The sequence below is a fragment of the Molossus molossus genome, unplaced genomic scaffold, assembly GCF_014108415.1.
Source record: "Molossus molossus isolate mMolMol1 unplaced genomic scaffold, mMolMol1.p scaffold_m16_p_11, whole genome shotgun sequence".
NCBI classification, from domain to species: domain Eukaryota; kingdom Metazoa; phylum Chordata; class Mammalia; order Chiroptera; family Molossidae; genus Molossus; species Molossus molossus.
Genome location: NW_023425346.1, coordinates 48,550,559 through 48,694,737, shown reverse-complemented (window position 1 = coordinate 48,694,737; position 144,179 = coordinate 48,550,559).

Here is a 144,179-nt window from a genome sequence, read left to right as displayed (position 1 = left end):
TGAGGATTAAAAAAAAAAGTTAAAGACAAATTTTATAATTGTAAACTGTAACTTAAGTTAGTGTATAACAAGAAATACTAATTTTGAAAAACAGGTTCCTCAGGGCTATTTACCAAATGATTATTGAAAGTGTATGACCGATTTGTCACTGCTAAGAACAGCAGGAAAGCTGTTCTGCGGTCACATATGTTTGAAGAAAGTCAATAAGAAATAAATTTGCTCAATAGCAGGAGATTTCAGCTGTATTTGTTGAACTCATGACGTCTTTGATACTTGGGGAAACAATGAATCACTGATTCACAGCACACGGCGCCGGCCTCTGGTTAGGCCCTTCCTGCCTTCTCACGGATGCTGGCCAAAGGCTCAAGATGATCCCTCATCTAATAAATCAAAGCAGTGAGCTTGCAAATGAATATTACAGCATTAACTCTCAAGTTTCTTACCTGAAGTTTGAAACTTCACAAAGATCACATTTTTTTAATCCTCACCCGAGGACATTTTTCTATTTATCTACTAGTAGAGTGGGAGGGAGGGAGGGAGGAGAGAGGGAGAGAGAGAGAGAGAGAGAGAGAGAGAGAGAGAGAGAGAGAGAGAGACATTGATTGGCTGCCTCCTGCACGACCCTGACCAGGGCTGGGGACGAAGCACAGCCGAGGTACGTGCCCCTGACTGGAATTGAACCCTGACTCTTTGGTCCTCGGGCTGGGGCTTTTTCCGCTGAGCTAAACCGGCCAGGGTCAAAGATCTTATTTTTATTTGTCTTTTAAAACAAGTAATAAGAGTTAAAAAGTTTTTTTTTTTTTTTTCCAACCCTCACTATAGGATATGTTTATATTGATTTTAGAAAGAGAGGAAGGGGGGAGAGAGAGAGTGATAGAAAGAGAGAGAAGATGAGAGAGAGACGTCAGAGAGAAACATCGATCAGTTGCCTCCTGTATGCTCCCCAACTGGGACGGAACTCAAAACCTAGGCCTGTGCCCTGACAGCGAACCTAACCCACAGCCTTTTCTGGGGCCACACTCCGACCAACCGAGCCACCTGACCAGGGTGAGTTAAAAAGTCTTTTAAGTGAAAACTTCACTTAATTGTACAGCATACATTTTATAGATATTCTGCAACAAACAGAACAATAACGATAATGATTATTAATGTAAATTAAATTACCTAGGAAAAGAATTAATCTGTTTTCTCTATCTTTGAAATGACTCTACTACTTCCTAAATCACCCTTTGTTACTCCATTTTCATCTACAACCAATGTATGAGATTTAGGAGATTAGATGCAGATGAAGACACAGATCTGATACAATTATGAAGACACAAGAAGATGGAAATTATTAAAGAGAAGTTAAGAGACATGGAGAATATATGAGAACATGAATCATATATGTGCAATTGTAGCCCCAGTTAGAAAGGCTGGAGATAACGAAGGAGATATGATTGTTAAATTCAATATTTGGTTGAAAATTGTCAGAACTAATAAAAACATTAACCCACAGCCCACCATATATAAACAATACATTTTTGTTAGTCCACCACTAGACATATCTAGAAAAAGTGCAGAACACCAAAGGTAAAGAGAAATTCCTCAACATCGCCAGAGGAAGCAGAACAGTTACAAAGGATACAAATTCAACCATAAGATTCTTAACAACAACCATGGGACCAATAAGCCAATAGAATAGTATCTTCAAAGTGCTGATGAAAAATAATTTTCAAAATAAACATAAACTACCTTTCAAGAATAAGGATAAAATAGAAGTGTTTTCATTAAACAATAAAACAAAAAACAGTAAGTAATCACTACGGAAATATTGAAGTTATATTTTACTTAGAAGAAAAATGTTCTCAAAGAAAGGTGTGAAATGCAGGAAACAATGGTGAGAAAAAGGTTTAATAAGCAGGTAAATCTAAATAAACACTGCCTATATAAATAACCATAGCAATTTCTAATTTAGAGAATAAAAAAAGACGAGCAATAATATGAGAGTTAGGAGAGAGGGTAAGCAATAATAAGCATCGAATGTTCCATGATCCTTGTATAATATTGATTAACATTAATGAGCCATAAAAAAGTGGGACCACCCTGGCCAGTTTGGCTCAGCGGTTGAGCATTGACCTGCGGACCAGAGAGTCCTGGGTTCAGTTCCCGCTAGGGGCACACACCACACAAACACAAAAAAAAGTGGGACCACAGAAATTATATAATTCTGTGTTTTTAATTGGTCATATATATTATTTAAATATTTAAATATGTAAATATGTAAGTTATGAATGCTAATATGATTAATATCTATGAACTATCCCCAACTTAAAGAACTACAATCATTCTAACACTATTACACATGTATTCTACTTCTCCTCTTACCTGCTTTTTACTTCTTGCTCAATTATCTACTATAATAAATTTCATTTTATCATTTCTTTGCTATTTAGAAAAGAAAAAGGCTTAGCATGTATGTATCTCTAAACAATATACTGTTTGGTTTTCCTTGGGTTTGACCTATAAAAATTATACTACATACAGTCTTCATGACTTGCTTTTTCTGTGACTATTATTTTTAAAGTATCAATATACAGCAGTTATTAGAGCCATAGCTCATTCGTTTCCACACTTATTTATCCTCAGGCTAATGAACATTCCAGATGTTTTGTTATTACAAGCAATGGGTTCTAATGCACAAGAGCAAGAGTTTCCCAGGTGTATATATACCTAGGAAAGGAGTTGCTGGATGTTACATTTATGAAGGTTCAATTTCGCAAGATAGTGTCAATTTTCCCCATAGTAGTCACAACAGTTGAAACACAGGCAGCACTGGAAACCACCAGCAGTAGCAGCATTCAGTACCGTCAAACTTCTTGTCCTCAAGCCAAGTAAGGGAAAAACAAAATGTTTTTCATTTTAGTATTAATTTGTGTTGTTTTTTTTCTGGTTATTAATGAAATGGAACAAAAACATATTTATGTGTGATTATGTCTCTTTGAAAATGTCTGTTCTTACCTTTGCCCATGTTTCAGTTGAAATGTTTTCATAGTTATAAAACTGTTTCAATTTTCTATATTTTAAATCAGTTTTGATAACATGTATTTCCTGTCCATTTTGTCTACATTTCCAGATTATTGCCATGATCTCTCTGAATATCTTTTCATCGTTATTTTAAATCTTTGATGTATCTGTAGTTAATCTCTCATTATTCCAAATATTTTTTATTTGCAATGTCTCTCTTTTTCTCTCAATATGGCCACTAGTTTCTGTTTTAACAGTTCTTTGTCTGTTGTTTTATTTTTTTAAATCCTCACCCAAGGTTATTTTTCCATTTATCTTTAGATAGAGTGGGAGGGAGAGAGAGGAAGAAAAAGGGAGAGAGAAAGTAACATTGACGTGAGAGAGACACACGGACTGGTTGCTGTTTTAACAATTCTTTAAAAAAAAAAAGTTTGACTTTGTTGACCATTTATTTTAATGTTTCTTATTTTGCTTATTTAAACAAGCAACTCATCTCTGTTGTTCTGGTTTCTTGGGACTTACTCAGTTTTTCTAACTTCTGAAAGCATTTAAAGTCGGAAACTTCCTTTGCGTACTTTTTGAACATACCATTATCATTCTATTTAATCTTTTCATTTATATTAAAAATGCTTTGAAAATGGTTCATGCGTACCGATTTTTGGCATTGAAACATTAATGGCTTAGTATGTGGCTATTTTGTTAAAAGCCTAATGTTTCTTGAATATTCAAATAATATATAACACCAAATTAAAAAAACAGTATTATATCATTGTTGTGGTCACACTTTTTGTGGCTCATTATTTACCAAATAAGGTTGCAAGTAATTAGCAAAATGTTCTAGCTGTGACTTCCTTCTATGTTAAGTCTAGCATTGCACCTTACTGTAGGATTAACAGTTACTTACTGAACACACAACGCATTATATGCTCTTGTATCTTTTCTTAAACGATTTCCTCAGCTTTCAATGCCTTTACTTTCTCCCCTTGCCTATACAGATCCTTCTCGTCCCCAGTGAGGACGGACTTCACCGGCATCAGTTCTAGACTCCAGGTTTCTTGTACCTACAATGCAGCGGTGGTGAAGCTGCGTTGGTGAAGCAACTGTCTTTCCTACTACAATAGATAAAGACGATGTTTAAAGACATCTTGGAGCAAGTGTTAATGAGAAAGTGAGAGTTTAAAGCACTGACAGAGCCCTGGCTGGTTTGGCTCAGCGGTTAGAGCACCGGCCCGCAGACCAGAGAGTCCCGGGTTCGGTTTCTGCTAAGGGCACGTACCTCGGTTGCAGTTTGTCCCTGGGCCCCAGTTGGGGCCGTGTGGGTAGCAACCGGTCGATGTGTCTCTCTCGCATCGATGTTTCTCTCTCTCTTCCTCCCTCTCTCCCTCCAGCTCTATCTGAAGATACATGCACTGACAGAGTGAAGTTACCTCCTGGCAAGGACTACACTGCAGCTGAGGAAGAGATGCATAGAACAGCATCTCCAGATTAAACTGCTCTTCCAAGAACTTCTAGCCTTCCAGTCATTACAGAGTCTGTTCTCTTAGCCTCACCTGGCTGGGAAATGTCATCAATTCTTCAATAAGGACAAATTAAAAGTATGTATCAGCCTCCATTTTATAGCATTAATACTTTGTGGCATATACTTTTCCTTATCCCATTGTGTACCTTCATAGAGTCTCAATTAGATCCGAAGCTGCCTTCCTCCAGCACTGAATTAAACACCCCCTGTTGCAACATGGTTGTAGTTAGTTAGATCTGCTCCATGATTGCAATCAAGAGTTTGGTTCCCATGTGATCAAAGAACAGCATTCTTTAAAAAGGCTTATTTCTGTAAATGTGAGCTTTAAGCTACAAAGATGATTTAGTGTGACTCATAGGTAGTCGTTTAACAAAGGCTTGGGGGCTTGAAGGCAGAGGGAATGGCCTACCCTGGCAGGTAGGAACATTTTATTACTGCACTGACATTCTTTAGAATCGGCAGTGAGTGCCTGGTGCTAAAAAAAAAAAAAGACTTTCAGTCAATTGTTTTATTTTAAAATTTTTTCTTTAAACAACGCACCCCTTACTTTCTGCATCTGTGATGGACCTCATCCTCACCCCACCTTGCTATTTACTTTCTGTTTCTCTGATCACATTGTAACTTCTTTGAGGTCATGAAAGAACTTTTAATTATTTCTGGATGGAAAAGCCTAACACTTAGTAGCTTTTTAGGTGATGTCTGTTGAAGAAAAGAATTTCGTTGGTTAGGATGTGCTTGGTGACATGTCGCCAAACATCTAATGTCCATGGTATCAACAAGGAGGCAGACACACCAACTCACAAGAGAAACTTGGTTCCATCCTAACCATGTCATCGAACACCACTCTCTTTGTGGCTTCTCCACTCTACCTTCTGGGGTGTCAGCACCCACACAGGGTGGGCCAAAAGTAGGGTTACGGTTGCTTGTATGGAAGACAATGCAATGCTTATTCAATAACAATACAAGAACTGTGTGTTTTGCGTACTCACGCCTGTAAGCTCACTTTCACCCCACCCTGCACAGATACCACTGAGCTGCGTACAGCGCCAGAGGCTGCAGAAATCCCCGACCGTGACAGAGAGAATGAATAAGAGTAATTGCAGAAACCACACACGAGTGCAAGGAAGCTGGTTTTCCTTATCTTGTTCTCCATTCTCGTTGTCCTGGCCTGAATCAATGACACCCAGAGCCAGGGAGGAAGGGAGCTCCTCCCAGACACTGGAAGAAAAACTGCAGTATTTACCAGATACAGTGGGAGTGGAAGTTGAGAGGCCACCACAGCGCCTGCCAAAGGAATAATCTATACTTTGTTGTCTAATGGGATCTGAAAGCAGGTTGTGGCTTTGAACAGAACTTATAATATTGGGCAAAACCTAAAAATAATCAAATATATATGAACCATTCCTAGCACAATTTTTATTTATATATTTAGTTATTTGTATGGCTGATATTTTATTTTTCAGAGTATTTGCATAAAGATGATCTTATCTGTTCCTTGTTATCATTCAGCAGGGTAGCCAGGAAAGATATTTCTACTGTGCTGTTTTTATTGCAATTTACTATGTGAACTGTTCCTGTAATGCACTTGCAAAGTATCAGAAAATAATCAAGTTATTCACTCTCATACCATAATAAGACTGCTTTACTTGCTAGATTCGACTTTCATCAAAAGAAAGTCCCCAATAGAGTTTTATTTGGTATTATTTTGCATCTTAGTCAAGAATGCCAGATGAGCCAAAGACATTTCACTGGTGTTCAAAAGCAGCATGTGCTAATATTCCTGGAAAGAAACAAGACAAAGAACTCTGAAAATTCTATATTTATACATTAATTTATATGCTTCAGTTTCTGGCATGAAATTAGAGAGACTGTAGGTACCATCCATCTTTCCCATTGCAAAAAGTGAAACTATTAGATGTGTTCCATTTACCCTAATCCGAGTAGTACCAAACACAATGCTTTATTAGTTTCCCAAACATAATTACATTTAAGGCAATATGGATGATAATTAAAAAAGTCTCACCATTCATTTATTCCTCCATTGCACAAGTATTTACTGAGCCCCTTACTGTGGGCCAGTCTTTGAAATGATGAGGGGCCTACAGTCTAGTGCTATAGAGGGTGATAGTATAACCATAAATATGTGTGAGGTGCAAAAGCACTACGGAGAAAATAAGGTAGATTAGAATCAGAAAGAAGGGAGAGAAATGCTAAATATCCAGAAAATATGTGGCTGAAGAGAAAACAGATCCTCTCCCCATACTTTCTACACACGGGAAGCAGAGCTCCGTGGACCACAGCACTCCCGACAGCAGCTCTCCGCAGCCGTTGCTGCCTCGGCGCCGTGAACCGCTGGTCCCCGATTCCCGGCTCTGAGGTCCCCCCACCCTTTCCTTCTCTGGACCAAGGAAGCCACTATGTTGTATGGATATCGCTCTGATCTTTTATCTTGAGTATTTTTAAACGTTTCTTCACGACATCAAGCTGTCCTGTAAGTGACACCAGAGCTCTGTGTGAGTCACACATTTAGGAATTATATTTGCTTAGAGAAAAGTTGAGCACAATTTACTTCAACGATCTCCCCATTGAATAGGGTACAGTGTAGAATCATAACGGATTTATCCTTCACCACACCCCCGGGTATTGTGGCTGAGGCGGCTGGACAGAAAGCCATCCAATCCAGAGCAAGAAGGGCAGCCGGATGAAATCTGGATTGAATGAACCATCGTGAAACTGAAAAATAGGGTGGGTCGAGCTTAAAGACAGACTAGTTCACATCTAGCCATAAAGGAATGACTGGTTACAGGAATGTCTTAATAGTTATATATTTATTTATATTATGCACATAATTTATATAAGAGTGTCTCAATATTTATCCATTTCAATCCAAGCGCTATCAAGGGAACCTGGAAGTCGTGAATGTCAGAAAAGGGAAGATGTTAAGGCCATATGGAGTTCAAAGGCAATTGTTTCTTGGTTTTAAATATAGACAACAGTTGGTTCCATAATGGAAACAACGAACAACAAAAGACAATCAGAAAGGAAAGTTTGACTTTTCTCTGAAACTTTTAGCTCTTCAGAAAGGCTAAGACATCTCAAGGTTCTATTTGAAATCTCTCTTTTCAGAGGTTTGACTTGTAAACTCTGACTTTCTGGAGAGGGATTCTAAACTATTTTTTGGGTTTGTGTATCCATGTGCATGTATGTCACATAAAACGATATTGGGGGCATTTGAGATTGAAAGAAGAAAAATATAAAAAGAACACCACTGTCGTGACTTCTTTGGAAAACATCACCTGAGAAAAGCTAAAGATGAAACTGACCCAGCTTCACAATGTTTGTTGAGGTTTTATAATCCTCCTTGTGTGCACCATTAAGACGAATTTTACTGCACTTTAGAAATGAATTTGAATTTTCCACTCATTAACCCATATCTATATACAGTTACTTCAACCAAGAAAGATTCCCTATTAGAAATGTAGCCCCTCTAACTTGTTGGTATTATTTATATTCCCTACAACTTGAGTGGAGTTTTGTTCTTGTCAAAACATTTTCTTATGACTTATGTCATTAGTTCTTATATGAATTATCTTTTATTTTATTTATTTTTTTATTGTGGTAAAAAAAACAAACATATAACAGCCTGGCTGGGTAGCTCAGTTGGTTAGAGTGTTGTTCTGATATACCAAGGTTGTAGGTTTGCTCCCTGGTCAGGGTACATACAAGAAGCAACCAAAGCCCTGGCCAGTTTTGCTCCGTGGTTAGAGCGTCGGCCTGTGGTCCAGAGAGACCCGGGTTCGGTTCCCACTGGGGGCGTGTACCTCGGTTGCAGTTTGTCTCTGGCCCTGGTTGGTCGTGCGGGTGGCAGCCACTCGATGTGTCCCTTTCATGTCGATGTTTCTCACTTTCTCTCTTCCTCTCTCTCCCTCCCACTCTAGTTGAACAAAAAATGGAGAAATATCCTTGGGTGAGGATAAAAAAAAAAAGAAAAAAAAAAGAAGCAACCAAAGAATGCAGAAATAAGTGGAACAACAAAATCAAAATCAACTTCTCTCTTTCAAATCAATAAAAAAATAAATTAAAAAAACAACATGAAATGTACCATCTTAACTATTTTTAAGTTTGCAGTTCAGTAAAGTACATTCATATTGTTGTGCAACAGATGTCTAGAATTTATATCTTGCAAAACTGAAACTCTATACCCTTTGACTAACAACTCCTCCTTTGCTCCTCCCACCAGCCTTTGGCAACCATCTGCTTGTTTCTAAGAGTTTCACTATTTTAGATACCACATATGAGTGGAATCATGCAATATTTATCTTTTTGGGACTGGCTTAACATTACTTAGCATTAATGTCCTCAAGATTCATCTATGTTGTAGCATATGACAAGGTTTCATTCCTTTTTAAGGCTGAGTAATATTCCATTGTAGATGTACCATGTTTTGTTTATCCATTCACCTGTTGATGAACATTTAGATTGCTTTCACTTTTTGACTACTGTTAAGTCATTGCATGGATTTTCTTACAAACCTGCCTATGTCACTTCAGAACTCAAGTGCAAGAGCTGAGAGCTGATGCTCCTGTCTTGTAAATCCTTCTCTCCAGCCCTCCCGTTCTAATGGAGGCTTCCTGAGTAGAAGAAACGTGGGATCTCAGGCTCAGGAATCTTAGCACATCTTTGGAAGGTGGGTGTTGTAACTATTAAGTCTTTGTGTGTCAATCTAGTCTGGAAAGAGCATCCATTTTAATCAATCACCCTATGTTTAAATTTCCTTTTCAAAATTTCTGCCAAGTGTTTTTCTCACCGATGCTACAAATCACAATGATGGGTTTAGTTTGTGGCACAACGGACACCAACAGCATGCTCCAGTAGAGAATTTTTCTTTAACCTAAGCTGCCATGGCACTTCCACTGGCTCTTCTCTGCTATGCCCTGGATGTCTGTGCCCCTCCCTCCCATTCATATGTTAAAACCCTAATGAGATGGTGCTGAGAGGTGGGGTCTCTGGGAAGAGAATAGGCCCTGCGGGTGGAATCCTGATGGTGGGACGAGTGTCCTCATAAGAAGAGGGTAAGAAGAGAAAGAAGATGACCAACAGCAAGCCAAGAAGAAGAGTAGCCTACCAGACACTGGTGCTGCCAACACTTGATCCTGGACTTTCCAGCCTCCAGAACCATGAGAAATAAATGTTTGTTCTTTCAGCTACTTAGTCTAATATATCTTGTTATAGCTGCTTAAGATATACTCCTGACTAACTGGCTGATATACAAACTGACTAAGAGATACTCCTTGGATTCATGAGGAACATATCATGAAATCAAAGCATGTCAAAGAACCTTGGAAAATACTCTCTTCCGGACCCCTCTTCACATTCTCATTTCATTTCCTTCAAGGCAGCTCTTCAAGTATCTGAAGACAGGACCATTTTGAGTCTTCTGTGCTCTTGGCTAAACAGTGTTGGCTCCTAAGATCCCTCTTGAACTAAAGTGGTTGTGGGCCCTTTGCTTTCACATCACTCTCCTCTGAGCACACTCCAATGTATCTGCATTGCTTTGAAACTGTAACACCTAGAACTGAACAATACACAGCCCTTCCATGCTGACACGATCTATGAATCCACACCTCTTGAATATCATCATCTGACCAGCTAAGAGTTCAATGAATACAAATTAAGGCTGTATAATCAGAAAGGCCTGGATTTGAAGTCAAGATTTTTATTAGTTATATGACACAGGAAAATTAACTAATTGCATTAAGTCATTGTTACCTCATCCATTTAATAGAGATTACATAGTACTAATCTCACATAACAAAATGCAAGTAAAGAATTTAGCACAGCTCTGGCTGGTTTGGCTCAGCAGTTAGGGTGTTGGCCCATGGACCAAAGAGTTGCAGGTTTGATTCTAGTCAAGGCCTCGTACCTCAGTTGCGGTTTGGTCCCTGGCCCCGGTCGGGGTAGTGTAAGAGACAACAGATTGATGTGTGTGTGTCTTTCTCTCCCTCTTCCCTTTCCACTCTATCTGAAGATAAACAGAAAAATATTCTCAGGTGAGGATTAAAAAAAAATGAGAGAGAGAATTTAGCACAATGCCTAGCACATAGTAAATAATTAATGTAATTTCCTATAAGTCCATACTTTTCCACATATTCAAAATTGACAATGTGAGTGACAAGGGGATCTAATGAGCTAAAGGAGAAATAGTTATTGGAGTTATATATTTTTTAATCATCATTGCTTATAAGAGTTGTTTAATCAAATAAGTGGGCGTCATTAATTGCTTTAACCCCATAAAAGGAATTTATTAGAATGAGTTAATTGGTTTTAGTTTAGAGTTCTAAGATCTGGCATTTATTCCATTGAGTTTATGCAATCCTTTGTATTTATTAATCCAGTTCAAGACCAATCTGCTAATTCTGCTTGAGCAATAGAGTTAACTGGATGTGCTGACCCTGCATTTTTTATTTTTTATCCTCACCTGAGGACATTTTCCCATTTTTTGTTCAGATAGAGTGGGAGGGAGAGAGAGGAAGAGAGAGAGAGAGAGAAACATCAATATGAAAGGGATACACTGAGTGGCTGCCACCCGCATGACCAACCAGGGCCAGGGACAAACTGTAACCGAGGTATGTGCCCTCAGTGGGAACTGAACCCAGGTCTCTCTGGACTGCAGGCCGACGCTTTAATCACTGAGCCAAACCGGCCAGCTGACCCTGCATTTTTAAGACAACTCTCTCCTTTTCCCACCAATACATCCTGCAGAAGGAGTCCTACATGTGCTGCAGTGATGACAGATGTTGATGAATACCTTCCAAGCATGCTGAATTACCTTCTGACATAACTCTGCCAGTACTTGGACTACATTGGTGTGCTACTCACATCTTAAATGAAACAAAACTTGTATTTTTCTTAGATATGGCACTAAAATATATTTTTTGATATTAAATTTCCATTTCAAATGTCTCAAGAGTCATGATTATATTGTTAAAAGCATGTAGATCTGGAGTTGTCAGTGTGGAATCTGAAGTCAGTTGGCTGTAGTTCAAGTCTTGGAGTTTCACCTACTAGCTCTATAACTTAGACAAATTATTTTATCTATGCGATCCTTTGGTCACTCTTCAATAAAACAGAAATAATAATATTACCTACTTCAGAAAATTGCTATAAATGAAGTATATATGAAATGCTTAGTGCAGGGTGTGGATCAATAAATGTTTCTTCTTCTCCCTCTTCATTGTCTTCATCATCATCAAAATCTGGATTCATAGAGAACTCTATCATTTACTAGGTGACCATCGGCAAGTTATGTAACCATCCTATGTCTCCATTTTCTTACCTTTTAAAAAGGTATTGTTGTAAGTAGTTCCCAGGAAAATTGTAAAATTAAGTAATATATCTAAAGTACTTGGGACAGAGCAGAAACTCAGTGAATCCTCATGTTATTTCTTTCCCTTTTTGTCCTCAATTCTTTCTTTCTTTCTTTACTGATTATATATATATACATATACATAGTCTGCAGGAGACATGTATTTTTTTCACAACTAGCTTTGAGCCAGTAAAAATGTTTCTCAAATATTATGTTATATATTATCAAATATAAGCAGTTCCTGCTAAGAGGCAAAGGTAGAAATAGATTAAAATTCATATTCTCATTGCTCTTGCTCTGTGCTTGGCCAATTGAGATGTTTAGCTGCATTTGGGGCAAGAGGTCTCTAGATAGTCTATTGGAATTTCATCTGCCAAACGCTGGAGTTAGCAGAGGCCAAGGAAATATATTAAAAAGGCATGGCTCCCAGAATTTATTGGCAAGTCCAAAGTAATAAAAAAGCAAAATTTGATATAACCCGGGGCTTTTCATACTATCATTTTTCACCTTTGCCTCATCCTCTCTAGCTGACCTAAGCTATTTTTCAGTGTGGTTTTGGAAATTGGAAGGGGAGGGGGGGTTAATGCCTTGTTTGAGCATGCTTTCACTTGGCTCAGGATGATTTATATTTCAGAGTGTAGTCCTTTCTCCAGAGGTAGTTGGAATACTGTTGGAGTGATTTGTTAAAAAATATAACACCATGTGCAGACTCAGTTACCTGAAGAAAGAGTGTGGAGATGACGGCAGCATAAGCAGAAAGAGAAGAGAAAGAAAATAGCAAACACTCTGGAAATGAGAAGGGGCAGAAACATGGCGAGTCTTAATGAGGTCTTTCAAAACAGTGGACAATCAAGCGAAGACAAACGGATGGAAGGACACATATCAGAGAAAAATGGTAAGAATCGAAGATACAGAAACAACACGGTAGAAAAGAAGCCAGCCGACTCTGAGTACATCTTTCTGTCCCCTCTTTGCATGATCTGCTTGGTTTAAGAGGAAAGAGTTTCAGGAATGATATTGGAAGGACATTTTAGAAGACAGTCTTTCATAATTTAGTGCCAGGTCTCTGAGATCCATATTCGAGTGCTTTTTAAAGAGTGACCGTCGACGCTGGCGGTACTACCCGCACTAGCTCCAGTGCCCTCGGGAACCGATGGATCACGCTGCTGATTTTCTGGCCAAGGACTCCCATGATGCATGGGCCTCTCACGCACGCAGTTTGCTTTCTGCTGATGTCTGAGTAATCTTGGAGTTTCCCATGCATTCAGGACAGAAACGGAAAAGCTGCCATTGCCTCAGAGCGATAACGGCCTGGAAATTGCTCTAACTCGATGTTCCAGCAGCAGCCACAAGCAAACACACTTGTAAACTGGTAGGAAATGAAATCAAAGGCCACTGTTTCCCCCCCCCCCCCCATTATATCCTGGCTTGGGTGAATAATGACTGGACCAACACATGTTTACTTCTTTACTGATTGGCCCTGGCATATATCATTGGGGAATTTATGCAGCAGAACATTCCCTGGATTCACGTTTCTGAATCTCTGTAGCAACCGATAATTTTTATAGACCTGTAAATATGACCCTCCGATGTCAATCCGTCAATGAGGCCAATGTCCTGCCTGTGCACAAGGCGGAGTGACATGTTGCTGAAGGACTTGAACAGCCTGGGCTCTTCTGACTGACTCGATGACCTTGGACTTACACTGTCTGCTCACTTTCCTGGCCTTGCAAGCTGGGTAATATCACGTAGGTTAAACCAGGAAATGGCAACATGCCTGGTGCTCTCAAGTGAAGTTAGTCTAATAACATCACCATGTCAATGGCCTTTGCCTAGCACACCAGGGGAGGGGAAGGGATGACAAGATCTCATGGATCCTATTCATCATCACAAAAATCTCTCCTCAAGACCATCAGCCTCGCTCGTGGAAACCTGAGCCAAAGATGAATGGCTCTGAAGACTGTGAAGTTCAACAGGAGAATGATGGGCCCGAGTTCTCAGACCGACTTTACCGGCCACCAGCTTTGCACTCTCGGCCATTTGACAACTCTCTGTGCCTCTGCTGTCAATCTGTAAGATGGAGACAGCACGCCTTACAGGATTGAAGTGGCAATCAAACTGGGCTTGATTAAAATGGTTTTAGAAAGTTAGGAACTAGCTAAACAAATAAGGCACCAAGAGGTACGTTACTGTACCAGTTAAGAGCACACCGAAGCCAGGCTGCCTGGATGAGAGGCGTCCAGGGTGTCACTCTTATAAGTGAATGTGCAGGCACCCACAGACTCTCCTCCTGTGCCTGCCTCCAGGGATCCTGCTAACAGGAAAACCAGGTTCTCGTCTCTCCCCACCCAAGCACTCTCCTAAAACCGCCCTCCCGGTGCTGCAGATACACCGCCTGGTGGCCAGATCCAGCGGACCCTTTGCAGGCCGGCTCTGCGCTCACAACTGTGAGACTCCCCTTCCTCCGCCTCTTCAGCTGGAAAGTGGGAATGCAATTTGTTTCTAATAATGGTGGGCGCATGCCATTTCTCTCTACCCTTAGAATGTGCAACATCGAGAGTGAGCCCTAATGTAAACTGTGGATTGGGGTGTTAACGATGTGTCAATGTAGGTTCAATGCACCACCCTGCTGGGGAAGACCAGCCATGGCAGAGGTCATGCGTGTGTGGGCACAGTGGGCACATGGGAAATCTCTGTATATTCTGCTAACTTTTGCTGTGAATCTAAAACTGCTCTAAAAAATAAAATCTATATAAAAAAAGAAAACCCTATCGATCTCGCAGGGTGTTATGAGAATTAGAAAATATAACGTATCGAAAGAGCTTATATCATCCCAAATACAGTAAACACTCAAAAGAAAAAATGTTGGCTACTAGCATAATTTTAATGAATCCCAGAGAATAGTCTTTGCTCCCTCTTTTTCCTGTTATTAATTATCTTCAGTATAGGACCATGACAGATTATTGTTACATCAACGGATTACCAAAGCTACATGTCTGAGAGCAATACCTTCCACTGAAGAACACTTTGCTTGGTTTACACGAAATAAATAACCAGTTCAACTGGCTCATTCTCCTCCCTGTTCTCTCTCTTCCTCCCTACTCTATTCAACTATGGGTTTCCCCCGAAACGGACCATTGTTTTGTCCTACGCAGAAACACGAGGAACTTAAAACAAAAGCAGCTATTCGGCTGAAGTTACAACCACACCATCGGATTCAGCAGTTTGCATCCCACTAGCTTATTTCCAGGTGAAGTCAAGTCCTTGACACTGGTAGGTCTTACTGCATGGTGGCCTCGCTGGTGTGGGAGGGCTCCCCAGGACTTCATTCTGGCCATCTGCTGAAAGTAAAACTGTAGTTGTCTGCAGCGAGTGCTGTGAATCCACACAGGTTCCACTTCTAACTGCGTCAGCACTGCTCCCAGCTCGTACTCTTCTTCTTTGTAATGTGGTGCCCCCATACGAGGAGACGTGACAGCAAGTTCTACTGTAATATCTTGCAATATCAATAAAGCTTATCCACATGTCCAATTTGCAATTTTATTGCCTCTTAATGTATTCTACTTTTGGCTACGTTGACTGTGTGGACTGAGTTTACAGAAATATTCGGATCATAAACCGTCTGTTCCAATTACAGGCATTTTGCATTTGTTTTATCACAATGGCATCAGGTCTGACACTGAGCTCAGAGTTTTTGTTCTTGGCCATATTCACAAAGAAAAGCATCATATAAGTTCAATACTGTGCATAAAACTGCCCTTCAGGTGAGAGCAGCAAGGCTTAGCACAAGCATTTCGCCAAACCAGCCTAGGTCAAAAGCAAAGTGCAAGTTTCTCAAGTAAATGCTAAGGGCTGAAGGGACCAAAATTCTGCCACCTGAAGCTGTTTTTTTTTGGATATTGATTTTAAGTTATTAAGAAACAAAAGACTCAGAATGAACCTTTGACTCATCTCCCTTTCCTGCCGAAGAGATTCAGATAGAGAAACCCACTTCAGGAAGGAGAGCTTAGGGTGCCGCCGTAGCCTAATTGAAACAGGAGGTGAGCAGGAGGCAGAGGCCTGTTAGCTACATAACCGTGACCCACTGTTCTGAGGTCCCAGCAAGAGTTTTCCTGCCATGTGTGTTCCGCTCTTCCTCAACTCCCTGTAATCATCCCTTCTCCCTTCTGAAATCTAATACCCTATTCCCCCTTCTCCTTTGTCCAAAAACGTCTTCTAGACCCAATGCTGCCTCACTGTCTTTGGAATTTTCATGCCTATGCGAATTCTCCATGCATCACATGGATTTTCTCCTGTTAACCTATCTCTGTGAATTGAATAATTAGCCCAGCGGAAGAAGGCAGACAGTGGGAGGAAAAGTATCACTATATTTTAAAGCCCCTACTGGGCTGAGGAATGGGGAAAACAGAATCTTGGGGGAAGACACTTGACCAGGGCAAAGGGGTCTGGAAACATGTACACGTAGCCATGAAGCCCCTCTTCTGATGGGAGGCACTGGCCATGATCCAGTCTGTGAGTCAGAAAAGGAAGCAAAACAGCACAGAAGAGTAGATGTGGGAGTCTACTCAAGGTGGGAGTGTGTGATTTGATTTGATTTTTAAAATTTCTTTTTCTTTATTGATTTGAGGGGAAGTGAGAGGGAGAGAGAGATAGAAACATCGATGAGAGAGAACATCGATTGGCCGCTTCCTGCATGCCCCCCACTGGGGATCGGGCCCACAACCCGGGCATGTGTCCTGACTGGGAATCAAACCGGTGACCTGTTGGTGCGTAGATCAACGTTCAACCACTGAGCCACACCGGCCAGACTGATTTTAAATCCTATTGTGTAAATGGGGGATGTCTGGTTCCCTTTATGCACAAGAGAGAGGGTGACCTCAAATAGCTCCATAGAACAGCCAAGTGAATCCTGGCATTTTGAAGGAGATCAAGTGGCAGTAATGCTGCAAAACAAAAGGCTTGGAGCTACACACTCATCTGAACAACAGCAACACCGGGCTAGATGTGCGTGATCCCGACTCCACACAGCCGGAGGACTGTTTAGTGCAGGAAAGCGGAATGTGCGCAGTTAGCCTTGGAAGCTAGTGGTCTTGGGGGTACAGAGGACATAGAGCTTCTAAACACGGAGTTTGCATAGAAATGCAGAGTGACACAGCAGGTGTTCCATACATACTTGAGAAATAAGGAAGTAAGTGAAGCATCTGTAGAACAACACTGGCTAACATTTATTGACTACTAACTAGGTGCCGATGGAAAAACTGGACTTCCGATAGATTGAATATTTGCCCTATTTAATGTAGCTAGTCCCTGGTGCAGCTGAAATTCTAACCTAGTTGATTACAAAAGCCGACAGCTTAGTCTCCATGGTTAATGGTTAAGGATGTGCTCACTGGGCCACTGTCCCTAGGGTTCCAGCCCCCACCCCACCACCTACTAGCTTGAGTGACTTACATAGTCTCTTACAATTCTGTTTTCCTCCTCTTCAAAATGAGGATGATGTTAGCTGCCATCAACTGTTTGGGTGCTCCTTAAGTTCATATGTTGAAGCCTAATCCCCAGTATGATGGTATTTGGAGATGGAGCCTTTGGGAGGTAACTAGGTTTAGATGAGGTGGGTAGGGGGAGCCTCGGTGATAGCAGCAGTGTCCTTAGAAGAGGAAGGGGCCCCTCTCTGCAGGAGAGAAGGCAGCTGTCTGCGAACTAAGAAGAGGGCTCTCACCAAAACCCAATCTGGCTGGCACCCTGATCTTGAACTTCCAGCCTCCAGAACTCTGAGAAATACATTGTGTTAAGCCACCCAGTCTATAGTATTCTGCTATAGCAGCCTGAGTTGACTAAGACCCTAGCATGTTCTTTCATAGTTTTGTTATGAAGATTAGTTGAGATAGTATTTAGAAAGCACCAAGTACAGAGTATAGTGCATTGTAAGTACTTAATAAATACTAGCTATTAATTTCCTTAAAAGCACCAGCTATTGCTTTTGTGGGTGTTGCTTTTAGGTTCATAGGAACACAGTAACACTTTTTTTTTTTGTTTGTTTTTTTTACCAAAGCTTCCAGTTGAAACTTATTTATTTATTTATTTATTTATTTATGTATTTATTTTTCTTTATTAATCTTTGGAGAGAGAGGAAAGAAGAGGGAGAGAGAGATAGAAACATCGATGAGAGAGAACATCGATTGGCCGCCTCCTGCATGCCCCCCACTGGGGATCGGGCCCACACTCTGGGCATGTGCCCTGACTGGGAATCGAACTGGTGACTTTTTGATGCGTGGTTTGATGCTCAACCACTGAGCCACACCAGCTGGGTTGAAACATCTCTTTTAGACACTGAGATTTATTTTCTTACCTGTTCAATAATAACACTTATATTTGCTACTTGTTCTTCCTTGCGTGGAAGCTCACGGGTGGGAGTGAGAGGCAGCACGGTGTGGTACAAAGGCCGTGGGGTCTGGGCCAGAAGACCAGCTTCAATTTCAACCCTGTTAGTGGCTGTGTAGCCTCTGACAAACCAGTTATGGCTTCAAACCTCAGTCTCTGCTTTGGAAACAGAGTTCTGAACAATACCCCGTCCAAGGAGATGATCAGGGTTTGGAAGTATTTTGTAAACTGCAAGCACTGTACAAATATTAGTTTCTATGTTGACACAGTGAGAGGTTTGGAAAAAGCAAGAAAACAATACAGTGCTAGTGACATTTAAAGAGCTTTCTAATTTGGGAATTGTTGCCAACACCATTGAGAACTGAGACACAGTGTATTACATTAAGTTTAAAACAAACAAAAAAATTAAAATGTGATCCAACCTCGAAAAAAATGTAACTTGGCTTTCATGAAGAAAGTACTCTGAAATAGATTCAGAGAAACCTAGAGAGCAACATTGTGGATGAGCAATGGTTATAGTAAGCCAGAAAATAGACCTGAGCCTTTACAATGTGGCAGTTCTATTCTAGGCTTTTACTTAGGACAAGGGGCTCCTTTCTTCTTTTTGGAGCTGGGACAATGCTGGCCCAGCACTCTACTGGGCCCTGCAGGTCAGCAAAAGGCCACTGTGGATGCCTCATTCACTAGACAAGCACGCACGCACGCACCCTGGGATTCTGTCTAGGAAGGACATAGAGGTCTAATTGGAGCAGGAAGAGCTGGGGAGGGTTTGGCCACCACCTGCTGCTCTGCATGTGTGGGGAATGCCGTTAGCTCTTGTCACGCTTTTCCTGAAGGGATTATTTTTTTCACCTCTGGGCATGATTCTTTTGGATCTGTCTGTTTCTGATGTGAGTCTCAGTGTACAGAAAGAGGGTAGGAAAGAGGAGACCATTGAAAACACATCAGAAAAGATGGAAGGACATGATGATTGATAAAAATAAATCACAACATATGGTAAGGCAACATGTTGAAGAATAAACCCAGACTTTGTTTATTAAAACTTTTTTAAAAGCCTTAAATAATAGGGAGAGGGAGAAATATATAGCTTAGATGATTTTTACTCTCAGTTGAAGGCTTCACAGTTGTCCTTGGTGAGGTGTGTCCCAGTACACAATCCCAGGCTTTTGCCCTCCATACTTATGATATAATCACTGAGCAGGAGCTTCAGGACTGTCATTTTTACACAGCTCTTCCCTAATTCTCTGACAGCACCCTCGTGTTCACTCTTTGCACCTGCAGTTCACAGTAGAGAATGGGTAGTGGTGTTAAGATGATGCATGCTGAGCTGAATCCCTAGGGTACACTGAGAAGTAGGCAAAGCTAGCTTTCTACCCTCTTCCATCATTCTGGTTAGCACCTGTCACCACCTGCTAACACTCAGCAAGCTCATCTTCTACTGACTCTCGGTGGCCCTCTGAGTGGGCAAGGGCCTCCAGACCCATCACACTGTTGGTGCTTCTCACCGTGCAGCCTGGAGAAGGCGTGATACTCTCCAGGTCCACGGTTATCGCTAATATAAGTAACATTTGTATAATTCTCACCAAATAAAGAGTTTAGCATGAAAAAAACAAACACACATAACCAATCTAACAAACAATTACATGGATAAGGTGTTAATGATTGATAATGACTTGATGGGCTACCTAGTCAATTTATTTAAACAAAGAATACATAGGAATGTTAAAATAATGGTGAAAAATTAAAAAATTGAGATTAGAAAGAAAAAACTCCCAGCATTCTAATTTGCATATTAATTCAAGACATCTTCTTACTTCCCATTAAGATACTTTCTGGAATAAATGTAAGTATCTGAACTCTGTTTCATCACCTGGATATTTATTGCAAAACTCAACTAGAGAAATATTAGAAACAGACTAAATGTTCAATAAGAAGACGCCTGTTGCATACACCCATACAATAAAATAATATGCAGCCATTAAAAATAATGCTCTAAAATAATATTAACTACATAGAAATATGGCATCAACTTAGTCTAAGATAACGTGGTTTACTTTTCAACATTTCTGAAATGTTCAAGTATCTCACAACCAATCTTGAAACAATTCAACAGCTACTAAGCAGGTGAGTAATTATGATTCAAGATGTTGCCTGCACATGCAAACGTAGCTGTATATAAAGAGAAAGGGTTCTTTCTCTTTATCTGTGTGTCCCCTCAGTCTAGTTAGTTGTAGTGGTGCAACCGTATATGTTGAATTTTAACATCATACTTCTAATTGTCATTTTAATTGTCTTAAAATACACTTTGATACAGCTCTGACGTGGAAAATACTGTGTATGAAGAAGACTGTGTCTGCCGCATACCAGACAATACAATTAAAGGCACTAGAAGAGCCAAATCTCCAGGATTTTCTAAGCCAGGAGAAGCTGATGTGGCTGGTTGACACATCATAAAAGAGTCTCACTGAGGCACCAATGCACTAAAAGATTTTGGCAGACTTTCAAGAGAAACTGCTTAACGTTCATCTATTTATAATTCAATTAAACAGAAAACAAAACTGAATCTACCAAAAGCGCCTATGAGGAGTTTAAACCCCTTGATTTGTTTCGAAATTTTAATATCACCCCTGTAAGTGGGAAGATGTGAGGATAAAGATCCTGTTGTCACTATGAAGCAACACAGAACTGTTGGTGGCCAGCTGTCAAGCAAACACTTATGACTATAAATGACCCAGACCACAAGGCTTTCATTTTTTTCTTCTTTGGGGATGAGAATGTTTATAACTGGTGTCCTACGCTTCCCACTGTATTTTGGAAACTGATAACTTGTTTTCTAGTTTCACAAGTCCATAGATGGAGCGGTATTTTGCCTCCAGATGGAACATACCCAGCCCTCACACATACCTGATTTTAATGATTTATAGGAAGAGATTTGGGACTTTTGAGCCCTGAATATTCAGAGGAAATCTGGGGTTTGAGTTGATGCTGGAATGGGTGAGATTTGAGGGGAGGCTGGGGTGGGATGTATTTTTGCATCTGGGATGGATGTGAATCTTTGGGGACCAGAGGATGGAGTCTGGTAAACTGAAAAAATAAATGCCACCTCACCAAAGCTATCTTTTTTTTTTCTCTCTAATTCTCAGAACCTGTGAACATTCCCTTATATGGCAAAAGTGTGATTATTACCTTATATGGCCAACAACATGATTAAGTTAAGGATCCTGTGAGTAGGCATTTATCCTGGGTTGTCTGAGTGAGCCCTAAATCCATTCACAAGTACGTGTATAAGAGAGGCAGAGAGAGTTTGGGGTAGACACACACATATACAGCGGAGAAGGCATAAACATGAACACGAAGGCAGAGATCGAAGTGATGTAGCAACCCTAGGAACACCTCCAGCCAGCACAAGCTGTAAGAAGCAAGAAACAGACTCTGTCTAGAAATCAGGGGAAAGTGTGCTCTGGCCAAGTCCCTGATTGCAGATTCCTGACCTCCAGATCTGCGAGGTAAAAAGTTTCTATTGTTTTAAACTATCAAGTTTGCGGTCATTTGTATCAGCAGCCCCAGGAAATGAATGCAAAAGACGGGCATATAATAGCATGGTGTAGCATTATCATGACTGACTAGGTAAAAAAGTTAAAGACACACTGTAATATAATGCTATTTTAATTTAAAAATAGTAGGGAATGAATGAACAAATGAACGAACAAATGAATACCTCTAGACGACAATCTATCTTAGTCTACTTGGGCTGTTGCACCAAAATACCACAGACTGGGTGGCTTACAAAACAGACATTTTCCCTTTAGTTCTGGAGGACAGAAGTCTGAGGCCAGGGTGCCGGCGTGGCTGGGCTCTGTTGAGGGCTCTCGTCCTGGCTGGCAGCCTTCTTACTGTGTCTTTACATGGTGACGATAAAGAGAGCTCAGACCTCTCTTCCTCTTCGAATAAAGTCACTAACCCCATGATGAGGGCCCTGCAATTATGACTTCATCTAAATTCAGTTACCTTCCAAAGGCCCAAACTCCTAATATCATCAGGTAGGGGTTAGAGTCTCAACATACAAATTTGGGGGGATACATTCAGTCCACATTACCCTATTATGTGATATTTCTGGAAACGGAGAGTTTAGGCAATATTTAATCATATTTTTTCATATGTATATATGAGATATAAATATTTAACCCGTTGTTAATATGAAAATAACTCTTGCCCTTGAATTTGACCCATTCAGGGTGAGAAATACGATTCTCTTCAGCAAAGGACAGAGGTTATCCTCTTATTTTACAGGGAATAAAGGTTATATTCTGAAGATTCCATTGCCCCTCAGAAGGGGAATCATTTTTTTTCTCTTATTAATGATGAACTCTGGCTTTAGATTTAAAAATATTTCCAGATAACCCAAGAATCATTAAGGATAAGAAAGTAGGACTTCGATGGGAAAGAATTAAAGGGATGAAAGTGTGAACGAAGAAGAGGCTGAGGAAGAAGGGTGAGGGAGAGTGTCTGGTCCGCACGGCAGGTTATAAAGTCTCTGGTGGGTACTTTACCAAAGGCGAGGGAGCCATGCCTGGCAGACCCCGAAAGTCCCAGGTCCTCCACCATCAGGTGACCCTAGGACACACTCGGGAGCTTTAAGAGTGGAGAAAACCTTTGGGTATTGTGGGGGCCATGAGGACAACCTCTGAATGCTACACTTAGCAGTTAGAATAAAGTTCTCCACTTAGGATAAAGGAGGACACATGCTCTTTACTGCTTTTTTAAACAATTTTTACTGTGGACATGTACTACTATAAAATAAGAAAACGGTACAAAAGAAAATAAAAGTCATAAAATGAGGTGACGATGATGCTATACATCTACCAAAAGCCATTTATTGAATATTTAAAAAGTGGAATGAGAAAAACTTCCGCCATAGTGTCATATAATTGGTTAAAATAACAGCTGACTGGTCAAGAAAGTGCTTAGCCGAGAGTTAGTTCTTTGAGCCCTGAGGCTTTGAGATTAGAAGCAGCTGAAGATTAAGTGAAACTAGGAAATGAGCTCTAAAAGTGTGAACAAAAAGCTGATGGAGACAATCATATCTACCTCCCCAAAGGACAGAGTTAAAATCCATCACTTGTGAAACTTTCCTTCACTCTAGCTGTGGGGCTTTGTGGTATTAATAGCATCTCTAACTAAGCTCAGAAAAGGTACAGATGTCTGGTGCTGGTCAATGAGCTTCTTCTGGCCTGAAGCAAATCGCTCTATTTAATCGACTGTTACCTTGTAGGAAGAAAGGGGTTAGATGTTTACGGTGACATTGCTTTATATCTGCACTCAATCAATTGGTTTGTAAAAAACATACATCTTTCCTAACTTCAGTCAAGGGTGAATGAACACATGACATGGAAATGATAAATTGCCTAAATCAAAGAGATATTAAATGCCTGAGGTTCTTCTAAATTCCATCTGTAAGGCATAATGCACTAGGTGTAGAGTCAAGTAGAAGTAAGGGAGAAACTGCTGCTGCTATGTACTAGCTGTGCTAAATTGGACATGTTACCAGTTTCTTTGGGTCTTGGTTTTCTTGACCATAAATTGGGATGATGATATCTATCCCATGGGGATTTGATTTTGTGAATATTACTTAGACAAAGTATCCAAAGTATTTAATCTAGTGACCTATGTAAATTCAGTCACTATTGCTTGCTGCTACCTCACCGAATGTGAGCTTTGTTACGCTGTAAGCCTATAAGGGGAAATTCTTTGGGACAAGGAAGATTTTCCTGTCATCCTTAGATCATGCTTACTGGTTACCCTTAGTGAGTCTTGGCTGCTGCTCTGGTTAAGGTAGGGCGATGTGATTGGACCAGTGGAGTCCAGACCAGAGAGGTAGGTGGGTAGATTCCTGACAAAGATAAGGCTATCACAAAGAGGGAGAGGAACAGGTAGGGGTAGGACTGGCGATATTAACTAGCAAGATAAGATTTCTGGGTATGAAAAACATAGGCACTGTGTCAAGAAATAATCATAGCAAGACTCACAGTGAAGCTTGGTACTCTAGAAATACTTGGAAGTAGGGCAGATCTAAGCTGGCAGAGCAGGCCGAAAAATTATGCCGAGATAAGCAACATGGATAGCTCCAAAAGAAGCCATTTTTTCCCTCCCTGGAAAAGAAGCAACTCAGGATTATTCAAACCAATTTTATGAAAAATCCAACATCTCTCGGCCTTAAAGGACCAAGATCTATGAAGGCATATTTGATCTCCAACACCAGAGGAAAGTTTTATCCTTCCAATACTTCTAAATGTAGGTTAGCAATAGTGTAATACCTGGACAGAACTGGTTCTTTCTTACAGAGGACATCTACTGTGTCCTTCATTGATTTGACCAGGGCTGCTGTTTATACTTGAAGATCTTGAGCTAATTCATGATTCTATCAGGAAGGTCCCTACCTCCCTTAACACTAACATGATGTTGAAGTTTAGGGTTAGTGGTAGGTCAACTGTAGAATGCTTCAATTATGTGAGATCAGAGTATAGGAGAGAAATCCTAGGTGTATCATTTTAGGGCCATATTTATTCCAGTCCATTACATAGTCCAGCCAAACTGCTGTCAAGGGTCCATAAAGGGGTACACATAAATTCTGCTCTACTTTCTGTATACCTTTGGGAAATTCATTTGGTCCTTCATGGTGTCTGTTTTCTTATCTGAAATATAATATGTTAGGTGAAAAGAAGAAGTTCTGTTATAGAAGATGAAGTAATTTGGAGTATGTGGTTTAAAATTATTAGTTCAGAGACTCCAGAGATACAAAATATATCCCTGAGGAAAAAAGAACAACTGCAAAAGTATATAGAATTGGGGCTCAACCAAGCCCTTTGAGGACCACAAGAAAATCAAGCTCTCATTAGCAAGTGGATAAAGAACCATAATGTGCTTAGTTGCCAAGTACTATGTTGTCTTAGACTAGGAGAAGGGCGGAGTAGCCCCTCAGATTCTACACCAGAAATGGGTAGAAATACAGGCTTTGTAGTATGGCTTTGCATGGGCAGTTGTCTGCCAAGTTCCAAAGCTTCTAGATGACAGAATGTAGAGTTTTATAAAGTCCAAAATGTCTGAAGGGCAGTGCATTAGATACCAGAGAGCTGTGGGCTAAAACGACCCCTTCTGGGACACACAAGACTTAAATTATAGGAAGTCCTCTGACAAAGCAGTGTCTGGCTGATGAGTTTTTATGTTTTCTTGGGAAAAGGAGTCTATTGTCATTTCTGAATAATAAAATTGGGACCTCGCAGTGGTCATGTTCTCCAAGTACTAGGCATGAGGTCTGTCTTTTCTGGAGCATTGATTCTCAAAGTGTGGCACCTGGGCACCTCTGTGTCTCTGATACCATTTTATGTGTTCTATAATACCCTCTCTTTCCAACTACATATCTCTAAGACAACTGATTTTCTTCTTCTACTTCAACCAAAATAACAGATCACAACAGACTGACTACAAAAACAAATATGAGAATTCACTTGCTTCTGTTGGCCCAGATAGTAACTAGATTTGCAAAACTATAAAACAGTGCCATCTTCTTACTGATTTGTTTTGAAAAATGTAGTTACATTCTTAAAAAAAATATTATTTATTTTCCATATAAAAGACTTTATTGCTTCTTAAAAGTTAAAAATGTAAATCTGTACTAATTTTTAATATGGTAAACATTAATAAATATAACGCAGATGATAAAAAGGCCTTTGGGGGGGGTCTTCAATAATTTTTAAGAGTGTAAACAGATCAAAGTGTTTGACAATTCCGATTGTAGAGGTATCAGAATTTAAGTTTTTCTGAATAGGTAATCAGTATTTTAATAACAAAGGGAACTTGAGCAGAGACTCTTGGTTTCTGAGTTTATATGAGATGTTGTCTAGGAGATATGAGTACTGCCCGAAGTATATTTAGATTATTTACTTGGTTTGATGTGGATCAACCCATTGAGCAAGTAAGGTTCCCCTTCAGGACTTTAAGTCCCTCTCCCTTGAGCTTTGGAGTTAGTCTTGGCAGGTAATACTAGTGGGCTTTACATTATTCACCTACATTTTGGTCTCTAGAATAAACCAATAATGAAACTAAGTGTCCTGCAACCAGGAATGATCGAATTGAATAAAAAAAGCTTATGATAAATGCAAGGAAAATCTCTCTATTGGTATGGGTAAGTAATATTACATTTCAAAGTATATCTCTAGGCAACTGGTTGAAGTTTCATTGCTTAGGTATATCCAGTGCAAAAATATCTCTTAATATTTCACTGTAGTATAGTTTACTGGAAACAGTGAACAATATCGTTAAGCTTTATATTTGGAGCAAAAAGATTATGACTATAGGCATATCTCAGTAAACTAGGGTAATTGAGATGAAGTACAAACTAAATGTATGAAAATAAATTTAGAATAGAAATACTTTCAAATAAAATATTAAAAGATAACCTTTTGATGTTTTAGAATATATGTCATATTCCAGCTAACACATAATGGAATTTTTAAAAATTTATGTATTACTGGACTTACTTTAATGAAAGCAAAATGTTTGCTTTGCGATTTTGAGAAAGTCATTTAGTCTGTATTTACATCTACTAAATAAGGAGAATGCATCAATACTCACTGGCTCTAACATTCTTTTATAGTAAGCCATCACAGAGTAGGTTTCTTAAGTATATTTCGTTCTCCCAGGTAATAAAACGTGTTGCCTACTGTCTTTATAATTCGTTTGTTTACCCTATAAAATATTTTTGTTATAAAGTTCAAAAGCAAGATTCATGACAACCTTAGCTCAATCATCACAAAGTAGTAAATGGTAGCATCAAGTTCAATGACATTTTAGAGAAGACCTCAAGACTATCTTCACAGAACGTTATGGTATTTCAAGGCAAGAGTAGAAATTTTACCCTTAAGGATTTAGATTTTTCAATAACATAACTAGACCCACTTGATCACTGCGTATTCTTTTCCCTTTACACATTTTGCTGAGCTATCCTGGGGGTGGTAGGAGTGGAGCAAAGATAGAGGTAAGGAGGAGTAATTCTTGGATCAATTAAATGTTTATTTCTCTGGATGACTAAAATGTGTGTCACTTGATATAGGAATTTCAGTTTTCACAGTTTCTGAGTTTTATCCAATTCTAAACAAGTCTTTCTTAAAGTATATGATTCCTAAGGCAGCGGAATGAAAGTCTTATCAACGACCATGCTAAGTCCAAGGCATCTGCTTACAGTTTGTCTGCCATGCTGCTGCTGCATTATAAGTAACCAATTATCATGTAAAATTCTGGCTTTCGTGGCATTAAGGCTATGCAGATGTCATGAACTGTGCATGATTATGAAATCCTGAATCTTCATTAAAGGGCACAGAAAGTTAATTAAAAGGTAATTAAAAGGGATAAGATAATTTTTAAATATCTGATATTTTCTACTTATTCAGGTCATCTGGAAAGTAGAGCACTGTGGTCAATGTCAGGTAAAAGACACTAAAGTCTTTCCCTTGGGGTAATTTCAACCTCTTGACTTTGAGAAGAAGGGTCAATTGTTTATATAATGTATAATTCACTCACATATCAAAAGAAGGATACTCAGTCTGTAATATATTGCATAGAGTCATTAACTTTGGAGTATCTGTGCAGGGAATTTTCTAGTACAAATGGAATCTATATTTACATTACCGTACATTAATACTGTTGTCTATATCCAAGCCTATGATTATTACACTAAGATTCCAAGTAAACAAATACTAGTACTACAATTAACATCTGAGAAGAGTAATTAGTTGATTCCTTTATCCTCTTCACACATAAAACAAATTTGTTTTTCAACAAAAGCAACATAGAATCCTAAAAAAAACAAAAAACAAGGGTAGTATTCTTGAAGAAGCCAATCAAAATAAATGAAAAAATAAAGGACTTATCATTAAAGATGGATCAGGGACATATAAACCTACTTATTCCAAAAGAGGTCAAGATTGAAAAGGAAGTAATGCCACTTGTAGGACAAATGCGTCTCCTGCAGGACTGGGTTTACCTGCCCACAGGACCAGCCCTGCCAAGGTTCAGAGTCACGGCTGCTGGGTGGCCAGAGTGTGTGGTGTTCCGGGCAGCTGTGAATCTTGGCGATGCGTCGGCCATAGGTGTATTCCTGAGGCTGTACCTCGATTTCCTTTTCTGTCCTGAGTAGGAGCCTTCCTGTTTTAAAATGTTGGCTCGTGCTGTGGCACTCTGCAAAGCTTTTCCCAATTTCTTCTCCCTTCTCCATTTTGAGGTCTGATTCTTGTCCTATCAATTCCTCTCTGCTGCACGACTTCTTGTTTCCATAGGTTGCTCATCCGGAAAACACTCACTATTGTACTTCTCTTAAGATATACCTGTCACTCCCTGACAGAGGAAAAATTCTAATTCATGCTGTAATTTTCTGCTTCTGCCCTTGTCTGTCCACAAGAAGAACTTCTCCCACGGAGAGTGAGCAAAGGCCGTGCAGTGAAATACACAAGCTCCCTTCTCTGCGTTGCTTCAGCTGCTCACACACTGTATCCATTTCCTCTGGTAACTGCGTGCAAACCTGCTAAATTCTTATCTTTCCTGTTGTCCTTAGATTCTCTCACTCCAACTCAGGGCTATGATCAGATACCAAAACCCAATGGTTGCATTAAATAAATTGTCTGTAACTATGCGTATTTGCTTTAGCACATAAACTAAATTGTCTGTAACAGAGTGTATTTTCAATCATGAGTAACACCTGCATAGCATTTTCTGGATGAGATGAGAGAGAGAGGGGGCGGGGGGAGGGAGAGAGAATGCCCAACAATAACAATAACAAAACATAATAGAAAGTTAATCCTACAGGATGGCTCAGGTGAGATCCTCAGTGTCCTCCAAGTGGATGATGTATTCTTTGCTCCTCTTTTCTATGGTCATTTACAGAATAAGCTATTTATTCTCAGTACATTAAGGCCAGGAGCATGTCAGTCACAACAAAACCTCATAAAATAGATTCAGTTAAAACTTAAACAAACCAAATGTTGAAGAATGAGAATTAAAAGGGTAAATGTACAGCAAAGGGATTTTCCCTTGGAGGGAATTTAAATAATGCCACACACCAGTGTATTTTTTCTAATACCAAAGTCTGGTTTCAACACATTGCCCAACAATACTTGTTGAATGTGAGAGAATGAGTGAGTGAGTTAGTGAACAGGATAAGAGCCGAGACTCCATGCCCTGTCCCTGGAACTCTGGCTTGGTGACCACAGAGTGGTTTAGCACCTTCTTTTTGACAAACTCCCCAACAGGACCCTCTTCATGGACACCTTGCAAGTTCAATGACCCTGGTATTTTAATGCAAGCAGTGTTTACTGACAGTGATTGATTTTGGTACCACTTATAATTATCTGAATAGGAACTGAGAACAATTTTTAGTGTCCAGATGTTTGGCATTAGATAGATGGAACATTCAGATATTGAATGTTTAACTTCCACGCAAATGTTTTAGTTGGTATCCCCATAATATACACCCTCTCCAACAAAGAACAAATAAGCGAGTCAATTAATAAATAACCAATATAAAACCACAATAAATAAATAAGCAAAACAAACAAAAAACAAATTTGCCATTAAAAAAAAATTCCTAAATAGTAAATGTTGAGAAAAAACAAGTGGAATTTTAGTCAAAATGATCTCTCCTGTTATTATCTCTAGAATTGTATTAGCAAGAAAACTCATTATTTAAAAAAATTACATTTTGATCACCATATAGGATGGAAAAGGGAAATGGGAGCTACACTTTCCGATCCAGGATAATGTTTTTCATGCATGGATTTCAAGAATGCGGTTGTTTGGATAGTCACGTCACTGGGCACCTCAAAAGCAGACACACTTTGTTCAAGAGCTGTGACTGTTTCTTCCATTCACCAAGAAAATTGCTACCAGGCCAGACTTCTCACACTTTCTTCCCGTCTTTATCACTCACTGCTCTGATAAAGAACCGAGCCTCTGATACAAAGCAGTTCTATTTAGTGATCAACAACATTTTCTTCTGTAGGCATGTAGGGACTGGGCTTCTGCTATAACAGAGGGCAATCATGGAAACGAATCCTTTTTTTTTTTTTTTTAACGAGATTGATAAGTTTATGTTAGATTATATCATGTAATCTTGAGTACAAAAAAAGCACTTGTCATTATTTAATATTTATTATTGCAGTTATAGCATACCAAGAACAAATTCACTGAATCTGTCTGTATATCAAACATTATTAGATAAAATTAATAACTCAAATAACAAAACTTATTCATAGACCACTTTGAAAACATCTCAAAACCAACACCCCCTCTCCCTAACACACACACGCAGGACCAAAGACAGGAAATTAGTAAAATCAAGTTAAATTATAGTGATGGAGTCTCGGAAAATTTCGTATTGGAATGGCACTAATGACTGCTATAACTAATGGTATTATTCAAGTTGTTGTGTATAGTGAGAGTCGACTACTGGGATAGTGCATTCTTTAAATGTGTTGCATAATTTAGTGTATATTGTCAATTGGGAGGTAGAATTCTTGTCTACTGATTCTACATTTAAATTCAGTTATTGCAAAAACTAATACTGACATTCTGAAACGCATTAAGAATACATCCACCATATGCAGAATGACACGAACGTATTTTTATAACAACTTTGTCTTGGAGAACAAAGAACATGTTTAATTGTTTCATGAGTCGTAGGGAAGAGAGGAAACGGGATTTATTTGCTTGTTTTGGTTTATGAGCCAGTGTGGATAAATCCTACTTAAGAACTCCTGATTCACGTGTGACACAACTCTTAGAAGAAAAGATTCCATAAGTCTTGATGAGGAAATTATTTTCCCTTCTCTAACCTCTGTGATTTGATCCTAGCTCCATGCATATCTGTGTTTTCTGCCCTCCCCCCAACCCCGCTCTATAACCCAAACAAATTCATGTCTTCTGAATTCATGCACCCGAACCTTCACTAGACTGCAGTATCTGCTGAAAGATCTTCTTACAATTAGACACATTGAAAAACTGCAATAGACTATACAAAAGGAGGAAATACAAAATTATTACTGAACATGTCAAAAGGGTGTCACTAGTAATCAAAGAAATGGAAATAAAAGATAAATAAAATACTATATTTTACCTAGTACATTTCACAGAGAGATGGATAGATGTCCCTTCGCTGCTGAGGTTGAGGTGAACCTGGAGCTCTCTTACATGGCTGGAATGAAGATTATTCTGCCATTGCAAATTAGTTGGCATAATATACTAAGAGTTGTAAACAATATTCAGAAACTGTGCTTTTGTAAATTTTTTCTCAGAAAAGAAACCGAAGGAGGAGAAAAAAAATCTTACCTATAAAGATGTCTACTTCCAATATCATTTTTATACCAAAAGAAATTTAAATGTCACATAATAGTGAATATATTAATTAAATTATGGTAGAGCTAACTGATTGAATATTATGTTGTAACAATAAAAAAGATAGCCCTGGCCGGTTTGGCTCAGCGGTTAGAGCGTCGGCCTGCGGTCCGGAGAGACCTGGGTTCGGTTCCCGCTAAGGGCACATACTTCGGTTGTAGTTTGTCCCCGGCCCAGGTTGGTCGTGTGGGTGGCAGCCACTCGATGTGTCCCTTCACGTCGATGTTTCTCTCTCTCTCTCCCTTCCTCTCTCTCCCTCCCACTCTATCTGTACAAAATATGGAAAAATATCCTCAGGTGAGGATAAAAAAAAAAAAAAAAAAGATAATTATGAGGACAGGTTAGGCAACAAAAAAATAATTTTGATAAGTAAGGTAAAAAGCTAAAAAGCATAAATTCAATATGATTATCACTATATAAAAATGTATACATGGGAAAACATGAAAGACATAACACAGATAATAGGTTTGTTACAATGATGGAATTATGTGTGTTTCCCAATGTGTCTTCCAAATATTCTGCAATAGGAAGATGGCGGTGGGCAGGACCGGAGGGAGGGTGAGTGTGTGAGAGAGGGAGCGAGTGTGTGAGAGAGTGTGAGTGGACGTGAATGTGGACGACCAAACCGGAGCAGTGTAGAGATGCGGAGCAGAAGGTTCCTGTGCTGTGGACGGAGCAGCTGGTGCTTCTCCCTGCACCATGGGGAGGTCCCACCAATTTTTTTAAATTAATTAATTAATTTTTGTTACAGATGCCCCCCCCCCCATTGATTCCTTCCTCCACCTCCCTCCCCGCCCTGTCCCCCCATTGATCTCAAGGGTTGATTCCGCTGATCTGGCTGGCTAGGCGGGTGTCCCCCTCCTCCCTCAACCAATCCATGTGCCTCCCTCCCGAATCTGCACTTGGTAGAAGAGGACAACCTTCCCCCCAGAGGAGAGGACCAGTCTTCCATCAAGGATATATGAGTAGCTGCGCTCCCCTGCTCGAATCTCCAAACAAGCTCTCAAGGTCCCACCATTTTGGAAGATCCCAGGTCTTCCCTGGGAGGAGGCAGTGGGAGCAGTTAGGGCCCAGCAACCTGAGCCCACCAGTGCACCTGGCACCATCAGACCAGTGCACACCCTCTGTCAACACAGACCAGTGCACAGTAGTGGAGCTCCCAAAGTGCTGGTCATGGAAGCCGCAGACAGCCCGGAGCCCAGCACCATCCCCCACAGTAGCAGCCTGATCAGAGTGGAGATATACCCCCAGCAACAGAGGCTGGGGAGCAGAATCCATCCCCAGGCAACAGAAGCACAGATCAGCATCTGAGACCCATCCCCCAAAAACTACAGCAAAAGCTGAGCAGGAGGTGAGTCCCGATAGGCAGCAGCACTCCCCAGCCGCTAGCTGTGGGACCTGGGGCTCCACAGAGGCCTGTGTGGTCCAGCAGCTCACAAGAGCAGTGAGAAGCCTGAGCCCCAGAGAGACTGGTGCGATCCAGCTTCCCGCCCTTGGGACCTGCAGGGTGCGGGGGCACCAGAGAGGCCTGTGAGACCCAGCAGGAACTATGCCATCCAGTTACCCGCGGGACCTGCAGGGTGGTGAAGCACCAGAGAGGCCTGTGCGACCCAGCAGCACATAACATAGGCATAGAGCTGGGTCCCCAAAGGGACAGTGCGATCCAGTTACCCACAGGACCTGCAGGGTCCCGGGGCACCAGAAAGGCCTGTGCAACCCAGCTGCTCACAAGAAAGGTGTAGAGGATGTGAAAATGGAGGTGGAGTGAATAGAAGCTACACAGAGTATCTCCGAGGACCAAACAGGAATTACAACTAAAATAAAGAAAATCCTCAGAAAAAAGCAACAGAAAAGCAGCAGGACAGGACCATATAACCAGGGACACTGGTAGGATCTATGGAGGCGCAAGAGGGTGACAGGCTGGGAGCCCACGAACAGCAGTAGTCTTAGTTCTGAGCAGCACCCTTGGGGAATAAAGACCAAGCCCTCTTCACAGTGCAGAGAGCACTAAAATAGCCACAGCCACTTACCTGAGGGCTACAGCAGAGGGAGGGCAGACTGGGCTGGAATTCTGTGGGGACACCTGGGATTTGGAGAGAGCACTCAGAGTTTTTGCTGAGCTGTGGCCACAAAGGATGGTGGCCAGTGTGCTCCTTCCCAGAGCTGAGGGGAAAAGCAGCAGCCCCCCCACCCATCCGAGATTCAGCCTTTCCCAAGTGAAGCAAAGAAATGCAAATTGAGGCTCATTAACAACCAGCATTTATCCCACCCTCTGGAAATACTCTTATGCAGAACACCAGGGCTACATTGCAAGGCACTGAGTAACTGAGACTACTAGCCACCAGGAAAAAGCTAGAGGATAACTGAACCTTTCCTGGGCTTGCAAATCTACCCAGGAAAGTAAGACTTGACAGTGGTGTTTAACGTGGGCCCACCCAGGCTCATCCAAACCCAGTAGAGGGAGCCACAAACAGCAGAACACCAACACCCACAGGGAAAATTTGGCAAACTCCAAAACCCACTGAGATAGCCAAAATGGTGGAAGAAAGAAACAAATCCCAAATGAAAGAATAAGAGAACTCTAACGAACATGAGCTAAATGAAATGCAGCTAATTAAATTATCAGAGGTAGTGTTCAGAGCCATGATCTTGAGGAAGCTCAACAGCATGAGTAAGGACATCAGCACCATGAGAAAAGATATAGAAACATTGAAAACCAACCAAGTGAAAATGAAGAATGATATAGCAGAAATTAAGAACACCTTGGAAGGAATAACCAGCAGAGTAGAGGAAGCTGAGGACCAGATCAGTGAATTGGAAGACAGGGTAGAAAAAATCAACCACTCAGAAAACCTAAAGGAAAAAACAATTAAAAACAACTAAGAGAACTATGGGACAACTAGAAACATAATAACATTCGCATCATAGGAGTCCCCGAAAAAGAAGAAAAATGGGCAAGGATTAGAAAATATATTTGAAGAAATAGTGACAGAAAACTTTCCTAACTTGGTGAAGGAAGAAGGCATTCAAGTTCAAGAAGCACAAAGAGTCCCAAGTAAGAAGAACCTGAACAGGCCAACACCAAGACACATAGTAATTAAAATGCCAAAAATTAAAGACAAAGAGAGAATCCTAAAGGCAGCAAGAGATAAGCAACAGGTTTCCTACAAAGGAAACCCCATAAGGCTCTCAGCTGACTTCTTAACAGAAACACTACAGGCCAGAAGAGAGTGAGTGGCATGAAGTAATCAAGGTCATGAAAAACAAGGATCTGAATCCAAGACTACTCTATCCAGCAAGGCTATCATTCAAAATAGAAGGTCAAATAAAGACCTTTCCAGACAACAAAAAGGCTAAGGGAATACATTAGCACCAAACCAGCACTGCCAGGAATGCTAAAAGGACTGCTGTAATTAGTAGAAGAAATAGGAAGAAAAATAAAACCACACTAAACAAAAATGACAATAAATAAGTGCATATCAATTATCACCTTAAATGTGAATAGTTTGAATGCTCCGATAAAAAGACACAGAGTAGCTGACTGGATAAGAAAGCATGATTCACATATTTGTTGTTTACAAGAGACCTACCTCACAACAAAAAACTCACTTAGGTTGAAGAGTGAAGAGATGGAAAAAATATTTCAAGCAAACGAAAAGAAAAAAAAAAAAAAAAAATCTGGGGTAGCAATACTCATATCTGATAAAGTAAATTTCAAAATGAAGGCTATAACTAGAGACAAAGAAGGCCACTACATAATATTGAAAGGATCTATCCAACAGAAAGATATAACCTTGGTAAACATAAATGCAACCAATATAGGAGCACCGACATATATTAAAAATCTTTTGGACGACTTCAAAGGAGAAATCAACAGCAATTCAGTCATAGCAGGGGACTTCAATACCCCAGTGACATCACTGGATAGATCATCTAAACAAAAAATTAACAAGGAAACACAGACTCTAAATGAAGTGCTAGATCAAATGGATTTAATATATATCTACAGAGAATTACACCCAAAACTGCAGCATTCACATTCTTCTCAAGTGCACACGGGACATTCTCAAAGATAGACCACATGTTAGGGCACAAACTAAGTCTCTACAAGTTCAAGAAGACTGAAATCATATCAAGCATCTTCTCAGATCACAATGACATGCAACTAAAAATCAATTGCAACAAGAACATGCAAAGACATTTGAAAACATGGAAGCTAAATAGCATGTTATTGAACAGTAAATGGGTTACCACGGAGATCAAGGAAGAAGTTAAAAACTTCCTAGAAACCAATGAAAATGAACACACAACACAAAATCTATGGGACACAGTGAAAGCAGTTCTATGACGGAAGTTCATAGCACTACAGGCCTACCTCAAGAAGCAGAAAAAATTTCTAATAGACTATCTAACCTCACAACTTAAAGAACTAGAAAGCAAACAAAAAGAAAACCCTAGAGCAAGTACAAGGAAGAAAACAGTAAAGATCAGAGCAGAAATAAATGACATGGAGACCAAAAGGGGAGGGGGGGGGATTCAAAGGATCAATGAAACAAAGAGCTGGTTCTTTGAAAAAATAAATAAGGCCCTGGCCGGTTTGGCTCAGCGGTTAGAGCGTCCGCCTGCGGTCCAGAGAGGCCCGGGTTCGGTTCCGCTAAGGGCATGTACCTCAGTTGCGGTTTGTCCCCGGCCCTGGTTGGTCGTGCGGGTGGCAGCCACTCGATGTATCCCTTCACGTCGATGTTTCCCTCTCTCTCTCTTCCTCTCTCTCCCTCCCACTCTGTCTGTACAAAAAATGGAAAAATGTCCTCAGATGAGGATTAAAAAAAATAATAATAATAAAAAAAATAAAAAATAAATAAGATTGATGGACCCTTAGCTAGACTCACCAAGAAACAAAGAGAACCCGAATACACAAAATCAAAAATGAAGGAGAAGAAGTAACAACTGACACCACAGAAATACAAAAGATTGTTAACAGATACTATGAACAATTATATGGCAAAAAATTTGACAATCTAAGCGAAATGGACACATTTCTAGAAACACACAGTCTCCCAAAACTGGACCCGGAAGAGATAGAAAACTTGAACAGACCAATAACAACTAAGAAAATTGAAGAGGTAATCAAGACTCTCCCAGCAAACAAAGCCCAGGCCCGGATGGCTTCACGGGGCAGTTTTACTGAACATTCAAAAAAGAACTAACACTCATTCTCCTCAAATTATTTCAAAAAATTCAAGAAGAAGGAAGACTTCCAAACTCGTATTATGAGGCCAGCATAATTCTAATTCCAAAACCAGAGAAAGACACTACAAATAAAGAAAACTACAGACCAATATCCCTCATGAACATAGATGCCGAAATCCTGAAAAAAATACTAGCAAATCGGATCCAGCAATACATCAAAAAAATTATTCACCATGACCAAGTGGGATTCATCCCAGGAATTCAAGGCTGGTACAAAATTCACAAATCAATAAATGTGATATACCACATAAACAAAATGAAAGATAAAAATCATAAGATCATATCAATAGACGCTGAAAAAGCATTCGACAAAATCCAGCACCCATTTCTGATAAAAACGCTCAGCAATCTGGGAATAAAGGGATCATATCTTAACATTATAAAGGCCATATATGAAAGACCTACAGGCAACATCATACTCAATGGGCAAAAATTAAAAGCATTTCCCTTAAGAACAGGAACAAGGCAAGGATGCCCACTTTTACCACTCTTATTTAACATAGTACTGGAAGTCTTAGCCACAGCAATTAGACATGAAGAAAAAATAAAAGGGATCAAAATTTGAAAGGAGGAAGTGAAACTGTCATTATTCGCAGAAAACATGATATTGTACATAGAAAACCCCAAAGACTTCACCAAATATTTACTAGAATTAATAAATGAATTTGGCAATGTAGCAGGATATAAAATTAACATCAAGAAATCGATTGCATTCTTATACACTAATGATGAACTCACAGAAAGAGAAACTAAAAAATAATACCATTTACAATCACAGCAAAAAAATTAAGATGCCTAGGAATAACCAATGAAGTAAAGGACCTATTCGCAGAAAACTACAGGTCACTGAAAAAAGAAATAGAAGAAGATATAAAAAAGGGGAAGCACATACCTTATTCATGGATTGGAAGAATTAACGTCATTAAAATGTCCATATTACCCAAAGCAATCTATAGATTCAATGCAATCCCCATCAAAATACCAATGATATACTTCACAGAACTAGAACAAATACTTCAAAAATTCATATGGAACCAAAAAAGACCTCGAATAGCCACAGCAATCTTGAAAAAGAAGAACAAAGTAGAAGGGATCACATTACCAGATTTCAGGTTATACTACAAAGCCACTGTAATCAAAACAGCCTGGTACTGGCACAAGAACAGGCATATAGACCAGTGGAACAGAACAGAGAACCCAGAAATGGATCCAAGGCAATATGCTCAATTAATACGTGACAAAGGTGACAAGAGCATACAGTGGAGTAAGGACAGCCTCTTTAATAAATGGTGTTGGGAAAATTGGACAGCTACATGCCAAAAAAAAAAAAAAAAAATTAAACTAGTCCATCAACTTACACCATACACAAGAATAAACTCAAAATGGATAAAAGACTTAAGTGTGACTCATGAATCCATTAAAAACCTGGAAGAAAATGTAGGCATCAAACCCAAAGCTCTGCACAGCAAAAGATACAATCATCAAAATGAAAAAGCAACACACTGTATGGGAGAGCATTATTGCCAATGATATTTCAGGTAAGGGGTTAATTTCCAATATATATAGAGTTCTCATACAACTCAACAAAAGGAGGACGAAGAACCCAATTAAAAAATGGGCAGGGGAACTAAATAGACACCTCTAAACAGGACATACAAATGGCTAAGAGACATATGAAGAAATGCTCAACCTCACTCACTAATCATCAGAGAGATGCAAATTCAAACAACTATGAGGTATCACCTCACACCTGTCAGAATGGCCATCAACAAATCATCAAAAAACAAGTGTTGGCGAGGGTGTGGAGAAAAGGGGACTCTAGTACACTGCTGGTGGGAATGCAGACTGGTGCAGCCACTATGGAAGACAATATGGTGTTACCTCAAAAAATTAAAAATTGAACTTCCATTTGACCCAGTGAAATCTCTTCTAGGAATATACCCTAAGAAGCCTGAAACCAATCAGAAAGACTATATGTACCCCCATGTTTGTAGCAGCACTATTTACAATAGCTAAGATCTGGAAACAGCCCAAATGTCCCTCAGTAGACGAATGGATAAAAAATCTATGGTACATATACACAATAGAGTACTGTGCAGCTATAAGAAAGAAAGATCTCTTATCCTTTGAGATGGCATGAAGGGACCTGGAAAGTGTCATCCTAAGCGAAACAAGCCAAACAGAGAAAGACAAGTATCATATGATCTCACTTATTTTTAGAATATAATGAACATAACAGTCTGAGGAATGGGGTAGTCTCAGAGATGTGGAAGTGGGGTACAGACTGACAATCCCCAGAAGAGAGGGTGGTGGTGGAGAGATAAACCACGGAACTTATATGCATGTATGCATGAACAATGGTCATGGACAACAACGCTGGGGACAGGGCGGGGAGGGAGGGGGAGGGCGAATCAGTAGGGGAAAAAGGAGAAACATCTGTAACAAAAATAAATTCATTAATTAAAAAGAAAACAAATACTCTATAATATTTTCATATCATTTTATGATAACCATTATTAATTATAATATTAGAATTCATTTTTTAACTCCTAGTTCAAATAGCCTCCCTTCTAAGAAAACTTTTATAACACATTATTTACATCTTGTTTTCGGAGCTTTAATATGTTCTTGCGATATAGTTAACATTTCACTTGCAATAAGTTAATAAGCAGTGCATTGATTTGGTCTTAGATTTTGGAAATGAGCATAATAATTTGTAAATAGATCCGGGTATCATTAATAGTAGGTATTGTGACTAAAATTTGAGGATGCATATACTTATTTTTCTATTCTTCTCAGAAGGGATAAGGATTTGCCTGCAAAATGTATCAGGTCTCCTTCTACAATGACTTGTTATTATCTAATATTTTCATATGGAATTTTTATATGGAATTCTCATATTACCTAATATTTTCATATTCTCTATTCAAAATCATCACTAATTTCACAACTTCGTAGGCCATTGTTTTTCTGTTGATAGCAAGGAGATTATTTACTGCAGTTGTTTAAGTAGAGTATGTTCCTACATCCTTGCTGCTCCAGCTGGGGTCAACTCCAACAGGAAGCACTACATTTTCCCTAGAGTTTGAAATAGAGAAAACCCCAGCCCTTAACCAATGCAGTCTTCACGGCTCAAAGAAACGCTGGAAGAAGAACAAAAGGGAAAGAGCCTGGCTTCAAGTCCATGTTTCCCAAGTGCGCAGAGAGTAATGCAACTTGCTTGAGATTGAATCCAATATGGCTAGAGAGGTTTTATTTGGGCGCCTTCAGATATAAAAGAGTTATACGCAATAACCAAGTAAGATTTATCCCAGGTATGCAAAGCTGGTTCAACATTAGAAAATTAATTAACAAACTAAAAAAGAACACATGATCACATCAACATATGCAGAAAACGCATTTGATAAAATCAACACTCATTTATGATTTAAAAAACTCAGGAAACTAGAAATAGAGAAGATCTTCAACGTGATAAAGAGTATCTAAAAAAACAAACAACAACAAAACTACAGCTGACATCATACCTAATGGTGAAAAACTGGAAGGTTTCTCACTAAGGTGCAAGGTGAGTGTGTGCCCTCTGACCACTCCTTGTCAACATTGCAACAAGACAAGTCAAGGAACTAAAAGAATAGATATTTGAAATAAAAAGGATACATATTTTAAAGGAAGAAATAGGACAGTCTTTGCTCACAGATTTCATAATCATCCACACAGAAAATCCAAAAGAACTGACAAAACAACAACAACAAAAAAACACAAAAAAACCCTCCTAAAACTAATAAGTGATTATAGCAAGTTTGCAGCATTTGGGGTTAATATACAAAAACCAATTGCTTTTCTATATATCAACAGTGAACGAGTGGAATTTAAAATTAAAATTAATACTCTATGTACAATAGTACCACAAAAATAAAGTACATAAGTATAAATTTAACAAAACATGTACAAGATTTATATGAGGAAAGGTACAATACTCTGATGGACAACAACAAATAAACTAAATAAATGAGGATATACTCCATGTTCATGGGTAGGAAGATTCAATATTGTCAAAATATCAGTTCTTCTAAACTTGATCTATAGAGTCAATGCAGTTTCAACCAAACTCCCAGAAAGTCATTCTGTGGGTATTGACAAAATGATTCAAAGGTTATATATGTAGAGGCAACAGGCCCAGAAGAGCCAACACAATATTGAAGGAAAGAACAAAGTTGGAGGGCTGACACTATCTGGTTTCAAGACTTACTATAAAGCTGCAATAATCAAGACAGGCTGGTGTTAGTGAAAGAACAAATAAATATATCAATTCAATAGACAAGAGAGCCCAGAAACAAACCCACATAGATACAGTCAACTGATCTTTGATAAAGGAACAAATGTAGCATAAAGATACTCTTTTCAACAAATGGTGTTTGAACAACTGGACATCCATGTGCAAAAAAATGAAGCTGGACACTGACCTTTCATCTTTCCCAAAAATTAACTCACAGACCTAAATGTAAAAGCAGAACTATAAAATTGCTAGAAGATAAAGATGACCTTGGGCATGGTGATAACTTTTTAGATACAACACCAAAGAATACGCCATGAAAGAAATAATTGGACTTCATGAAAAGCTGGACTTCATGAAAATTAAAAACTTCTCTGCAAAAGACATTTGAGACTGAGAAGATAATCCGCAGACTATAAGGGCATATTTGCAGACACATCTGATGAAGAATGTTTTACAAAATATACAAAGAAATCATAAAACTAAAATATAAGAACAAACATCTGACTCAAAAAATGAGCCAAAGACCTTAACAGACACCTCACCAAAGAAGACATACAGAGGTCACGGAAGTATTTGAAAGATGCTTTACCCATCATATGTCATCAGGGAAACGCAAATTAAAACAGCAGTGAGATACCTCCAAACACTTATTAGAATGGCCACATCCAGAATAACACCAAACACTGGTGGAGCTGTGGAATAACAGGAACTCTCATTAATAGCTAACGAAAATGCAAAATGGCACAACCACTTTGGAAGACAGTTTGGCAGTTTCTCACAAAACCAAACATACCCTGATTATAACGTCCGGCAACTTTGGTATTTACCCAAAGGGGCAGCAGAGTTGCATCCACATAAAACCTGCATATGTATGTTTATAGCAACTTTATTCATAATTGCCAAAACTTGGAAACAATCAAGATGTCATCCAGGAGGTAAAAAGATCAATAAACTGTGATACATCCAGATGATAGAATGCTTTTCAGCACTAAAAAGAAATGAGCTATCAAGCAATGAAAAGACATAGAGGAAACTTAACTGTGTATTACTAAGTGAAGGAAGCCAAACTGAAAAGGCTACATGTTTTATAATTCCAACTATATAACATTCTGGAAAAGGCAAAACTGTGGAGATAATAAAAAGATCAGTGGTTGCCAGGAGTTGGGTAGGGGAAGGAAAGAACAGGCAAAGCACAGAGGACTTTTAGGGCAGTGAAACTACTCTGTGTGATACTGTAATGTTGGATACACAACATCATATACTTGTGCAAGCCCACAGAACGTACAACAGCGAGAGTGAACCCTAACGCAGATTATGGACTTTGAGTGATGATGATGATGTGTCTATGTAAATTCATCAGTTGTTACCAATGTACCACTCTGGTGGAGGATGTTGATAATGGGGCAGGCTATATGTGTGTGTGTGTGTGTGGGGGGGGGATCTCTGTACCTTCCCCTCAATTTTGCTGTGAACCTAAAACTACATTAAAAAATGTCAAAAAAAAAAAAAAGCAAAAGAAAACTCACAAAACCTAAGACTAAGGAAGCATTCTTCCAAGCACGGGCCAAGCTGAGGTTCAGGCTTCTCAGGGGGAAGTGCTAGGTTTAGCTGCCTCACGACCGGCTACTGTGCAGTTCTGAAGACTAAGTGCTACTTGCAGGCGGATGAACCCATTGCATATCACATTATTTTTATTCTTGTTTCTTCCTCTCATTTCTTAATCATGTGGGTTGGTTTGTACTTTGGGAACCGTCTGGTGGGCATCGTGGTGATTTCATTCTGCAGCATATTTGAGGCTTTCTTTGAGATACAAATATTAGGTCAAATCAAGTAGGCAAATGGAGATGTGGGATCCTATTTCCTTCAGTCTCCTTCATCTCTTTCTGCTTTCCTATTGCCCTATTATTAAAAGTATGGATTAGAAGTTGGGAGTCGACAACCCACAGTTGAAAGCCATACAAACATTCAGAAAGGAATGCTTCTGAAAGACAAATGTAGGAGACAAAAGTCAAAAACATAAAAATAAACTGAACAATGCAAAAATATGTCATACAGAAAGGTCTAATAAATTTTACATGATCTTTCTAAGGACATATTGAAAGTTTAAAAAATTATTATTTGTATTAGATTTAGGCCACTTATCTAGAACTGGTAGTGATGAAATTTATCACTTGGAAGTGGTCTTAGCAGGTTTAGGGTTAGAAAAAAACAAAAAGCTGAGTAATTTTATTTGGGCCCTTAAATCAGAATATCATTTAGTGCTCCAAGTCTCTTTCTCATTCATTCTTGGGAGCCTATGAACCCCTTCAGTGAGTAAGAGGACTTCATGTACCACTTTTTCTACCTGTATTGACATTCACTCATTTGTTCTCTTACTATAAACATTTGCTGAGCATCTGCTGTTGTTAGATATTGATGTAGATGCTGGCATTACAGCGGTAAGCCAAACAGATTCAGTGTACAGATAGTACACGCTACAGTGAACACCAAAGAGTGATATGACAGTGTGACCAGGGTCTTGTTCAGACTGGATAGTTGGGAAAGGCATCTTGGAGGAGATGACATGTAAGTGGAGATGTGATTGACAGCAAGCAATGAGATACCAGACTTTGGCGGGATAGCATTCCAAGGAGAAGCAACACAGTCCTAGGGCCACAAGGGGGGAAGGAACTGGGGGTGTTCAAGGTACGTAAAGCAAGTAGGGCTGGAGGCAAGTTTGATGAGGAAGACAGGGGCCAGATCACATAGGGTCCTATAGGCCGCATGAGGCTTTTAGAAGTTATTCTCAAAGCACTGGGAACAGCCCGGAGAGCTTTAGACAGGGCTACTACGCACTCACCACAACAGGACAATCACTGGTCTGCAGGAGATGAGCCGGAGTCAGAAGAGCAGCTGGGCAGCTATATGGCCATAGCCCGGGGGGAAGATGGTGGTGCCTTCGACGTGGGCCGCTGACACCTGAGGAGGTGGAAACGGAGGGAAGAATTGGTTGTGTGTTTTAAAGGCAGGTTCAGTGGGGTCTGCAGGTTGATTTGATGGGGCGAGGCATAAAAGGAAGAGAGGAATCCAAAATGATCATGTTAAATAGACTTTTTAAAATCAGTGAAAATATTCCAGCTTTCCAAAAGTAATGGGAAACAGGGAGCCACACTTCATGATATTCCAATGAGCTGATATCTGAATTGGATTAGGCGTTTTGTTGTGGATATGAACGCCCCAGGACTTGGTGTGTCCGCTCCCGAGGACCCACAGAAACCGCGGTGAGCACTGCAGCCCGTTCTGCAGGCAGCCAGGGCCAGGCACCCCTGCAGTGTCCACCCGGGGGCGCTCCGGAGCACAGCTCGCAGTCTCGGTGTTGCAGAGCCCCGTTCCTGTCTGCAAAGTAAGAAGTTTAAGTGAGATGTTCTCTTCGCGTGCTTCCCATTTTCACATTCTGTGTTTTAAAACCCCACCGGGTCTATTTTAGGAATCTTGAGTGTGTAAGTCATACACAATAAGTAAATTACAGTAATAAAGACACCTCAGGTGTTTCCTATTGTTTTATTGCTACACTTAATTATGGATTTTAAAAAATGTGTGTGTTTGTTTTGGTTTAGTATTTAGAGTTCTTCTAAAATGAGAAGAAGCAAAGTCCTTTTTGCCTCCTTTGCATCCGGGACACAACGATTTTCTTTAGAGGTACGTAAACCCTAGGTGGAATATTACCCTTTTTCAAATAAGCCATTTTTCCCCCTTGCAGGATCAACTCTTCTGAGTGGGAAATACATATTATCTAAACCTACATACACATACATGTAACATATATTTTCTATTACGAAGCATGTGTTGAGATAAGTGATGTGAACATATAAGCTAATTTAATTCTTACAACAAGAAGTCGGTGGTGTATTTATCCCACGTCACCAGTGAGTTAACCGAACCTTAGCACGTGGTGCAGCTAGGATTTCAGGACAGTTCTGTGGGACGCTTGGCCCAGGCCAGCCCCCTCCCAGGCAGACCCCCCGCTGTTCCGGCAGCATGCTGCCCAGAGTGAACCCTAAGTGATGGCCCAGAGGCCATCACTTATGCCCGCTATGATATTTGAGGCTGCAGTCTTTCAAAAATTTTCAAATTATTCATAACTCTGTCTCAAGAAAATTTTCCGTCAAAGCCGAGTCCATCTTCCTAAACAAATGTTAATACAATTTTAGCATATGCAAAACCCCAGTGGTTGCTTGAGCACCCCCACCCCCTCACCAGTTAGAAAAAAGGCTTCTGCTCCACCCCTGGCCTTTGTGAAAGGTTTGTTTCTTTCCCTAGTTACCCTTCCCTCCCTCTCCTTCCAACCTTATCCAGAATGCAGCAGAAGTCCACAGGGCACAGAGCTCTGAATGCATTATCTGGTTCTTAGTTTTTAATTTTCCTTGCAAAGTTTGAAGGGCTCCTGCAGACGCTGGGTAACATCTGGGCTTGTTATCCTTCCTGCCTTTGGCTCTCCGCTGCTCTGGGCCGAGGTCAGCTCCTGGCAGGAAGGTTTCCTTTGTTTCTAAGCACACATCGCCAGGTACTTTGCCCTGTTGATTAGTGGCCTCTCCGGTTGGCTGGCTTTGTCCACTTTTTGGTCTCCTGGTCACAGCAGGGCATGAGATGGTCAGGAGCAAAGAAAATACAAAATTTAAAAGCACCCCAAAACAGAACATTTATCATACGGTCTCCAGATCCCTGAATTCACAGGATTTTCTAAATATCAGCGTTACATAAATATTTGCTTTATAACTGAATGGAGGGGAAAATATATTTCAAACCCAAACAGACAGTAACCTTCCCTGCCTTCTAAGGGTTGAGAGGGAAGTGGTATTGTCTACATTACCCTGGAAATCAATGTCGCTTTCTGTTTCTCTCCCTCTCTCCCGCTTTGTCCCACAGACACTGACGGGGGACAGAGAAGGAGGACCGGGCACATCAATGAACTTGGCGCATGTAGAGGGGAGGGCCCGGCGCGCCTGCGTCAGAGGGGGAGGCCACTGCTGCGCTCTGCATGGAGCAATGAGATGAGGCCATTTCCTTCTGTTTTGCTCCAGAAGACGGGGCTATGCCATGTGGCCAGGCTGACCTGAGCTGGCAGAGCGTCTGAAGTGTAACTTTACATTGCTCTGGTGATGTGTACTCCTTCTATCTTCTCACACCGTTAGTAAAACCTTTCTCTGTGCTTCCAGTTTTAGTATATCCAGTTTGATCTGATTTACTCTTGTGGAGCCATCCAGGAAAAGAGGCATCAGAGCGAAGTAAGCTAGAGTACAGAGCCGGGACACTCTGTGTGGGATGGTGAGAAAATTCATCAACCTAACACATACAGGAGATGTGGGGCTATAAAAATAGAGGTGGCTCTGAATCATGTAGGCCACCCTCTCCACCAGAATTCCTGGCATGACGGAAGAATGGGAAGGTCTCGCTGAACACAATGCTTGAACCTACTGCACTGAAATCCCAATGGACAGCGTGCCTCCGCTGATATCTAGAGGCCATTAACCAATGCAACTGCTATTTTATAACTATGATGCAGATTTCAGTCACTCCTCCCCCCTCCCCCAGGCCCCATTCTTGTTGTACAAGCAGAGTAATAGCCCCCTGGGGGGGGCCCACATCCCAATCCGTAAAAGCTTTGACTATGTTGGGTTAGATGGCAGAGAAAATTGAAGGTTACAGATGGAATTAAGGTTCCTAATGAGCTGTTCCTAGAATAGGGAGATTATCCTGGATTATCTGGGTGGACTGAAAGAAATCACAGGGGTCCTTAGAAATGGAAAAGGGAGGCAGACGCAAGGGTCAGGGTGATGCTGTGGGAGAAGGACTCCTCACCGTTTCTGGTTTTCTGGATGAAGAATGAGAGGCAGAAGCCAATGCATGGGGGTAGCCTTTGGAGGCTGGAAAAGGGTAGGGGATGGGTTTTCCCCTAGAGCCTCCAGAAGGAAGGTCAGTCTTGCCAACATCTTCATTTTAGGCCAGTGAGACCCACGTTGCACTTCTAACCTACAGAAAGGTGCAGTAATATACTTATGTTGCTTTTAGCCACTAAGTTTGTTATGGCAGCAAAAGTATACCTGTAACGGTTATCTGTTGCCACATAATAAACGACCTAAAAATGTAGTGACCTCAGCAACAATAGAAATTTATTTTGCATATAAACTTGCAATATGACCAGGGTTCAATAGGGCAGTTTGTCTCAGTTCTATACACCATCAACTTGATGCTTCTTTTGGGGGATGGAGAGTCTTCTTTCCAAAAGGCTCACTCCCCTGGCTGTTCGCCGGGAGATTGCATGGGAGCTCAGCTGATGCTGGGAGCTCAGAAACTCATTCCCATCCCACACGTGTCTCTCCACAGGCTGTCTGGGCTTCCTGACAGCATGGATGCAAGATGATTGCAAGATCAAGCATCCCCAAGAGAACAGGGAGAAGAACAATGCAGAACTGCACGCCACTGTCATGACTTAGCTTGGGAAGTAACATTTTACTGCTGCCATAAGCTACTGTCCAGCTCAGGTTCAACAGTGGAGAATGCAGGTTAATCTCCAGCGAGGGAGTGTCCAGTGTCCAGTGAGCACGTGGGACAGGAGCCATTAGCGAGGCCGTCTTTGAAAGACACCATCTGCAACATGCACTTCAGTGAAATCTGAGCCCTTGGTGTACTCTCTCCCAGAATTATTTCTGGAAGATCATAGTGTACTTCCCGTGTGTGTTTAAAAATAAGCTTTGTATTTTCCACCTGAGATGTGCAGTTTTATTTTTCTTCTCTTATTTACAACCCCATTTCTGAGCACAGCTGTGTCTCCTGGATGATGGTTTGTTGTTATTCTCACGGTGCCGTCGCTTTCGAGAAGCCAGCAGCCTGTGTGAGGCGGTGTGAGAGAGAAGCGGCACGCTCGGTCTCCGCTCCCAGGGTCACACTGCTCCGGGTGCCCAAGTACGACACCGGTTCCCACAGAAGCCCCTCGCCTGGATGCAACGGAATCCAGCAAGTTGAGGCCCCACTGAATTCTTAACTAGATACAGACATATATATACACACATATATAGTTAATATATGTACTTTATATGCAAATGGAATCTGGCGAGTCAAGATCTCAATGAATTCTTAAATATATATATACTTATATATTTAGACTCAGAATAAAAGAATTAAGATTTAGACAACCTTTGGGCATGTTAATGACTCAAGGTACGTGATCCCGCATAGTCTTACGTGATTGACAATCACAAGGGTGAAGGTCTCCTCCGCCTTCTCTGCCACAGTGTCTTTATTTTGATGTTTCCTATCCGGAAGATCAAGCTGGGTTAAATGACAGGTAAAAGAGGTAAAATGACAGATATTTAATTTTTATAGCCTGTGCTTTCTTTATATCAATTCAAGTAGCTATCACATGGAGTGCTCACAATTTATAATTTCCCCCTTCTTTGGGGCTTTTTTTTTTTTCCCTTTTTCAAACAAGGGCCTCCAACATTTTGGCCCCAATCCCCATGGCTGCAGCCTCTTGGCTGTAGGAGGTGACTAATGAATGGGTCTTCTTGCCTTTCGTCAACGCTGTGTGACAGGAGTCTTTGCAGTGATGAAAGTGTCCTCTCTCTGAGCTGCCTGGGAGTTTCAGGAGTGTGACTGAGCCATGGCATTTTTCATTCCAGTTCATTTCACTTGCAGGTACATAACCACACGTGGCTAGTAGCTACCATACTGGATAGTACGACTCAAAATGATGGAATCCTAGTATGACTTCCAGGTCTTCCGTTTCTGAAAGCTCCCTCAAAGCCAAGGAAGAAGGTGTGAAGCAATCAGAGCCCCAATATGATTTGAGAGCACGTAAGGCTTTTACATATGGTTATAGTTCTAGCTGTGCCACTGAATTTAAAAGCATGAGGAGTTCAAGTGGATCTGGCTTTAACCTTGAATAGTCTTATTTTATAAGGTAGCCTCGTTCACCGAAGGCAGAGCTATGCCAATTATCTTGTGGCCATGAATCTCGTGGCTGCTTTCCTAGAGAGAGCACCCCGACTCCTCTCATAAGGCTTCCCACATCTTGCTTTGATATTGGCAAAATCCGCCTAAGGCCTGCATCACCTTTCTCCCAAATTTTCCAACACGATGAGTAGCTCAGCAGCGTTCCAAAGAAGAAACTGAAGCTTAAACCTGAGACAAGTTTTTACTTTGGGTCAATGATAATTACCAGTAACTCAGATATTGAAACAATATACTCTGTAATACATCACCCCCACCTCCACCCCACCCCAGACTCGACGGCTCACAACACAAACACGTATAGGTTGTCTGGGTTCCGCGGATCTCAGCTGAGTGCAGGCTACAGAAAAGGTGCAGGTCTGCTCTCTGTATTATAGGACATGTTTTCAGAGATGTTAGAGGCTCAGGATAGAAAGCCCAGTCTTGCAGGCACATTTCAAGTCTTTGCTCAAATCACATGGGCTAACATCCCATGACCAAAGCACGTCACATAGCCACGCCAAGAGTCAAAGGATGGGAAGTACACTCTGCCCACTCCGAGGCCATGTAAAAGGCACAGATGTAGGACACTAGACCAAAGGGAAGAACTAAGAACAGGAATTAATTTACCATACCTACCTCAGACTTAATCTTTCTTTCTGTCTGTCTCTGTCCTCTCTCTCACACACGTACTTTTTTGGTAGTGCAACAAAATCGATACTTTTAAAAGCCTTTTATATACCTGAAAAGATAATGAGTTGACTCCTTTCTTTTTTACTTTCATCTTTTGAAACTTTACTTAAATCACTTTGTTTTTTTTTTAAATGGCAAATACATCAGCAAATTTAGTTATTTGGAAACTAGTTTCTAATTGGGGCCTTCACTAACTTATTTGATATTCTAAATGTGTTGTGATGGAAATACGGTCTGAATGCATCAATTTGTTACCTTCTCTCTTTTTCTTAAAGCCAGTGATATTCATTTAGTTAAAAACAAACCTACTAATTAATTTAGCACCTGATCTCTTTGGAGCTATCCCACGTGAACTCTGAGGCATTTGTCTAATTCCAGCTTAGTTCAATTTGGTTGAAAATTTTAGAAGCCAATCTTTAATATGAATGATCTATTGTTATTTTTAAAAGTAGGTCAGAGAATCAGATAGACAGACAGACTGATACTATTTATATGAATAAATATGGTGTTTATATGTGCTCAGAAGCGATCAGGAAGGCAAGGTTACCCCTGGAGAAAGGTGGTATGTCTCATTTTCACTTTACCTTTTACACAATATCATATTTTAGATTATCATTCAATAAGTATGAATTTTATGACAAAAAGTTGAAAATAAAAACCATATCATTAAACTTTAAATATTTTGACAGGCTGTCATGGTTGGCAGAATAGGAAAAAAACTCATATTTCCATTTTCAGCTACTTTTTCAGATGAGAGAAAAAGATGTGGGTGCTTCTTCGTGGTCAGTAGAACTCTTTTAGGGTTCAGTGGGTGATTTTGCTTTGTATTGCCCTAGTTCCAATCAAGTTTTCCTTTAGTCCTTGATTTCTAAATATCTCTTACTCTGTAATAATCCACCCTTGCAACCATTTCTAAGCATTCCAGATTGCTCAGCTTCCCGCAAAGACATGTCACTTCAAGAAGTGACCAAGAGTTTCTGTTTCCTTATGAAACCTGTAGCATCATTTTGTGTCATCTTAAAATGAATCATAGCCAGGCAACAGCTGTCATCTCTTCTAACAGTAAGCACATTTTGCTTCACTCAAGCATTCCTGTTTTTACCTTGAAATAATCTCAGTCCTTCAGTACCAATTCCCAGAGAAAAAATATTTAAAACACAAATGTTCCAGGCCCAGGCTCCTCCGGAGTCACGTTAGCATTGATCAAAGTCTCAGAATCTAATTCATGAGCATTCATGGAAGTCAGTCCCCCAACCCCAGCCGTCTTGCATATGTGCTGGGTGTCCAACAGGAAGGAGGGTGTCCAGTGGTTAGAGAGCAGGCCTTTTGACTCCTGAGTCTGAAACCTGGCTCTTTCTATTACTATACTGTATAACCTCTGGCAAGTAACCCAAACCTTATTGAGCCTTATTTTTTCCTCTTACAAAGTGGGGATAAAATGACACTTCCATCATTGGGTCCTGTGAGGATAAAACAAGAGGGCATGTGACAGTATTGAGGCTGGTGGGGACAGCCAATAAACCTCTGCCCTTTTAACGCTTCTCCACTAATTGATTGTTCCCCTAATGCCTTGAAAAGATCCATACAAATCTACCAGCTGACTCTTTACTCTCTAAAAATGGATAGGATCAAATACAGTGGTTTTCTTTGTGAGAAAACCCATGAGTGACTGGGATCTAAACTGGATCTACTTACATAATTTATGAGTATTTTACATTCATAGGATCCTTAAAATGGAAGTTTAGCCTGGCTAGTGTGGTTCAGTGGGTTGAGCGTCTTCCCATGCACCAGGAGGTTGCTGGTTCGATTCCTGGTTGGGCACATGCCCAGGATTCAGGCTTGATCCCTGGCAGGGGGCATGAGGGAGGTAGCTTATTGATGTTTCTCTCTCTCCCTCTCCCTTCCTCTTTCTGAAATCAATAAAAATACATAAAAAAAAAACCCAAAAAACAAAAAACAACTGAAGTTTAGACAGTAGCAAACCTGGGAACAATGACTTTATAATGCTTCTTTTGTAGATTGTTCTTATGCCATTACAGAATATATACATGATTGAGTAAAAGAGGGACAAAAAAATCCGTTTTTAACATGAAAATCACTTTAAAAATTAAAAGACTATAAATCATGTAACATTGTTTCAATTTCATTATAATATACTTCAGGGAATGAATTTAATTTTCTTAAATATTTCAGTAGAAATAGCGCCATTTTTCACTTTCCAGGGTTCTAGCTCTATTGAATTACACATCATCACATAATATTACTGAATTTTATCTTCATATTATACATTATCCCTCTGAAATTAATATCTGGAACATTTAATTCCTGTAAATGGGAATTAAATTCCTGTAAATGGGAATCTGCTTATTAAAAATGCAGAGTGTGTAAAACAAACCGATGACTGTTTCATTTATATTGTGCAATGCTTTCTTCTGCCCTTCAACGTATATACACATTATTTCAGTCACGCTCTCCCAGAAATTGAAAATGGAAGAATATTGCTTCGTTGAGTAGAACATTTCTCAGAAAGAAATATATAATGCAGAGATAATACACAATATTTGGTGGATACAGAAATGGATCTGACTAAGGCTTAACAAATACAATCTTTCGTCTGCTGCCGTGACTGCTTTTTCATAGGGTTGCTGGTGAATGACCCAGGAAGGTTTGGGGCTTTGGCCTGTTGGGGTGGTAAGTGGGCTAAGAGTCCCTCTCGGAGCCCCCAGGGGGAACTTGCACTAAAGGGAAGACTGCATCGCACAGAGATTCTCACAAGCCACTGCTGTGGAGTTTCGTTCCAACAATAGCAGGTCCTAATGTTGTGAATGCATCATGTTTATTCTGCAAAGGCTTCCAAAGAGCCTCAGCTCCTTTAGCACTCAGTCATAACTTAGGCCAGTAGTTGACATGCCAAATTTTAGTGGGCATAATGCGAAATGGATGATAAATTATCACAGGTGTTAAGAGGTCCAAACGCGCTGCAATAGTAAAGCACCGAAGCTCTCACACAGGACTGGAGGAGGCTTGCATCGGTGTGCTGATGCCTGCCAAATACCATCTGTCCTCAAAACGCCTGGCTGGCAAACTTTCTGTCAAATTAAAAGCACATCTGAATTTCAGTCAAAGACAAAGACAGCCCTGTATATACTGCATGCTATTTGCAGTTATCATAAACCACAGATTTATGTCGCAGCTAATTTTTGATCAATCAAGGATAAAAACAAAGGAACAAAAATAAGTCATAAGTTCTTAACATTTTTTTCAATTGACCTGCCCTTAGGGAGAAAAACCAGGTTCGTGACATACCTTACTTTTATTGTTCTGAAACCCAGCACTTAGAAAGGAAATGTTTATGACCATCATAGGTATCTTCATGGGAAGCGGCTAATTTTCTTTTTAAAAAAAATGTTGAGCCCGACTGCTGTGGCTTAGCAGTTGAGCTTCGACCCATGCACCAAGAGGTTGCTGGTTTGATTCCTGGTCAGGGCACTTGCCCAGGTTGTGGGCTCAATGCCCAGTGAGGGGCATGCAGGAGGCAGCCAATTCATGTTCTCTCTTATCGATGTTTCTATCTCTCTCTCTAAAATCAATAAAGAAAAAATACTTTAAAAAATGTTGATGGCTTTGGCTACTGTAATCATCAGTGCCCACGGCCTCTTTGCCCACACTGTGATGCCCTGGAACCCTTCCGTTCGCCTCATCTAGAATCAAGGCTGTTTGAGGATCTCCCTCCTACTCAGAGTCTCCGGTGTCCACACTCCACATTCTCCCATAAGCAAGAGAGGAATTAGAGCTTTCGATTTGCTATGTCCATGCCCCACCAGCCCCAGACACTTCTGAATGTCTGTGTAGCCCAGTCCTGGTGGAACTCATCACAGAGAAACCTTGCCAAGCTGTGTGACCCTTGTTTGTTCCTCTCCCTAATGAAGGTTCCCTATCTTTTTTGTTTGTTTTCTGTCATCTATAAAACAAAGACAACAGTGCTTGTCTCACAAGGTTTTTGTGAATGTCAAATTCATATAAGTGCTAGGCATAATCCATGGTGCACAGTTAACATTCAAGGAATTATTCTTTTTATGAAAGCAGGTGATAGGATCTTGATTCTGAGAAAGAACCATTTGTTGAATCATGATGCTATGTAGTGTTTTGCTTCCTTCAGATAATTTTCCTGAATCTTTTTACTCCTGTAGTCACTGTGACCTTTAAACTTTATAATCCGCTCAAAAAAGATTATGTCCCAGTGAGCAGTTAGACAACCATGCGTGAGGTCAATGGTTTTGCATGACATATGTAATAAAAAAGTGTTAAGTGTTTGCTTATCAATAAAGATGTTTCCACTGAAAACAAACACACAAACATGACCTATCTGACTACAAATGCTACATTTCCTGGGCGATACCACATTCTGAACCCCTGTTCGCTTCTACGCCTACTGCTCAGTGAACCCCTGAGATATCAGTGTCAACCTTGACCCAGACTTGGTTCCGATTTAGCCTGTGGGTCACTGTCCCTTTTGACTCTCTACTGAGAATCCAACATGCTTTTAGAACCCATGTGAGTTGCCAGTAAACCAGTGTTCCATTAATGTATCCCCTGCATTTCTCTTTGAATAGACAAACGTTTATGAGCCAAATAAATTTTAGAACCTTATTCATTCAGAATTAGATGTTAAATCTCAGAAAAATGCACATTTCTTCCTAGGCCTATCATTTCCCAAAGTTGTTATTTCAAAAGATTATATCTTTTACATGGGCAATAATAAAGATAACACTTTTCTGCCCTGGCCGGTTTATCTCAGTGGTTAGAGCGTCAGCCAGAGAACCAGAAAGACCCGGGTTCGGTTCCCTCTAAGGGCACGTACCTCAGTTGCAGTTTGTCCCCGGCCCTGGTTGGGGTTGTATCGGTGGCAACCAGTTGATGTGTCTTTCTCACATCAATGTTTCTCTCTCTCTTTCTTCTTCCCTCTCTCCCTCCAGCTCTATCTGAAGATGAATGCAAAAAAATGTCCTCAGGTGAGGATAAAAGAAAAAAAAAAGATAATACTTTTCCTTTTGAATGAAGAGGAGTTATTTTTCTAGATTATTTCTATAATGATGACAAACAAGAAAACAAACAAAAATCTAAATGATCAAAAAAAGCCAACCTTTTCCATATTGATATTTATGCTGTTATATACAATAAAATGTTATATAAAAATAACTTGGTATTAAACTCTAATTAAAACTTTGTCTAAAATATACTGGCTTATAATTTTGCCTTTTTAAGTTACACATACTAAATATTCTGATATTATTTATAATCAAGATGCTACAGTGACTAATAGTAATTTTTTTATTATATTCAATTTTACTTTTAAAGAAGACATAGAAATGATAGCAGATCAAATATGTCCTTGTGAGGGTATATTTGAGAAATTTATTTAATTTTTGCAAAAATTTCCTACACACCTATTTTGGCCATTCACCCTTTTACCTAAAAGCACAGTAGATCATATTCCAGTTAATTGTGGTTTTAGTTAATAGATTTAAAAAATTATAAATAATGACCAAAAAAAAAAAAAAAAAAAGCAACAACAAAGCACCTATGCATTGTGCCCATGTTGGCCACAACTTCAGTAAGGCAATATTATACAAATGGTGCATATAGATATATCCTTCTATGGATAGGCTTCTGTGAAGAAGTCATTATTTTTTTAATTATGTGAAAGAAACAAAAAAATATTATCTTAATACCATTATAAACAAGCGGATGCTTAAATCTAAGAGGGGAAAAAAAGTCCATACCTTTGCAAATTCACAATAGCCCTATGGCATATTATTTCCCCCATAACTGAGAATGTTAGGAATTGCCTTTGGTTTCTGATAATTTCTTAAATACAATATAAAATAATTTAAAAATTATTTTAAAGCTAAGAAGATCTTTTTTTTAGATCACTTTACTCTCTCTTGATTTTCACATTAAATATTAAAGGTAGATTCCCTTTGGGGTTGGAAATTCCACAAACAATATCTTCAGAAGATTTATTGTATATTCAAAAGTAAGTAGATAAAATATAGCCTTACTGAATAGACTCAAATTTCTGCCTTAAACCATATTATGGGCTTACAGGGTCAAAATGCAAACACGAAACCTCCAAAGACCAGAGTTATTGAACAGAAGTATTGTTTATTAGTTTTTTGTGTGTGTATGTGTGAATAATCATTCCCTATAATTTGTTTCAACAAGATTTTCTTGAAAATGGTTTACCCTTGAATGAACTTATCAACCTCCTGTCCTTTATATAACTTTAAGAAGCTCTAAAATAAAAGCTAATCACTCCGTTTTACTTTTCTTTCTTCCTTAATCAGGACTGCCAGTTTGGTTTGGAGAATATCCCAGTAGACTGAGAGGTGGTAATCTTGGTATCCTGGTGTTTAGCTCCCGCCTCTGCCTGGGTTGGGCAGGTCCCTTGGCTTTGAATTGCTGAGATAATTTGTGAAATGAAGAATTTCATAATCTCTAATAATCTCTAATGCCCCATTTTAAACATGTTTTTAAAACTTAAATCCATCTACACATGGATTGCAGAATAGAAAGCAGAAGACCTCAAAATAAAAGTTATTTTCTTTAAAAGTTATTTTCTATTTTTTCCATGTTAAGTTTAGTTTTAGCACATTCTTGAACCTGAAAATAAGGCTTAATGAGCTGTAAATAAAATTTGAACCACAAAACTTTGAGTTATTTATAGACAAAATATCCAGAATGACCAAGATGGTTCAAAATCCTTTTTTTATTTCCATAAACACTACCGATTTACAAAACCAAACGCTTAACTAGTGAAACTAACTCCCTACAAAACTGTGAAGCCTTTTAAGACCAGCCCAGGAACCATGGAGCAGGCATAAATAAATGTGGTCTTTTACAAATTCCCTAATGAAACGCAATCATGACAACACCTAGCAAATAAATATACCTTGAATGCTATAACTTTTAACAATTTAAAAGCTTTTCCCTAGAAGATAAAGCAAAACTAAAACTGTACAAGTGTTTCTGAAGCAAATGTATTGATATTGGTAGGTGAAATATTAATTCAGTGGTAAAACTGTGTCTTCTCATGATGTCTAAGCTCGTTTCAAATGTTTGGGAGGAGGGGTGTGTTTGTTTATCAGCATCAGTTTAATCAGTGCCTTCGCCTGCCTCTCTCCTTCTTGAATGAGGCTCTCCTGGGAACAGCATGGGGCACCTCCCTCTGATACTCTACCATAAGTACCTACCTTTACTGTAACACTTACATCAGTGTATTATAATACTTGTTTATCTGATTAACTCTCTCACTCTCTGTAAGTGCCTTGAGGGCAGGAATTAAGTCTTAACTTTAATGACAAACAGAACACTTGTTACCCAGAAAAGCTGTTCAAGTAGGAGACTCTGAGAATCCACTCTGAGAGAGAGCACCATGTGTTCTTTGGAAGAATATGTCAGCCTAGGGACTTCGTGCATTTCTCAAATGGGAAACCAGAGACAGTGAGTTACCTCACTGAGCAGGACACAGGTTGCCCAGTGCAACTGTCACAATGGAGTGCAAATAACCGTCACAGCCCAGGTGTGGAGCTCCGGTTCTGGAGGGAACAGTTGGTCCTTCACAGCTGCATGGCCATTCAAGGCACAGCCGGCTTCCTCCAGCGGCCTGACTCCTTGTTTACTCATCTCCATTAATCCTTCAACCATAAGTGACTTCAATGATCATATTTAAACTTTACAAATGGATGCACTATTTAATTCCATACTATACTCATTTTAGTGTAATATGTTTGATTTTATTTGATCCAAGGCAATTGTCTAGTTGTTTTTTTCTTTTTTAATCTATCACACCTGAATCACTCAATTAACGCTATATCCATCATAAGGGCAATACATAAACACCACCATCATCAGCAGTAATTGCTCACCATTATGAAACCCTTATTGTGTTCCTGGCACAGTACAAAGTCATTTATGTGCATTGTCTTCACAATAACCCAATGTGTTAGGAATCACTATACCCACTTTTGTAGATTATAAAAACGGGGCCCAGAGATATTAAATAAATCCCCATGGTTATACATATTAACTGCGTTAAACTCAGTTTAAGTAAATCAAAGGTCCTTGCTGCCAAGACTTCTTAGGTCTCTTCTTTTCTTTTTGTCGGTTTCCTTCCTTCTTTCCCTCCCTCCCTCCCTCCCTCCCTCCCTCCCTCCCTCCCTCCCTCCCTCCCTCCCTTCCTCCTTCCCTTCATTCTCTTCCTTCCTTCCTTCTTTCTCTTTCTTTCTCTCTTTCCCTCCCTCCCTCCCTCCCTCCCTCCCTCCCTCCCTCCCTCTCCCTTTCCCTCTCTCTCCGTTTATTTAATCCTCACCTGAGGATACGTTTTTATTGTTTATATATATATATATATATATATATATATATATAGAGAGAGAGAGAGAGAGAGAGAGAGAGAGAGAGAGACACTGATCAGTTGCCTCCCATAGGTGCCCCAACTGGGGATCGAACCCGCAACCTAGGTACACACCTTGACCAGGAATTGAACCTGAGACCTTTGGGAGTACAGTGCAATGCACCAAGCAGGTGAGCCACCGGCCAGGGCAACTTCTTCTCTCTTGATGAAAGAGATGGACAAGTTATCTAGAAAGTGTTACTATCTATGAAAACCTGCTGTACAGCACTGCTCTCATGTATATTCCCATTTGCGTCATAATGTCAACGTTTCTCAGTGTAACATGGAAAACCTGTACTGTGGATGACATTCTTGTTCCTTGATCCCAGTTGGAGGTTTTCTACGTTGACCTCAATTATGATATTGTTTGACCTACTATTTTATTATAGTGGGGTTGGGCCATGTCGGGAAAGTCTATAGAACAAAGTGTGACATGTTTCTGTTCTTTGTTGGAGACACAAACACAACACAGAAAATAAGAGCAAATCTGTTGATGGCATGGAACTGATTGCTAAATGTGTGAGGCCAGATGTAAGAACAGAGAATTCTCCAAAGGCTGAGGCACTCAGCAAGTTTTAATGAAGGAAGCAGCATAACATAGTAACTGTCATTTGTTGAGGACCTACTACATGTCAGATACTATGCTAGGTTTTTTTTTCCCTAAACCTCTCTGGAGGATATTTTTTTAAAAACTGATTTTAGATAGTGAAGAAGGAAGAGGGAGAGAGAAACATCTAATGGTTGCCTCCCTTATGTGCCCTGACCGGGAATTGAACCTGCAACCTTTTGGTGCATGGGATGACACTCCAACTGAGCCATACCGGCCAGGGTACTGTGCTAGGTATTTTATATGCATTTCTTTCATTAGCCTTGATAGGTAAGTACCATTTTCCACATTTGCCAGTGAGACTAGTAAAGGTTAAATCATTTGACAGAGGTCACAACTAGTAAGAGGCAGAACTGGGACTTGGACCTTGCTCTGTCCGAATCCCTTTCCTCTGGCTGGAGTGGAGACATGGAGGTGGGAGCTAGGGAAGCCCTCTTAGGCCACGAGATGAAGCTGCATGTTGAGAACGGTGGAGGAAAAGAGGTCTCCAACACCATGAGGCTGCAGCATCAGCCCTGGATCCTTATGTAAGAAGGAAATAGCTTTAACTTCTTTAAGTCAATTTTACTTCAGTCTTTACTACTGCAGGGACCTGTATCTAAAAGAATTAATTAAATGGGAAAACCAAGGAATAAGAAACAGAAGTAGTAATAAATATAATTGTGTTAAAAAAAAATCAAAGCCAAGATTACATTTGATAATCAGCAGGAGATATTACAGATCTATAAAAGGGTTAGGTTGTAAAAGAGGTATATTGGTAAACAAGAGCAATTAAAATGTTTTCAGCAAGTGTTTGTATATTTATTTTTATTAATTAACTCCCTCATTCAACAAAATATGTTGATTAATCTGTGTGATATAGTAAAAACTGTTATTAAACATATAATTTTTGCAAGAGGAAGTTAATGAATAAATATATATACAAACACTTGATCAAATACTTCAATAGCCAGGAAACAGGAATGAAGTTTATATTATTTAATAATCTACATACACATCATATCTACTAAGGAGCGCTAATACACAAATTAGAAATTTCACCACAGAATGAATTGAATTCAAGAATAAGAGAGAAGATGGAGTATTACTGACGTGCATAGGATAAAACTTAAGTCACATGTAGATGATAAAAAAATACATTCTAGAAGTGATGCTTAATTTGAGACCTGGAGAGTGACTCATAATAAACCAGATTTGAAGAGGAGTTTTATGGTAGAGAATGTTTTGAGCAGAGGTCACATGAGACAGCATGGTTCATCCTGGGGAAAAGACAACAATCCAGCAGGGTCAGAACATAAAAGTGTTGGGGTACTTTAGAAGCTTTCATATGAAGCTCTCTAAATGAAGACATTTAAAAAGAGAGAAATAGAGAGTTAAGGCCCGACCCTTCAGCAACAGAAATACGTATTGTTTGGGAAGATGAAGAGGAATATATGGATGTGCTGTATTAAAGAGGGCTACAGCCCATTTGGTGTGGTTCAGTGGTTTAGCGTTGACCCGTGGACCAAAAGGTCACAGGTTTGATTCCTAGTGAAGGCACATGCCCAGGTTGTAGGCTCGATCCCCAGTAGGGGGCATGCAGGAGGCAGCCAAAAGATGTTTCTCTCTCATGGATGTTTTTATTTCTCTCCCATTCCTTTCCTCTCTCTCTAAAAGTCAATAAAAACATACATATTTTTAAAAGGCTACAGATTCTTTGCTATTCTTCTCATTAAATGGTACAGTTTATGGCTCCTTACCTTGCTTATTGGCTGTCCCTAGAAATTGGTGACTTATTTTTGCCAGTAGAATGTGGCAGAAATAACATTGGAGGTTTTCTACGTTGACCTCAATTATGATATTGTTTGACCTACTATTTTATTATAGTGGGGTTGGGCCATGTCGGGAAAGTCTATAGAACAAAGTGTGACATGTTTCTGTTCTTTGTTGGAGACACAAACACAACACAGAAAATAAGAGCAAATCTGTTGATGGCATGGAACTGATTGCTAAATGTGTGAGGTTCAGCTGCATAAGGAACCCCAGCCAATATCACATGCAGAAGAACCACCAACTTAAACCAGCTAATCAACAGTATCATGAGGAAGAATAAATTGTGGTTTTAAGTCCCTGTTTGGGGGTAGTTTGTTAGGCAACGGCAGCCACGTGATATAGAGGAAGAAACAGAAATCTAGGGGGGCTGGAGAAAGATCAGGATCATGCAGTTTTCTGGAAGCTGAGGAAAGAGACCATTTCAAGGAATAAGCCCTGGTATCAACTGTTGTGAAGAAATCAGACAGCATCTTACATTTCAAAAGTATAGTCATTATTTGTGGTGCCAACTAGCAAAGTAAAATATCTGAGCTTGTCATTAGTCTATTCATTTTGTAAAAGGGGTATTATCTTTTTTTTTTTTTCCTCCACATACTGAATTAAGCATCACTGAAAATTCCTTTCCTTTAAATTATGGTATTGTTTCCAAAAGTGATAGAGCACCCCAAAGCAGAGAGTCCTATTATTTATTTGCCATTCTTCATAAAACTGGTGAAGCCTAAAGTTCTATTAATTTCCTTGTCTATTTAAAGTTGCTTAAGTTTACTCATAGACTTCCGCTAAGGGGCTTATTAAGGGATGAACCCAAGGGTCCGTGCCTTTTAAACATCAGGATTCTGCTTCCTGTGGTTAGAGAAACTACCATGCTCATCAGCCTCTGGTGCTACTTCCACCAATATCTTTTTGGTGTTGTTTCCATCTCCTGCTGATTTTCAGGTTGCTATTCAAATGTGAGTCTGGGTCTTAAAAAAAAGCATATTGAAATGGATGAGATTGGATAACCAGGTACCCATACTCTACAGGGTTTGGCACCAGGACCTTGGGAACTCTTGTGTTGTGAATTCTCAGTTGGCGTACCAAGATCTCAATGCTCTCACTGAGAGCCCCAGACAATTCCATCCCAGGTTCAGCAACCCTTTATGTTGCTCTTGCTTCCTTAAGGGCTATAATATTACTTATCATACTGTCAGTCTAGGCTTTTGCAGACTTCCTTCCTTTTCTTGGCTCATCAAACATGGTAGAAATGGACCTGGAATGCATTTCTAGGGACCTTGGAAGAAGAGCGCATTTCCTCAGCTTTCTCCTGGATCACTCACAGGTCATTTATGTCTTCACGGAGTTATAACAGCAGAGCCCAATGATTTACAAAAATTTAAGGTATTACTTTCTTTTGCAATCATATATTTCTAGTTATATATCAACTAGATGGCACTTGGCATTGGATTTTTATGATTTGGGGTAATTTTTAAACTCTTGAAAAGTTCTATTATTTTTTATGTTATTATTAATCAGAAATATATCCAAATCGATTAAAGTAAAAATAACTAAGTACAAAGAAATAAATACATAAAATGTAAACTATGGGGTACTTAAGACGCTTATATTGGCCACATTAACGATAAGCATATTTTGCTTCTCGAACCAACTCACTGGGAAGAAGAGGGAATTTTAATTGAGCTCTAAACTTTTAAAAATTAGTAGGCATGCTCCTTTTATTTCAAAGTAATGCATATTCACACATACACTAGCATTACAAAAATTATGCCATATGGCTATGATGCAAGGTAGACGCTAAGTACCTGATTAAGTAAATTACTCAAAGGCCATGGAACAGAAAAGCTCACAGACCAAATTTAAATGTGTGAATCACTCAGTTCATCAAATCAACTTAAATGCCTAGCAAAAAGAAAGAGGCAAAAGATGTGGTAGGAAAAGTGAAAGCAGAGCAGAAACCGCCTGTCTGAATCCTGGACTGTGCGATGTGATACATCCATCCCTCTCTCTCTGGCTGCTGCTATGGTGATGAGGACATGTCTGAGCACAGAGGCTTGCGGACGGAAGGTGCCTAGACAAACACACACAAGCTTTACAACAGAGGCGAGTACATCTGGCCACAATGAAAGGTCACCCATTAGCCTGATGAGCAGTAATAGGTTTTATTTGTCAGAATGTATGTCATTTAAAAGTGGAAAAGTTAATATTCTTGAATGCAGAGTACCCCATATGGTTCACATATATTTAGTAGGTGATGTATATTAGGTGCTTAGTACATATAAGCCTTACTGACTTTATCCATAACCAAGTTGTCGCATAGGTAACTTCACCTACATCTATATCTACATCTATGTCTGTATCTATATATTTGTATCTTATAAGTTCTGTGTATGTCTAAGAAGCTACTTGCTTATTCATTATTTTTACCTGACAGCCTATAATTTTGCCTATAGATGAATGGATAAAGACGATGGTACATATATACAATGGAATATTAGCCACAAAAGAGAATGAAATCTTACCATTATTTGTGACAACATGGATGGACCTAGAGGGTATTAACACTAAATGAAATAAGCCAGACAGAGAAAGATAAATACCATATGATTTCCCTTATATGTGGAATCTTAAAAAGCAAGACAGATAGGCACACAAAACAATGCAGAATCAGAACCAAAGAAAGAGAACAAGCTGATGGTTGTCAAAGTGGAGGGGGGTGGAGCATGGGTGGGAAAAAACGGAAAGACAAAGTGAATGCCTGGAACAAGAGACTGCATAATAACTAAAAGTGACGGAAAGTTTTAGAACTAAATGGAGATGCCATGGAAGGGGTCAAATGCTCACTGGGAAAAGGGCGATGACAGATTACAGTTGGTAGAAAGTATTTTTAAAACATCGTTTGAGCCCAGTTGGTTTGGCTCAGCGGTTAGAGCATCGGCCTGCGGACTGAAGAGTCACAGGTTTGATTCTGGTCAAGGGCACGTACCTCGGTTGCGGTTCGTCTCCAGCCCTGGTCAGGGTCGTGTGGGAGGCAGCCCCTCCATGTGTCTCCCTTACATCAATGTTTCTCTCTCTCCCTCCCACTCTATTTGAAGATAAATAGAAAAAATATCCTCAGGTGAGGATTAAAAATAATAATAATGAATAAAACATTGTTTGCCATTTACCTTTAAATGTTGATATTTCTCAGTCAAACTAGTTCCAGGAGATATTACTATTATTATCCTTGGCTCCTCCTTTTTCGCTTCATCCACTCACTCCTCTTTCACCTTCTACATTCATTCACTCATGAGACTTGTATGCCAGGCACTGGGTTAGGCACTGTACCTATGATAAGTACAATAAATTAGAAGTACAGCCAATTGGTCACCATGTCCTGTCTATTCAACTTCCAAATATCTCCTAAACCTTTGTCCAGTTACCCCTCCCCAGATGTCTCTGCCTTGGTTCAGGCCATAGGAGCTTTCATCCTAATTATTTCCTTGTCTCTGATCTCTTACCATCCAGTCATTTTTCATTCTTCCCAAAAGAGATTTTTCCAAAAGGCAGATAGGATTGTCACCCCCTGCTCCCTGCTGAAGACCACTTAGCTGTCTCCAGGCATCTATCCTTCCTTTAGTAATAGAGACTACCTTTTAGCCAAGCACATGTCTGTCCAGAATAAAAACCACATTTTCCAGCACCCTGGCTGCAGTGATGGCCGTGTGAATAGATTTTGGACAGTGCAAAAAAATAATTTTCTTGTAATGACCTTTATTTTGTTTGTATTCATCTTTATTGCATGTGAAAAAAATACCAGTGAGCCTATAACATTTTGAGTATGTTTTCATGATGAAATCAGTGATTGCACAGTTAAAATGTAACTTTTCAACATTACCTGTAGGCAACATGGTAATCATAACACTTACCGATGGCGGGTGTATCTGTGATTAGACAAGAGCCCCCATACTACATGGGAAAGGTTAAATGGGCCAGTCAAATCCAGTCTGAATTCAGTACAGCCTGGAACAAAAGTGATACTGATGCAAATGTAAAGGGAAACACTGACTAGCTGTGAAGAGGGAAAAAAATGAAGCATGACTTTAGGTTTTTAGAATTTAGCTGTGATTATTTAAAAACATAGAATAGAAAGGTATTTATTTGTGAAATCAAATATCAATTTCATATATTCAGGAGTTCTGGTATTTTATGCTGTTTTAAAGAACTGAAACACTCATATTTTTGTTGGTATTATTATTTTCATGTCAGATCTTTAAAGGAATCTGAAACCTAAATCATTTTCATCTTACAATTCAGCCAGATTTTAAATGATTAAAGTGTTATATAAACAAAGTTACAACTGCTTAGAAAGCATTATTCCATATGTAAGTAATTCCCAAAAGGTAGAGAACAATGTACATCCACAGAGCAAAGCTTCTATTGCACAAATAATTCTTACTTTAGTTCAAAGATCTTCTAAAGAGTGGAATATCCATCAGTAAGTGATGAAACTAAAGGGCGATAAACTGATAATATATTCCTTGAAACACAAATTCTAGCTTTCACTCAGTAAAAACATTTCAGCTCTTGCAAATAAAGTCTTCAAAGGTGTCAAATAAAGCACAAAATTGCTAGAAAATAAGAGTCAAAGGAAAATAATTGGAGTTGGTTTATGATTCTGTCCTCACTCTTGCCAAAGCTCTTTAGTCTCAGAAAAATATATTTGGAAGAGACAGAAAATATACACCAAAAATATACTCCAACTCAACATGACATCATTAATATCCTTTGTTTTTAAAGGACTTTACCACTGGAAAAATAAATATTATTTTACTTTCTTTTCAAAAATTACTGATTGAATTTTACTTTTTTTCTTCTTTCTTTTTTTAACTTATCTTTATTGTTGAATGTATTAGATGTCCCCCCATTTTCCCCATTGACCCTGTCCTCCTCAATCCCACCCCCCTCCTGCCTTCCCTACACTCTTGTCTGTGTCCATTGGTTATGCATATATGCATAGAAATTCTTTGGTTTATCTCTTTCTGCCCTCCCTTTCCCCTTCGAGGTTCATCAGTCTAACAACCAATTTTACTTCTTAATTCCTTCATCTTTTTCACCCTTCCTCCCAGCCCCCTCCCATATGGCAAACAACAAAAAGTTCTCTGTATCTATGAGTCTGTTTCTGTTCTGCTTGCTCATTTTGTTTGTAGATTCAATTGTTGACAGATATGCATTCATTGCCATTTTATTGTTCATGTTTTTGTTCTTCTTTTTCTTCAAAAAGACCCTTCAACATTTCATATAATACTGGTTTGGTGGTGATAATTCCCTTTAGCTTTTTTTGTCTGGGAAATGGAAATTCTTTATATAGCCATCGATTCTAAATGATAGCTTTGCAGGATAGAGTAATCTTGGTTGTAGGTCATTGCTTTTCATCACTTTGAATATCTCTTGCCACTTCCTTCTGCCTGCAAAATTTCTTTTGAGAAATCAGCTGACAGTCTTATGGGAGCTCTTTTGTAGTAATGAACTGCTTTTCTCTTGCTGCTTTTAAGATTCTCTGTCTTTAACCTTTGGCATTTTGATGATGATGTGTCTTGGTGTGGACCTCTTTGGGTTCATCTTGTTTGGGACTCTCTGTGCTTCCTGGACTTGTATGTCTGTGTCCTTCACCAAGTTAAGGAAGTTTTTTGTCATTTTTTTTTTCAAATAGGTTTTCAATTTCTTACTCTCTCTCTTCTTCTGGCACCCCTATGATGTCAATGTTGGCTTTACTAGAAGTTGTCCCAGAGGCTCTTTACACTATCCTCATTTTTTTTGGATTCTTTTTTCTCTTTGCTACTCTGATTGGATGTTTTTTGCTTCCTTATATTCCAAATGGATGGTTTGCTTTTTGCCTTCACCTATCCTACTACTGATTCCCTATAAATTATTCTTTACTTCAGTTAGTGTATTCTTCATTTCTGACTGGTCCTTTTTTCATGTTGTTGATGTTCTGACTAAGTTCCTTGAGTATCCTTATAACCAGTGTTTTGAACTCTGCCTCTGTTAGATTGCTTACCTCCACTTTGTTTAGTTCTTTTCCACTTATTGAGAACAAAAATTCTGGCATTGTACTTGATGAAGTTGCTCCTTCCCTCTTGCTATATAATCATCAATAGCAAATCCTGTTGACTGTACTTTCAAAACATATCCAGAAATAGACCCCTTCTCCTCACCTTTTCTACAGATGCCCTGCTCCAGGACTCCATCGTCTCACTGTGGAATATCATGTCCTAGTCTCCCTGATTTCACTCTGGTGTTCCTACAGAAGCCAAGAAGATCCTCTTAAATGCCAGATCAAACTACATTACTCCTCTGTGCCAGACCTTCCAGTGGCTCCCCATATCTTATACGAAAATTAGCCCTCACCCCTTACTGATGATGCAAGAGGAAAAGGCAGTCTATTGTATTTACTTACTCTTTCTTCCTTCCTGATGCTCCAAGATTCCTCCTCCTATTATTTCCTTTATGTTTAGAGAATTTTCTCTAGCCATTCTCATAAGGTAAGTCTGTTGGTGACATGTTTGTCTTGATTTTCCCTACATTGCTGAAGACTATTTTATGCAGAATATAGGATTTGGGGTTGCTTTTTCTTTTCTTTCAGCACTTTAAAATGTTGTACAACTTCTTTCTTGCCTCCATGCTTTCTGAGGAAAAGTCCACTGTCATTCAAATTGTCCCCATTCCTCATTAATAAGGCATTTCTCTCTTGCTGCTTTCAAGATTATTTTTCTTCGTTTTTGAGAAGTTTGACTTTGATATTTTTGGTATAAATTTTTTTAGGCTTATTCTATTTGCTGTCTGCTCAGCTTCTTCAATCTACAGGTTTATGGATTTTTTGGTTGGCCAAATTTGGGAAATTTTCTTTCAATCTTTTTTCAGTACTGCGTTCTCTCTCCTCTACTTCCACAGCTGTGATGATATGAGTGCTAAATCTTATGTATTGGTCCTCCAGGTCCCTGAGGCTCTATTTATTTATTTTTTTTAGTTAATTTCCTCTCTTTAGTTTAGAATGAGTAATTTCTATTGTTCCATCCTTCAGTTCACTGATTTTTCCTCCTTTGCTCCCTCCCCCCATCTACTATTGAGTTCATCTATTCAGTTTTTAAAATTTCAGTTATTGTTCTCTTCAGTTCCAAAATATCCATTTGGTTCTTCTTTATATGTTCTATTTCTTTGCTGAGACTTTTTTTTTTTTTTTTTTAATTTGCTTTAAGTGTGTTCATTATTGTTTGTTCAAGCATTTTATGAGAGCTCTGTTAAAATCTTCGGCGGAAAACCCTAACATCCTGTCAGAGCTCCTTTGGCATCTATTGATTGTCTTTTTTCATTCAGTTTGATAGCTCCGGTGTGACAATGGTCGTGTGCTAGAGATACTTTCATTGTGTCTGTTTTTCACATAAGGGAAGGGAGGTTCAGGAGGGCTCGAAAGCACAACTTTGGCAATGTGACTGAGAGCTGGAACTGAAGTCCAAGTGTGTCTGACATAAAGCCAGGCTCTTATGCTCTCAAATCATAGATAAATATAGATAGTGTGATTCTGTTTTTACAAGAAAAAAATGTACAGCCAAATATGGATTTCTAGCATAGAAAAAACGTGAAGAATAAATCTCAAACTGTTAGCTGGGATTTTTAATTAATATAAAATTTGGGTGATTTCCATTTTTGTCTCTGTGCCTTCAATTATCCACAATAATCTCAATTTAATCATCTATCCCATGATTTTGAATAAAACTCTGAATATCTTGCATGTTTGTTTAAACTTAAAGTTGTATTTTTGAGGTTTTGTTGCTCATGTGAATAGCCACAAATTATATGCTCTAAAAGAAACTCACTTAAATGTTGAAAAAAATATAACATAACTCATCACTTCTAGATTCTTCCTTGAAGGAAGTAGATTTACCACATTTTTGTAAGGCAGCAAAGTTGATTTTTATTTATTTTCTCATATTTTTTATTTTCAATATAAATTTTGTCTATAGTCAAATGTATTTATAATTTAGATCACTATATTCAAACTAGCATTTTAAAAATAAAAAATAAATATAATCCATGGCCCTTCTCTTCTCTCACTCTCTTTTTACTTCCTCTACAGTCAGTATTTAACATAGCAAGGATAATATATTTTTTTCTAATAGACTTGAACGACATGGTATATTTTCACATCATGTTGCCATGACTACCAAAGCCTTTAGCTCCTCTTCATTTAAATTTGCTCACTGTTAAATTAGGGATGCAGCTTAAACAATTAGGGATAGTTTATAATTTTTGTTTAAAACATTGGTTATCTGATGCCTCAAGTTCACTCTTTCAGTGAGAATACTGCCAGAGTTTCTGTCTATAAACACACTGATTCTGCTTCATAATTCCCCCAAAAGTCATTTTTTAAAAAAGGCCAACACTTGCCAAGAGAGCTTCTCAAGTTCTGTATCAGAATCTGTCATTCCGGTACACAGGAAAATTTATGAAAGTCATGAAATAAAGTCAGAATGCTTCTCCTAAATTACAACATGTCTGGGTTGATATTGAGACTTAAACACACCCATCAACCCACACCAGAAAATTGAAAAACCCTCAAATGACAACAAAGGTCTCTTCCAGGCTGATTTTCAAAAGTCTGTCTATACACAGCCCCTCTCACCCCCTGTGTGAAGGTGTGACCCCACTGACTCAGTTAGTCAGGGGTGAGCTTTCAGAGAGAGAAAGAAGAGGTCCTAAATGAAAAGTGGTCAGCACGAAAAAGTTTATACTTGCCCACCGCCTTCCTGGGAGCTTTGCAGATTAGAGTGAAGACAGGAATTTCGTCGTGTGTGTATGTGCGTGTGTGCACGTGAGTGAGTGCAGGCATATTGGAATGAGCATGGTATAGGACAACACCTGATTTTGCACACTCCAGATTGCTTAAATCCTCGTTTTTCAAAACCTAACTTGCTTTAGTGAGGATTTTAATCTCATTTAAATATTGTTCGTTCCAACTGAAAACAAAAACAGAATTTTAAATAAGCAACAATATAATAAAGAGAAAAAATCTCTTTAGGTTTGATTTTTTTTTCTGTTCCTCTGACCAGAACCATGAATAAGCTTCTTGTAGGACCATAGAACGGTGCCTGACACATATGGCTGAATAAACACGTATAGGCTGGCTGACCTTGCGGCTATATCAAAGGTAGGTTCTGTGACAGCCTGATTTTGTCTAAGAAGTAATACTTACGTCATCATTTTACAACCTACCAAGATTTCCATGTACAATACACTGTTATATTCTTAGACCTCTATATAATCCGAGAGAAAATTAAGGTAAGGTGATATTATTTTAATTTGTACAGTTTCGAGTAGGAAGTGGCCAGGTTGTGACTCATGTCCAGACCTAAGCGGTGCGGTTGATGTTGATTTCATGCTCTTTACTGCATTAGGCTGCTGTCTATGAGCCTCAGATGGCTACGAGGAACTGATGGGACAGTGTGGACTGTTAACCAGTCCACCCACATCTGGCATCCGTGCCAACTGACCTCACTACCAGACTGTTGCTATCACCACTGGACGAAAGTCATCTCTTCCTTTTCTCCTATGAATTCTGCTTAAAATAAAGGGAAACAATGCATTGTACTCAAAATCATTGGATCTGTAGAGGTGTCACAAACACTCCTATCACACCCCAAGACCAATCAAGGTGTATACTTATCATTGTGATAGCTATTTTGACTGAAATATAAAGATTTTATTTTTTGGACTCTTGGCACCTTTGGGCTGGAAATGAGAAAAAATAAGGAACAGAGAGACACAGAGATCCGTAAAAGATCACTCAGCTCATCAGTGGGAGAGACGGCATAGGTTGCGGCCCTTCCCGTCCATACAATTCATGACCCTTTTGAAATTAAATCAGACACCAGGCAATTTTCAGAGCTTTGAGGTAAGAAAATAAGGAACAAGGTAAAAAGTTAGGTATTTGTGGGCTGTGATGACACTCGGAGATTTGGATTGAATAAATACACACAAGTCATTGATTTACTTAACAGATGTTTATTCCATGCTTATTTTATTGTAGACTCTATACTCGGCCCTGGGTGTACACTGGAAAATAGGACGGCATTTCTGTCTCATGGTGAAATGGGGAGATCAACCAGTAAAGGCGTGAGTTCAACGGACGCCTTAGATGCTGTGATAAAGTCAAGCACCGGGAAACAGATGCGGCAGCTAACCCAGGTGGCGGCAGCCAGGAAGGGTTCCTGGAGAATATGGGCTCCAGGCTGGGATCAGAAGGATGTGCAGGAAGCAGTTGTGTAAAGAAGGAAATGCTCCAGGGAGAGAGGAGTATGTGTGTCGATATGGATGCATTAGTGTACCCTCCCGTCCACCATGGCTGAAACACAAACGCGAAATAGCACTTGTTCTCATCCCTATGTTATCTCTGGAACCACAGTTCCTTGTGAGGAGTCACACATGGCACTTCACTACTGGGATCTCATTACCTTGGGTGTAATGTACTCAACACCCTGGCAAACGGCTTATGGCGAGATGCCACCGGCTGGAGCTGCAGAGGAACTGGGCTTTATGAACTTTGAAGAAGTTCACATCCATCGGGATCTCCCCACACCTCCCTCGGAAAGTCTCCGGTGCCTACCTTCACTATGTAATTTAAAATAAGCACATGAAGGAAGTACTGCCTGACAACATTAATTCATTGTCACAGATGAGCAACATAATTTTACTCTTTCTCTAACTGCCTTTAAAGCATTTAGGGAATCTGTGCCTTTGTAAATGAACAAACCTGAAAATTAAAAGCAAGTGAATTGTTTTTCTAAAAATCTACACGTTTATAAATCATCTTCATAATAATTATAATAGTCATACATTACAATTTTCTCCTCTAAGGAGAATTAGAAATAGATGTTAATCAAAACCAAAGCTGAATGCTCAGTACATTTTCTTTGACCAACTGATGCATTCATTTCAGATACTCGTCAACATCTCACCTGTTTCTAGTTGTAGCAAATCAGGCTGAATAATCTGAGTATACATATTGCTTCTTTCCTTCATTGAAAAGTATTACAAAGAGCCACACTCTGCTAGGTACTAGGAACACAGTTTGTTATGTGCAAGAAATTTACAATAAGGGGGGGTAGAAGTGGAAGGGATGCCAGGACAGAAGGCACCCCCACTGTGGTGGACTGGATCTGTGGGCTCCACATCTCAGAGCTACTGAAGCAGAATCTCAGGAGGGTTTAGCCTTGAGATTTTGCATTAAAATAATAAAACTCTTCAGGTTATTCCCATACATGTTCAAGTTTGAGAACCTTTGCTTTGGCCATAGGTGGTCGCAGAAGAGTTTTAAGCAAAAGAGATGAGTGAGGGGTTAAGTGTTTTAGGAGGGTGCTCTGCTAGCCTTGTGCAGGGAGGGGGACATTTTCATTTTGCAGTGCAAAGTGGGCCATTTGCTAACATGGCATTAATTACAGGATGAAGAATGGAGTGATGCACAGAGATAAATAATATTTAGGACTTGGATGAAGTATTAGTTTCATACTTAATTTGAAAATTTAATTAAGTAAAAGTTTAATATTTTATTTTTTTAATAAAAGCATATTACATTGGATCAAAATGCCTTAGCTAAAATATCAGGTACAAAAGCAACAATGAGCTGGAGTTTTGGAGTTAGGCAAGCAGAGACAGGGAGGTAGAGACAAAGGATGACGCCAGGTCAGTAGGAACAGGGTGGGGACAAGGGAGTCATACAAAGGATGTCACAAAGGAAAAAAAATTAAAGAAGTTGGTCTTCAACTGGATGGAAAAGACAAGAAGCAAAAATAGCTGTGACTTTTTAAAAATACCATTCACTATTTTGAAATTCTTGGAACAGGGAACTGATTCAATATGCTTTACCTTCACGACATCACTTTATGGAAGGGGTTCAATGGAAAGAAGGCAGAAAGATACAGCTCAGCACCATTCTTCACTGTTTGGAAAACAAACCATCCTGATAACAGAGAGTTTGTGCATCATCTGTGGATTTCAGGCTTGCTCCTCTGCCCGGGGCTCACCACATTGTGCTGCAATGGCATGCTTGCTGGCTTGCTTGCCCCTTGCACTGGGCCCCGAGCACCTCGGTGGTAGTAACCACACTCTTCTTCTATTTCCACAGGACTCCCACATAGCAGGTCCTCCATACGTCATACACACACTAATTAATTAATTGTGGAGCTGATTGCAAGTAGCACTTTCTTGCTTAAAATGACTTCCAGAGACCCTTTAGTGCATGCCTCTCCTTTCCAACAAGACCATCTGCTAACACAATGTCCCTGGCAGTTTTCTTAGGCTGGAAAATCCAAATAAAAGGTGCTCCAGGAGTCACACAGTTAGTTAGGATACTGTATGTCCTATCAGGGAAGAGCTTGAGTCTGAAAGCCCCTGTGTGAACTGTAGCAGATGGCTTTCCAGATGTTTTTCCTGATTAACAGCTGACATCTATTTGACTTTGGAGAAATGACCCTGGTCTACCCATGGTCTTTCAGATTGAATTCTATAAAACTTTTGCATTAAAGAATGAAAGCAACTGCTATTTGTAAAGATTACAGTTGTAGTTGCTTAATATAATTTTTTTATAGAAATTTTTAAAGTTTTAGATTTGCTTTCATGATTTCAGTTGTTAACATTCTCTGATTCAAGACAATTCTAACATGTTACAACTGAATGTTACCTGCGAGATGGTTTAGTCCAATCCTTATATTACAAATCAGGAAACTAAGACCCACCCACACGAGGTGAGAAGTACATGGCCTGTGACTCACTGGTGCAGAGGTTTAAAATTCAGTTCTTGAGGTAGTTTGTCAAATGTAGAAGGATTGTGCATTACGTTTATTTTGAGTAAGTGCTTATATTATTCTCTCACTAATACCTATTGCCCATTTCCTCTTAAATTCCTTCTATTTCTCTGGTGCTCACCTCTTTTTATTTTCTCCATGAATTTCAATTCATAAAGTTCAGTCAAATGGAGTGACTCCAATAAACCAGCAACTATTATTATTGGTTATTTGGTGAACACCAAGTCCATTTCTACGTAAATCAGTTTTGTGCAATGGTACACAGTAAAACTGAGAAAGAAATTTCTATGGTCCCAGAAAATGACTATGTAGGGGGTCTGATCTGGATTAAGTGAAAAGCATTTGCAGCTACTGCTTGTTTAAATGTTAGTATGGTGCTCAGCCTCTCACACATATCTTTATATTTAATCCTTATGGTCATGATCACATGACATAAATAAGGTTAATCTCAGTTTATGGGTCAATAAACTGACATTCAAAAATATTAAATAACGTGCTGTGTTCACACCACTAAAAAGTCATAGAGCTTGGCTGATGGTCTGAAACCATAGCCCCCTTATGGAAACTCCTGTGAAGCTCGAGAGCTGCTACGTGAACCTTCTTCAGAGGGTCAATGAGATTCACCGGCACTGGGAAGGCTGGGAGATATCTCACCATGGGGTGGTTTCACAGAACCATCAGACCATTAAAACAGAGATAGGGAAAATAGTTTCACTCAAATTCTCTGCTTTATCCAGCAGAAAATGCCAACATAAATAGATTTTTGGAACAGATGGAAAAATATCATATCTGGAGGCTGCAACTTTACTCCTTGAAAGCAACATGGTATGATCCAGGTTAATAGTTCCACATCGCGTGGCCCTCTTCCAAGCTGTGTGCTTGCCACAGTGTGGTCCAGTGGTGCTCTCCTCATTATCTGTCCACCCCTACCTAACCTCCCTTTTGATTTTGCAGGGCTCCTCATCCTATTCTTTGCTTTCATGATTCATCCTGCAGGTTAAACAACAGCAACAACCTTGCAATTATACATTTACAAGAATAATTATTTGACTTTAGAATTTTTAAAATACTGAAGCTTTCACATAAAAAGGAAAAGTATGGGATTCCAAAATGATGGCAGAGTGAATGAAAGCTACACAGACTGTCTCCCAGGACCAAACTGGAATTACAACTAAAATAAAAACAAATTGTTGGGAAAAAGCAACAGAAAAGCAGCTGGAGAGGTCCCATATAACCATGAACAGGAAAAAAGACACTGAATTGAGCCTGATAGGTCTGCAGAGGAGCAAGAGGGTGGGCTGGGAGCCCACGGACAGCAGCTGTTTAGCTGTCAGCAGCTCCCTTGGGGTTGAAATCCCAAGCTGGCTCTACAGCCCAGAGGGCTGGGACAGAGCATTAAATTAGCTACAGCCCTTCACCCTGGGCTCTGGCAGAGGGAGGGAGGACTGAACTGGAACTGTGTGGACACTCAGGAGCTAGGAGAGCTGGGAGGGCACAGGGAGTTTGGTGCTAAATCATTCCCTCACAGGACAGTGGCCATTTTGCCCCTTCCCAAAGCCCCTAGGAGAAGCAGCAGCCCTTCCCTCAGATTTAACACCACTCAACTTGGACAGAGAAAGGCAAATTGAGGCTTATTAACAGCCAGCATCTGCCTCACCCTCTGGAAATACTCTTATACTGAACACCTGAGGATTTTTTTTTTCATTCAGCTGAGGGCTACAACCCAAGACTCATCAAGTAACTGAGACTAATAGCCTGCAGGCAAAAAACTAGAGGATAACTGAACATTTCCTGGGCTTGCAAATCTACCCAGGAAAGTAAGACTTGACAGTGGTGTTTAAAGTGGGTCCACCCAGGCTCATCCAAACCCAGGAGAGGGAGCCACAAACAGCAGAACACCAACACCCACAGGGAAAATTTGGCAGGCTCCAAAACCCACTGAGATAGCCAAAATGGTGAAACAAAGAGACAAATCCCAAATGAAAGAATAAGAGACCTCTATCGAAGATGAGATAAACGAAATGCAATTTAAGCAAGTTATCAGATGTAGAGTTCAGAGCCATGATCTTGAGGAAGCTCAGCAGCATAAGTGAGGAGCTCAACACCATGAGTAAAAATATAGAAACAGTGAAAATCAACCAATTGGAAATAAAAACCACAAAGAGAAAATGAAGAATGACATAGCAGCCCTGGCCAGTTTGGCTCAGCGGTTAGAGCGTCGGCCTGCGGTCCGGAGAGACCCGGGTTCGGTTCCCGCTAAGGGCATGTACCTCGGTTGCAGTTTGTCCCCGGCCCTGGTTGGTCGTGCGGGTGGCAGCCACTCGATGTGTCCCTTCACGTCGATGTTTCTCTCTCTCTCTCCCTCCCACTCTATCTGTACAAAAAATGGAAAAGTATCCTCGGGTGAGGATAAAAAAAAAAAAAAAAAAAAAAAAAAAAGAATGACATAGCAGAAATAAAGAACACACTGGAAGGAATAACCAGCAGAGTAGAGAAAGCTGAGGACCGGATCAGTGAATTAGAAGACAGGGTAGAAAAAATTCAACCAATCAGAAAACCAAAAGAAAAAAAAAACAATTAAGAAACAGGAAGACAACTTAAGAGAACTGTGAGACAAAAGGAAATGTAACAACATTTGCATCATAGGAGTTCAGAAGAAGAAGAAAAGGAGCAAGGGTTAGAAAATATATTTGAAGAAATAGTGACAGAAAACTTCCTTAACTTGGTAAAGGAAGAAGGCATTCAAGTTCAAGAAGCACAGAGACCTTCAAGTAAGAAGAACTCAAACAGGCCAACACCAAGACACATAATAATTAAAATGCCAAAAACTAAAGACAAAGAGAGAATCCTAAAGGCAGCAACAGATAAGCAACAGGTTACCCACAAAGGAACCCCGATAAGGCTATAAGCTAGCTGACTTTTCTACAGAAACACTACAGGCCAGAAGGGAATGGCATGAAGTAATCAAGGTCATGAAAAACAAGGATCTGAATCTAAGAGTACTCTATCCAGAAAAGCTATCATTCAAAATAGAAGGTCAAATGAGAGTTTCTCAGACAAAAAAAGGCTAAGGGAATATATTAGCACCAAACCAGCACTGCAAAAAATGTTAAAAGGACTGCTGTAATTAGTAGAAGAAATAGGAAAAAAATATATAACCACAATAAACCAAAAGGGCAATAAATAAGTACATATCAATAATCACCTTAAATGTAAATGGAGTGAATGCTGTGATCAAAAGACACAGAGTAGCTGATTGGATAAGAAAGCATGACTCATATATATCGTTTACAAGAGACCCACCTCACAACAAAAGACTCAAATAGGCTGAAAGTGAAAGGATGGAAAAAAATCTTCTAAGCAATGGAAAGAAAAAAAAGCTGGAGTAGCAATACTCATATCTGATCAAATAGATTTCAAAATGAAGGCCATAACTAGAGACAAAGAAGGCCACTAAATAATATTGAAAGGATCTATTCAACAGGAAGATATAACCTTGGTAAACATATATGAACCCAATACGGGAGCACCAACATATATTAAAAATCTGGAGGACTTCAAAGGACTATAATACAATCATAGCAGGGAACTTCAACTCCCCACTGACATCACTGGATAGATCCGCTAGACAAAAAATTAACAAGGAAACAGAGACTCTAAATGATGCACTAGATAAATTAATTTAATAGATATCTACAGAGAATTACACCCCAAAACTGCAGAATTCACATTCTTCTCAAGTGCACATGGGACATTTTCAAAGATAGACCACATGTTAGGGCATAAACTAAGTCTCTACATGTTCAAGAAGACTGAAATCATGTCAAGCATCTTCTCAGATCACAATGGCATGTAACTAGAAATCAATTGCAACAAGAACATGCAAAGACATTTGAACACATGGAGGCTAAATAGTATGTTATTAAACAATGAATGGGTTACCAAGGAGATCAAGGAAAAAATTAAAACTTCCTGGAAACCAATGAAAATGAACACACAACAACACAAAATCTGTGGGATGCAGCAAAAGCAGTTCTGAGAAGGAGCACTACAGGTCTACCTCAAGAAGCAAGAAAAAGTACTGATATACTATGCTATTTAACCTCACAACTTAAAGAACCAGAAAGCAAACAAAAAGGAAACCCCAGAGCAAGTAGAAGGAAAGAAATAGTAAAGATCAGAGCATAAATAAATGACAGAGACAAAAAACAAAACAAAACAACAAAAAACAATTCAAACGATCAATGAAACAAAGAGCTGGTTTCTTGAAAAGATAAACAAGATTGATGGACCCTTAGCTAGACTCACCAAGAAACAAACAGAGAGAACCCAAATACACAAAATCAGAAATGAAAGAAGAGAAATAATAACTGACACCACAGAAATACAAAGAATTGTTAACAAATATTATGAACAATTATACGGCAACAAATTCGACAATCTAAGTGAAATGGACAAATTTCTAGAAACACTTAGTCTCCCAAAATTGGACCGGGAAGAGATAGAAAACTTGAACAGACCAATAACAACAAAAAGAATTGAAGATGTAATCAAGACTCTCCCAGCAAACAAAAACCCAGGCCCAGACGGCTTCATGGGGGAATTTTACCGTACATTCAAAGAACTAATACCCATTCTCCTCAAACTACTTCAAAAAATTCAAGAAGAAGAAAGATTTCCACACTTGTTTTATGAGGCCGGCATAATTCTAAATCCAAAACCAGAAAAAGACACTACAAAGGAAGAAAACTACAGGCCAATATCCCTGATGAACACAGATGCCAAAATCCTGAACAAAATACTAGCAAATTGAATCCAGCAATACATCAAAAATTATTCACCAGGACCAAGTGGGATTCCTCCCAGGGATGCAAGGCTGGTACAATATTCGCAAATCAATAAATGTGATACACCACATAAACAAAATAAATGATAAAAACCTTATGATCATATCAATAGATGCTGAAAAAGCATTCGACAGAATCCAGCACCCATTTCTGATAAAAATGCTCAGCAATCTGGGAATAGAGGGATCATATTTCGACATAATAAGGGCCATATATGAAAGACCTAGAGCCAACATCATACTCAATGAGCAAAAACTAAAAGCATTTCCCTTAAGAACAGGAACAAGACAGGGAGGCCCACTTTCACCACTCTTACTTAACATAGTACTGGAAGTCTTAGCCATAGCAATCAGACATGAAAAAATATAAAAGGGATCCAAACTGTTAAGGAGAAAGTGAAACTGTCATTATTTGCAGATGACATGATATTATACATAGAAACCCCTAAAGACTCCATCAAAAATCTACTAGACTTATAAATGAATTTGCAAAGTAGCAGGATACAAAATTAACATCAAGAAATCAACAGCATTCTTATACACCAATAATGAACTCACAGAAAGAGAAACTAAAAAAAATCCCATTTACCATCTCAGCAAAAAAAATTAAGATACCTAGGAATAAACTTAACCAAAGAAGTAAAGAACCTATTTTCACAAAACTACAGACCATTGAAAAAGGATAATAAATATAGAGGAAAATATGAAAAAGTGGAAGCATATACCTTATTCATGGATTGGAAGAATTAATATTATTAAAATGTCCATACTATCCAAAGCAATGTATAGATTCAATGCAATCCCCATCAAAATACCAATGACATACTTCTCAGAACTAGAATAAACACTCCAAAAGTTCATATGGAACCAAAAAAAACCCTGAGTAGCCACAGTAATCTTGGAAAAGAAGGACAAAGTAGGTAGGATCACAATACCAGATATCAGGTTATATTACAAAGCTACTGTAATCAATATAGCCTGGTAGTGGCATAAGAACAGGCATATAGATCAATAGAAAAGAACAGAACAGAGAACCCAGAAATGAACCCAAGACATTATGCTAAATTAACATGTGACAAAGGTGGCAAGAGCATACAGTGGAGTAAAGACAGTCTCTTTAATAAATGGTGTTGGGGAAATCGGACAGCTACATGCAAAAAAATGAAACTAGACCATCAACTTACAACCTACACAAGAATAAACTCAAATGGATAAAAGACTTAAATGTGACTCATGAATCCATAAAAATCCTAGAAGAAAAGTAGGCAACAAAATTTCAGACATCATACACAGTAGAACTTTCACTGATATATCACCTAAGGCAAGAGAAATAAAGGAGAAAATGAACACATGGGACTACATCAAACTAAAAAGCTTCTGCACAGCAAAAGAAACAACCATCAAAAAATGGAAAGGGAACCCACTACATGAAAGAGCATAATTGCCAATGATATGTCAGATAAGGGGTTAATTCCCCAAATATATAGACTGCTCATACAACTGAACAAAAGTAAGACAAAGAACCCAATTAAAAAATGGGCAGAAGAGCCCTGGCTGGTTTGGTTCAATGGTTAGAGCATCAGCCTGTGGACCAGAGAATCCTGGGTTCGGTTCCCACTAAAGGCATGTACCTCAGTTGCAGTTTGTCCCTGACCCCAGTTGGGGTCGTGTGGGTGGCAACCACTTGATGTGTCTCTCTCATGTTGATATCTCTCTCTCTCTCTCTCTCTCTCTCTCTCTCTCTCTCTCTCTCTCCAGCTCTATCTGAAGAAAAAGACAAAAATGTCCTCGAATGAGGATAAGAAAAAAAAAGGGCAGAGGACCTAAGACACCTCTCCAAAAAGGACATAGAAATGGCCAGGAGACATATAAAGAAATGCTCAATGTCACTAATCATCAGAGAGATGCAAATTAAAACAACAATGAGGTATCACCTCACACCTGTCAGAATGTCTGCCATCAACAAATCATCAAGCAACAAGTGTTGGCAAGGCTATGGAGAAAAGGGGACTCTAGTACACTGCTGGTGGGAATGCAGACTGGTGCATCCACTATGGAAAACAGTAATGGTGTTCCCTCAAAAAATTAAAAATTGAATTGCCATTTGACCAGTTCAGACTGAAAATCCTCAGAGTGTGGGGATAGGGGGGATGGATAAGATGAACCAAAGAACTTATATGCATGTAGGCATAACCAATGGACAGAGACAACAATGCTAGGGGGTGGGGGGACAGGATGGGGAGGAGGGTGTTTGGGGGGAAAAAAGAAGAAACATCTGTAACAAAAATAAATTAATAAAAATTGAAAAAAATGAAATAAAAAAATAAAAAGTACTTCATTTCTGTATAGTAGATCCAATTTTGAAAATACCTGCAACTTATGCTGTATGATATTTCATTTTATTTTATATATTTCATGTCACCAGAAGTATAATGCGAAACTTTTCTTAATGCTTTCAGCTCTTTGAAAGAAGTAAATTCTGCACCAATCATCAGGGAAGATAGGAGAAAGGTCTCTAACTCTGCCCCTCACATTTTCTGCAGTGTTGGCTTAGAAAAATGTCTTAACTACTTGAGGTATCTATTTCACTCACTAAAAGCCGCATGAATCATAAATATCTAGCTCTTTCACAATCTGTGAACTTAGGGAATCCTGGGAAACATCGGGACTACCTAAAAAATTAAGGTAAAAATAGAGAAAATAGGCTTTTAATCTTTCCCTCCCCTTAAAAAAAATCCTCATCCAGTGACCTATGTTGGAGACCCGATTATTCAGTTATCCTGTCATTAGAAAAAGCTGGCCTCACCACCCACCACTGTGCACCATGCAAACCACCAACAGAGACATCAAAAACACGTGTGTGTGTGTGCGTGTGTGTGTGTTGTAATCTTTATTTTATTTCTAGATTTTAACACAAAATATCTTAACAAACTGACTTGTTGTCAATAACTTTTACATATCAGCTTCCTGAACTGAAGAAACAGAAATGCTTCCTTCCTGGGCTGTTGACATCACTGTTGCATGTTTGTAAATCTGTCCCCTAAACCCAAAACAAAGGTTTGACTTCTTACACGATAGTTTTCATTCACAAAATATTTTTTCAGAACGAATCCTATATCAAAAGTGTATGTTTGGAATGAATTATCAGAGTGAGAAAAGAAAGCAATTAGCATTTAGAAAATGACAGGCTCCAAGGTTTCACCAAAAAGCAAAAAACTAAAAAAGCAATTTAGATGTTGATGTGGTTTATTAAGCAGAAAGGACTCACATGTTTATGAGCTAGTAAGACCAATCTTGGGTAACACCTTCTATCGATAAAGAGAGAGTAAGAAAGAAATATATGCCACTTGCCATGAACAGAGGCACAAGGGTTCGCAGACGGTCTAACAGAACTTGGAGACACTTATTTTTTAAAAGCAGCCTCTTTCCCCAAGATGAATAGGAAAGTTAAAAATAACTAACATTTATTGAGCATATAGCATGAGCCACTTGCTGAGTTGAGTATTTTAAAGACATTGAGGTAGGGACAATTATAATCTAGTCTCATCGATGAGGAAAATTGGTACTCAGAGATGATGGGTAAACATTTTTTTTAGTGAAATCCAGCTAATAAAAGGCAGAGCCACAGGCTGATGGATTCTGAACCCACAGTTTTAACTACTGAAAGTTCTAAACTTTCAAAATCCAAAGACTTCTTAGAGAGATCTATAAAGGCCTGAATTAAGATGTGCTGGAAAAATAAATAAATGAAATTGTCATAAGTGAATAAAAGAATAGGTGTAAAAAGTTTGGAATTATACACAATACATATAAAAATCAGTCTTTGGAAAAATAAAAATATATCCATTCCTTATTTTTAGGATAACCTGTAGGAAAATAAACCACTTGATGCAGCAACATGAAAAATACATACTGCACAAAGCAAGTCCCTATTGAAAAAAGTTTCACATATTAATAAAAACTTTGTTCAGAAAACAGTTATAAATCTATTAATTGAATTTCCTGTTAAATATTTTCAACTTCTATTACCATTTAAGCTGCATGTTATGGCACTGTGATCTAATATTGTTATTTTTTATCAGCTTCTAAGAGAGTAATAAAAGCAGGAAAAGGAGAAGTCACTATAGGAAGGCCAATAAACATTTCGTGAAATTTCGAGTTAAAGTCTCTCACTAGGCGGAGCCCATGAAGAAAGCATTCATCTCGATTCTTGCAACAGCACTTTCTGATGCTTATTGAGCAACTGGGTATAGGAAGATGAGTAAGAGGTGACTGACACCTCCAGGAGTTCCCAGTGAGGGAGATAGAGGATGTGACCAAAAAATCAGGCCTGATAATCTGATCAAGCTGACAACCTAAATTCAGATTGTGGTGCCTCCATTTCCTAGTCATGAGCAACCGGGGGAAAGTTGTTTAGCGTTTCTGGGCTTCAGTGTCCTCAGCTATAAATAGGATTGTTGTAAGGTGGACCTGTTGAGACAGAGAAGGGGCTAGAGAAGCTGCTGGTACACTGCAAGCAATCGGTCCATGCCAGCTGCATGACAGAACCTGTGGCAGATGGCAGAATGAAGTGGGATGGGGCACAGAGGATGAAGAGCCTGATTATCTAGCTTTGTTAAGTAACAATCCCACAGAGATGAGAGCCGACAGAAGATGGTAAGCGTCTACCTGGTGATCGGTGGTAAGAGGGGTCCAGGGAAAGGAGCAGTGTAATCAAAGACACCAGCAGGAGACATCTGGAGACAGACAGTGAACTGGTCCTAGCAGAATGTGGTTGGGTGCTATAGTGTGAGTGTCTACAGCCATGAAGGGTTGGGGGGCCAGAGCCTGGAGGCCGTACAGGGCCATACTAACAGCTGGTCACGAATCCTGTGCATTAGTGCCTTCTCATCAGGGTTCTCAGAGCCCCGTGGTGGGCGTTCTACGGGACTGCCTCAGAAATTGCTAAGAGGAGGCTGGGGTGGGTATGGCGCTAGACCCCCTCCCTAGTTCTAACCACAGCAGGACTGCTCTTATCTCTTTCATATCTCATATTTTCATGTGAGATTTTCACTTGAAGAAAAGGATCTGCTTCTTAAAGTATTTGAATTTAAAATAAAGATCCACTGAACCTTCTGATTAAGAAAGAAATATGATCAGATTTGAATGTGATCAGACTGGATTACTTATTTGGTTATTTACCAAAGAGCATCTGTAGCACTTACAACATGCCAGAGACGGTTCTAAATATTAATTAATGGAATTTAAATATTACGAGGTGAAACAAATAAGACAAGGAATTTCCCCAACAACTCACCAGATGCACCTGTAGCTCTGAGACTCTTTATATATTCACTTAAAAGAGTAAGTCCTTCACCATGAGTACTTTCTGTTTCTTCTAAACCCTGCACTGTTCTGCATGTATTTATGAGAATAAACTTTTGAGAATACGTGGGATAATAAAATTTTTCCCTATTTTGCATGTTGAACTTGGGAGGAATTATTTTGACAGGTAGGAAGTCAGTATGGGCATCATTTAGGCTGTCCCAGGGCTGGGGTGGGGCAGAAGTAGACGCTCATGGGTCATGTGGAACCAGGCATGGCTCTCAAAAGCATTCATAACACCTTTTGGGAGTGTTTTGGGAATCTCTGAAGATGGTTTTAGTTGCCATAAAAACTGAGAAGGTGCTACTGGCAGTTAGTGAGTGGGGGCCAAGGATGCTAGACGCCCTGCAGCATACAGAGTCCTTCCTCATCCTGCTCAGTTTTCATGTGCTCATGAAGTTTACACCCGGGTAAATTACAGAAGCCTGTAACTTAACTTTTTTATATATATATTTTTAATCTTTACCCGAGGACATTTTTGCATTTATCTTCAGATAGAGAGGGAGGAAGAGTAGGAGGAAGAGAGAGAGAGAAACATCAGTGTGAGAGAGACACATTGAGTGGTTGCCACCCACACATCCCCAACCAGGGCTGAGGATGAACTGCAACCAAGGTATGTGCCCTTAGCGGGAAGCAAACCCGGGACTCTCTGGTTCGTGGGCTGATACTCTAACCACTGAGCCAAACTGGCCAGGGAGACTGTTTTACATATTTTGCATGGTTCTAATATATACCAAATATATCAGAAATGGAAGTACTGTGTAAATGGAGGAAGTACTGTGTAAATGGAGGAACTATTGTATTTTCTTCGGTTATTTTTCGTTTGTTTGCCAGGAGTTGGTCGGTGTTTTGAAAAATGACATCATGAGGCAGTAACACCACTCAAGGCACGTGAGTTCCCAGTACATGTGGACGCATCAGCCAGCCTTCGTAACTGACACATTTACTGGGAGCCTACGGTGAGGCTACCTCTGGATAGACGCAGGTGTCTGATTATTTCGTTGTCACCTACTGTAGTCACATGCTAGGGCATTTATATATTTTGCCTTTATAGTACATGTAGGGCACTGTATTTGTTTTTCTAAAGTTGTCTGTGCAGGTAGGCTATCTTGGAATTTCTTTGAGGAGAATAAAGATGTCTCACAAAACATTTGCTATAAAAACAGGGCTTGGAATATGACAGGGTTGAGAGCCAATGTGTCCAAGTTACACAAAAGCATTTTCAAACCATCCAGTTTCTTTTATATTATGGTGGATTGGGAACCAAGTTCATTTCTTGATTTGACTTTAACTTTTCCAATCAGAGGCTGCTTTTACTAAATGCTGCAGGAAATGGACGTTGATCAGCATACCAAAAGCAAGAAGACCCTTCCTGTGTGCCACACCAGGGCCCAGCCACCAAGGTGCACAGATTCATCTGCTGGTGCTGGAAATTACTGTGTCTGTAATTTTGACAAACATACTTCCAGTATCAGGTCCCATGCCAGCTGCCTGTCTTGAAACCCAGTCAAAAGTAATTCCATAAAGTGATATATTACAACTTTGCCTTTTGTTTTGGAGGCAAATTGGTTTTAATAGTTTGCTAATATATTTGTATACATATAATCATAAATATGCAACTATTCATTCCATTTAAAGTCAAATTGATCAGCATTTAAAAATAGTCAAAATGCACACACACACCCCCACACACACACCCCAGTGGAACAGAGAGCCCAGGAATAAACCTATATATATGGACAACTAATTTACAACAAAGGAGACAAGAAAACAACAGAGAAAGAAAAATCTCTCTGATAAAGAGTATTGGGGAAACTGGGCATCCACATGATAAACAATGAAACTGGATCACTATCTACCAAAAATTAACTCAAAATGGATTTAAGACTTGAATGTAAAACCTGAAACAATTAAATACATGAAGAAAACACAGGCACTAAGCTTCTGGATATTGGTCTTAGTAATATTTTTGTGGATTTGACTTCAACAAGGGAAACAAAAACAAAAATAAACAAACGGGACTACGTCAAATGAAAAGCTTCTGCATAGCCTAGGAAACCATCAACAAAACAGAAAGGCAACCAATCTAATGGAAGAAAAAAATTTGCAAATGATATTTCCAACAAAGCGTTAATATAAATATAAAGAACTCATAAAACTCAATAACAAAAATCCAAACAAGCCAGTTAAAGAATGGGCAGAGGATCTGAACTGATGTTTTCCCAAGGAGGACACCACCAACAGGCACATGGAAAGATATTCTTCATCACTAGTTATTAGGGAAATGCACATCAAAACCACAGCGAGATATCACCTCACACCTGTTAGAATGGCCATTATGAACAAGACAAGAAATAACAAGTGCTGGAGAGGAGATGATATGGAGAAAAGGGAACCCTCAAACAGTTGGTGGGATTGTAAATTGGTGCAGCAACTATGTAAAACAGTATGGAGGTTCCTCAACATTTGAAGCATAGAACTACCATATTATACAGCAATTCCTCTTCTGGGTATTTATCCAAAGAATATAAAAACACTAATTTGAAAAGATATATGCACTTCTATGTTCATTGTAGTATTATTTACAAGAGCCGAGATATGAAAACAACCTAAGTGTCTATTGATGGATGAATGAATAGAAATGTGGTATATAAATACAATGGAATACTACTTTGCCATAAAAAGATAAATGTTGCCATTTGTGACAACATAGATGGACTCTGAGTATATTACACTAAGTGAAATGTCAGATGAAAAAAAGGACAAACACTATGATTTCATGCATACATTAATATATACACACACACACACATATATATATGTATATAGAAAGAAAGAAAGAAAGAAAGAAAGAAAGAAAGAAAGAAAGAAAGAAAGAAAGAAAGAAAGAAAGAAAAACAAACACAGATATAGACAACAGATTGGCGGTTACCAGAGGAACGGGTGGGTGAAATGCTAGGAGTTCAATGTATGGAAACAAGAGTTTTGGGAGTGAGTATGCTATAGTGTATACAGATGTTGAAGTACAATGTACACCTGAAGCTTATACAATGTTATTACCCCAGTAATAATGATAATAATAATAATAAAAGAGAAAGGTCAAAACAGAAATCCTTTAAAAATTTTACTTTCTTAACAAACAGACAAATCTTGATTTTCTCCCTTGGCCCTTCATCTCTTTGGCCTGATATTTTCCTCAAATTGGGCCAGTTTATCAGTGATGCATTACAGCGTATCATTCACATCTGTCCAAAGCAGGATGCTGTCAGATCTTTCGAGTCCACTTGGGTCTAAACACCTCTGAACAAATTAAAATCAGCATGCAGTGTGCGGTTACTTCACACGCTCATTATCCTTTGACAAAGCTTCTCTCCAGGCGGCGGCAAAACGCTTTCCAGTCTCGATGTGCTCGATAACTGGCCATTTCATGTTACAAGTGCATTTCTGAGTGTTGATCTTTTGCTCACAGGAAATAAACCGGAACATTCATTAAAAATTTTTCCCAAAGAAAATGAAAAAAAAAAAAAAAGATATGGATCTATAATGAGATACTAACCAGGGAGCGAACAAGACAGAGACCATGCTTTCTCCTCATTAGCTTTCCATTAATAAACTAAGATAAATTCTGGAAAGCTTGTAGGCAAGCACCACATTAACAACGGGTAAAAATGTTTGATTTGCAGTCCTAGAAGCCGTAAATATGAATGTAAGTTTTCTTCCTCTTTTAATACCAATATTAGTTGTATCTAATATTTACTAAATCCTAGTAATTGATAGTTCACGTAGATCCTGAGACCACTTATTGTCATTTACTGTGGTTGTGTATTTAATTAAAACAATAATTTCCATAGATAGATAGAAAAGTAAAGCTTAATTCAGACCTAGTTCATATCTAACTTCCAATTTATCTGTTAGGATTCATCATGCAAAGCAAATGTTACAATAATCAGTCATTACTTTTTAATCTTTGTTCAGCAATGTAATGAGAGGGACACATTTTCTGATTAGTCAGAGGTCCCCAGAAACAGTTCACCCCAAAAAGGCTTTCCTAGATAACTAACTAAATGATATTATCTAACTATATTGCAATCATATTCTAAATGTCTGACTGGATAATTCTTAAGTCAGTATTTTTTGTGACTCTTAATAACGTTAGACAATTTGATATCTTAAAAAATATCTGTTAGACAATATTTGTCAATATAAAGATTTTGGATTTGATTTTATAAACGTATTTAAAAAATATTTTTCACTATGAGCAAGGTAGTGTGCAAGATGCTAATCTTGTTGACATGTACCCCAGGTGGGGGATCATTGGGAGTAAATGGAGGAGAACTATGGGATTTAATCTGATTAGTAGCAATTACTCTTCCAAAGGATCAAATAGTCACTGAGATCTCTTATAAGAGTTAGCATCAGTTTTTCTTATTTCAAGACCTGATTATTTTCTGTTGTGATGACATTTTTCCATCTTTCAATTTTCTTTGCATTTCACATAAGTTTACCATTTATGGCTCGCAATATGATGGTCCAAGATCTGAAAAGGGGCGCAAAATCTGCCACTCCAAAATAGGCCACTTTGGCATACTGCTTATTTTGCATCAAAGTTACTTAAGAAAGAGCAAGTGCAAGAAGGACACTTGGACTCTCCTTTGTCCCCATAAAAGCAGGAAATAAATCTGCCATATGAAGGTACCAGAGACAAAATTCAGGGCTCGGAAGATTAGAGAAACAAGGCTTGTTACGTCCTCACTAATTGACTACCCCAAGCCCAAGCTTCTTTGCCTTGTCATTTTTTCATGTTTCTTTGTCTAAAAGGCTTAAAGCTGTCTGCTTTGGTCCTTTCTCTGAGCCTCATATCTTTGGAGCTTCCATATGTACAAAATCAAGCTTACTTTTCTCCTGTTAAACTGTCTTACGTCAATTTAATATCAGACCAACCAAAAACCTGAAGGGAAGAAAGGAAACGTTTCCCCCTCTCACCTGGCTTTTTCATTCACCCTCCTCGTCTCTTCTCATCCTGTGCCCCCACCTTCTCTGTGAAGCCTTTTCTGAGGTCTTCTAATAGAAAGGGTCTCCCCTCACCAATGCTGCGTAACACTCTCCTATGTCTCTTCATAGGCATCACCACATTTGATCTCGTTTTCTAACTCTTTATGCATGTGTATTTCCGAGCTTCTAACTCTGTTGTGTTTCTGAGGGTTGGGCTTTGGTTGTTGTGACCCTTATTATACCCCCCACCCCCCCACCACACACACACTCCAGGTCCATTCTCAGTAAATTCTGTTGGTGGTTTACTGAAGCTTTCTGGGAAATTTCAGGTTAAAATTATTGACATGCATTATTTAGTATGAAATGTTTTCATGAAATACCTTTTCCATGATAAATTCAGCAGCAATGTGAACATGATACTCAAACTATTGCATCCTTTGAAGGCTATAGGACCTATAAATTAGAGTTTGAAATGCAAAAATGTAATGACATGCCAAGGAAAGGAACACTTTGTTGGCATGATTAGTTTAGTTAACATCACTGGTTTCTTTTGTGACAAATGCTTCCACTGAAAACTTGGAGCACATCTATTTAGTGATAACATTTATGGCATGTGTTCTGATTGGCTGGTACCTATGGCTCACCAGTTACTAAGCATTTTGAATACTGCCCCAGACAGATCAATTCTTGCTTCGCTGTCAAGTCACAAGAGCTCTGCTCCCACTGTGATGTTTGGGTATATTATTGGGCGCTACGGGGATGAAAATGAGTACCCAGTTTTCCCTGTGTACCAAAGAAGCTTATTAGGGACTCTAAGACTAAGGGATTTTTATGAAAAAAAACAAAAACAAAAACAAAAAAACCCCCCCAAAACAAAAAAACTATCACTTGAACAAACAGAAAGAGTACTGAAAACGATATGCTCATAGATGAAGCTGAGCTTTGTGTAGTTCTGACAAAACAAAAATTGGGGAATATATTTGTTTCCAGGCCATGAGTTCTTTCACATATTTGACTGTCAGCACTTTAAAAAGGTAGTTCTGAAATATTGCACTTCCTCTTTCAATCATTGCATAAAAAGTTAAAATTACATTTAATAATATAAAAGCCCCTCAGATGATAAATGTTATATTTACACTACTATTAAAATAGAGTAGAAATGCACTCTTAAAGTTGTCATAACCCTTCCCCTCAGAATTTGTTTTCTTCCATAAATGGAGGGTTTCAATAAAAAACTTTTAGAGATTTTTAAAAGTAATTTTGGCATCTCAAACAGTTTTTGAAATAGTCATCTTTTTCTCACATAATTAGCAATACATTTCTTTTACTTTTACAGACCACGAAGATGTATATAGTTGTATTTTAGAGTCATTAGAAATGGTCTTTACTACTTAGGAAACTGTGAAGAAATTCGGAACACAATGTGATGGTACATTTCATGTGTCAAACTGATTAGACCTCAGGGTGCCCAGATATTCGGCCAAACATTCCAGGTGTGAGGATGAGGATGAGGATGAGGACGAGGACGAGGTTTGAATGTGAAGACCGAGTAAAGCCGAGCGCTCTCCCTAACGTGGGTGGCCCTCACTCAGTCAGTACAATGAAATCAAAAGGTGGACCCTCCCTCAAGTAAGAGGAAGATCTAAACTGAACCCAGTCTTGCTGGGTCTCAAGCCTCCTGGATTCCCAACTGGAAGCTTTACCGTGGACTCTGAGTTTCCAGTTCGCTGACTGTAGAGCTTGAGACTTCTTAGCCTCCACAAGTGCACGAGCCAATTATTATTCCTTACAATAAATCTCTTCAAAAATATACATGTCACTATGGGGATACACATACACACACATACATACGTATACATCCTCTTGGTTCTGTTTCTCTGGGGAAATTTGACTAATACACACAATATAAAGTAAAATTGGAAACGCCTGACAAAAAATCCTTTGCGTCACCATCTAAATTAATGTTTAAAAGACTCATTTAATTGTATTTAAATATACAATTTCTAGAAGAAATAAACTGGTCATCCTCTCATAATGATTTTCAACACATATATTTGTGTTGAAAAAAACAATAAATTATAGATCCATGCCTTTTTCCGCAACTTGATTCCAGCCAAATTATAATAATCTAACCACTGACATTTCCCCACAAAATGCATTGGTGTCTGTGGCAGGCAGCTAGACAGACACGAGCAGAGCGAATACAACAGGTCAGGTGCAGAAGGTGGCCAGGGCAGAAGGCCCCAGGAGCCTAGCAACAGGAAAAACTGGGTAAACAAGGGCCTCACCCCCAGGGTAGCCGTTCCTTCCCTAGCACATTGCCGGTCATACAGTTTGGACCCTCCCCTGACCGTTCCTTCCCTGGCCTGGGCCAGTCCTGTGGTAGACCTGCTTGGAGGAGAGACCAGGGGCTGAAGAGCGGCCTCATGAACTCCCACCGGCCCTGGCATGACCACCCCCTTAGGCACTGACCCCTAGGGATAACGTCTAGGCCTCAGCTGCGTTTCAGTTCCAAGCCTAGGAAAGAAGCAACACCAGACAAGGGAGGCCATGGCTGGCATCAGCACCAGCTGCACTGACAAATGGCCCCTTGCCCTGGCACCAACCAGTCAGCAGAGACAATGACCCTGAAAGAACACACCTGGAAAGCTGATGAACATTCTATTGAGATCCTCTCCTGGGACCTCCCCTCAAATCTCCAGCCTTAAAAGCCCTTAGGACAGTAACTATCCCTCTCAGGAATACCCCCGCACCCTCCGCTCCGCCCCGCCCAGGTAGCTACCTTTGCCCTTCTCTCTCCTAAGCACCAAGAGCTCTTCTTTTGCTGTAACTTGTTTCCTGAGTCCATTTTTTTTCTCCTGCTCACTTCTTCTATCTCTGTGACTCTCTAAGTACACTTTCTCTTATAATCTGAGTCTTGGTTCTGAATTCTTTCTCAGCCTGAACTCAAGTACTGAGGTTGCTAAACCAAGGTCTGGTCTGACTCCACAGGTCTAACAACTGGTGCTGTTTGGCTGCTAACATATCCAATTCAAACTCACGATGATTTAAAAAACATTTAATACACTTCATTATTTCATAATAAGAACTTCTTGGAATTGTATATTAATCTTCTCCACCACTGATTTCTTTGTTTCTTTGGGCAACAGAGATAAAAACAAACATCTAATATAAGTTGATACTACAGCCTTAAAAAAAACTGCATTATCAAGATTTCTTCATCATTTTTGAATTTATACCTTAAAAGAAAATTTGATTATAATATTTATTACTTATTTTCATGGCCATAGGTCCATTCAATAAATACAAACATCAATAGCCCTTATTAGGCCTTTGTGATATAATGAAAATCAAACAGTAAAAAATCTTTGTCTTCATTGAATTTTGTTCTTCAGAGGAGTGGAGCATATAGACCAAAACAAAAAGGAATTAATATATTAGACAGACATATGTTCTGATAAAAATAAAGATTAAGAAGGAGAAGGTAGTGGGGTGGGCAGGGGGTGAGATAGCAACTTTAAATAATCAGAGGAGGGACTAAAAGGTAACAGTAAAGCTGACTTGAAGGAGATAAGGGAGATGCATTTACTTATCCTTGGAAGAACAATGCAGGCAAAACAAGTGGCAGGTGCAAAGTTCCTGAGACAGGGTTGGCTTGTTTGCAGAACACCCCGGAGGCCAATGTAACCAGAGGAGAGAAACAGAAGATGAAATCGGAGTGGTGGGGATTTGCACACCATTCTGCAGTCTTTAGCATTCGAACAGGAAACCACTGAAGGGCTCTGAGCAGATAATTTGCATGATCTCCAAGATGCTTAACAGAATCCTGTATTACAGCGGAGAGCATCAACTTCTAGTGGCAAGGTGGAAACAAGGAAGCAAATGGGCTATTGGAATGATCCATGTGAAACAGGATGCAATTCCCTAGTGGTGCCAAGAGAGCGTGCTTGCTACAGATGATGACATCGCTGGTTTTTCACACAGCAGCACGAGGGACAGTACTTTTCTTTGGCAAACTCCAGGAGATTATTTTTTTGTATGTGTAAAATAAGAGTGTGGTTTTATGTTTTGATGTATTTTAAAAATAATTGTTTTAAAAAGAAACCACAACCAATCATGAATGTGACTCAAGCATAGGCCATTTGTATACAAAAAGATGCACTTCTGGGCAAGCACCTTGGTGACAAATATTTTCATGTGAATGAGCAAAGCAGGGTGGGAGTAGTGTTACTGTAATAACATTTTCATTTAATTACACCACACAGTTTATTTTTGCTTTCATTCTTTATCTTAAAGGAAAAAATGTATAGTATTTTACTGTTTCTTTTTAATCCTCACCCAAGGATTTTTTTTTTTTTTTAAATGTTATCTTCAGATAGAGTGGGAGGGAGGGAGAGAGAGAAAGAAACAAACATCAATGTGAGAGAGACACATCGATTGGCTGCCTCCTGCACAACCCTGACCAGGGCCGGGGACTGAACCGCAACCGAAGTACGTGCCCTTGACTGGAATTAAACCCGTGACTCTTTTGTCTGCAGGCTGACCCTCTAACCACTGAGCCAAACCGGCCAGGGAGGTTTCTTTAGAAAAAATATAAGGCCAAGACAGCCTATCATGGTTAGAGCTGATTGTGTGTGCTTTTGACAATTTCTGCACACTTCTGAAAGTTTTAGTTTTTTCTTCACAGAAATTTTGTGAGAGGGTGAGAAGCATATGCCATTCTTTGTGTCTTCAAACCCACTGAGATATGACACTATCTCATAGTTTAGCTTCATGCTGCGATGTTCAATCCATAGCCAAAAGCATCTGTTTTTCTGCCTTTAATCGCTGTTAGAATCCCTGACTAATTTATCCTTTGGTTTCATATTTGATCATCATGACACCATTATAATTTAACAGGAAAGGAGCAAAGGGGACACTGGATAATATAGGCATGCCATTTATACAGCTTTGCCAGGAAGCTATAGTCAGCACTCTGCAGGTCTGTTCCCTGCAGATGCATGGGGAAAGGGACTGGACAAAGGCAGTTTAGACGCATGCATGCCCAGTACGGTCTGGGTGATGTGAGGAGGTGCTTGCCGGTCAATCATACCTGGAATCAAGTAACTGGCCAGAATAGGCATGGCCACTGCAAATCTAAGATACTTAACTGCAGAACAAAGGAAGTCCACTCTCTTGGCTCTTGGCCTTGCACTCTTGGGACTCCTGTTGCAGGGGGCATGCTCCCCGCATTTGCCCATGTGGCTCACAGCCATGTGGGACCCACACAATGGACTGATGAACTGAATCTAGCCTGATGCTCTGCTGGACTCAACTCCACCATGAAATGGAAACTCTGGACACTGGCCCTGTTTCTAGTTCTGCTGAAACCCCAGCTGCATGTCTTCCAGGGCTGGTTTAACGAAACTGGGACTTTGCAAACCAAGGAGTATAACTTCACACCAATAAAAATCATTCACTCTCCCATGAGAGTCTTAGAAAATTCACTTTCTCAAGATATCACAAGAACCCCACTCCCACTAGTGATGAAGAAATTCCACCCATTCAATTCTCTAGAAACAATCGTAATAATATGGATAAGAACCAATTCTTTAAGCATCTTATCCTTGTCCTTCCAGGGCATCTGTACCTTGGAAAAAAGCTCCATAGAACAATGGTTCCCAACCAAGAAAATTCTATGCCCAGGGAACATTTCTGATTGTCACTTTTGAGGAACAGGAGACTCTGGCACCTGGCGGCTAGGGATTCTGCCAAACATCTACACGGCATTGGACAGCTCCCTTTGACATAGAATTGTCTAGTCCCAGATGTCAATAGTAATGAGATTGCAAAACCTGCTTTAGAACAACAGCGTAGAAGCACTAGAATGGGTTAAAGTGGGGTGGATGGCATTCCAAGCAGACACAACTTTTCATCAGATTGATGAAATCGAATTGTATGGATTGGTCCTACTGGAGCTAGGATTAGTTAATGCTCCACCACAATGGGCATTTCCATAGAGTAACTCAAGCCACAGTTCAGCACCTGTCATAGTATATTGTAGAAATTGCTTTGGTGTTTAATGAAACACAAAGAGCTAGAAAAGCATCTTCGGTAAAATACCAACAAGATTTTACACATTGTAATTGAGGAATAAGAGGATGACAGCATTGCTTCCCAGATTTAAAGAAATATTTTCCGACTTATTCAATTAATTTCTTTTGTAGCCTAAGTGATGAAATTAAATGTCTGTCCTACACTGAGGATTTAAGCTCCATTGCACAATGTTTTAAGAAAATCCAGGGATTATAGCCTATCCTTTTCTTTTTCTTTCCAGTTGATCAAACACACACCTGAGGTCTACAAATTGCATTAACAATGACAAACCATCAGGAACAATTCTTCAAAGGCTACTTATCAAACGTGTAAATGTGATGGGGCAGAAACATTACCTTATTTCATTGATCCTCAGCTCCACACATTTTCACTTTTGAACCTTTCTGAAATTAGGTTTATCTTACAATGCAATGTATCATGTGCTCACTGTCAGCCAGTATGTGAAAACCTTCTGATAAGATTAAAAATGTCACCATCAGTGTATCCTTCACTCGATAAAATACGGGTAGTTCCCTAGAAGTCTATTAACAGAGGCATAGCCAACACCCTCTAGCCAGTGAGACTCACTTGCATCCTGCAAGGAGGATCCAGACCCTTACAGATTATATTTTGAAAGTGTCTTCACAGAATTCCCACATTCCCTTCATGAATTTTTCTTTCTTTTTTTTTTTTTATCCTCACCCGAGGATATTTTTCCACTTTTTGTACAGATAGAGTGGGAGAGAGAGAGAGGAAGGGAGAGAGAGAGAGAAACATCGACGTGAAGGGACACATCGAGTGGCTGCCACCCACACGACCAACCAGGGCCGGGGACAAACTGCAACCGAAGTACGTGCCCTTAGCGGGAACCGAACCTGGGTCTCTCCGGACCGCAGGCCGACGCTCTAACCGCTGAGCCAAACCGGCCAGGGCCCTTCATGAATTTTTCTAGAAATAGTAAGCAAGCAATTAGAATATGGAAACTGTATAGGCCTCTGAGATCTGAAAAGCCAAATTACAATAAAAGAATCTTCTCTCAAGATACCTGTGGAATCACAGAGAACAGCAAGCCTGCTCCTTCTAATGAATCTCACTTGACGATACCTGAACTTCACTGATGTTCTTTCCTGACCTACTGGACTGTTCCTAGTCCTTTAAAGCACAGGCCAGGTATACACTGCAGTACCCACCGCACTCCCATTTCCATGAACTAGAGGACCACCCAAGTAGGAGAGAGGACAAAAGAAGCAGAGGTCTTTTCCAGGGGTTGCATCTTTGTTATGACTTAAGAGAGCTCTAAAGTAACAAAATCCACTTATCAAATGACTGCATAAGCTTAAAACTTCCTACCAAAGAACACGGCTATGTTTATGAAATGTTACTTAGTTTACAAATAAGGAGACCTATCTGGGGTTGGGTCGATGATATGAAAGAGAGTGGCATTTTGAAAGAATAATCTTTCTAGGAAATAACCTTCTTAGGGAAGACCAGACTCAGAGCAAGACAAACAGACATCCTGAAACTTAAATAAAAATTGGAATTGGGTACCACTCACGTCTGGAATTGGGGAACCATCACCACTCGTCATCATTCACCCGCGGGAGCAGCTGAGGCTCTGGTTCCAGGGTGCGAGTGAAATTTTTTTCTCTACTGTAGGAAGGAGGGAGGAGAGTCTCTCTCTGAAATGCCCTAAGACTCACTTATTAGTGATCTGGTAGGGATAGTAACTCCTTAGTGTCTTTCTCCAAAAGAGCCTTCACATAAAAAAAATTCCATGAAATACTTTATAAATGGAGTGGTTGAAATGATTTACTCATAACTGACTTTCTGGCTTTACCAAAGGCTGGTAATGGAGCAAGAAGAGAGAACCCAGCACAGGTAGACTAATTTTAGTGTCTGTATCACTGCCTGCGATCCCCTGAAAACATTATTTTGCTTTATAACTTTTTCCCTACATCTGTACAATTTATGCAAATGGCTGAGGAACCAAGGTCATCTAGACAGTGTTGAAGAAATAATAAGTAAAATAAATATCCCACACTGCGGCAGAAGAAAATTTCTAATATACATAGTGTCAAATTATAAAGTTTCCTTATGGTTTATTTAATAAAATTTCAAGGCTTTTATCTAGTAAAATTTCAGTACTGAAGTTTTCATCTGGCAAATCACTTGCCAAAAGGCTTCTGTCTAATCATATCTCTATCTATCTATCTATCTATCTATCTATCTATCTATCTATCTATCATCTATCTATCTAAAACTACCCTGTAGTACCTGCACTGCAACTTTGAGCCAGAAAGCATAACAGAACAACTGTGTATAAAGGCCAACAATTAAAATATTTTAAAAAGTTACCAACAAAAAATATATGAAACTAACCCAGGATGCTTTTTACAATTAAAGCTTTTATACTATTTCCATAATTTGAAACATTTGGATATATTTCTTGTCTCCATTTCTAAGTTGGTTCTTATTTTGTTCCAAATTGCAATCAAGTTTAAGTCATAGAATTAGACTTCTCAAAATGAAAACTTAATGGGTCATTGAATAGTAGCAATGAAAAAAATAACTAAAAGAAGAAAAATGACAAGTGATTCTTATATTTGTAATTACAACTCTGAGAGAAAATTTGGGAAACTAGTTTGAAAAGAGAAAAGTAAATTAGACATTTTTGTTCCTTTAGCAATCAGTTTTATGATATTATCATATACACTTAGAGTTGGGGAGGACTTTCAAGGTCATCTAGTCAAACTGCAACAAGATACATGAATCTATATGGCAGCCAATGACAGCAGCCATTCAGAGTTTATGTAAATGCCTCAAATCTCCTATATATCACTCTGAGGATGATTTTGCTGTATACTTCACAGAAGTACATAGATATCAAGCAAGAATGGCTTATCTTCCTTTGATGAAATATATCAACCTATTCAGACACTTAGTCAGTGATGTGCTAGTAAATGTTTAACAATCAGTAGTCCATGAAAAATAAAATCCCTGACTTGTATCATCTGCTGACGTCAGGTACTCTGACAGCCTAGCTGGTAATGTATAGACATCATCCATTTTCATGAGCAAAAGTCCTTTTCTTTTGTTACTTTGATGAGGTTGTTCTGTCCAAGACGAATCCCTCATCTTTAGTTGTAGATCCAATCCCCTCTCATTTTCTCAAAACTTTACTCACAGTTAAACTTCCTCTCTCCTAAATAATCAATTTATTCATTTCTAGAAAAAGTTTTCTACCAGCATCTGTCATGATTTGTATGTCACAGCATCTTTGTTTCTTAATTCTTCCAATAGTACTCATTACTATTTGATAGTTTTTATTGTGCATTTACATTTTCAATTGTATTTATATTCTGCTGCCCTAAATTAGAAAGGAAGCTTTGCAATTTCAGAGACCCTTTTTTTGATATTGCTCACAGTCTCATCTCCAGCATCTACCACAGTTCCAGGGAGACAGTACATACTCAACACCTAGTTCCTGATTTATAGAAACAACAGGAAACTTCATAGGACAACCTTTTGTTTCTGAGAGCAAGTTACAAACTTCTTCTATACATTGGTGGGGATAAACCTCCTCCTAATTCATCTCTTGGGCTCAGATATGCCTGGAGTATTAAGACAAATTAATAGAGTTTGTGTGGTGTTTCTCTAAAGAGTAGGGGAAGGCTAGTGTATGCATGGATCATCAAAATATTTTAACCAATGACTTGAGGGAGTTATATAAGTGTGAAAAATAATAATATGCTTACCTATTCTTCCAGTATACAGTCTTACAGAACTTTATTTCTTGCTTCTTGGTTATAACTCTTGGTAAATGAATTACGAGATATTTGTCCAAACATATGTTTTCACACTAGAAAGTAAATTTAACTGATAAAATTTTATATGAATTCCAAGCAGATGGTCTTTCTTAAACATTCTGGTGATGGAGGACACACAATTCACCAACATGAACCCTGCTCCCTTCTTGCTGTGGACAGACGCTGGGCTGCATCTTCCAGCAATGACACTGCCCTTCTGGGGCTGTTGTTCAGACTCCCCTGCCCCAGCCCCACCCCTTGGTTATCAGTGACCCTTACGGTTTCTTCCCTGGGCACCCTGCTTTTTGCTCTCTACACTCTCTCCCCTGTTAATTTCAGCCAGTCTTGAGATTTCAATGATCAAAAAGCTGACAAATCTCCAGGTCTTATTTTCCAGCACAAATATCTCTCTTGAGCTTCAAAATGTATGAATCCAACTGTCCACCTGACATCGCCATTTGAATATTGCACAGAGACCTCAAAGGAACAGGTGCCAAAATGAACGCGTCTTCCTCCACCTGCCACAAAGCACACTTTTATCTGTCGGCTCTCCGTTTCACAGAGCAGTGCCACCTCCACCCAGCCAAAGAAACATTTTCTCCCCTGCCATAGACCGTCACCACACTCTTCCTGAGTGGCCTCTTTCCTTATTATCGAGGGTGAACCCTGTCTTCTTCACTGCAGTATCTCTAGCATCCAGCACTGTATTATTTACACACAGGCTCTCAGTAAGTATTTATGGAAACTTGTTTATCTCTAAGGTATTAGAGAAAAGATCTATGGGTCCTTTCAGGCTTCCACTCCTCTCCAAAATCCAGACACCGCATCATTTGGGAAGTGCCAAAACTGAGTATATAGTAGTGAATGTGGTGATATTCTGTATAGGTTAGACTAGAACTGTAATCAGTTTTTCCTTTGCTGCAGCACCAACAATCAACTTTAGGATACCTCAACCAGTGTAAGTCACAACTCTTGAATATGCCAGTTCAGTGTGTGAATGCCTCGTCATTATTCTCATTTTTGATGCCTCTTTCTTCCCAATTGCATGCTTGAAGGACAACACACTGAAGCACAACGCTTTTTCCTTGATCTCATGATAGTTTACATTTAGATTCCTTAGCATTTTAAGGGAAATCATATAGAACTGAAAAGGTTAATACTTTACAAGAAAATTCAACTCTGCCAAGTGCAATTCTAAAAAAATAAAGTCAGACCCTGAAAATTTATCTGTTCAATAATGAGCTTTACACAGATTGTTGCTGTTACTTTGCTTGTTTTTGCTCTTTGTCATAAAGTCTCCATAAAGCCATTGAGTGATTAGACCCAAATGATTAACCATGGGAAAGAGCTCAGGATGACTAATTTCCTTTTTAAATATGTTTTTATTGATTTTTTTTTTTTTTTTTAGAAAGAGAGAGAAAGGGAGAGAAAGAAATATCGACGTGAGAGAGAAACAATGATTAGCTGTCTCCTGCACACACCCTACTTGGGATTGAGCCCACAGCCTGGGCATGTACCCTGACAGGGAATCAAACCGGCCCCCCCCCACCCCCCCAGTCAATGGGACGATGTTCAATTCACTGATTCACACCAGCTGGGCAAAAATTATTAACTCCTTAAATTGAAAATGGGCTCATTAACCTGGAGAGAGGGGGAGGACACCACTTGAATAGGGAAAGTATGGGCAGGAGAAGGAGTGAGGAGTGCTCTTCAGTTTGAAGACCTCTACTGTCTTAGAAAACCTAACATTCTTTCCTCACGTAAACTAGAAGGTGTGTATGTGATGGGATCAGCACACAGCAGCAGTCTATCTGAGTCTACTAGATGGCCTAATGTTTAAACTAACACGAGACACACTGTCTGTATCATCAGGGGCAGAGAACCTCCAGAGCCGCTGGCCCAAGGTAGGGGAATACTTCGATTCTTTCTAAATTGAGTACTGCGTTTACATGATGGAAAATGTTCATGATATGTAAGCATGGATATTTATACAATGAGGCATTTTCATCAGTTTGCTGACATTTGACCAGACATTTAAAAGTCTTTTGGAATGACTAACCCACGAACCTATATTGCCAATTTTCATAACCATTAGACAATACAAAAATCAATCCTAGTAACAGCTTTGAAAGGATTTAATAAAGCACACACAAAAATTTTGTCATTTGCCCAGGCTAATTTACACATATGTATAACTGAGAAATAAAATTTGGAAGATGTTAGCTTCCCATCTGTATCAAACAGAAAAATGGGGAAAAATCATTTACTGTCAATAAATAATTTTAAATGTACTCTCATGTTCTCATCTAAAAATAAAGTTTCCAATGCCCAAAATAATTTTCTAAGCTCATTTACTAGGGTGATATTTTATTTCCATATGATTCCATAATCTATGTATGTATTACAATATGTTGATTTTTCAGGACCTAAGTTATTTTTTTTTAAGACTGCATAATCAAATTTAGTCGTTGTTTGGAGTTGAGGGACAAAAAAAGATGGTGACTTGGTGAAGTCAATGAAATATTTCTTAAGTTTTACTTTTTTCCCCTGAATTATTGAATGCTAACCTACTTCCATTCAGTTTAGAATTTCTATTCTCCTGAGTTATATCATGGAATCATAATATATGACAGCCTGCCTTAGACTTGAACGTGGATTAAGGTGAGATTCTAGATTACAGAGCTAAATTGTCTTGTTAATCTTCTGGCTTGTTTTAAGCTTCAATTTAACAACATGTACAGTCAATCATTTCATCAGCATTCAAGTGAGATTTGTGTGTTTCATTGACTATGGCAAAAATAGGATTAAGTAGTTTGAATAAGAAATTAGTATAAATCTCTAGATAAGAAGTATAATTCCAGATTTATATGACCTAATATGGTTTCCAAGACTATTACTTAATTCCCTTTGCTCATGGAATGTGGTCATTAATTCTATGACAGAAACCTTCTCTATCTTTCCCAATTAGACAGACGCACTAATTACCTGGAGTAGGAGGGATTTGAAAGGTATCATTACAGACCCCGAGACCCAGAAATGACAAAGTCATAAGTTAAAAAACAAAGAGTTGGTCTGAATAGAAGAGAGAACATTCTGATGTAGATTTACAGAGTACGTTTTTAAGCTCGCACTGCTAACTCATTCCTGGGCCGAGAAAGACTAGAAAACATTTCGCAGAGTTGCATCACGGCTTGCCAACAGCGCAGACGCTGGTACTCAGAAGCTGTATGGTTGTCCTTCTCAGTTCCAATGGGTGAGGTTCATAAGGCTAGTATTGTTATTAACTGTATCCTAACTGCCATGCAGTCTAAGTGTGCAATGAGTGATTCATGCAATACTCATGAGAACCTTATAGCAAGCAACTACTAGGATTTCCCTTTTATGGAAGGAAATAGAAGCACAAAAAGTGAATGCCCAAGATCACACAACTAATACGTGCTGAAGCCAGGATGTCAACCAGCCAGTCTGACTCCAGAGGCCACACAAAGTACATACTCTACTGTATGTAGATAGTTTTCATTGCAAAAGCCCAGGATGATCACACATAAGCCCCTCTAAATGCATAGGGGGACCTTGGACAGCTGGGAGTGGGGATGAACGGGCCAAAGAGGACCTGAGTGATGATCTCCCACCAGGTCTATGGCAGTGGTGGCACACACAACTTTTGGCTCCTAAAATAGTTTTGATACTTTAATTCTTGTGGTTTCAAGGAGACTCAAGCACAGGCTGGGTGCAAAGCACTGCTCAGCCAACGAGGCCTATTAGGAGGCTGGGAGCAGGGGAGGGGAGCTGAGCCTGCTGACCTCTGAGGCTCTTGTCTCTTGGAGGCCTGATAATTCTGTGGTTCCATGGAGACACTGCTGCTCTTTCTACTGTTTTCATCTTTTAATGTTGGCAGCTCTAATCGGTTTTGGGATGCTGGAGTGAAGCTACTTATTAAAAAAATAATTAACAATGAGATCATCACAAATGAGGCTGGGTCTTAATAAAAGAGCTCAAGGAATTTTCAGTGTTTTAAAACTGCTACATATAAGCCTGAAGACTAAAATGAGAAACAATGACTAGGAAATGAGGCACAATGGGAATGTCTACGTTGGCCACACTTGGGTATGCACCTGGTGTTTTGAATCCCAGTCTTTTTAGACCTTCATGTATTAAATGCTTTCAATACATAAATACACAAACAGTCACATAGATTAAATGACTACATTTTATTTCTGAAGCACAGCAGAGGGACATTCTTCAACTTTTACTACTGTTACTATCTAATATCCAGAAACATTTGTGTAAGTCCCATTTGTAGGTATTCCCTTCAGTAAACAGAAAGGTATTCACCCAAATCCTTGGCATGTGTAGACACCCAGATATTAACCAAGGTGAGGTGGTCGCCCATTTTCTGCACACAGACACATATATACATATGTTCATATATACATAAAAACGTAAAATACTTAACTTTTCTTGTGGTCTGATCTTTCAAGTAAAAAAATTAATGAAAATGTAGAACAAAGTGATAAAAGAGAGGCATATATAGAATTAAATTTCACTGAGTACCTACTTTGTGTAAAAACTATGACAGTCACTGGGGGCAAAGATGAATGACACATGGATCTGACCCTACAGAGTTTCTGGTATGGAGGGGACAGATACAGGAGATGAGAGGGAAACAATAAATATATAACTACAGTTGACCCTTGAACAGCACAGAGCTTAGGGGTGCCAATGCCCTGCATAGTCAAAACTCCACATAGAATTTTTGACTCCCCCAAAACTTAACTACTAATAGCCTACTGTTGACTGCAAGCCCTACTCATAATACAAATGATTAACACATATTTTGTATATTACATGTATTATATACTGTATTCTTACAGTAAAGTAAGCTAGAGAAAAGAAAAATTTATTAAGAAAACCATAAGAGAAAATATATTTATAGCACTGTATGCACTTATCAAAAAAATCTGCATATAGATGGACCTCTACAGTTCAAACCTGTGTTGTTCAAGGGTCAACTGTTAATATGTAATAAGGGCATCGCCATGTGTACCATATTTAGGCACAAACAAGCCATTTAAAAAACATCTGTAAGGTGGGCATCCTCATCTGACACCTTAACAGCAAAAGACACGTTGGGACTTGAAGAAGACTATCAAGGGATTCATGTGACGACTGAACACACACTTCAAAATAAAAGTAGCTGCCATTTATTGAATGCCTAATTTATATTCACTTCCTCTAATTCTCACAATCTTGTATACTTGTTTCACAGGCAAAAAATACCTAAGTTTCAGAGGGATGCAGCGACTTTCATAATGTCGCAGCAGGATCCGGACAGAGCTGGACCTCAATCCTTGGTCGAGCCCCAACTGCACACCACTAAAGCAGGGACACGCTCGTCCGGCTTGGCTCTGCTGGGCCCTTTTTGTAGCCAGGGCCGGTCCTTTCCCAGGCTGTCCTGAGTGAGATTGGCTGCTTCCTCGTTCCTGCCCTCTGAGCTAGAGGTAGATGACCTTCCTCTTGGCAGTTGAGATTGTGCTGGGTACCGCCTTAATCAATGACTTCAAGGTTTTGCTCCCTCCCAATATGTTCAGCAAAGTGTTGGCGTCCTGCTTTCCTTGTTAACCCTGGTGTGACTCTCGTTGGTTTAGCTGACCCTCCAGCCTTCTGTCTGTTGTGAGCATTCAGCATTCTCAGCTGGATCAGTGGTGTGGGGCATGCTGGGCTAAAGGGAAGGGATTTATTCTTCTCCTTTGGGCAAAAAGAATGGCTTCTTTGTTGAGGTCAGAGTTGCAAACAGATGCCCCTTTGTACGGTGTCATGATATTTCCTGGGTAACACCATGAAGTGTTTCCCAGGCAGCATAAGCTCTGGGTCACTGCTGAATTATCACTGAACGTCCACTGGTGTGTGAGCCTTCGGCTGTTTTGTTCGCCCGCACTGCCGAGCTCTGCGCGCGACAAAAGCAGGATTCTCATGAACTGGACCTTCGACAAAGGAATCGTGACCTACATCTTGGACGAAACATGTATGTTTTGTTCACACTGTGTACTTGAAGTCCAATATAATACACGTGTCACACATAGTAGGTGTTTGACAAATGTTTGGTGAACAAATGAACTTGGAGAAGCAGTTGGGGCGTGTGTTTGTGTTTCGGCAGATGGCTCTTTCCCCCTGAATAAAGGAGCATAATTATCTAGGCCGACTACAAAGATGAAAAGATAATTGTGGTCAGTCAGAGTATAAGAGGTAACAGGTATATAAGAAAAGTAATGAAGACGCAGGTTTGATCAGAAGACATTTTGGGGTGTAGGTGACACTATCCCGAATAAATTCTACCTTCTTTCTGAGCAACTAACAATCACAAATAAAGTGGCCATTTTATTCTCTCTCTTTCTCCCTCCCCCCACTCACCCCTTTTCTGCCCATTTGGAAATGTATTTGGATACGAATATAAAGCTGATACATGATGTTTTGGAGAAGCACCATGACAAGCAAGGACTGGAACAATGAATTCCCTAGCAAAAGTTCACTACGTACAATACTAAGAGTACTTTTCTCACTTCCAATCTGAGGACAATTTACCTTTCTGGAAAACGTAGATCTAGAAAAGGTTTTGAGAGGTCAAACCTTAACACCTGCTTTCAATAGGAATTTTGTTTGAAAATATGGCAAACATGTAATGAAGTGCCACTTATTATATGTGTAAGCTACCGATAGATATTTTCTTGTCTCAGTTAGTTTGGGGTGAAGTAAGTGGCTTAATGTATGTTCATTTAGATTTACTTTCAAAGGGGAACATCTATCTTCTGAACTGCAGCTTTACCTAACCTCTGAAAATAGAAGGAAAAATAAAACGTGATTAAGGAATGTAAGGATCCAATGGAACCTACCAAATTGGCTTAAGGAGACACAGAAGATCTGAACAGACCAACAAGAGATTGAATTAAAAATAAAAAACTTCCCAACAGAGAAAAGCCCAGGACCAGATGTCTTCAGAGGCGAATACAAGAGGAATATATAGATTCATGTGGGGTAAGATGGGTACATAAGGTAAATGGGATTTATACTGTATCTTATGGAATAGGTAAGAAGTAGTTACAGATGGGGTGGGTAGAAACATTACTTGGAAGTAAGAAACAGGTGAGAGGGACATGGCAGAGAGTATAGATGAGAGTGAGAACTTTGTTAAGTATAATAGCTTAGCCCTGGCCAGTTTGGCTCAGCGGTTAGAGCGTCGGCCAGCGGTCCGGAGAGACCCGGGTTCGGTTCCCGCTAAGGGCACGTACTTCGGTTGCAGTTTGTCCCCGGCCCCGGTTGGTCGTGCGGGTGGCAGCCACTCGATGTGTCCCTTTCACATCGATGTTTCTCTCTCTCTCTCTCCCTCCCACTCTATCTGTACAAAAAATGGAAAAATGTCCTCGGGTGAGGATTAAAAAAAAAAAAAAAAAAAAGTATAATAGCTTATGTTCTACAGGAAAAAAAGTTAAAATTGGGTATGTAGCCTAAGGCCTGGAAATGAAGTCTTTCAATGCTGATGTGAAGTGGTTGGACATTATCTTACATGCAGATGGGCTCCATTAGGGAATTCTGAGCAAGGCTGTGATACCATAAGAACAGAATTTTGGAAGAGAAATGTAATCGTCTGCGAGATGAATTGAAAATATGGGTGATCATTATAGGAAGATGACTGGGTAGGAAGTTTTGATGGGAATCCAGGCAAGATTATTATGGGGTTAGGATCATTACCCTGAGATTGAAAGAAAGACTATATGGACATGAAACTTAGTGACTAATAACTACAAGGGATTTATTAGAAAAGTTCTTAGAGAATTCCAAGGTTTGTAAGATGAAAAACTAGGAGTGATTGGGAAGAACTAGATTTGGTACACTAACAATGAATTGAACAATCATTGATCCTTGAGATCCAGGAGCATATCAGGGTGGAGATTTCCTATAGGGTAAAACACCCAGGACAGGAAGTAAAGGGAGAATCCAGGTCAGGAGATACAGATTTGAAAGTCATTTGACCACTTCTAGTATTCTCTCAAGCGGTTTCAACTTTTATGGATACTCAGGATAAATAATTTAACTAGTATGTTGCATTATTATTTAATGGAGGGATTCTTTGCCTTTCCTTTTGCATTTGTGTATTCCCAATAGGATGATGAGGGAAAAAAAGACTTGCTATAAACGCAGAGGAGTGCAGCAATGGAGCACCACCCAGCTAGAAAGCTGCTGCTTCTCCCACAGGATGCTTTCCCTGGGCTTCCCTTCTTCCCTGTTCGTGGTCAGCTCAGGTCGAAGGACCCCAGAGAACTCTTGTGTGTAAGACGGTGGTTGGTGGTGAAAGAAACACAAACCAAGTAAGAAATATAAACTCAGCTGTATATAATCTAGTTGGGTTTTCAGGAAAAGCTGTAGTTGTGTTTGAGGTCCCCACCGGACTCATCATGGGCGCTGTGTGGGGTGCTTCCTGGAGAATGCTGCCACCTTCTCTCGGAGATGCACACTGAATACAGCTGAGAAAGTTCATGCACAGTTGTAAGCTGGTTCCTCCGGCAGGGTTTTGAGAAAAATCAATTCTAATAAAGACAGTTTTGCAGTGGAGACGTGAGATGAGGACACTGAGGGTCTAAAGCAAATACACTGACACAAACTAAACTAAGACAAATGAACTTGACACTTAGCTTTCAAAGAGAGTATTTCTGGAACACTTCTCAAGACCAGTGGCACACTGAGGGCAAGGCCTACTCACGAGTATTCCCTGCACCTTGGCATCCCTGGACCTGGCACTTGGGAAGTTCTCAATTTTTTTGACTAAAATAGAAAATGAACAACCAGATCCATCAATGAAAATAGCTGAGAGTAAAGAACAGAAAAGCTGAGAGTAGAAAACATTTTTAAGTTTAAAAAATATTTGTTATCTTCTAAAACTGAGGACACGAGATGCTCACTTGTCAGGTTCACTGACTCTTCTGCTGTGACGTCACTGCCCAGACACAGCACGTGTACGAAGGGGATGAGCCTCTTTCCTCCACCTCTGACCCGCCAGAAAGGGGAGATTACATGTGGGGAAACTTTAGGAGGCATTCCTGGGGCACAGAGACGGGTACAGATATAGAACAACAGGCTCCAAAGGTTCTTGTGCCTGAAGAGATTGGTTTCACTTTTTGCGATAACTAGACGAGACATGAAAAAGGCATGAATGGTCGTAAAAGGGTCAACACTGGTGGCTTCCGGTGATTTATTTGCAGTTCACTGGAGGAGGGGCTCAGCCGCTGCTTCGTCACAGAATCAGTGTGGATGGAGACACAGGGCCCGCGTGCTTGCAGCTGCTCTAAGCTAACTTTCCAGGGTAGGGTCAGATAATTACCAGACTAACTGCAATGTCCCCATGACATTAACAGTTGTACCTTTTGGGAGAGGGTCTGAGCCTACTATGTAATGCCAAAAACATGATTAAACACTGAAAAGTAAATAAATAAACCATGCCTAGCAAATAAATAAATAAATAAATAAATAAAAATAATAAAAAATATTTGTTAAAGGAAGAAACAAATGAATTAAAAAAAAAAAAAGAAGAAGAGCCAGTGGCACCAAGGTCCCTATTGATAGACTCAAAAAGACCAAAAAAAAAAAAAAAATCAAACTTTTTGATAAGATCTTATAAATGATGCAAAAAGATCACACAAAAAAATCTGTTGATAAAATCCATTATCTTTCAATTGTCATTGCCAGAAAAATGTTACATTTAGCTAACAAATAAATGACCACTGACCAGCCCAATGCTACCCTTTACCATTTTACTTCTTTTCCTCCACGCAAGGCCGAGCGGGTCCTCATCTGCCCTCAGTGAACAGGTGGCTTCGGAACTGTGCTAATTCAGATTTGTTTGCTGGATGCATCTCTACACGAGTGTCCACTGCTGAAGCTGTGAGCCTAATTGCATCCTATGATGAGGGATGAGGTTGAGGTGGGAAACAGCAAAACCCAGCAATCAGAAGCTCACAAAAAGGCAACTTTTGCCATGTCAGCAGCCGTACGGAGCGTTAGACAAGGAATGCCAGGTGGGCAGAGACTAGGAGCAGGCGAGGGAATGGGGAGGAACTGGGTAATAACAAAATAGTTCCCTCTGGCTCTCTTCACCCCTTCAATTGAGGTGAGCTTGGCAGGAAGCTTCGGTCCTCCCCGTGACTGACCAAAGTGTAACACAAGGAGGTCTTCTATTTCTTTACCCAACATGTCTTGTCTGCTTAGAACTGCTCTCAGATCTTTATTATAGGTGTGGTGACTTCTATTAAAGTTGTAGTAGCCTTTCACAACTTATCTTCGGGAAATTTAATTCACTCTTTGTATGTAACCATTTCTTTTCACCAAGCCTTAGGTGCCTTTCTGTAAAAGGAAGGGGTAAAAAAAAACCAGTTTCTAAGCTTTCTTCCAACTTGAACCGTCTGTGACTTCAGAAAAGGTACAGAAAACTGTTCAATAGGAACGGGAATTCAGGCAGATGTAATTTTCCCACAAGTCACTTCTACATTTTCATTCATAGTTTCTGAAGTCATTCTCTTGATGATAAAGTCACAGATATTTCCAAACTGTTACAAGCCCCCAATTATATCTTTCAAGGGTAGTGGCCAGAGGTAGAACAAGTACACACACTTCTAAAAGAAGCGTAATGAAACTTGTTGACAACTTAGATCTCAGGTAACCGTGCCTGTTATTGCTGATAATAGTCACTGGTTTCCCCTTCTGAGTTTATCATTTGATAATTCAATATGATATCTTGTGTGCATCACCCTGCTTCTCCAAAACGCTGTTAGTGACAATTTTAGAGAAAAATGTATGCAAAATATTGCTAAGGATTTGAAATAGCATGTTTCATTATAGTAATTCCTTTTTCTTAAAAAAAATAAATATTGCTAGAAAAGATCCGAAAGAGCTAAAAGAAGAAAGCAGGGTGCTGAGCACACGTTGGTCGGTTGGTGCAGGCAGCCTCGCCGTGCACACCCAGCAGGAGATGGCCGAGCCCCGCTGCAGGCCGTCCCGTCCGCTTGCCTCCCGCAATAGGAGTTTTGCTAAAATATAACGAGAGAAGTGGATTGCAGTGGGAGATCAAGCTCTTGGCCTCGCACCCTCTGTGGTATTGCACTCAGAATCAATAGAAAACATATTGGAAAATATTCGGAAAGCGAAGTTTCAAACTCTCTCCAGTAAATATTCCGTTGCAGTTGAGCACTTTAGGTGAGCAGGGTTCTGAGTCTGAAGGTGCTGGTCTTACATAACAAAGTGAACATGGTAAATTTTGGAAAGATGCTGCCTGTCTGCAAGTGCAAGAGAAAATTTCGTAGGAATGCACTACTCAGAATAAAAGCTGGTAAAATGTTTTGAAGATCAGTTTAGTAGGTGCTCTTGAAAGACACTTCTTTCAGTTACTCTGTAGATAGGGTCTTCACTGCTTTTATTGGAGAATGATGGAAGTCAACTCAATAGTGGTACACATTACCAGCCCTCTACAAAATAGCTTCTTCCTTTTTTAAAACCAGATAATAAGGGCTTTTTTGTTTGTTTTCTACCAGTAGATCTTGTTTTCTCTCATCCGAAACATCCCATTTAAACTCAATCATACACATTCTCATGAACCCTGGACTTGAGTGGCTACTTTGTATTCTTTTATCATTACACTTTGGTTTGAGGTTGTATTTGCTCCTCTTCTCTCTTCTTCCTGCATAGATAATTCCACCCATTTTACAGACATTGACAGTGTCCATACATGAACGAGAGAAACAGGTAATGACAAGACAATTCAAAACAACTACTTCAACCCTGGCCGGTTTGGCTCAGCAGTTAGAGTGCTGGCTCGCGGATCAGAGTCCCATGTTCGGTTCCCGTTAAGGGCACGTACCTTGGTTGCAGTGTGGCCCCCCGCTGGTTGGGGTTGTGTGGGTGGCAGCCACTCGATGTGTCTCTTTCACGTCAATGTTTTTCTCTCTCTCCTTCCCTCCCACTCTATCAGAAGATAAATGCAAAACAAAAAAACAAAAACTGCTTCAGTCCTGTAGTTCAGTTTACAGAAAGAATTATAATCATGAATAACTCCGATGACAATATAGACCAGTCTGCACAAGGCACCTGAGGTTCTCAGACCTACATAAATCATATTACCAGTTACCCACCCCCTAGACATTTGCAAATGGATATAGTTCAATTCAGGTGAACCTCATAAAAGGGAGATTGTGTTACAGTTGGAAGCTAGCTGTGTGGGTTCTCTCCCCTACAGCATGATGACATGGGAGACGGAGTCATGGCGTGTTTGTATCAGTCTTGAGGGCTGTGGAATCATTGCCTTTTTCTTCTTCCCTCTTTTCCTCATCAGTTTCCTGGGTCAGCCTTCCAAATTCAGGTTTCAGTATGATCACCCCAATTCTCCACAGACAGCTTTAATTGTATTCTTTTCCTTTTCTTGCCTCTACCATTTCACAGGAGAAGGGGGCATGAGATTGCACAGCATGCCAGTGCACCTCCATGGCCAGCAGAGCCAAGACATGGGCAATGTTGTCAACCATGGATGTCATGGACTGATCCAACCCTAATCTTTACCACACAGCACCCACAAGTGTGACTAGTTGCAGCAGTGATGAAGAGACAATATGCCAACAATGTCTGAGTTATCAACAAAGAGTGAAGAACAGGCTCTGCATTTCTCTTCTTAATGCAGATAAATCATTTTCCCCTAAATATCAAAGACAGATTTAATGGACATTAGTTTTATATTTGTTTTGTAATTGAGAATTTTAGAAATGATATATGGACAAAGCTTACTAAGTGAAGAGCTATTCTCATACAATATAACCCATTCCATGATTATAAGGTATATTTTAAAAATACTGTACAGTAAACTGCATCCCAACCAGCAATAGTGGATAGGTTTATTACATTCTTACACGTCATAGAGCCTTAGATTATTTTTATTTCATTTTATTTTATTTTTTATCCTCACCAGAGGACATTTTTGAATTTATCTTCAGATAGAGTGGGAGGGAGAGAAGAGGGAAGAGAGAGAGAGAAACATTGATGTGAGAGAGATACACTGACTGGCTGCCACCCACACGACCCCAACTGGGGCTGGGGAGAAACTGCAACCAAATACATGCCCTTAGTGGGAACCAAACCCAGACTCTCTGGTCTGTGGGCCAACGCTCTAACCATTGAGCCAAACTGGCCAGGGCAGAGCCTTAGATTCTTATGTGGAGAAATGATGTAGGATGAGCCCCTACGAGAGCACTCATTTGACTACACAATTTACACGTTAATAGTACTCATTCATTTATGCATATTCATACCTGCTTATCACAGCATCTTGAAAGAAGGTCTCAGGAAGGAGAAGTTTGAGAATCACTGAAAGAAGGTTTATCTTCTGATGGGTTGTATTATCACAACACTAATCCAACCAGGCAATCAGAAAATAAAATTAAATCAACTATTTGGTCTAATAAACATGGATGAACAAGTGGCTTGTTTGTCTGAATTTTTCACCAGCTGATTTTATGATACATGAATACAAAGTAAGATACAGTCTTAGACTCAGTGGCTCTCAGGGCGAGATAAAACTTCTCACTGGGGACCCTGAAGGGCAATCATCTTTGGTGATTATCATTCTTTTTTCTAGAATTTCAGCAGCAAGTTACAGACCCAGAGAGTGGTTGGAAACAGTGAGTGCTGTTGAATTCTGTCTTCCCAAGTATGCAGTGAGAGTAAGCAGCTGGCTCACCAGCAGGGACGGCAGCAAATAGATGGTGCGCACAGCATCAGTCAATCAACAGAGATGCATTGAGTAATTCGGAACTTAAAAAAAAATTTTTTTTTTTTTGCTGCTTTGTGAATGGACCATGTGCAGAAAGAGTCAAAATGGGAAGAACAGATGTGTGAAAGGAATCAGGAGTTCCAGTTGAAGATGCCTCACAGGTATGTTGAGAAGGTACATGGATATATATGCAAGCCTGGGGTTTGGGGAAAATGTCCAGGATGCAGATCTAAACTATATAGTCCTAACAGCGCAGGTGGCATCTAAAGCCCCAGAACAGATATGATTCCTACGGAGGGAGGGTAGATAGAAAAGAGAAGGAGGCCCAGTGTCAGGCTTTGGAGCCCTCCAATATCTGCAGGTATCACCAGGGGAGACAGAAAAGGAAACCAAGGCCAGTCACATGTCAGGGAAACCAGGAGAGTGTGATGTCAGAAACAGCAAACAAGGGCAGAAAGAGTTTCAAGAAGAAGGGATTTGTGTCAAATACTGGCACAAAAATAACTAGTAATAGAAGAAGTGTATAATTAATAATAATAATAGTGACAACTATGTATTGTACCCTTATTATCTACCAAACACTGTTTTTAAGGTTTGCATGGATTTTCACTACAGTCCTCAGGGTATCCCATACAAGCCATCCTCACGTGCATTATCCTGTATAATTATACACGATGGGTGCTGATACTGTCCTCATTTTACAGAGGAAGAGACTGTGCAATACAGTATGAGTAACTCGCCCCTGGTCATGCAGTGTGACTACTGGATTTAGGAAGATGGAGACAGTTGACGGCCTTACACAGACCTCTGTCTGCAGAGCAGTGTGGAAGCTGAGCTGACTGGAGTGGTTTGAAGAGCAAATGGGAAGCGAGAAAGCAGAGAAGTGGACACAGACAGACATGCACACCATCACTATGCCTCGACTTAGAATGTTCAATCACTGAGGGCTGCTATTACAATGAAATAACATTTTATTGCCATTATACTTTCAGATAACTGACTCACCTGCTGAATGATGAGCTCTTGGATGGCACACTTTATATTTTTAATATCTGTATTTCAGCCCTTTCCCCAATTTCCCTCATCTGTGTTCAATTAATGTTGATTAGGGTTAGGATCAGGAAAAGATTAATGGAAGAAATTTATGTTGGAATGGCTTTATAGATAGGTAGAGGTGTTTTTTTAATCCCCACCCGAGGACATTTTTGCATTTATCTTTGGATAGAGCGGGAGGGAGAGAGAGAAAGAGAAACATCAATGTGAGAGAGACACATCGACTGGCTGCCACCCACACGACCCCAACCGGGGCCGGGGACAAACTGCAACCGAGGTACATGCCCTTAGCAGGAACCGAACCTGGGACTCTGGTCCACAGGCTGATGTTCTAACTGCTGAGCCAAACAGGCCAGGGCAGAGAGGTAGAGTTATAACAGATAGAAAAGTCCAGTGTAATATCACCAAAGTGCTCTCAGACCATTGCTCAATATAGAAAATTTTCTGCGAGGACAGGAGCAGCAGTCAGCTTTGGAATAGGAAGATTGGGGCAAATGGGAGAGGAGCCAGAAACTGGAGATTTTCATGTTCTGTCACCCCATTTTTTTTAATGCTGGCATCTAATTCATTTTTTTTATAATACCGTTCAGTGTAAATAAAACACATCTGTAGGATACAGCTGATCCAAGGGGAACTACTTTATGACTTCTGGCCTGCATAGTGCCAACCCAGATAATAAAGAGAGTTGATTTTAGGGGAAAATCAGTCAAACTTTTAGTAAAACAAGTACATAAAAAACAAAACAAAACTTTTTGACATAGCATATCAGAATTTTAGATGGCAAGACAGCACGTAGTTTAAAAATAAAGCCCCAGGGGAAAGTCAAGGCCTTAAATAAAAGTAGAAGAGAAAAGCATAGGTCATAATTAGTATCGAAAGCAGATCTGCCTGAAAAGCTGTGATCCCAGGAACACCAGTCATACATAGAGGTGGCTTTGAGGATCCTGCGTGGTGCACAGTGTGTACACCTGCCTCCCTGCTGAGGTGACAGCCTTAGGCAGCATTCCTGCCAGTGGAGGGGGCGAGGTCAACTTTTTCTAAGGGAAGACGTATCTTCTATTGCAAGGTAAATGTTCTATACTGCTTGGCACATCTCACAACATACTGCTGAGATAAAAAAATATATATCCACAGAGATGTTATTTGGAACACCACATTTAATAAAATGTGCCTGTTGCTATGCCGACAAATAATATTCTAATATATCATCTATTCTTTTTTTTTTATCCTCGCTCGAGGACATTTTTCCTTTTTTTGTTCAGATAGAGTGGGAGGGAGAGAGAGGAAGAGAAAGAGAGAGAGAGAGAAACATCAATGTGAAAGAGACACATCGAGTGGCTGCCACCCGCATGACCAACCAGGGCTGGAGACAGACTGCAACCAAGGTAGGTGCCCTTAGCAGGAACCGAACCTGGGTCTCTCTGGGCCATAGGCCGACGCTCCAACCGCTGAGCCAAACTGGCCAGGGCTATCATCTATTTTTAAAATTATTTTTTTTTTAGCATCTCAAATTCCAACGTCTCTCAGGTAACCTGAAAAGAAGTTTCCTTTCATCCCTGTTCACACATCATACTATGTCTCCAGGTGAGTTCTTTGGGGTTTGACATCAAGGGCCAGTGGAACCGAAGCAGGATATGCAGAAAGGAGCTAATTCTTCAATGGTTTGGGTATCAACTAAATAATTTCTTTTGATCAACAATGCAGCGGAGTACTTTGTTGTCTGGAGCCACAGAATGATATATCATGTACACACAGATAGATCAAAGAAAGATTATGTAAACTTTAAAATATATATTGGATCTGCAAGGTTATTTTATTTTCATGAGAATAAGTTAGTGGGAAGCTGATTAACCATAATATTCTCTATCTATCACTCTCTCTCTACATCTACAGTAACTAAATTGAACCAATAATAGTACATGAACAAATAAACAAGGAATTTCAATTTACTCACGGATTTATTATAAATGATCAATGTGAAAAAGTTACCCAAAAGAATAGGTGTTCTTTTTTTACATGTGTTTCTGTTGTGACAGAATAATCTTTTTAGGGTTGTTAGTTGATATTTAAGAATAAATACTTTTTTTCGGTATGTGCCCCTAGCGGGAACTGAACCCACGACTCTCTGGTCCATAGGCCGACTTTCCAACCGCTGAGCCAAACTGGCCAGGGCAAGAATAAATACATTTAATAAGCCTCAAAGTTCAATTTAGGAATGCAAACTGATTATTAAAATATAGATTAATTCTCAAATCATAGATAAACTAGATATTAGATACCTAGCACAGTGCTGTGAAGTCATATTGGTAACAAGGCATTTCTTAGGTCTAATATTATATACAACAACCCCATCAAAGTTTATAATATATAACTTTCTATCTTTATGTCTCTAAGAGATTATATATATTCTGGAAGGAAAGAGTACATACAGACTTTTATTGGGTTCCTGTGAATATTTCTTACCTCTAATTATTAAGCATATGAACAACTTATGTCTTAATTAGAAGTTTAAACTTAAGAGAATTTTAACTAAACATAGCTCCTTGCTCTTACTACAGGCAGGTCTATGGTATTAAACATGTTACCATAGCCCAGGCCTGGTATAGCTCAGTTGGTTAGAGCATTGTTCCCATACACCAAGGTTGCGGTTTGATCCCCGGTCAGGGCACATACAAGAAGCAACCAATGAATGCACCAATAAACGAAACAACAAAATCAGTATTTCTCTCTCTCTCTCCCGTACTCTCTGTAAAATCAATAAATACATTTTATTGGAACAGATTTATAAAACAGGAAATCAAAGGCTAAAAAAAAAAGAAACTTGTCTAAGTTTCTATAGCTAATCAATGGCAGAGTTGTAACTAGAATTCTAGATTGGTATTCTTTTTACTGTATTAACTGCCATTTTTAAAAATAATTAAAAGTTAAATAGCCCTGGCCAGTGTGGCTCAGTTGGTTGGAGTGTCATCCTGTGCACCAGAAGGTCATGGGTTTGATTCCCAATCAGGCGCATGCCTGGGTTGTGGGTTTGACCCCAGTCCGTGCATGTGCGGGAGGTGGCTGATCGATGTGTCTCTCTCACATCTACGTTTCTCCCCCCCCCCCTTCCTCCCTCTCTAAAATAAAAAAAAAAACAAAACAAAAACCAAAGCATGATATTCAAATAGGACTTTAAAGTTATAAGTAAGATTCTAATTTAAAAATTTTATTTACTATGGATATTAGCACAAACTCTATTTTAAAAAGGGACAAATATACATAATTCATAAACCTGAATGGATCCAGTGTTAATTTTAAAAATTATAATCTAAAAAGCAAAAGTTTAGGATCTTACATGACAATCACTTTGGAAGATGGCAAGTTGACTCCACACTGAGCCCTATCAACCATATCATGCCTCTGAGCCATTAAATATGTCTTGCTTCTTTTCCTTCCTTCTCTCTTTGACTAATGAGGCTTCAAACACAAATCTCATTGCATCGTACAGCGAAACATAAAACAAGACAGCTGCTGACTATGAAAAGCCAAAGAGCATGACCACTTGCTTTAAATAAGATCATTTACAAATCAATTTGCTCTAAGTTCATAAAATGTCATTTCATTAAGCTGTGTTTTCATTTATGAAATATGCCTGCCATGCCAATGCTATTTTATTTTATCAGTGATGATATAAAAATGTTGCTTTATAATACAATAACATAAAACACATTTCATTTACATTTTGTTGAAATATTTTTGAAATTATTAATCCCCAAGCTTAATTTGAAATTGATTAAATGAAATCCTACCAGTGGCTCGATCCCTGGACCCACTTCAACAGCACATCTGTAGGTCTGCAATTTACAGATATACCATTTACTGTTCTTATTTTGTATCCAACGAAGTATTATATAATCACCTATACATAACAAATACTTGTCACAGGTTGGTAAAGAAAGCAGCTTGCCTGATTCTGACTTCCTGCCTTGGTCACCATTGGCACTCATTGACATATCCTCTCATTTACTTCATTATTGGCTCAATGTGTGGGCGGAGATTTTAGAGAGGGAGGTCCAGAGTAGACAATGCACACCAGGAATGAATCAACGGTGAAGGCATCTGACTGCCCTGGGCATCAGTATGGTGTTGGTGGTGCCTGGGGCACTCAGGATATGGGTGCCAGAAGAATCCCCCAAATGTTTTTGTCTCCTAAAGAGTAGTAGAGTAATTTCAGGCCCTTCTATGCCATTCAAACACCCTATATGTCACAAACTAAAAGTGGCAGCAACATAAATCCATCCTGATTCAATCTGTGAGTGTGTGACTAATTATTTCTCTATACACATTTCTGCAGATGGGGGGACTAGTCAAAATATTAACAAACTGGAACAGCCTGTACACAAAACAATCAGAGTGGGTAGGAATCTCCATAGAGCGGTACTGCTGAATATCCACCTTGCCACAGAGAATACTTCCCACGTGGTATGGAGAGGGTCCTCCCTGTTTTTAGGTGGGACTGGACTACGCAAACCTCTTTGTTCCACTGCTCCCAGAAGGGGTGTGCCCTGCCTCGCCGGGTTGCCAGCAGCTAGGATAAACACCTGCGATGGAAAGTTAATCATGACTTGAGAGTTCTAATCTCTTCAGCTGCAGACAAAGTTGCTCTTGGTCTACCCATCACTGCATAGTTCAGATCAATTTTTAAAAAAATCTCTTGGGAAAAGGAGAGGTGGAAAAGAAAGTGAGGGGAAAATTAAATGAACTTAAAAACACTTGCAGCTATCCATACTCAAAACGAACTGCTGTTCAACATCACAGCCAGGAAACTATATCCCAAGAGAAAGGTTCCTTTTTAAAAATGGGTTTTTCATTGACTTCAGAGCAAGGAAGGGGGGGGCGGGGAGAGAAACATTGATGAGAGAGAACATCGATTAGCTGCCTCCTGCATGCCCCCCACTGGGGGTCAGGCCCACAACCTGGGCATGTGCCCTGACCTGGAATCAAACCAGCGACGCTCAATCACTGAGCCACACCAGCCAGGCTGAAATAGAACCATTATAACAATACACTAATACAAGTTACGTGAACATGGTCTTTCTCTCAAAATATCTTTTTTTTTTTTTAATCCTCACCCAAGGATATTTTTCTGTTTATCTTCAGATAGAGTGAGAGGGAAGGAGAAAAAGAGAAAGAGAAAAAAACATCGATGTGATCTCACATCAACTGGTTGCCTCCAGCACAACCCAACCAGGGCCGGGGGATGAACCACAACCGAGGTACGTGCCCTTGACTGGAATCGAACCCGCCACTCTTTGGTCTGTGGGCTGATGCTCTAACCACTGAGCCAAACCAGCCAGGGCTCAAAATACCTTCAGGTACTGCACTCCCCCTTCTGGCGATGATGTGAGATGAGAAGCGGCCTGTGTGAAGAGATGCTGTGAGGCGAACGCCGCAGGAACCGGGCAAAGTGAGGCCACTACCGACGATATGTCAGAAGGAGCTCAAAACTGGAGTGCATTTCCTTTTCCTCCTTCGCAACTTCACGGATGCGCTTGCTCTTACTGTAGATTTTAGCAACTTCGGAATACGACTTTTTTTCTTTCCCACTGAGAACTTTCTTTCCCCTTTTCACTGGAAGGAAGCACTTGAGGGCTGCGGTGGGCACACCCGGCTGCGGCAGAGCCGCCCTGTGCTGGGCGATGCTGCACGGGGAGCGGAGCGCAGCGCTGGGTGCCGCTAGGGTCGGGTTGCCAGACGGCTGGTGCGCTGGACAAAGGCTGAGTCAGGCCCCGGGGATGCAGTCGGGCCCCAGACACTTCACCAGGCTACTTAGACTGGGATGCCGTTTCAAGTGTATGAACTGTTCATTTCTGGAATTTCCCATTTACTATTTTTGGACCATGGTTGATTGTGGGTAACTGAAAGTGAATCCACTGATACGGGAAACTGCTGAACCCCGACTTCATGAGGAGATGAAGTTAGTGGTTTCCTGAGGGCATTGTTTACCTTGTTCCTCAATTCCCTCATCTTCTTTAGAACTAACCATTAAGGCTACATCTCATGAGATGCTGTAAGTGAATTTTATGCATCTAATCTCATTTAAGCCTTACAACAACCCTAAGACATTAATAATACTAGTCCCTCTATTTTTTTTTTTTTTTTTATCCTCACCCAAGGACATTTTTTCATTTTTTGTTCAGATAGAGCGGGAGGGAGAGAGAGGAAGAGAGAGAGAGAGAGAGACATCGATGTGAAGGGACACATCGAGTGGCTGGTCTCTCTGTACTGCAGGCCGACGCTCCAACCGCTGAGCCAAATCGGCCAGGGCTAGTCCCTCTATTTTTTCTGATAGGAAAATGGAGGTTAGAGAGGTTAACTCAATTCTCTGGGTCACAAATTGTCTAGTTTTTTGTTTTACCTGTTTTTCATGTGTCTCACACAGTTTTGTTTACTACCATAACATTTAGAGTTGAAAAAGGCTTAATTTTCCATAGCAGAAAAACAGGCCCCGAGAGACCAGTTGTGAGATATGCCTACTCATGTAATTATTTAGGACATAATTTTTTAATGTAAAAAGCACTTAATGAGCTCATGTCACTGGGGAAGGTCAGCTGGCTTCTCACAAGGTGGCACTGCATTTGTAAATCTGCCAAGGTACAGTGTTTACAAAGTGTAGCGTAAGGTAATTTTAGGACCATGTACACACAACTTTTATTTTCATAGTTATTTACTTTAGTGTATCTTAGAGAAGTAATATAACTAGTATACTAACCCCAGTAATTATTGTTTAGCCTGAGGCTCAGTTTAAAACGAAGGTAGTTACTTTAAGGTCAGTTTAAAGAAATATGTTGATACAATAATGAGACAGCTTAAGTTAGGGCAAAAAAAAAAAAAAAAAATCATGATGATTGAGGGCAAATGACTACATGGAAAAACTATGTCTTTCAGGGTGAGCTAATTCATGTATGAAACCAGAGTGTTCATTTCCTAATTCATGATGAGAAATAAAACAATGTGCACTAGAACTCTCGCCTGTGATCTATGTGACAAATGACCTGCTGCATGCAGACCTCAAAAACAAAACAAGGAGCATTATTTAAGGGATTCTTGGTTTAATAACTTCAAGTCAAAGATGCCCAGAATATCCATCCTCAGAACACTCCTGGGCTGGCCAATGGGGCCTTTACACTGAAGCTCCACTGTCCAACATTTCCTGCCTCTTGGAGGCTGCAAGATGAGGGCTTCTCTCTTCTCCTCGATTCGATATGCTCATATTCACTATTGTGACTAGGAAGTCATATCTGGGAGGGTTGTTGGCCTTTTTAGGGAATCATAACATATCTCTGTTCAAATCTATCATCTGTCAGATATATGTTATTCAGAGACGTTGTTTTTACTTTTATGTCTAATTCATGGTAGTCTCCAAACACTAACAATTGTTGCTACTGATCTGAGTGTAGATTATTGGCTTCTTGCCTCCTCGCCCCGTGCATTTTCTTCTCTACCACTTAGCACTATCTAAATAATTTTCTCAGAACAAATAAAACTTCCCACACTAAGAGATCTGAAACCTACAAAATCCCTGATAGAACAGATTACCACCGTCCTCCTTTGAACACATTTATAATAAGCAAAATATATCATAAGCACAATATAGGCCCTTACTGCTTCGTTAATACAATGAAGAGGAAAGCAAGGTGACTGGATACCTAAGTCCCACAAAGTTGAAACAGCTTGTCCCCAGCCATCCTTCCTCCCTCCACATTTTCGTTGTATTTACCTAGTTCAGTGGTATTAGAGACACAAGAGGATTTTGAGCAAATTCTTATGGCTATTTATACTAATTCAATGGATCTAAAAATGAGGATTTTAAGTCCACTAGCCAGCTCATCTTTTCTTTATACCATTTTAGATAAACCCTGCTGGTAACTGTGATCCAGATGCAACCTGGAGGCCAGGTATGTCCATCTTCAAAGTTTACACCTTGAAAAGCCACATATCCACCTACGCTTTGGATGGGGTTACAGATTCAATCTGAGTTTTTGATTGAATGGTACAGCAAGCCAAATTTCCAAATCAGAAGAATGATTACAAAAGCAACAATCCCAACTCTGCCCCTCATAGACTTGAACAGAATTAATATGGAATCAATATGTATATTGATGTACAAAGGGCTACCTCCACAAACAGGGTTTGAGTTCATTATCTCTGATTCACAAGAGGATACCACATTAGAAACAGCATTTGTGGTCAGAATCACAATGCATACTGTTAAGAGAATAAAAAGACAAACCATAGACTGGAGAAAATATTTGGAAATCAATGTATGATAAAGAATTGCTCACCAGAATTTATAAATAACTCTCAAATCTATAATAAGAAAACAACCATCCCAATTTTTAAAATGTGGGCAAATGAACGGAAACTTCACAAAAGTTAGATGCAGAAGAAAAAAAAAGCACATGAAAAGTTATTCAATATTATGAGTCAAATCATAAGATACTACCACACACCTGTTAGAATGTCTCAAAATAAAAATTTTGACAATACCAAATGCTGACAAGGATGCAGAGCAACTAGAAATTTCATGCATTGCTGGTGGTGGAAATATCAGCAAATGGTTTGGGAGTGCATTCAAAAATTGAAGTATACACAGCCCCGGAGGGTTTGGCTAAGCAGTTGGAGTGTCGGCCTGCAGACCAGAGAGTCCTGGGTTCGGTTCCTGCAAGGGGCACGTACCAAAAAAAAAATTGAAGCATACACTTATCTTATGGCCCAGCCATTCTAGTTCCAGGATTTATCCAAGAGAAATAAAGATATACTCCCACACAAAACCTGTACACAAATGTTTATAACAGCTTCATTCATAATTGCCAAAAAACTGGAAGTAATTCAAATGTTTTCAACTGGTAAAGGGATAAGCAAAGAGTTATACATTCACACATGGTATACTACTCAGCAATAAAAAGGATAAACTGCTGATACATGCAGCAACATGGATACATGTCAAGTGCATGATTCTAGAAGAAAGAAGCGAAACTCAAAAGGCTACACATTATATGATGTCATGTACATGCTCATTCTAGAAAAGGCAAAGCCATAGGGACATAAATCAAATAGTGGTTATTTGTCTGGAAGGGACAATGGAAGGGGGAGGAGGAGATGCATGATAAAGAAACATGAGAGAATGTTTTTCAGGTGATGAAAATATATTCCAAATCTTGACTGTGGTGATGACTACATAACAATACAGGTTTGTCAAAACTTATAAAACTATGCATTTAAAAGTGAAAAACAGCATTATACCTAAAACAAACCTGACAAACACACACACACACACACACACACACACACACGCACACAGCACATCACAGACGAATATACTTGCATTTTTGAGGTCTGAGCCTTCCTGACCCCAAAGCATAACTACACCAACACTGTTCTTTCTTTCTTTTTTTTTTTGCCTGAGATTGAAATGTTTTTTTTGTTGTTGTTGTTGTCTTTTTTTTTTTTTTTTTTATCAATGAGAGAACTATTGTTTAATGTTAGAAAAGGAACTAAGACAATATTGCTAATTTTTAAGATTCTTTTTTCTGACCAAATGGATGAAAGCTGATGCTGTACCATTAATTAAGTAAACATGTATTGAGGACCTCCTACAGGCTCTGTCTGAAGGCTGGCTGGCACAATGAATACAGCTGACAAAAAACTCTGCTACTGTGGGCAGAGATTTTAGAGAACACAAAAATAAACAATGACCTAGTCCTATCTACCTTACCTCCGATGGTCTTCAATGCAATAGAAGAAACAGAGGAAGCAGAGCAAAGGGGCAGGGAGGGCTGGAGGTTGGAGGTGGGTGGGTGCTGCAGACCTCAGCCATCAAGTCACCAGAGGCAGGCGGCCTGCACCACGCTGGGCACTGGAGACACGATGACGAGAACAGTGCCCACGGTTCTTGCCTCCTGGAGCACTCATTCAGTGGAGGACAGAGAGGAATCGAATAACTACAAACGTGAAACCACACATCTGCTCTGTGTTTTAAAGAAAATTGCGTGAGGAAAGGGTACTACGATCAAATACGTCTGGGGACTTTGTATGTACACCTTTCTAGTCTCAGTTATTAATGTGCCAACATATTAAGAGAACCTAGAATCTCTATAGTATACATTTAATTGAATATTTACCAAATGTATTATTTGGCTGTGAAATAATCTGTTTATTAGCATCTCACAGAATACTATATGTAAGAGACACACGAACAAATATATATATTTTCAACTATTCTGATTTTCTTCACTAAAAGAGGAAAAACATGCAGCTTTGTTAAATATTTCTGGGTTCATCATTATTATTATTTTTGGTTTTTAATAAAATGAATCAGGAAGTAAAAAGAACTGTGTACTTTCTCCAGATTTATTTCTGATGAAAACTGCCTGTTTAGCAATATTTTCAGCTTTAAAATACAATATCCAGACATCAAAGTTCTTGACATAGACCCTTACAGAAATCTTAACTTAATAGGTTTGTGGCTGTGGTACATTGCAGGATGGAACCCAGTAGTTAATATATGGATACTGTTGAATGCAAAAGTTCTTACCGTGGGAGGAAGATACAAACACTTAATGGGGGAAAGCAGAGAGCAACCATGTAGAGTTGGATTAGAATTGGAGCTATCTCTATGAATTTACAATTTTACAAAATTCTTGATATGGCTAAAGGCCACTCTCACTTAAAAAAAATAAGAAAAAATACGGTATTTACCAAAATATTTTTTACTGCTCATGACCAATTTTGTTTCTTTTCAAATCCCCTTCTCTTATTCTTTTTCCTAACCCTATTGCTATCGTTTTGGTTCAGCTGAAAACTGTTCCCTTCCAAGTAAAATTGTTTTGGACTTTTTAGCAACCATTGCCTTGGCTTAGGTTTGAAATTCCTGATATGAAAAAATATATATACTAAGGAAATTACACGTTGATTTTTCTGTCATCTGAGTGGTTTCTAATTTATATGACCTGCTTCAAGTAGAAAGCGAACATTACAAACATCTCTATACTCCCTGATTTCTACAGCCTCACCTGAATTTGTCACACCCAGAGATAATTCTGAAGTCAATAGGCAGTCTTTACATAAGACAGAGAAATTAAATGGGAGAAGGAAAGAGAGCCAGTTCCCAACGATTAGAAAGAAAAAAATTAATTCCAAGCAAAATGCAGAGAAACTATAGTTTGCAAATGAGTCATGCCATGCAGTTAATTGCTCGCCTTTGATATGGAAAATAGAAGATTGTTAGCGAATTTTTCCTTCTGAACGTGAAAATACAAATCAGTGTGTATGTTAGTTTGATTTAATGTTTAATATCCAGTGTCTTCCTCTGATATTAAGCCTTTCTCTATTTTTATTTTACTGATCAAATAATCATATGACATGAGCACAGACATCTGCATTGTACTGTTCTATTAATTTATATATGGGTAAATGTTTTGGCCTATTATATAATATTAAAAAGCACTTTAAATAAAGGAATAAGGAAACTGTTATGAAAGGATCATGCTCGTGCAGGTCAGAAGGACTGTGGCCGGTTGACACTGCCTCGAAGGGCAGCCATCCAGTTGTCTTTCTACGGCATTTGTGGCCTTTGGAGTTGCACGCTGGTCTATACTTTTAAGAAAGGAAACACAACTTGGGTTTAAAATTGTTTCCAAAAAAAAAAAAAGATGGAACGGTTCATACTTTTCAATTTTACTTACACTTCTATCTGCAGAACTCCACTTTTTTTCTGAAGTTCAAGGCACCTTCATGACAAGTTATTTGTAGAAAATAAAATAAAATCTATACTCCTTATGATGCATGTCTGAGATTTATTCTCCAATTAGGCTTGGCCCTCTGTTCCGCATGGAATAGAATTTGGCCCAGGGGAATGGTAAATACTTTAAGCTGACAGAAAATCACTAGCTGGTTGATCAGTTGGGCCTGACCAATCTTTAGATGGCTATTCAGTAATTTTTTAACAAAATAGGTAATTAGAGCTTATTTCCTAGTCATAAATACTAGATGTTCCTCATGAACATTCTTCATATGATTTAATGCAAATAACAAACTAAAGGAAACAGGACTTTCAAGAACAAATAAACTAAAAGAAATAGAAAAATACCTCCAAACACCTAACTAAAGAGAAAAATTCTCCCCAATCCCTTTTCCAAATGGCAAACCAAAGAACCAATCCCGCATATAGAAAGCCATGCTTGAAAAGAAATGGAAAGATGGTACCATAAATATATGGAGAGAGTGAATGTAAATTAAAACTTTAGGGTTAGACAGACCCGGAGTCAGATTCCAGCTTATTTAATAGCTATTTGACCTTGGGTCAGGAACAAGACTTGGTTTTCTCACACATAAAATGAACATCATATCTATGTCATAAGGTTTCTCGGAACATTAAATGAAGTAATATGTAAAATATTCAGCACGTGCTGGCAGAGGAGACCGATTGGGTCTTCCTCTGAGTGATAACTCCGGGTGTGTTCAGTTGTGGCTTCCTTAACCAGTCTGCCCTGTGCTGCTCTGTTTCTAGGGAAAACTGTGAGGGAGCATATTTATAAAGGTGAAAAGCTAGTTCTTACTTTTGAAGAATTCCAACATAAACGGGAGTGGGAAGGCAGCAATGGTCAGGGGACAGAGACTGGAATTTCATCACTAAGTCTTTCTAGAAGACCAAGGAGAAAGAACATAGTAGTGATGAGCATACATCTATCCTCAGCCTACCTGTCTGCCATCCAACCAAAAGGAGCCTCCTGTTATCTCTCATAATACCCTTTTTGTGTGTTTTTTTAATAGCTTTAGTACAATTAGTAGTGAGGTTTTTATTTGTTTAATGATTCTCACACTTACTGGACTGCAAGCTCCTATTTTATTACTGGTATACCCCTATCCCAAACATTGTGCCTGGCCATTGCAGTCCCTCAATAAGTATTAGCTGACCAGCTGCCTGAGGGGATGAATTAATGGTGCTTTAAAGTATTAATTACCTTTCACTACACAAAAATCTGGCCATTGAAACTAGCAGCTGAGTAAATCTCACCTTTGTAAGACTTAAGCCATTCATCAGTCCTATACAGAGCTCAGAAGTTTGGGCGGGTACCGTTTATCTGCAACACACAACAGTGTGACACAAACACTGTTGGGAGAACGGTGTCACCACGCCGGCATCTGCTTTGCACGGCACTTCTATTACAACCAGTGATCATCACTGCTGAGATCGAGGGGGTAAGGTGCACAAGACCGACATGATATAAAATCCCCGGAGATCAAATGGCTCTTTTAAAGAAAGACACACATATTTGCTTGCCTTTGCAAAACGTTTTTGAGCTTCATGTGCAAACTTCGTCATTTAACAAATATTTACTAGGCACCATCCACCTGTAGACACTGAGCTAGGCATTGACAATAGAACACAATACAAATAATTCACTAACGTCACGTTGCAATATACAAAGAAAAATGTTATTTCTACATATTGGGATCTCCACACGTGAACATACAAGGTAGAACTGCCACTATCTGGGAGATTCCATTTTATCCCACCAATGGAACCAGTTAACATTACCTCTTAATGTGTTTCTTTATCCTCCAAACTGTATTTTCTTAATATAATGCCAGGAGGAAAAAGGCAGAGTGCAATTTACAGGTGGGTTTATGTCCTTAAAATATTTTCAAGGACAGAAGTGCTCTTCCAAAATGCAACTCTGTTGACCAGGCACTCCATGGACATTGGTGACTGAGAGAGGTTCGGTCCCTGCCCATGTGCAGAGTAGTATCTAGTCTGAGGGTGGGGACAGTTACCAGATAAATGATGACATAATTGCAAATTGTGTGTAAGTGCTAGAGAGTGAAGTAAAAATGCTATGAGGGGATTCGATGGGGAGGGAGCAGAGGAAACCACAGGTAATTCTGAGTTGGAGTGGGACTTCTGAGCATCATCAAACCCAGATGTATTTTAAAGCCATGGAAGAGGGTAGTTTCATAGTAAATATATGTCAGACAGAATAGCACCAAGACAAAACATTCTCACAAGTACCCAAAGGAAGGTGTTGCATTGGTAGACATCTAGCAACTGGATTGTAGTATTCCTACATACCATCTTGTTCTAAAACTCTGAAATCATACGGCTCATGGATAGGAAACATAATCAGCCTGCTCACCTTTAAGCTGCATTTCCATTAATCCCAGTCATATTTCCATAGTAATATCCTTGGTATGTAGCAATAATGAAGACTGTTGAACATTTGCAATGAGCCAGGTTTAGAGCCAACAGTTCATATGCATTATCTCATGTGGCCATGCTACTTCAGTGTGCTATTTTGAGATAGCATTAGGTGCTATCCACATTGAATCATGTTACCATTTGGATGAAGATGTGGAAGTTTAGAGGCATGAAGTAATTTATCCCTCAGGTCACGTAGCCAGTGAAGGGTAGAACCAGGATAGGAATGAAACTCCTGGTGATATCACAACCCCCAAAATCTTTAGTAATTGCAATACATCATTAATCATCTGAAAACGGAGATTCTTCTGCGATTTTCTTACTGCAGTGTGTGTGTGCACATGTACACGCACGTGTGCAGGCAAGCTGAATTAGAGCTTTCAACATGTCATTGAATGTTATGAAATTGAGGTTTTCATAAACAGCATTACAAAGGAATGACACGTTTAAAGTTATAGTTCAGGATCTCTAAGGTAAAGGGTTTAAACAAAATTGCCATGTTGAGAATCCAAGAAAAATCTTTTCAGATAAAAAGAAACTCACAAAGTGGAAGCATTCATTCCTCCTTCCCATTATTTTTCCTGCTTCTAATATGGCTGTATGAAAAATGTGATGGTTCGAGCTGAGGCAACCCATCTTATTACCATGAGGTTTTGAATTTAAAGTGGAAAAGCCAACATGCTATGAGTGGGAGATAAAAAAAAATTCCTGGTGTTATGGATTAAATGTTTGTGTCCCCACAAGATTCTATAAGACATTGAAATCCCTCAGAGTAATTGTATGTGGAGGTGATTTGGCTGAGAGTGGAATCTTCATGAATGAAATTACTGCCTTTATTAAAGGAACCGAGGACAGCAATCTTGCCCCTCTGACATGTAAGGACATAAGGGGAGAGTCATCTATGAAGCAGGAAGCAAGACATTTAATCTGCCATGCCTTGGTCTCCTACTTCCCTGGCTCTAGCACGATGAGAAATAAATTTCTGCTGTTTATAAGTCACTTGGTCTATATAATTCATACTCATTTTAATGGTGTCTACACACACGCACGCACACACGCACGCACGCATGCAAACAATCATTTTCTTAGGGCAATAATTACTGGGTCGAAGAATGCAATTAAAAACTTTTTCATATAGTCTGCAAAATTGCTCTCTAGAAATATCATCTATCAACACACATTAAGAATTCCTGTTTCTTAATTTACTATATCAAGATATGGTTCAATGAGGACTACTAGATTTCACTGAACACAAAAACTGTAAAATAATTACCATTTATATAAAAAAGACCATGGATTTAATATATAAAAATCCAAACGCTGTATGGTAATTTTTGTTTACTTTTTTAACCCAACTTAATTTTTTGAAAGACAACTGCAGGTGTTTAAAAAGAAGGGGAAGTTGTTGTATCTAATACTCTAAGTGGTTGTCATATTCCGGAAAATTTAGTAGTTTTACGGTTAAGATAACTCCTCTCCTTGGTTAGGGAAGAAGAAAGCCCTTCACCAGTGTGGAATGATGCCCTGGCTTTAAAGTCTATCTCTACATCATGCTTCTTTTGAGAATTATATTTGGTAGTTATAGTTACAGAAACTGATTAGCTGTAAGTTTGCAGATTTAGCATAGTACTCATCACTCTGAAGAGACTGTGGAGTTCTTTCACAACAGATAAAGGATCTGTAACACTGACGAAATTATAATAGAGGGTTCTGGTTCTGTATTTTGTACATATGTATATATGTTGTCCAAATAAAAATAATAAAAACGATACATTTTTTTTAAAAAAGAAAAAGAGTTCCTGTTTCCTCACACCTAACTCTTCAGGAGATTTAATCAATGTTTTAATTATTACTAGTGTAAAAAATTAAATATTCAATCCCTCCTTTTTTATGTTCTTTACCATTAGTGTTTAACATTTTCTAAGTGTTTATTGACTGTAGTGTTTCTTTTGTAAATACCCCCTTTTTTTGTTTGTTACTCTATTTGCATGTTTATCTTTATCCCATTGATTGTGAATAACTCTTAATTGTTGAGTGGGAAGAGCACAGTTTCAATATGGAGTCAACCGGGGTTAAAACTCTGGCTCCACTATTCACAAATGATCTAACTTTGGGGTACTAAAACCTTTTATATTTCAGTTTCATTGCTTGAAAAATGAGAATAATAAAGCACCTTCTGCATTTAGCTCTTAGGAGGATTAAGTTAGTTAATAAATGTAAAGTACTTAGAATAGAGCCCAACATGTGATAAGTACTACATAAGGGCTAGGTATTATTATTATTATTACTCTTATCAAAGATATTAGTATTCTGTTATAAGTCTTGTTAATATGTATTGTATTTTTTAAACTCTTTAAATAGTGTCATATGTGACACACAAATATTTGCAATCTTTTCCTTTGTCATCTGTGGCTTTGGTACTAGGTTTAGGAAGTTAATTCTCAGTCCAATATTTATTTAAACTCCTACATTTTCTTTTAATATTTATATGTTATTATTTTTCACATTCAAATCCATCTGAAATATAGTTAGGAGTAACCTATGGGTACAATTGTATCTATAACTCTCTATCTATCTATCTATCTATCTATCTATCTATCATCTATCATCTATCTATCTATCATCTATCATCTACCTATCTATTGTTAGCCAGCTGTGTCAATTTGCTATACAAAATATTTTACCCTTTTCTAATATATATGAAATATATATGAAATGTGTTTATCACATTGATAATGTTCACTTGAATATCTCTCAGATAATGTTCACTTGAACATCTCTCAGCTATTGGACATTGCAATATGTCCCCCTGAACTATATGAATTCCTTGAACAGCTATTTGTTCAACACTGTTTTAATCATTAGAACTCTAGACTACATTTTAATAAGTCCACATGCATTAATCTTACTTTTAGAATTTTAAACTATTTTAGTATGTATTTTGCTGGATGAATTTTTATTCCACCCCCTTTTTTAAAAATAATTCTATACTTCCCCAAAATCTTGTGAAATGTCCCTGAAGATTTCTTTACATTTACTAATAGATTAAGGAAGAATTGATAACTTTTTCGTATTTAGATTTTCCAACCAGTTTAGTTTTTAATATCTTCCTCATGATTTTGTCATTTTCTTCAAATATTTTACTTGTTTTTTTTTTGTTTGTTTGTTTAATAGTCTTGATACCATTATAATACTCTGGCTATTATTTAACAGGAAAGGAGTAGAAGAAAGACTACATAATATAGGCATGCCATTTATACAGCTTTGCTAGGAAGCTTAGTCAACACTCTGCAGGTCTATTCCCTGCAAATTGATGGGGGAAGGGACTGAACAAAGGCAGGTTAGACACATACCCAGTAAGGTGTGGGTGATGTGGGAAAATGCTTATCTGTCAGTCACACCTGGGAACAGGTGGTTAGCCAGGTTAGAATGGCCACTACAAGGGCGTAAAATCTGAGATACATGTGCTCCTGGACAAAGGAAACTCTCTCTCTCTCTCTCTCTCTGTCTGTCTCTTGGGACTCCTGTTGCAGGGGGAGCATTCCCCTGCTTTTGCCCATGTTGCCCATGGGCCATGTGAACTCCACACAATGGACTAATAGATTGAACTTAGCTTAATGCCTGACACCACATTGGATCCAACTGTACCATGGAATGAAAACTCTGGACACTGGTCCCGCTTCTAGTTCTGCTAAACTTACAGCTACCCCTCTTTCAGGACTGGGCTAAAGGAAATGGAACTTTACCACCTCAGGAAAGTAATTGCAAGCAATTAAAACTCATTCATTCTCCCATGTGAGTTTTAGAAAATTCATTTTCTGAAGATATTGTAAGAGCCCCACTCTCACTAGTGATGGAGAAATTTGACCCACTCATTTCTAGAGCAACAGTCTCTCGGTAGATTTTTCATATGTTTAGCATTTTTAAATTTTCTTTTAACAAGGAAGAGTTTTATTCTCATTCTCCTTCATACTGATATTATGAATGAAATATATAAGGGGGCGGTGAATATTGGTGCAATCAAGTAGAGACAACTTTCTATAATATTTTATAAAGCGCTTACATGCTTATTTACTTAGGTTTTCCTCAGTGGACATTTGTATTATATATAAATAATAATTTTGATAATTTGCCTCTTCTTTTCCAATACTTAAACATCATCTATTGTTATTGTTTTGTTTCACTTGCTGGAACTTCCAGAAAAATACCGAATGGTAATAATGTCGGTGGGAACTTGGTCTTATCCTCTCCTTTAATGAACATGGCTTCACTATTTCCCTGTTCCTTGTTTCTGCTAGATTATAATTGCAGGAAAAAAATACCTTTATTGCCAGTTTACTAAGAAATTTACTGAAATAAACATTGATGACATTGTATCCTTGATGTTAAATTATTTTCAAATTTTTGGAAGATCTTCTTGTACATAGTAAATATTTCTAAAAATAAAAAGTATAGAGAAGTAATGCGATTTTTATTGTGCCTCCCCAAAGATAAAGCACAGAAAGAAATCATTAACTGCCAACTACCAGTTTTGTCAAATCTGGGCTTCCCTCCCAAAATATCTGGACAGACACCCTCAGAGGAAAAGTGCTGAAGAATATGCTTAAAACATTATTTAACAGAAGTATTATGTATCCATTATCTAAAAAATTAGAAAAGTAAACAAGACAAGAGAGAAACAAAACTCATGCTCATGAATAGGAGCTAATTACTCATCAACATTTGGCATTTGTTTTTCATATATTTTCTTTCCTCTTTCTAACATATATGTATAAAATACATTAAAATATAATTATACTTTTATATCCTGCTTTCCAAGTGGGATTAAAAATATGGGTTATGGCCTGGCTGGTTTGGCTCAGCAGTTAGAATGTCGGCCCACGAACCAAAGAGTCGTGGGTTTAGTTCCGGCCAAGGGCACGTACCTCGGTTGTGATTTGTCCTGTCCCTGGCCGGGGTCATTCGGAAGGTACCAACTGATGTGTCTCTCTCACATCGGTGTTTCTCTCTCTCTCTCTTTTCCCCCCGTTTCCCTCCCTTCCACTCTATCTAAAGATAAATGGAAAAAATATCCTCAGGTGAGGATTAAAAAAATAAAAGAAAAATATGAGTTATTGTCAAAAGCACAAAAAGGTGGTTTAGAATTGCTCAAGTTGTTAAATCTTCATAAATTCTACCATAATCCACTGGTAAAGTCTGTCACTGTTATTAATTCCAGCATGCTATTCTTCAATGCACAGAGGATTTTACAAATTTTCCCATTTTAAAATTCACACAGAAATATTACAGAATACCTGAAAAAGAAAAGCAAAAATTATTTAATACGTTTGAAAAGCAATTGAAACAATGTAGGAATTCTGAATATTAGACTTCAAGACAAAAAGAAACCTGGATCACTTACCCTATTGCAAAGCAAGCAGAGAGCGCAGTGGATTCAATGTTTTAATGTAATTACAACCCAGGGTTCTCAGAGAACCGGTTAGCTTGTATTATGGAATTCTATGCTAATTTAGAATGCAAAAGCACCATGATCCAGCTGCAGTAGAAAGCATACGTCACCACTCCAAACTATATAAATAAATAAAAGTCCCCAGTAATGTCTTTAGTTTAAACTTTTGGACTCCTGGTTTCAGGCAAACATTTTAAGAGGTTAATGTCTCATTTATTACAAACATATTACCACAGGGAAGAAAATACTGAATTTTAGGTCCGCTATTCATAAATTAACTATCTAGTGGTAAAAGCTACAAACTAGCTCATTCACAGAAAAGGCTAATTTTCTTCACTGCCCTTTAACAAGGAAAGATGGATTTACATACTTCTTTAAAATGAAGCAAGCAATTCTTGTTTATCCACAGGCTATCACCAACCCCTTAAAAAAGTCTCACTGTTAATGATTATGTATAAAAGTATTTTTATCAGCCTTCTCCCAGTAATGTTAGAAACTAAAGCAATTCATCAACGGGCCACTTGTGCTCTGTTTTAAATTAAACAATCTGTTAGATATTCTTTTCCATCAGAGAAGAAATATGATGGGTTTTATTTCCCAGATGGTAACTGATTTTTAGTCTCCATGCCTGAAATGTTTCTGCTTAAACTTGGCAAGGGGGAAAAAAATAATGTTCATAAGGCAAAGTCCAGCTTAAGGTTAAAACAGAGGTGCTCCGGGGCCCCGACTGCCCTGCAGCAATGCAACGAGAGAACCGAGAGGTGGGCGATATCAGATGCTCATTTTAACACCATGGGTTTAAACATGAAAAGATTAGGCTTTGCTAGGTAAAAAAGAAATAAAATAAATGAATAAATTGCCTTTTGGCGAATTGGAGGTGTATATGTTGTTAATTCACGTCCACAAACTTTCTCTCGTTTGGCCACGATGAATCGGTACCCAGGTCACTCCTCTACCTCAACCTTTCCTTGGTACACGGAAAAGTTCACAAATATCCCTCCTACTGACGACTGCAGGCCCTGCAACTCCCTGGCGATGTCTATTTACACCATAAGTAATGCGTATATATATACTTCAGAAAGAGTTATCTTGCCAGGGCCTTAATGCAAAAACTAACTTGATGTGACTTTCAACACGTTTGTGAAACTGTAACATGTAGCTTGGATCTCGCCAGAAGGAGACTTCTAAGAACACGAAAGCGTGATAAAGGGCTCCAGGTAATCTCCTTAAAGGACAGCTTGCTGTACTTGAACAGGTATAAAAACTTACATCCTAAAATACCTAGTTTTTAAAAACAAACATCTATGCCTGAAACCCATACAAAATAAAATTGAAAGAAAAAACGTAAAAATAAATTTAAAAAATAAAAACAAACCTATTTTGAGAAACTGTACATATGCCTAGGACTGTTCTGTCTATTGCGTAGGCAATATGATAGGTGAAACACACAGAGAACTCAATAAACATAAAAATGAATCAGATGGTTAAATAAAGTCTCAATAGTAGGCTTTTCTTTCTTTGTCCAAATAAACCAGAAAGAGAAATTCCTAAAAAAAACTTTGGCACTAAGGTTGGCTCTTTGATCTTGATATCTTAGAGTTTACTTGGCTTGTGACACAGATTTTGGTCCCTAGATTCTATCTCAGATGCAGATATGGTTTTCTCTTTGTTCCCATCATTAGCCACAGACACTTATTCAAAATATAGGGATTTATTTGCCTTGTTCCCCAGACTCTGAGGTCTGCATTGGTTCAAGATTAAACTTGTTAAAGAGGTAGACTTTAGAATGATTACCATGACCAGGTGTGTTTCTTCTTTCCCAGTGAAATGTTATTAGAGGAAATCTTGGGGTTATCTATATTTATTTTTATTATTATTTTTGTTACTCCTCACCCGAGGCTATTTTTCCATTGATTCTTTGATAGAGTGGAAGGGAGGGAGGGAGAGAGAGAGTGAAACATGGATGTGAGAGAGACACACTGACTGGCTGCCTCCTACACAACCTAGCCAGGACCAGGAATTAAACCTGCAACCCAGGTACGTGCCCTTGACTGGGAATCGAACCCATGACCCTTGCACTGATGCTCTAACTGCTGAGCCATCCAGGCCAGGCTGGTTATCTGTGTTTAATGATAGCATGCCTTGGTGACAATTCCTCCTTGTGAGCCAGGACAAGTGGAACAGGGAAACAGACAGCTGAACAAACTGACAGCAATTTACAGTGAATACAGAAGGTCACCTCCTTAGAAAGGATATCTAGGCCTCAGTTGTGTTTCAGCTCCAGACACAGAAGAACAGCAAAACCATGGAGGCAACACCAGGACCAGCTGCAAAGACCAACAACCCCATCCTGACACTGACCACCGCCCTAAAGGACCACACCCAGAAAACTGATGACTATGCTGTTGAAACCCTACCCCAAGACCTCTCCTAAGATTCCCACCAGCAAGAGGGAAATAAAAACCTCAAGACAAAGGACCCAGCATGTGCTTTCCTTCCCAGGAGCACACCCACCCATGGCATGTGTCTCCCCCCCCCCCGCCCCCAGGCATGCGTCTCCTAGACTCTAAGGGACCCCGTGAGGCTTGCAACCAGGGCAGCAATGGGAAGTTCATCCCAGGTAAACCCCTGAACCTGACCCCAAGGCCGCCTTTTCTCTGACTTCTTGGTGAGCCAAAGCAGCCCTGCCGAGGCTCACTTCCCCAGCCCTTCCTTGTGTCACTGTCCCCAGCTTTAATAAACATCCTCTAAAATCCACCTGGACTCATGTGAAACTTTCTGCAGAAAGTCAAGAACCCACACACTACTGGCTGGTCCTAGGCAGACCCATTCAGTGTCAGGTCCTCTTTCCAGCACCACTTGGATCAGGAGAATTTGTCAGTCTGCTGGGGCTATATATTGACACGTTTGGATCGTAATAGTGTATGTTTCGGAGCTGGTCGTCAACATGATTTTGATTGTGATGTGGTAAATCTCTCCCTGGAAACAGAAATCCCAGAGAGGATGTGGAGACAGGCTTTCTACAAAGCACATGTGTTTTCCCCATGTGCACAGGAGAAGGCTCCTGACAGCCCATCACAAAGACAAGCCCGCTGATGCTAACTGCAGTTGAATTTTTCATTATCTGTACTCTGCCTGCTTGTGACAAACCATCTAACATGTCAACACTTATATGGTTAAATTTTCCCGTACCAACAAAATACATTCATACAAACAGGATCAATAGCTTAGTCTTTCTCACATGTAACCTTTGTTCCACATCATGAGTTAACATTAATTAAAACATATTACTGTGTGTCTCCCTATTTTTCTCTTATCCTCTTTCAGTATACCCACATCTTCCTTTCAGAAAAATAAAATATCTCTATTAAAAATATTTTTTTTTGCAAAAGTTTAGCACCCTATTTTTAAAAATGAAATAGTTCTTATCTATCTCTGATTTGCCATTTCTCTTCCTCTTTTAACTTCACTATTTTGCTTGGCTTGCATTCTTTCCATTTCTCTCTGGCCAAAGAGTGGTCTATTTGGCCTCCAGTGCGTTCATTCAACAGCTACTTCTCGATGATCTCTGTGCTCATTTTCCTCGCGTGTATCCCACTGTGGTAAACATGGTGTATGTCTGCTCCTCAACACTCATTCTGTTCCTTTTCCATGAAAAGCAAAGGACAACTCAGGGAATTAATTTTGTTGTGACTAACCCTGGGCATTCCATATTCTTCACTGGGGATTAGTTAAAAAATAGTTTATGACATATGGTGAATAATAAGATATAAGAAGAAGTTTGCTGGTGACCTCTGGGAATGTTCTCCCTCTTACTAGGGCAGCCCTGGACTTCAGTCTAAATCAAAGGGAAAGCACGCTCAGGATGAAGACAACGCTCTGGATGGTGAAGCAGAGAGAGAGTGAGAAAGACTCTAGGACCTGAGGAGTCACTGAGACATTGGATCCATCCAATCTTATGTTCTGTTTCTTTATTGTTTCGATTAGCTGTGGTTGGCTTTTCTGTTACTTTCAGTCCAAAGGACCCAAAGTGGCACACTTGGCTACACATATTACTGGCTGGAATAGTAAAAATGGTTTCATTGATAAAGAGAGCGTCCAATGAGAGCTATGGTTTTACTTCTTTATAGTTTCCCTTTAAATCTAAGTGATGAAAACAAAAGAAAATAGATTATTATTGGTGTCTAGGGTCTCCATGTCTAAACAGTTTGAATATCCAAAAATATTTATATGATCATGAAAACTGGTCATCCTCTGTTTAGGTCAACAATAATAAACAACATAGAAGCCAGGAGGTTATAAAGATAAGTCAAGAAGCAATGTTTAGCATGAGAATGGGCAACAGATAATAAGTATAATGTCTGTTCCTCTACAGACGAACTACTCTAGGGTCCTTAGGAGTCAGTTGCATCACTGAGTTAATACAGGCCTTTTCCCTGCCAGATGAGACCACATCCATATAGAGGACACAGTATTACTTACGAGAGAGGGGATCTGGGTTAATGGTATTGATATTCTGGGGCAGTTCTTAATTTCGAAATTATGGTCATTTAAATCTACTTCTATCATAGATATAAGCTGTCTTCAGAATAGTTAATATCCTTGGGGCAACCAGGGCTATTTCAGTGCCAATATTCTGTGATTAGGACCATTTCTTGTCTATGGATCTGAGCAATAAAATTCTTAAAGGCTTGCCCGGTTGGTGGGGCTCAGTGGTTGAGCATCAACCCATGCACCAAGAGGTTGCCAGTTCGATTCCCAGTCAGAGCACATGCCCAGGTTGTGGGCCTGATACCCAGTGGGGGGCATGCAGAAGGTGGCCAATCGATATTCTCTCTCATCAATACATCTCTCCCTCTCCTTTCCTCTCTCTCTAAAATCAATAAAGAAAAAAAAATTTTTAATTCTTAAAGGCTTTAAATTTAAAAGTTGTCATAATTTTTCAGGCCATTTGATTAAGATGTGCCTTTATTCAACTAGTTATTTTTCCTATTTATTTATTTAAATATATGTATATTATACACACATATAAAAACTAACTAAATAATACAAACTCAGAAGGAAATCAGAACATGCTATCCCAAAAGATGCCACTTTGGCATATTGAATATTTTGAGATAAGGGTGATTAAGAAACAATGCAGGAAGGACTCTCTTACCTCCCTCGTCCTACCTAAAAGCAGGATACTAATTTCCCATGAGAAAGATACCCTCCCTCTAGTAGGTAGAGAGAATTATTATCACTGGAGATAGACAGTAAACACTGAAATGAATCTGTACAAAAAACATACTACAGTTACCAGTGTTTTCCATTCATTTCCCCCATAGATTTCCCAGTCACTGTGCCACAGTTTACCCTCTAGCCAAAACCCCCTTCCTTCGTCTCGACGTATCACAGTTTACCATTCTTTCTTAAAATGATGTATCAGCTCTAAAGCCTACCTGCTTCTTTAGGTTTTCATTTCTTATATAGGAATATCTCTACATACACATACAAATACTAACATCAAATAAAATGTGTGTGCTTTTCTCTTGTCGACCTGGCTTTTCTCAGTTTAATTCTCAAGCTAGTCAGAGAACCTAAGGAGGGAGGGAAAACGGCTTTCCTCCCTACACCTCTCAGCTTACCAAAGGGATGACTCCTAATAAATCTAGCAGTTTCTCTTCAAAACTTTATATTTTTCTATTTAAAATAACAAAAAACCTGGAAAATTCATTTATATAAATAAAAAAGTTCAATCTGGTCATTTCAGATCTAACGTAGCCCTCTAAATGTCTGACTTGAAGACTGGTTTTCTATCCCTTTTGATGCTTCCCATCATGTCAATAGTGTAAAGATCAGAAATAAAAGTAAATATGTACCTGAACAAATAATTTGTCAGCGCCCTTATACCTTCCTCATCCTTGGTACTTAATCTCATATGAACAGTTCAATAGTAAAACTCAGAGCAAATTCAGAACCAGTGTTCGACATAACGCTTTGGAAGGGAATATGTTACGTAATCATTGGCAAATGAGGCACATAAACCCACACGCAAATGAAGTTTAGACATTTAAGATATCAAAATATCTTTTATCTAATGAGCAAGAAGTTAACCTCAAAGATAAGGGTTTCAGCTCTCTAAGGTAATCAAGGCATTTTATAACTCTAATGTCAAATTAATTTAAGTCTTCACAAATATTAAGCTATGTTATATGCCAAATATACGTATAGATATGCATTATGCAAAAGAACTTTAAATTCCTCCATTGGGGAAAATAACCTCCTGAATCCCTATTTGCTAGGCAACTTCTTCCCCTATTCGTTATCCTTTTACATTTGTTTAATTTTGATGGATTAAAAGCCAGTGTTGTTAATTTCACTTTCTTTTGTTGCAGGTACCAAGTAATCATAATATTAACAATTTATATATTTTGCTACACCTTATTTAATTTACATGGGCAGTTAGACATATCAGCATGTTGGAATGCCTTCTTTTCATAATTTTGTCTATGGGAACATTGTTGCATAAATCGTCTGCACTAGAGGTAGCCATGGGTGAAATGGCCTTTCTTATTAAATGTCACAAGATTTAATGTCACAGTATAATTGGGATGGAAGGATAATTGCACTAAGCTCAACATGTCTTTTTCTGCTAACACATTATTAATCCACAGGAGTGCTAAAATATGTTTAATAAAGGCCCCATTCACATGAAAATTGTTGGCACTTGGTAAAAATTACACTATTTCATTGCTCAGCCCTAAGAATTTCTAGTAGAATTCACAGCAAGTTTGATTTTCAAGTGAAATTATAATAGGAGTCCATAAAAAAAAAATTCAACATTTGTTTGAAGCACTAATGCATTCTAGCATTACACCGGCGGTGCCATAGTTCATGCTTAACAAGTGCTTTGAAAGAAAGTCTGTTTGAATCTGTTTTTAGCTTGTTAGTCTTTCTCCTGCCTGTACACACACACACACACACACACGCACACGCACACGCACGCGCACGCGCACACACACACACACACACACACTTCTGGGCCCACAGCCGAATTACATGTGCTAGCCTCCCTTGTAGCTAGGTAGGGTCCCATGACTGAGTTCTGACTAATGAATGTGGCAGAAGTCATGACCCACGAAAACCTACTCCACAATTGTACTTGTTCTCTTCTATTCTCGTTGCATAAAACAGAAGACCCAGAAGGCTCCAAAGCCTGATGCTTGCTGAATATCCATACTGAATTCTTAGTGAGCAAAAAAGGGGGAAATTATATAGTGTTAAAATTTCTGAGGATATAAGACTGATTGCAATGCAGTTAGACATTCCTAACTTCCTCTTCTTTCCTTTTTTCTTTTCTTTTTTCCTTCTATCTTTCTACTAGGGTAGAATCTAACAACTGAAAAAAAAAAGATGGACAAAAAAGGAAAAACCTATCTAATACTCTGTTTTGTTATCATTGATTCAGTCAATAACATCAATTAAGCTACTTAACTTTGTTGGGCTTCAGATTCCCAAGCATGAACCCAAGGATACATACTAAAGCATTTCGTAAAATCATAACCTGCAGGACCTTTTGCAAGTACACTCCTTCATTTCAATACCTTCATGTAGAATCTATTTTCTCAATGCTACAAGCTGTATAAGAACGGATATTGTTTTTAAATGAGATTATGGCAAAAGAGTTTGCACCCTTATTTCAAAGTCTAATCCTGAATTTACAATACTGTTTGTGCTGAAATTTACCTGTAAAGAATCTAACCACCCCATAATGGTCATTTCAACACATTCACGTTTGTAGTTCAATAGAGCAAAGTTCTTCCTATCACTGAGAATACTTTAAGTTTTTCTCAATCTTTTCTTCTCTAGGCTAAAATAAATCATACCAGCCTTTTAATCTTTCCTTACAAATGAGTTTCAGAACTTCAAACAGTTCTATATCTCTCTTTCATAAGCCATGGTCACATAATTGATCTATTTGGTAGATAAGTAAACTGAAGCAGAAAAGAAATCCATCCAAGCAGCTGTTTATATAGACAAAACTACTTCTGATTGAATGCTCCTTTTTGTCAAATATTTTTCATAGCTTTAAGGAACAGAATCTGAAACAGACAGGATACTCAAGGAAAACTGTAAAGAATGAGTTTAAGAAAATAAATTTTTATAAGTTTAAAGAGTTAGATGTCTATGCATATTTTGCAGTACAATTCTTTCAGATTTAATTTAGTTGTAATAATAGTTACTTTCAATTCCAGTAGGCACATTCCCTGTAGGTTTCTGTCAATTAAATATATTTGATCAAGCCAGAACTAGATGTGATTGAAAAACTTAGAGTCATCATTTGCCCTAATCTCATCTTGTGATTGTCCAAATGATAAGAACTCAACACACCCATTTATTTGGAAGAACCAGGAGAAGCAAAACAAGCTCGTACAGAAAATTATACCATGAACATTTTTAAACAATTTGATCAACTTAGCCTTATAGTCTTTTAGAAATAAGTCTTAATAACCTTAAAATAAGAGGAATGGGGGAGGAAACTCAACCAACAGCTTGGGATCCACTAACAGAGCTACACAACTTACCTAATAAATGCATGAGCGGTTGTCATCCCCATACTATTGCTTATTGGGGGTGTGGAGACAGACAGACTTGGATCCAAATCCCAATGAATCCATTCATTAACTCCGTAATTTAATATCTCTGATCAGTAAGTTTCTTAATTGACAAACTAAGGATATTAATGTTTAACATGCTCTGTGGTTCTGAGGTTTATATAAGATACAATGGGTAAAGCACCTACCGCAGTGCCCAGAACCTCGTGGGTGGCTGTGGCGAAAGACAGAGGGCAGCACATTCTTTGCCCCTCCTCCCAGTCAATCTCCCCCCACCCCCCTTTAACCTGAGCCTTTCCTGAGACTTGCCTTGACCAAAAGAATGCAGCAGCAGCATTGCTGTATAACTTCCAAGCTGGGTCTTAAGAGACAGGCAGCTTGCACTCATGCTGGGAATGCTCCTTCTTTGAACCCGGCCACCAAGCCATGAGAAGCCGAAGCCCCATACAAAGGCCGTGAGGAGGAGAACCACGTACTTGGGTTGAAAGCCTCATCTCAGATAACGGCCAGTACCAAGCACCAGCCATGTGAGTGAATCGCCTTGTCAAACCTTCTGATCACTGCAGCCCTAGCTAATACTACACGGACAAGGACAGCCACCCACTGTGCCAGGTCAACCCACAGGTTCAAGAGACAACAGTTTGTTTTCGTAAGCCACCCAGTTCTAAGTTCAGCCAGTACGTTTTTAAGTTTTGAGTAGTTACATAGCAAAATACAGTCAAAATAGTGCTCAATAAATGAAACAATTATTATTTTCCCCCACTGATGAGGGAAAAAGGCATACAATAATTTTGTTTGCTTTACTTACAGACTTCTGCATCAGTAAATCTCACACTGCAAGTCTGTGCCAAAGCTTTGGGGAGATAAAAAGTAGGTGCTTTGCTCAAAAAGGAAAGTGTCACTTCCATCAAAGATCCCTAGAAGGACTAGGGCTGTCTTCCCCCTGTAATCCTCACGGCGGTGCACCCCTCTCTTCACACCACACCCCTGTGCTTCTTGCATGGCACACGTCATAGGACGGAGAACACGTTTGCTCTAAAAGGGCACAGCCCTCAAAGACGCACTTTCTCTTCCTGCCCAGGGTCTTCCCAGATTTATCCTGTTTGCCTTCCTGTTCCTCATCCAATCTTTCTTTGTGGGCATTACAGACCCAGCACCAAAGTGGCCCATCTGCCCCATGTCCTACCTTTGTACAGGCCCTGTATCTTCCTTACAGTATTTTTAAAACTATTCCCCATGCTTCTTTATCTCTCTCCCTCTCCCACCCTTGATCTTGACTTGTTCTCTACCTAGATCTATTACATCCAATTAACACTACTTTTAGATTTCCAGTCTTGCCCTTTCTTGCCCTACCCTGAATCATTTTCCTATGCCCAGTGTGGCAGTGGATATGGCATTACCTTAATTGCAGGTGTAAAGTATAAATGTACAATGTCTTCTTTCCCCAGGACATGAATGAAAATTACAGTAATCTACAAAACAAAATTGTTATGTGATTCTAGCTAAACTTCCTAATAGAGGTGATAGTATCAAAATATACAACTGCAGATTCAGTCACCAATCTACTCTTTTCATGATATACAGCCAAGCTCCTGGATCCTTTAAAAGTTTGTACTTCCAGGGCAGCAAATTCTTGCCATCTTTGGTGGGCTTTGTAATTAAATATAGTAATATAGAAACAGCTGAGCAATTAGCATGGCATGCTTGCCCCGTTTGGGGGAGCAACCTTTCATTTACCAAAGAGGACACCAACAATTTAGGAACACTGTACTTACTGTGTATTTGCAATGTGAAGAAAATGACTTCTGAAGTTTATAATGATTTAAATTTTTTAGTATGAACAATGCATTCAGTTCAGGAAATTTACTTTTAAACATGTTAATTACCTTAATTATTTTTTGCTCTGGCAATTTTTCTATTGAAATTTTCTCATTGTGTTGTTTTAATTGAGGTAACGTAATTAAGCCATAGAAATTTAAATCATTCAAAATTGTATCCACTTTTGTTCCATGTGGATTTGAAAAAACAAAACAAAAAAAAACCATTTTCTTAAAGACTTTAGTTTGAAGGAATGTTTTACGTGTTTACTCCGTGAGTACGTGTTTGTCAGATGCTCCCATCTACATGGCGGCAGTCTTTTGCCTTTCACAATAGCCCATCTCCCAATGCGGACGATTCAAACCACAAGGAAAGGGGAGTCAAGCTGAGATCAAGACACACAAAGAAGTGAGGATCACATTCATAGGCTACTGGGTGTCAAATATGAACTTGAACAAAATGTCAAAGAAAGCAGTTCTAACAACTTGTTCATGGCGCAGGGAAACACACAGATGATTAGCTTGTAGGGCTCAGAG